Source organism: Chaetodon auriga, chromosome 6, assembly GCF_051107435.1.
Source record: "Chaetodon auriga isolate fChaAug3 chromosome 6, fChaAug3.hap1, whole genome shotgun sequence".
NCBI lineage: Eukaryota > Metazoa > Chordata > Actinopteri > Chaetodontiformes > Chaetodontidae > Chaetodon > Chaetodon auriga.
In genome coordinates this window covers 7,424,033-7,540,555 of record NC_135079.1, presented here as the reverse complement: position 1 = coordinate 7,540,555, position 116,523 = coordinate 7,424,033, and the positions used below count along the sequence as shown (strand labels likewise).

The window sequence follows — 116,523 nt, the reverse complement described above, 5'->3', positions numbered from 1 at the left end:
TTGTCTTGGGCTTTCATGAGACAGAGTCAACGCAGCTTCACACATACGTGCATGCACAAAAGCAGTGCGTTGCAAAACAAAATATGTTTTCTTGCAATTCAGAATGAAATATGTCTCATGTTTCCATTATTGATTTTATGATTTCTGAGTACCTTAACAATGCTTAACATTCCAACACACCTTATCATATAACACAGGGTTAACAGCAGTACTCTGTTTCCCTGTTGCACACAGTGGAGAAGACTGATGGGCATCGTGAATCTGAAGACACAGGGGAAAAAAATCAAACGCAATTAAGTCTTGAATGTGGATCAATGAAGTCTGTTCGGGGTCCCGTGAGCACTACTATTGTTTGCCAAAGTGTGCTCTTCTGTATCCAAAGAGTCAGGATGATAATGTTGCTGGCAATTATAATGACGTGTAAAGACTGCAGAAAGGATTGTTCCCCTGTCTGTACTCATATTGATCTCGTTGTTAAAATGAGCACTTCATAGGACCATTGTTTTGGTTGTGTTGGATGATATATATCCGCCATGAAGCCTATATTGTACTTCACATATTCAGGTCTACGCAGATTTTCATCAACATGGATGAATTTAATCCCCTGGATGTATTTTGTGTTCCGAAACACCCTGCCAGCAGATATATGTGGTGTTCAGTTCCAGTAGCCCGTTTTCCATTTCTGGATCTGGTTCCCGCTTGGCAGCATCCTTCGGTTCAATGAAGCTCCGACCCAAACAAATCTCTTATCTAACCTTTCATCTCTCCTCGCTGGTTTTTAGTAGCAAAAAAGCAATGAAGACAACATTCAGGCAGCAGACATCTCATCATTAGCAGGCGCTGATCGTCACTTAGGCCAATGAAAATGGCAAACATCACCGCTGTTAGATCATATCAGCTGAAACTAAAGGACTTCATGTTTTTTAAGAGCTGAAAAGAAACTTTCTGTTTGTTCTTCGCAGCTGCTTTGTAACAGAAACATACCCACCCACACGTACCCAAGGAGAGAGAGACACCAGTTAGACAGACAGATCTTAAGCTTGCTTTTAAAAGACACACAGTAGTGGTACATCCTATATCGTCAGGCAGTTTGCTTCAAAGAATGGGTCTGTAGTAACTGAATGCACTTCACCATCATGGGTGCAGTTAGGAGACCAGTGTCTGATGGTCTGGGGGTTCTGGAGGGTTTGGAAGCAGCCAGAAGGACAGAGATTTGCTGAGCAGCAATATTTTGAAATCAATTCTGTATTTTATCAGATGCCAGTGATGTGATGCAAGTATAAGAGTAATGCGTTTGTTTTTTTTCTTGTCCCTGTGAGCGCTGTGGCTGCACCATTTTGAACAAGCTGGAGCCGTCCCACAGTGTTTTTGGAAGTCCCGCAAGAAGGTCATTAAGGTACTCTAGCCTAGTGGAGATGAATGCACGAACCAGTTTTTCAGCAACCGATTGAGAGAGGACAGTTTCCACTTTGGAAATATGTTTTAGGTGGTAAAATTTGGATTTACTTGTAATGGAGCTTGTGAAGTTGAGTTACAAATTCAGGATAACACCTAGATTTCTAACCTGCTCACAGGGTTTCAGAGACAGCGAGGTCAGCTCAGAGTGACCTCTGACCTCCGTCGCCTACAGCAAGAATCTCATTGTTGTCATTGCCGAACAGCAGAAAGTTTTGGGTCATACAGTGTCTTCATCACTGATACAGTTCAAAAGGTTGTTTTAGCCAAACATCTGATGATTATATGAATAGCAAATGCCCTTTTTTTGCATACTCCCACATCACAGCAGTATTATTGGTCACAGTAATTTCACACCACAGGTTTACACAGCAGTGTATTACCGAGGGCTTTTGGTGCTTCCCTGGATCAAAGGGCAATCGACATTAAACAAGTTTCTGAAATTAGGCCAGTTTGACATTGTTGGCAGGTTGTCACCAAAGGTCAAGCTATTCCTTTCTTAACTGTGAAGCAGGGAACAATTGACAGGTATTAACATATTAATAATGTGCCGTTCTGCATATAAATAGGCCTGGTGGATTGTTTAATTCTCTCCCCAGCTAAAGGTCAGTCACAGTGCGACTCGCCCGGGTAACATGAAACAAAAGAATAACAGATACTGAATAATTGCAATGCTTTGACATCCTGTGAAAAGTTTTTTTACTCCGGTTCTTTAGTAGATTTCTAAAGTGCATCAAGAGTACTTGGTGAAATTGTATGGTATGCTATGGAATTTGTAAATAATTGCTTATTATGCTCAGATACACTCTTGCATAACATTCAAGCTATCCCAAGTGTTGTTTCTTTGCATGCCTGCAGCACATTCATTGGTCTGAGTGGTTCTTCATGCCTCGCTTCCATGGAAGCTGAAGCATGAAATAAATTTTACATGAGCTGAAGCTAATCCGCGGCAGGCTGATTAGGTGCTAAAAAGGGAGTAATTCACCAGATAATGAATACAGCTCGATAAAAATGTTCTGCAAATGTCAATGATGACGCATAATCCCTCAATAACTGTCACTTTTTGTTCTCTTTTTCACCCCATGGCTTTCAAGTCTCCTCCCTGTCATTCAGAAAAAAATAAACGTGCTAAATGATGCCAGTTATGTAGATACAAATGTGTATGGAAAAACACGTTTATCGTTCAACAAACAGCCTTTAGACACCAGCAACAATCTCCCAACAATCAGCCTTCTCACAATCCGTGCAGCCATGTGGTTGCAGGTTTCAACTCACACAAACAGCTTTACACCTGTCCCTCAGGGTAAGGAAGCAGTTCGAGCGTTTCCCACTTTCTCATGCTAGTTCTCCTTTCTATACCACAAATAATGAAGACACAGAGACAGGGTGTCGTAACACAGCTCTCGGAACAAAAGGCCTGTGTACCGAACTTTGATACTTTTATGGCAGCAACCAAATTGCTTTGATACTAGCAAGTATTGAAAAAAGCATTATCATTTGGTACCAAATTACTATACCTAAGGAGTATTTCTTATCAGGGTCAGTGAGCTAATGAGCATGCTTGTACCAAAATCCTTTGAAGAGTAATTGTACTGTAATGTGTAATTTTTGCCACTAATACTGGTTCAGGAACGAGTATCGAGGTCAAGATATTCATTCATTCATTCATTCATTCATCTTCTTTACCCGCGCATCCCATTTCGGGGTTGCGGGGGGCTGGAGCCTATCCCAGCTAGGTCAAGATATTTGGTATTAAATATTCTTGAACGGTGCCAGGCCCGACTGAACAAAGAGGGATAGCTAGCATCATAAAAGAAAGGGACAAAGAGGAGAAAAGCTCAGCTGGGAGCAGGGAGAAGGAGGCTCTCAAGCTGGCTGAGAAAAGGTCCAGGTTGCACTCTATTATCTTTCCAAACACACTTGGACACACACTCTCATCCAAGCTACAGTGATGGTGCCCATTGTCTGCTGGAGGCGAGGCGCTCTGGTGACATTATGACAGCAGCTATTGTGTGCCAGTACCAAGATGGGCACTTTATAATGGACTGGCAAAGCAGCGGCAGCCTGTGGCTTTGCAGGGCTGTTGGGGGGCTCCGTCAGCACGTCTGGCAGGACAGATGTGACATTTAGCTGGCCACTGGTCCCTCCTTTGAGCTGGAAGAGGAGATAATGACACGGCTCAATCTCCGAGCTGGAGAGGTGCACCTTGTGCCCAATGTCACACATGACCTTTAACACTTCCGTCACAACATTTGTCACTCTCATTTATCACACGCTAACCTTGATGAATTCCCCTGCACTCCTGTGACCACAATCCCTCATCTCACTGCTGAAACATGGAATCAATATTGAAATGCCAGCATCTGCATTGTTGTCTGTATCTGTGCTCCAGGATTGTGATGCAGGCTGCACACGATGAGTGGAATTTTAATCAGCGGTTCATAATTAAGCAAGGAATACCACAACAAAGGCAGACAAGGTGGATTCACCGAGAATGAGAGGGAAGACGAAAACCTCTCTCAGCCTCCTCAGATACTCTTCAGTGTGGTACATCTGTAGCTACATGTTTAAAATGACTGAATGTAATAAGTACTTGTCGTTCTGGTTGTTATGTCAGTTAACTGACACGAGTCATTGAATGAGAAAATTAGTGGCCTAATTCAATTAATTCAGAGTTTATGATGAAGCTATATGGTGGCTTAAACTGGCAGTCCGTTTTAAGTGCAGGTGTTCGTGCTGCTGTGCACCAAAATGTGGATTTTGTTTATGGTTACATCACCACAGATCTATCTATCTATCTATCTATCAAGTCAACATTAAATCGTATTGTAAGGATGCCACAATTTGTACCACTTGTGACTTTGAAACAGACGATGTTGCCACTCGATGTTACGTTCACTGTGTGCGGTAGAAGATGTTGTGGCCCACTTCATTTGTTTTTCACGGTAAAAGATGCCTCGTGCCCCCTCAGTCATCAGTTGGAGCCTGCTCAGATCAGAGAGCCAGAAGATGAGTAGCATGTTCTCCATATGAGATGTGTGCTGGCTTGGCAGGCAGTGAAAGACAGAGAGGAGGTGGAGGGGTGGTGGTGGAGAGGGTTATACAAAATAGCGGAACAAAGTTTAGTTGGTGTGGCAGAGAAGGAGCTCTAGAAGCCATGGGGTGGCTCTGAATCAGATTCAAGCTGTGCTATCAGAGAAGTCAAGCAGCTCATTATTACATGAAGTGCATATTAAAGGGGGATTATAGACGTGAAAGTGAGCTCAAATGCTAATCCTCTTCAACAGGTGCAGGGGTGTTGATTACAGGAATGCTATGAGTGGCTCAATGAGTGTTTCCTCACTGCTGCTGCAGATAGTAATGAAAATCTTAATGTGCTTTTTATTTAAATATTCAGTTTTTAAGCGTGATGTGACTGTGATGTGTTCGCACATTGGCTTTGCTATAATATCTAGAAACAGATCTCTGCATGTGAATGCCAAAGGGACAAGGTGTAGTTTTCTGGTGTTCGTTGTCTGTTTGCAGTCTGGGTGGTATTGACCAATCACGTTTGAGGAAGCCTTAGTTGCATGCAGGTAAACAGTCCATGTGGAGAGCAAAAGAGGTGGAACACATTGACCAAAATGCAATCTGGGAACCCATCAGCCTTTGTCTGTTGATGATTTAGCTTGTTTTCAATTTATCCACATTCATATGCAGATATCTGTTCATAGAGATTACCTGAAATGTCATCGTCACGTCTGAAGCTGCTCATGGGACCGTAAACAATGCATGCAGGAGGAAGTCTTGGCCTGGATCTTCATAAGCCGGATATTATCTGGCAACACCGGAAGCCTGGAAACATTGGCTGTCGCCCCCGGAGGCTAAACTGTCTTCAGATGACGGCCAATGGGCTCTGAGATTGAGTTTGCAACAAAACCCCGAAATCTCCGAAACACATCTCAAAAAACAACTTTTGAGAAAGCAAAAAATGGACTAGTGCTGTATTTACATTGAACAGGAGGAGGACATGTCCGTGTTTATTGTGCTCTTCAAAAAGCTTCTCTGATGTTGCAGCAGCTTTACGGAGTGAACGCTGAGTCACTGTGGATGGTTTTCAATGGATTTTGGCGTCTCTTTGTCCTTTTCTCTGTTTGCTTTATTCATTCTCATGGGAAACATATTCTTTCCATAGAGATTATGCATCATTATCCTGAGGTGATTATGGCGAACCGCAGGAGAAAAGGGGGAACCTTTCCAACAAAAGGGAGCTGGAGCGCAACAAGGGCAGTCCTCTCCACCCTCTGGTTGTCATGGTAACTTATTAGACACTGGAGGGATGCACACTTTTCAGTCCTGTTGGCCTTTTCGTTCAATTACATGCTATACTTCACATTCGCATCTGCGTACAGTCACACACGTTTTGATGTGTGCGTTACATCAAGTCCTTCATGCAAAATTATAGATTTCAGCCAAGCCTGCCGGGCGGCTTTTGCCTTTGGAGGCAGGCGTGTAAATAAGGCTTGTATGTCTCAGACAAGCTGTTTCTACATTACCAACGCTGCCATTTCGACGGGGGCACTTGCAGAGCGCAGCAGGACAAATATTGCACAAGCTGCCAGATGGTGGCCTAACTGATGCAGACACGCCACAGGACGTGCACGTGCACAGTGCAGTTGTATTTGTCAGGGAGAGTGTTAATACACAGGAAACTTTTGGAAACAATCATGCTAAGGAGTGCTAACGGCTTATAAGATGTATGATGCATCAGAGTTTGATTGTTCTGTAACTGCAACAAAACTTCATGAATAAATAACATATCACTCCATTTATGTGGCACTGTGCGTTGTTATTATGTTGCTTATGGTTTTCAGTGTATGTTCTGTGTGTGTGTGTGTGTGTGTGTGTGTTACTTTCCGTTTCTGCAGTGGAAGTGTGGCCTGGCGGTTCTGTGAGCAGACGGTGCACCTGAGGCTGATTCCACTGATCACTCTTGCTATTTAAGAGTGTTCATGCTTCATGCTAGACTTTGCAGCCACGTCCTTGTCACTTGTCATCATAGTAGTGTGGCCTTGTTCCTCGTCGCCTGTGTCGTCTCTGTTTAGTTTATTAACCATAGTGGGCTTTCCTAGTTTTTGTTTTCTTGCTATAGAGTTTGTTAGTTCCTACCCGCCTGCCACGGTGTAGTAGATTAGTTTGTTTAGAGCTGGTTTTGAGTTGTTGTTTGTTCCCAGTGTTACTTTTGTACTTTTTCATGAAAATAAACCGTTCGTGTTTAAGCGGCTCCCTTCGTTCCCGGGCTGATTTGTCTGCCTCTTGAGTCCTACAAGAACGTGAGTGATTAGTAAATCAGAACAATTAAAATAAAACACACCTTTTACCAAGTCTGCTCTGTAAAGTCTACCAGTAGCAGACTGAAGTATCTCCTCCTGTGGTCAGATCAGCTGACAGGAAGCAGTGTCGAGCTATCGACTGAGGCCCAGGTGACGTGAGCCAGGAGCGGTGACACAACAGCTTTAACTAATCTACGGGATCACAACGGGAATTTACAGAGCTCCCTCTCAACTCTGCCCGCTACTTCATCTCACTTTGGACCGCTGGCTAACGGCAGTGTGGTTGCCATGGAAACATGCTCAGTTTCTGACTGGGAGAAATAAGACAGAACAGTTTTATCATACGAACTCTCAGATTTAAGGGAAACAACAGGGGGAAGAAATCTGGATGCTCCTACGAAGGGCAGTTTTCCTCTGCCACACGTCTGAAGACGCAGAATCATGGACAGATCTCTACTGGTGGAGCGGCTGTAAACGACGTGTGACCTCTGTGAAACGAATGTGTCTCTGAGCAGAATAACTGTTCGACTTTGTACGGTTTAACCACTGACTAATTGCTTCACTGTTTGTTTGCCCGTAGACTCTGAAGTCTGCGCCTGAAAACAGCCACAAGGCACGCTGCCCGGTTATTAGAAATAAAAATATACAAAAATGTTTTTTACAACCAAGAAATTAGGCCCCGCACAGATGGTTCATATTTCCTCTTGCCTTTGAACTCCCACTAAACCTTCAGCTCTTTTTCCCTCTCCTTCCTTTTCTTCCTCTGTCTGAATGGCATCCATTTCCTAACTAGTGATGATTTGCAGTTTGCAGACGGGATAAAATCGCCTCAGCGCACTCAAACCCTTGTTATCCCACATAGTGTTGTTAAAATATTTGAACGAAACCGAGGCACATTGTCACAGTATGTCTATAAATCACGCTGTGAGCATACTGTCCATTCAGGAGCTGATTAATGCTCTCTGTCAGGGCAGTGACGTCACTGCTTTCTCTAATGGTGTTATTTTTGACCATTTCCACTTCAGACCAGTCGATACCGCATTTTTCTAAGCTGCCATGTTACGTGCTTCAGATGGTTTTGTGTTGTTAATGAAGAGAGGAAGCTGTCGTGACGGCTACATTTACAACAGATCTGTTTCAAGTTCACATATAAGCTGACCCCAAATTATTAGACTCTTTATTCCTCCTTACAAATGTAGCAGATGGTAAATGGATTGCATTTATACAGCACTTTTCAAAGCACTTGACACTTCCATCATGCAAATTGGGGTTTCGTTTATTGCTCAAGGGCACCTCGAAATGCAGACTGGAGGAGCCGGGGATCAAACCAACAACCTTCTAATTAGTAGATGACCACTCTACCTCCTGAGCCACCGTGATCTGAGAAATGTGTAGCTGCTGTCGGAGCAATGGGATCATGGTGATGGGGGGGTGTAGTAGCACCATGAGTGGCAGCGTGTCCACACCGAAAGTGAAGACTGCTGCCAGTGAAAGCTGAGCCAGGCTGTCTGTCTGCTGTAAGATGCTAATCTCTCCTGGAGCAGAGCCATTAGTGATTAAAAGTCATGGCAGGAAGAGCTTTTAACCATTACAGACTTCAATGTCGAAAAGTCCTGCAGTATATGACCAAAAGACAGCCAGCTTCAGTTTGTTAGGTACACGGAGCTAAAACTAACAGTAGTGCAATAAATCCAACCTCCGTGAAGGTTATAACGTTCGTTTTTTTTGCTGAAAGAGATGTTGATTCAACTTTATGATCATTCTGGATGACGTTGGTGGTGCTGCTGAACTGCACTGCTTTATAAAGAGAGGTGTTTCTGTTATTTGGCCTAGCTTCATTGATATAGATGAGTTGCACAGAATATTCAATTGTAAAGCAAATCATATAACTTCAACCTAAATATAATCATTTACAACACTCTTCATAATAATAGCTAGTCAAGAAGGAATAATAAGAAGAGAACAGAAAGAAGAAAATGACTGGTTCAAACAGGCTTTCAGATCAAATCACATGTAAGCATCTCTGCCTTCACCCAAATGTTCGTGACAGCTGCCTGAGATCTTCTATTAGAAACATGGTGGCGCAGGTGTCTGCCTCCTCTCGGATTCATCCTGGTAATAATCTCTCTGACTTGCTGCTATTTCCAGGCTAATTGATGTCTGAAAAGCAAACCCATCCAGGTCCAAGAATAGATCTGACTCCCACCCACTCATCTCACAAGGAATCCAAAGTGGCATTTGTCCAGCGCTGCTGCTCTCCTGTCAGCGCGGGTACAACGTACGACGACAGCATAGTACACTTCAATGAGTCACCAGCGCCGAAGGTCCCCCAGTGTGTTCAGCAACATGAAAGAACCAACACATGTTGTCAACAATTTTGTGCAATCGTCCAGATTCTGTGATTGCAAAAGGAGCATAACAATTTGAAGTTGTTTTCGACAGAAGCACAAAACTTTGTTTCACGCTGTGAAAATGTTTCTGAGACTACAATCGACAGGCAGTTCGAGAGGATGTCTGTCTCCACGAGGGCTTTCTCTGTGAGAGCAGATGAAAGAGAGGGAAAGGGGCAAAGGTGGGCGGGATAACAAGTGGCGGTCCTGACCCTGCCTCCTGGCACTTTGGACTGTGTTCCCATTATACCCTCACCAGCTAGTCCCACACCAACCCCAGCCTCCACCCCTTGTCAGCCTCTGACCCCCTTTCTTTCCCATCTGCACCCTAAATAACAATGGTCAAAAAAGGAGCACTCAAATTACAGTCTTGTGCTGCTTAAAATAGCCATCAACTCTGTGTGTGTGTGTGTGTGTGTGTGTGTGTGTGTGTGAGGAGGGAGTGCGGATGAACCCGTTTTTGCGTCAGCCGTGCCATGGCAACCAGGCTTTGCTGTTGAGTGTCTCCCCTTCTTCTTCAAAGGTTCCTTTTCATTAACATCAAAGAAAACTGTCCACGCCAATACGACTAACAGCATCCTGTTTGTCTCGACTTGCGTAATAACCGAGCGTCCTAACATACAGATTGAAGACGTAAAGATGCGAATGTACAGCACACAAGGGCCAGCAGAGACTGACTCAAGTGTTACATTCAGGCTTTATGTGTTCCGCCCCAGCCCACCTCTCTTCCTCTACATGTACAACATGCATAGTGCCTCTATTTATAAACCACCGTGTGTCAGTTATTACAGACGAGAGCTAATTGAGGTCGCATGAAATTGAAATTAAAGCAGACTGTTGCAGCGGCAAAGCAGAGAGAGGCGAACACGGTGCTTTTAATTATGACAAAACCACAAGGAGCATTACTTTAAAATGGTAATGTGCTTACAGAATGCAATTTTCTGTCTCATGCTGGATTTCTGCAGATGCACTTCTGCTTCATCAGCCTGGCGAGACGCTCAGCGTGTCGCTGCACATCTGTCGGTTATTTTCTGATGGATGTGCGTCTGCCATCAGAGGCATACTTAGACTTGATTTGTTGCACAGTGCACCAAGACAAGCCCACTGGATCCCAGCTCTCATTCTTAATCTGCCGTTTCTGTATGTTAAACCTGCAAGAACCGATTGTTTTGGCCACCTGGGTGCAACATAGCACTGACATTTCATCTTTTAAGAAGATATGGTGAACTTGTTAGCAAACGGCTGCCTATTTACACATCCAGCAGATCCGGAGCAACATTAGCATTCATGTGGAGTTCTCTCTCTGGCCACCTTATGAATTTAAGTGCAATATTTTCTCCTCTTTTAGCTCTGTTTTATTTCCACTAGCTCCTGAGGGAGTATACATGGTGCTTTATAAGGTATTGAACACTATTGGAGCAGTGAATGTGAACCCAAATGATAAGTTTCAGGCTGAAAACAATGAGCTGAAAGATGCTATAAAGCTCTGTTAAGCGAAGGGCAACGGCAGATTTGGGTGGTAATTCATGGTGTCATCTCTCCTAATGTCCCCTTTCACATTGCTCAGTTTTTTGATCCACTGTTTTTATGAAAACATCGATTACAGCTGCTGTAAAGGAACTTTTGTTCGTGCTTATTTTTCTTTGTAGGATGTGATTTACAGCCGGCGACTTTGGAGTATCCCCAGCTGACCCTGTCACAACTCACCATGGAGAGAGAGTTCAGGGCCAACCGTGGAGATTTGTTGCAGAGCCAGCGCTGTGCCCAGAGGTAAGCTCAAGTCTGTGTGGTACTGCTCAACTTCCTGCACAAGCTCTGGTTCCCTGACATTCCTCAGGCCCGGCTTGAGAGGAGGACCCTGTCGTCACTCATCTGTCCTCTTTTGGCCACTTCATTAGAGACTCATTTTTCATGTGGCCTCTTGCCTGGGTCCAATTTGACATGGGAGATGCAACCAGTAGCTTCTGACCCCAGGAACAAAACTTCTAAGGTCATGGAGACATGGAGACCCCTGTGTTATGACAAAGTTTCTGATTCCCAAAGTGGATTTGGTTTCTTATGGCCTCAAGCTCATAAACTAAACGCTGGATTAGATTTAATACCATACTTGAAATTCTTAGTTTAGAGACTTTGATTCTAATAAAATAAAGTAAAGCCCTTGTCTAAATTTAGATTTTTCTCATACCCACGGTTCTGCCAAACCAGAGTAAGTCAATGAACACTCCACCAAACTCTCAGCACAGTTGGCACAATTTCATCCATACTGAAATCACTCTTCTTGATCCATGTGGTGGCAGCTGTTGGATTCGATCCATCCACTCTGCAGCTCCCATTTACTTCTGTTGATATCACTCCTGATTTCACTCGGTTAATCATCATCCATCCGTCCAAGTCGGTCGGAATGATTTTAGTGAGGTTCACTGAAATGCGCTGGATTTCTCAGAAAATGATTAAATGATGATTGGGACGGTGGAGAGAAAATTACACTGAGTAGGCCGGTGCAGCATATGGCAGCAGCGATATTGGCCACCTCAACGAGCCTAATGGACAGCACTTAAGACTGCGCAATTTACTGCTACAAAAGAAGGGTGTTTTTCACTGAGTAGAATGCTTTTAAATTGAATAAGTTTGGATTTGTGAATTTCCACCTGGCTGCTTGTAATCTGCGAAGCCGAAGGCAGCTGCCTGTCTTTAGCTGGATGCTGTCAACATTCATCTGCCTTCAGCCTTTCAGTGAGCAGTCAAATTGCACTCGTTTTCTTCCACCATTCAGGTGCATGTGTGCGTGTGTGTGGTGTGTGTTTACCCATCAGTACATCCAGGAATTGGGGCAGCAGCCAAGTTTTCCTACTGATAAGTAAATGTTGTTATTGTTCTTTTTAAAAATCTTAATTTGTAATGGTTTTCAATGAATATTCACAAGGAAGTAAAGTTAAAAATGTGGTCCTTATTCAAATTGAATACATACATAAACAATATTTGCACTCGAACTACATACAGTAAACAACGAAGTTACATCAACATTGCATCAAAAAATGAAATTACTTCTCAAAACATTAAATCACACATAAATCTGATTTATCTTTAGCTGCTCCATAAGACCTTTTGGTGTAGATTCTTGATGTAAAGCAACTGTTCCAGTGAGACCCAGTGTCTTGATTTTACTGACCAGCAGTCCTTAAATAAGTCATCAAAATATATGACTGATATGACCATTTGTCACTCTAACCCGTGAAAGCGACGGTCAGCGTTAGCTAACAATGAGAAGCTGCTGGCAGAATGTTTGATTCTCTGCTCTTTGCTAAGAAGAAAGGTGGAGAGATAACACATTGTTGGAGTTGAGAAAATCTGTATATTTTTGCCAACCTCTGTGTTTGAACTCAGAGTCACTCACACTAGTGCAGCCAAATAATTTTTCACACTCACACACTCTAAATGTCTCTCACATATGCAGTGAAAAGCTGCAGTGTAGAGCCAGGCTGCCATAACGGAGCCGCAACACGAGCAGGCTGAGGTGGATAAAACACAGCAGCAGAGTGCAGAAATGAAAGGATCTGATTGGCTTTATTTTAGCCGACACCAATCCATTAAAACATGGCCGCCGATGGGCCCTGACGCCGATCCTTCGTGTCGGCTCAGGACATCTTGACCCCAAAAAGCATCATTTGATGTTTCAGCTGATCAGTATGCTGTTTGAATTCTGACTTCTTGGTAATAAAAGGTTAAACTGAAAGAACAGAAGAGCCTGAAAAGCACTGAGCATTGTCAGCATGCAGTGGATGCTGCTCCGCATGCAGTCAGCTTCCAAGTGTTCGGTCACAGCGTGTGTGCAGTGTCTGTCTTGTGTCATGTTGAGGTAATGTTTTGTGATTCATGACAAATCAAATGGAAATCACCTCGTCTGCTTTTTCCAAGGCTTTAGAGAGGGCAAGAGTCTGTCTCTGTCTGTCTCTCTCTTCTTCCCACCCGTCTCAACGGGAGACAGACACACACACACACACACACACACACACACACACACAGAAAGCCAAAACACAGACCCTGAGGTGCATTAAGTCTGAGGAATTGACAGATGGAATCAAACAGTGGGAACAGATGAAAGACAAGGCACAATATGTCTGTTCGTGCATGTGCGTGTGTCTGTGCGCGTGTGCGCGATCAAAGCTAATCTCGTCTTTCCTCAAGGCGATCCCAAAAAACAGTGTCACTGTTCGCTCAGCAGAGGTTTGAGTGTGAATACATTGCTATGATTAGATTTGCAGTGTTCTTCAGATCCCAGTGAAACAAAAACACAAGCACAATGCACAGCGCTCCCAGTCCAAAATGGAAAAGGAGGTATGTCAAGCTCAACAGATGTGACTGAGTGATCAGTATGTCAAGTCATCAATATGATGAATAAGAGGACGGAACAGAAAAGTCAAACACCTTCACAAGCTGAATTTTGGCAAGCTGTGTCATAAAACCATAATTCCTGCCTCATTTGAGGACTCTTGCTTGAAGCCTTGGGGTGGTGAAATTTCATAATCTCACAGCGTTCACAAAGCATTTAGGGCATATGTAATGAACACAATAATATATTTGCAAATCAGATTCTGGTTTATCACCCTCTCAGCCCTGTACAGTAATCTCAGGATGGCCTGCAGGTGATTGAGGGCCGAGGTTGAGGACTTCTGAGGTCTACGGTGTTCACATAAATGATAATTCAAATATTATCGCGCCACAAGAAGGAGGGAAAAAAAGATGATTGATATTGGCTGAGACTTTACACAGGGTTTATATCAAGTCTCCCTTTGTGACATTTCGCAATAAATGACGTGTTGCAGGTCTGCTGGGGGCTATGAGGTCTGTGCTGCTAGTAAATCTCTCGCCCATCTGTCTTCCTCATTGGGGGTCTCAGAGATGCTGGATTCTTGGCCGTAATTTAGGGTGATTCTCCGAAAAGCAATAAAGTGAAGGAAAGACATAGATTAGCAGTATGTGACCAGCATACGGGAGGATTTGACCACAGGATTGCTGGAAAGGGCCGTGCAACATCTGTTATTGCACTAAAATCTGTTTTAAGTGCAAAGTGCTCAGTCTTTGCAGTAACTCTCTTTGTTCTGTTGAATCATCATCACGCCGTTTGAACACCCTTGAATTGCTTTTCCTTGTACGCTGTGTTCCCTACGCTGTGTTCCCTGGTCTTTCTTGTGAGCTATTATAATTATATTGTTGGTTTCACAAATGATGTTGGAGTTGATGATTCATTCTTGGATGATTTGACAGCTTTGTCTTGGGTAGCCAAACCCAAACACTGGATGGAATAACAAAAGGTTTATACATATGAGAGGAGCCTGCTTCTTTTTACTGCAGGATTTTAGGCCGACTACCAAGGACACCATTTTAAAGTAATCCAGGAAATGAGCTGGCAGGACAAATGTAGGGAGTCAGCGCAGGTCCTCAGCACGTTTTTCCTTCTATCCAGTGGTAGTTAATGTTTTTTGTGATAGTGTATTGATCCCACAGCATGAAATCCCCCTTGTTTTTTATTCCTCTCCTCTGGGAGTGAGAGAGTCTGGACTGGTCAGAGTTTAGTGTGTTCCAGTACTTATTTACTGCACTTTATAGATATATGTAGTAAGAGTAAATCATCTTAAGTCAATGAAACACATTTCTAACCTATAAAACTACAAAAAAACAAAAACAAAAAACAACTATAAACCTGCCGAAAAAAAAATAACTCAAATCTTTCAGTCACACCACACAAGTCTTCCTCAGCAGATGGAGTTTTTGCCACAACAACAGTGGAAAATAACAAGGTATATTTATTGAAGTACTCTACTTTTTACTACAGTTTTGAGGTACTTCCAACTATTTTCTGCCCACTACATTTAGGAAGCAAGCATTTTAGTTTTTACTCCATTATATTCCATTACATCCATATTCCTCATAAAATATGACATCATATTAAACTTCCCTGTTTATTTAATGTCTTAATTGTTTATTTAAATGAGCTCCACCTCTGCAAGCTTCAATATTAAAATACTGCTCACATGTTAATGTGTGAACACTAATAATCCAATAAAATAACATAACATTTAGAAAGGTTCTTTTACTTTTCATACATACATTTTAAAGTGCATTTATAGAAGACTATGTGCTTTTAGTATTTTCAGTATTCCGAGTGCAGTAGATTTACACTCTGTGGTATTTTTATCTCATTCAAATCAAGCGTCTGAGTACGTCCTCCACCACTGTGCCAAGGTCACTTTGCCACAGGCAGAAAGAGAAACTCAGTTCAACCTATAGATAGTATACCAGTTTCACCAGTGAGAATTAACTGGTAATGTAGCATGAAATGCTGTTGCTATGGTTACCTGCAGTTTAATATACCTCGTGCAATGAATTAGAGCAAGTGGTTAAACTGCTGACTGAAACTATGTTTGAGGGTTTCCTGTTGCACGGTTTGGAGAGACACCTGCCATCCAAACTAAACACACATTCTCTGCAGCTGATGCACAAAGAGCTTTCCATTTCATTAATTCAGCTAAAAGGAGTGATTTGACATTGTGTTGGCCTGCCTGTGCAGATGTCTGATGGGTTTCAACTTATCAGAAACTGTGATTGGATGGTAATTACATGAGCTTATATTTCATTTATCCAAGGTCCTGTCAGATTCAGCATTACATGACCTTCCATGGGTCGGCCAGCAAAGGATATGTGACTCTAATCGGGCTGCGTATGATTGTCAGTCAGGCTGGAGAAGACCTGACGTCGATACACACACACACACACACACACACACACACACACACACACACACACACACACACAGGCTCATCATGTACACAACATGCATCTGTTCATACAGACCAGCAGAGATTAGATATACATACAGATGTAAAGTGTGTACTCTTGAAACAAGTCAATAGGACAGAGAAGGTCCACTGAATCAATAGCTATGAATTATTCTGATATCTGATAGTTTGCTGATTTCACCGCACACACTTCAAGCTACCAAGCTGCATTCACCTCCAGTCCCTGCAGCTGCTTCCTGTATACCAGATGATTACACGTCACTGTGGTGGGATAATATTTTTAAGGGCAACCTCACACACTCAGTATTCTTTTAGTATACAGCTGTTCTGAAAATTAGGAAAGCAGAGCAAGGAGTGTATGTTCAGAGGCAAGCCTGAGCAATTCCAACAGCTTTCTACTGCTCTGCCTATCCACTTTATAAATAGAGCAGAACCATCTTTCAACAACCAGAACATACTACAATTTATCTAATTGGGGGGAAAGACCTGGGTTTCAGATTTACTGGATCAAGTTTAAAACAAAATGTTCTTAACCGAGTTTTCCATCAGTGTGTCTGCATTTCTTAGCCTCTCCTAACTCACGTTTCGGTGCATGAGCAGAAGGTTCTCGCCATGCTGTCACACACACTGAGGTCAGAGGTCAGCTCATCAGTCATGAGGAGCGTGCTCCAAAGAGCCCCACTCACAGTCTCAGGTCGTCCTGATTTTATGCAGCTAGAGACACACGCACACACAAGGGCGCTCTTGAATGCGACTCAATAGCTGTCTAACGACCTTCTGCAATCACTCATATGCTGATTGGCTCTTATGCTCTTAAGCAATTAAAGTGCTGATCATTATTCCTTCTCTAATCCACAGCAGTTTCTGAACTCTTCCACAGATGTCGACTCCTTGGTTGTCTGCTCTCTTAATGGAACTTGTACTGAGCTGTAGATTGTTTATTTTAGTATCTATTTGGTATCTAATGGCTTAGTTTGATCAGCATCTCGCACACAGTTTACAGTGGCACATTTAACACTCAAAGCAATTTAGTCATTTTTAAAACAATGACAATCATTCGGATTTAACTCAGAATAAGTAAACAAAAGCAGATTTCTCACTGCTAGCTGAGGGCTGTGGATTTTGTCAGCTGCAATGACGGCTGTTGCTAGCAGATTTTATCAGCTGTAGCTAGCTAGTTTGAGCTGCTGGCAACTCTAAAGATGTCATTTGTGCCAACGGAAAACGTAATGCATAACGGAAATGCAGGTTTTAGTGGCTTGAGCATAAAATTCCCCAGGATGCAGCTTCAAATGTCACTCAGTACTCTGAGGCAGTAGCGTTTTGAATGTTTCAGTCCTGAACAGGTGTTTTTCTAAAGTAACCTGTAACCCCACAGACTAATGTAGTTCGCCTTTATATGCCCCCACTGTTGGAAATAATGCTAGGTTTTTTCCTGTAGGCTAGTAAGCTACTTAGCCGGACATGCTAGCATTTGTAGCATATGTTAGAGCAGACAAACAGTTATTTATTAAGCCTTAAAAAAGACAACACCCTCCAAACTCTTAAAATGAAGAGTATTGTTTCCACTAAAGTCACACACACATACAGAGAAACCCAAAGCCCAACAGGCCTGATGCGCCTGGTAACGATTGCTATGCTACGATTGGGGGTTTAGCAAATGGACAATACACAGAACATTTTGAATGATGATATTATTTGTACAAATGTCAAATATATGATGCTCACAGCTTCACAAATAGGATGGTATGCTGCTGTTCTCACCACTCCCTTGGAAGGCTTCACAGTGTAATGAAGTTGGTGACAATGTTGTGTTTTACAAGTTACTGTTTTCTATAAATCTGTCCAGGATAGACCGCAGTGTGGCGACAGTGTTGTGGTTACGGAGGAAGTTTGAGAGTCACTCGCCACAACAACAGTGCATCATGTGGCCCTGACCCAAAGCGATTACATACTGACTCGTGTTAAGTTCCTCTGGGTCAGTATTTCTCTAAAAGCCTCAAACATAAACATCATATAAATAGTCATTTGCAGCGCTGACAGTCTTTTGAGGCCTTCCTGTCGAAGGTTTTGTGAAGGGCTTCCTTTAAAGCCTCAGCGGACGTTAATGTGTCAGTGAACTAAATACCAGCTCAACATCCCAACTACTCCTCTCCATTGCAGACAGACAGCGGTTACATTTATGGAAATCAAAATGGGGCTCTGAGAGTGTAAAACTTTCACTATCTCCAGAAACAGGTGTGCAGTTGTTGGTGTATAATTTATTTAGACCTTCAGTAAATACTACCTGAGGTCGTCATGGATTTTTAAGTCATCATATTTGTATAGATTTCAGGTATATTTCAGTGAATTGCAACTCATGTTCAGTGCTGTCTCATGTTTAGTAGTGGTAGCCTTTTTAGCCATGTCAATGGAATGGCTCCATGGACAGGCATGGTGGTCTGTTGGTCCACCAAAATTTCACTTTGACCAGTATTTTGACTAAATACATGCAGAAAGAAATTCCTTTTCCATCAGCCTCACCTGCACTTTCTGTTTAGTGCTAATCAGCAAATGTAAGCATGCTAAACCAAGATGGTGAACATGGTAAAAATTATACCTGCTATCAGCATATTAGCATTTCGTTCGAAGCGCTGCAGTGCCTTAACAGAGTAGGTATTTTGTGGGTCTAGGTGTAAATACTGTATGCATCATGGACCTGTCAGTTAGCATTCAGTTAATGATTTTTGAACAAAAAAAGGTGGTCTTTTTGCCGTATAACTGTTTCACACGTATTCCATTCAGTTTTATCTGTAGACAGCTGTTATGGTTGTTACTTTTTAAAAATAAGTTAATTTAATTTTTAGTTACCATTGCTTTTAACTCTCGCTCACTGGCTTGGTTTTTGTTCCAGCTGCAGACAACTCCCTCACAAAGTGCTTCTGTGAAAAAGCTGTCTCATTGTGGTATTTTGTAGGACTGTGGCAGTTATTACAGGCAATTAATTTCTGAGTAAGATGGTGTTCAGCCACCTAACAAGATGGTGGTGTTCAGACAGGCCACAACTTGAAACTGTAAAAACATGTTTATTTCAATTTACGCTGAAGCCTATATAGGAAGTCTGAAAAGCACTGAGGCTTAGAGCCGATAAACAGAAACTGGGGATGAGACAGAGCAAGGTTGGAAAAGCTTAATTGGATTTCTTGGAAGTGGACAAAAATGTTCGGGTCAGGAGGTCAGTTCGTGTCTTTGCCCTCCACACTCCTTTCAGAAAGCCCCTTTCATACATGGAAAACATAACACTGAAGGCTTCATCTACCTGTGAAAGTGATGGCAATTTGGAGCTCTTGTTTAAGTCCTATTTGCTCACAAGCCCTGTGTAAACGACTTTGGGGATATTAATCAATTCATCCACACAGTTGGATTGAATAAACATTGGAAAAACACACAGAGTTTGTCAGATTGTTATTGTAACACAGATTTTGTGCATAAGAGACAATTATTGATTGATGGTTTACTCAACAAAAGGCAGACTATCCAGGCAGAGACCACATCTAAAAGTAAAAATGACTCTAAATGACCAGAGAAAATCATATTAGGAGACATGAATGAGCATGATGAGATCCTCATTGCTGCCACTCACAGCTGAACTTGGCAGTGCACCATCTGTGTCTGCTCCAGAATGCCTCTCTGCGGTCAAAATCTGATAAAGGAGGTCAATTCGTCAAATGTTAGACCTATTTTCCCTCTCAGAGAGCACACCGGGTCGACAAGTCAGAGAACTATGAATCACTGTCTGAGACGCGAGGAGCCAGACTTCCAGGTGTGTTAGATTTGACTCGGTCAGACATAACAAAAGCCTCTTGCCACAAAGATTTGCAGCTTAATGTTGCTGTTAAACATTTTTGCGTTAATGCCAGAATGAGTTGTATTCCAACAGATCATCTTGGATGGTCTCTCCCACACTGCTTCTCTGCTTTTAATTTGTAGCGCCACATTTCTGAAGCTATCAGTAGGGTTGGCATGGCAAAGAAGCCTGATCTATAAAAAGCTTATTAGAGGTGAGGCAGAAAGTTCTTGAAGTACTACACTGTGTAAAAGACGACGGCACCTGAATGAGTTTGACTTTATTTCCTTTCTTGAACTTTTGAGTTTGAAAAAATGTAAAAAAGAAGAAAAAAAAAACAAGCTGAAAAAGCACATAAAATCTAAGTGGTTAGTTACGATAAGCTTTGAAAGGAGCACACGATTGCTTTTCTTAACTGATCTCTGTTTGAGTGACCATTCACGCGGCTTCTTTAGGAGTTTTTATCTTTATTGGTGGCAGCAGAAGATACCATCAGTTACTAATAATATGTGAACTTAAACACTACCTTTTTATGTTCAATTGTGCTAATTCTTTCCATTTATCTCCCTTCTCTTTGTCCCAGTCTTTCTTATTGCATGACTTTATTATCACCGAGTTAAAACTTGTCACAGGAGCTTTAAAAGCTGCTAATTTACATCCCTGCTGCTCACAAGTCATACGACAGTCACTGCCATTTTTACAGCCTGTCCTGAAGCACTGTTTCATTTTATTATCGACGCTGCAAAGAAGAAAAGACCACAAAATCTCAGCGCTGAGAATCCCTGCATAGTATTCTCACTCATTATCATACACCAAATCAACAGTGAAGGCGTCAATCACAGCGAAAGACACGGTTCCTCTTGAGGTGAAAAGCTATTAAACTTTGCAGCAAATACAACTTAATCTCAGGGGAGGACTGTTGTAATAATGAATCATCTTTATTCACCAAACGCAAAAGTAATTCTAGAGCTTTGCGACAGCATGTCGGCCATGACGGTGACCGTGACCATGACGAGAGAAGCTTTATTTTGTTTTAGCCAAAAGTAGGCTGTCACATGAGGGGCATGGCGGATATTCAGGTAAATTCATTGTGAAAGCTTTTCCCCAAAACCTCATACAAAATTTACATGGCTTTCCAGTTTCATCAGTCTCTATCACTTTGACTGACACTGAAGTCAAAGTGATAGAGTGAAGTATCATGATAGGTGACGGCGCTCTGAGGCGTTATTGTTTCCACACCGGCGAGGATGAAAAGAGCAGATATGCTATTGACAGCTGGTAAATATTATGGAGCTGCTCTGTGTCTTCTGACTTTACTCTTGGCCTCTTCGTCTTTTGAATATGTTGTTGCAGAAAGATTCCAAAAACGAAGGACTGCCCCCAGTTGGCTGCTGGCGCTGCTGGAAGACACATTATGATTTAGGAGGGACCCTTTAATACATTTCAAAATTAAGAGTATTTTTACATAAAAGTGGCTGTTTTTGAGGACAAAGTCATTTGGGTTATTTAAGTTTTGAAGGATTTTGTCCTTTAGAATGATATATGGAACTCTTTTAATTAAATCCCCTCGTGCAGCACTCGGTCAGTTTCCAAACCTGTGTCACCTCTGTAACTCTGGCACATCACGGAGCATTTAGAGGGAACTTTTCTCTGACATTGCATAATCAAGATCCATAAAGTTAATACTTCATAAATAAAGACAAAGAAAATTTGTCATGGAAACTCATTTTATTTGACTTAAACTTGGGTCTAGTCTGTAAAAGCCTGATAATCAGTGTATTTAGTGTACATTCTTTACTCTGATTTAATGAATATAAAAATATATAATTTTGTTGTTTCAAAGTCCAGCATTTGTCTGTGAAGCCAAGTATTTTATTCAGTATCTGGGCTGCAGCTTATTTTCTTTATTGATTAATCTGTTGATTACAGTTTACAATTAACTGATTAATCATTTAGCCTTTAAAATGTCAGACAGTTGTGACAAATGCCCATTCCTCTGAGCCCAAAGTGCAATTTTTTGTCCATAATCCAAAGATATTCAGTTTCCAATGATATAAAACAGAGAAAAGTAGCAAATCCTCACATTTGTGAACAAGTCAACAAGCGAATGACGTTTTTACTGAAAAAAAGGACATTTTTCTGTTGACTGGCTAATGTGTTCATCAGCTAATCGTTTCCGTCCTATCCAGTATCCTTCTTTCCCTAATGAACAATATCTCATTTCTAAATGGCACTCAGCTTGAAGTAAGATTGCAGACACGGTGCTTAGATGAAGAGGAACAGAGGATGATGTTGTTGTTTTGACAGTACAAATGTCAGTAATTGTAAGATGATGGTGAAATAGGAAAAGTAACACCATAGCTGACCTGAGTCTTTGGCGACATGATGACAGTAACAAAAGTTTGAAGTTTGGACAGGGTGACTCTGAGAGAACAAAGCTATTTCAGTGTGATGCCAAGACGGATTTGTCACTTCACATGCAGTCGACGTACGACTGATTCAGAGAAAACAAAACACAGCGGAGGTATGACTCAAAACCTGTCAGCGAGCCTTCCCACTTCTTCTGCAGTGCAAAGTAGAAAAATCTCAAAGCAGGAAAAGTTGACTTAGATTTTTTTTTATCCTGACTCCAACAGAATCTCATAAAATCCATCCACCAAACAATCTGATCTAAAAACGGCATTTAAAGTTTATATTCTGCAACAGTGAAAGCTAATTTCGATGTGTGTAAATACGCATATAATCTCACATTGTAATTCCCTCCAGACGTTGATTCTGGTGAGAAACGGAGCTGCTCAGCTCAGAAAAAGAGTAGTCAACGAGAAAAAAGCCATAAAAGCTATCGCCTGCTCAGCAGCATATTAGTGTGTTCACAGGGTTTGTTTGTTTTTGGAGGAGGGGAAAATGATTATCCTAATATTTTTCAGATGGCTGAGCAGTTTATGATTGAATCTTGTAATTGCTGATGTTAAGTGACACCCCATTGCTTTCAAGATGGGATTTACAGCTTCTCAACAAGCAACACTACCTTCGAGGCAATTAGGAGGACACACTTCCCTGAATGAGGGAAAGCATGCGGACAGCCACCCGTCAGGGGATTGGCTAACACAGAGCTGGTGCTGTGTCTGCACCAGCGTCGGGCTGAGCGATATGCAAAGAAAATATTGCGTTCGAGAGATGAATGACAGTGGGAATGGTTTTGCATTTTATTTTTACAAAAAAATAAATAAAAATGATGTAGAGAATGTGATGTTTTAGGCCGGTGCATCTCTGTAGCACCATCATGCCTCATTCATTATGCATGTTGTGGCACATTTTACCTTCATGCAAACATTACAGTACCTGTGGTTTTAATATTGCACTTGGCCATATTTTGATTAATTGTTCAGCGCTACACAAGCACCTGATGATCACATGAAAGGGTGGAGGTGAGGTGACCATACGGCCTCCCTCTAGTGGAGGTCCACTTTTCAAGCTTATAGTTCACAGACAGCAATAAACTGTAACAGGGAGCAGCTCATTCTGGGAATTAAATGGCAAAATTAACTTTTCTTCCTCCTTTCTAACCTTTTGAATTAAGCCAAAACAAAAGCAAAAACTGCACCTAAATGTCCAAAAGCGGCATTTGGTGATTGGTCAAGTCATTAGAAAGCCGCAAGATGCAAGTTTCTATTACCAGCATCCATCTCAAGACCAGGGGACGTGCAATGACTTGCAGGGATTTGCACAATTCCCCACGCCGCCTCTGACCTCTATCTAGTGCGCTTAAGCAGGGCCCCTGAGAAAAGCTTGACAACAACATTCACTCACTTTATTGCCATGGGACTGTACAGCATCAGCTGCAGGACACTAATTCATAGCTGGGCTACATTTTGCATAAGAACCGAAATTCATTTTAAAACCATCACTATAATGGAAGGTAAGCCAGCTCCAGAGGGCTGTGCTGTAGGGGGAAAGTGGTGTCAGACAGGAAAAAGGAAAAGAACTACAGACAAGCCTTTTCATTTCATTGCACTTGGACCATATAATACAAAGCTAAGCCGAAATCTCATTTTTTGAAGATTGAAAGTCACATCTGTATCAAATAGCCTGCAGGTTTAATGGTGGACCGTGTAAGCCGATCCTCTACATTTATGGAGCCTCCTAAAAAGATTCAAAGAAATCTCCCGGAGCTTGAAGAGGAGGAAAGGCCACGCTAGACAGAATAATTCCTATCATCTGAGTCTCGCAGTGGAGGGAGGGACATTTAAGGGAAACAGAGAGGGGAACCAGAAACGATCATTCTGATTCCATCTGTAAGGAGGTTACAGGTATGATAGAGGTGGTGAACACCTCCATGCCCACAGCCATGTGCATTATTAATGAGCCCTGCTGTGTGGAAGACAATTCAAGCAAGGAGCTTGTCATGAATACAACCTGCAACCCAGCACGGCCACTGACACACTCTCCAGCCCGCAGAGAGGGCACACACCTGGAGGAGAAACTCTCACCTTTGTCTCTACTGGAAAAAAGGCCGATGGATTAACAGTATGAAAGACATCAGTATACTCTGTGTCTGCTGTACAGTCATCAGAGGCATTATGTTGTGACTAAGTGCTGCCAGCGAACAATCCACGCAGCTTCCCTGCTTTGCATTCATTTATGATGACCTCATTTCCTGAGTACATTTCAATCCACTCAATATTTCATAAGAGTTGTAAGGAAAATGTGTGATATTTACTATCTGGCATTGTGGTTTAGTGATCCATATAAAAACAAATTCTGGCAAGAATTTCAACTAATTATATCTTTTTATGGTTTTATTATGGGCTCGTGCTTATTTTCACCTTTGTAGCTTTCAGTTCACATGCAGTACAAATGCAGTATGGTTTTAAAAACAGATTCAGGCAGGCTATTGCTGGTGGTCACAAGGGGGGAACAGCACAAAAGCCAGCATGTGGATGATTGTGTTGGGTTGGAAATGACTAGCTATGAGTAGTTTCAGTTATATCCTCCAAACACTCACAAGACCATATGCAGACACACAAACGCACGCTCTGAGGATACATTAAATCGCTCCTGTGCATACCTCCTGCTGGCTGAACATCATACAGCCCAATCCCCAAACAGCCTGCCTGAGGCCTCCCTGTCAGCTCATCCTCCCTTTCACAGAAACTGTCCCTTATCAGAGCTCTCACCGCCTGCTGCATGTGGCCACGTGTGCTGGAGCATCACCCGCCGGTCGAGACGCCACAACACCCACAGTGCTCCATGGGATCGCTTCTCGCTTGCCCGGTCAGCGGCGAACGCGCAGCGCCGAGATGACATGCCCATATGTTCATGCCCCTCATTTCCCTGCAGCACAGAGATTCTCCATCACTTCATTTGTGGTGTGACTGAGGATTTCTGTCACTTCGCCCGTCGTGTGAGTGTCTGCGTGTGTGTGATTCATGACATTCTGACACTTTATCAACATAATTGAGGAAGCTGTCAGGTTGGCCCCTGAATCACCTTCCACTGATGTGCATGACCCAATTGATCCACTGCTTCACGTGCATATTGACCCAAGTATGCACTGTACTCAGGGGAGACACTTAGGCTCTCTGGCTGCCATGTCACATCAGGAATCAGCAGAGCAGAGAAGAAAGGCAGAGTATCACACATACACCGTGTTCCATACACACAGGCTGTGCTGACACTTGCAAGACCAAGTCACCAGTGACGATCCTTGTTTGTCTTTGCGCCTGTAAATGCTACAAAACCAACAGCTCCCGCTAGTCTTCTGTTCAGTGACTTAAGTTTTCTGTTTAGTTTGAACAATAATTTGGATCGTTTTAATTTAATTCTGTCCTATCAGCACTGAAAGCTGGGAGGTAGCCGTAAGGAGCCACAATTCCCCGAGTGTCCTTGAACAAGCCAATCTGCTCGCTTCAGAGCACACTTCACCAGCACCTGTGCTATAAACGAAATGTGTTCTGGCAAACGCAATCAAGCTGCAACTAACGGGGATTTTCTTAATCAGTTAATCTGTTATGTTAATTAATTGGTTTATTGTTTAGTCTCTAATTTGTGTGAATATAGTGAAAAATGCAGATTACATCACGTCTCTTAACTTGTTCTGTCAGATAGCTCCTCAAACCTACAAACTGTTCAATCTGGTGCCGTGACATTGTTCCATCCAATCCTAACCAAGCAACGAACAGTAGCATTCGTATTCCTCATGCATGTAAACTGCCTCTGTTTGCTTGTTTGTATGTCTGCAGTGTTTATCCAAAATTAAACTGCAGCATAGCCGGGGGGGTGGGGGGTGGCTAACCTCTGGACAGGCAGTGTTGGGAGAGAACAGATTATCCGAACTGTCACCAGGATGTTAATAAATTAAGAGACAGGAAGAGAGAGCGAGACTGTGTTTGTAATAGAGAGAGAGAGAGAGAGAGAGCAGGGGAGAGAGGGTGGATTATAAAAAGCATAAAAAGCAGGGTGATTTCACTCATAAAGGAAGTTGAGCGGAAAACTAACAGGAAGTCTTTTTCCCTCAAGAGGAAACCAAGTCTCGTTACTGTAAAAGCAACTGACCTTGTGGCTTCTGTCGGGAAGGAACGCATTCAGAGGAAACAGACAGACAGGGAGATAAACAGGAGCTCATACAGTATAGAGGATCACCCTCCAGTGCATGCACACAAGCTCTCTCTCCCTCCCTCTCTCACTTTCTCTCTCACTCGCCCACTTACTCAGTATCGTTTCATCTCTCTCTCTCTTTCACACACACTCTCAGTCGCCGTGCACTGACGGATGGGGATACACTGCCAAGGAGGACTTGGGGGCGAGAAGAGTGTGTTTCTTTTCTTCTCTGGTCTCTTTTCTTTCTCTTCCGCCTGGCTTCCCTCACGAGCTGTTAATACCAGCCCCGGTCCCGAGGATGAGGAGGATCTATTTGTGAGGAAGGCGCAACAAAGGAAGAGGAAACAAGGAGCAACAGGGTGGTAAATTCTGCAAGCGGGAGTGAGCGAAAAAGAGCTTTTCTTGTTCTACAGGCTCGAGCAAGGTTAGTGAAGAAAGCTGCTTATCATTAAAACAAACGCTGCCTGCTGTTATTGTTTTACCCTCTGCTCTTTACTTTGTTATCTCTAACAAGACATTTCCTATTCAGAGCGTTTCATATTCATGTGCTTCCCATCCCTTAGTGTCTATTAAGGCTCAAATTGAATGTCCTCACAGAGCTGTTTTCTAAATTGAACAGTGTCTCTCTCAGAATTAAAAGTCCCCTCGTTACATTTTAGAGATTTCTTTTCGTACAGTAAGCCTTCAGCTTGGTTACTGAAGTTTCATTCTAGGTCACACAACTGTGTAATTTCCCAAAGGTATACAGTATGGCTCTCAGGTGGAGTCTCTCCTTTGGCGAGGAAGCAGTGAGTGAGCTGCAGCAAAAGGCGAGGACAGCTCGCTCTCATCGGCGCTTCTCAGCCGTCACTTTACACAGGAGGCAATTAAGCGAGATTGACAGCCGACGCTGCCGGTAACTTGGAAACAGGCGTGTGGGAGACGAATGGTGGCACATGATAGGATTTAGGGGAAAGAGGAGCAGAGGAGGAAGGAGATTCCCTTTGTTCACTGACACAAAAGCCTGCTCCTCTGTGAAAAACCCTGCTCTCGCCTGTGTGTCTGCGAGAAAACTGGCCCAGGGGCAGCAGTTGAGAGCTTTTATGATTTTGCATGACAGTGAACATTGTTCGAGTGTGTGTACTGCAAGCGCATGTGCACCGAAAGTGTGCTTGTGTGCGGCTGCATGTGTGCTCATGCACGCACGAGGATGACACGTCTCTGATGTATACTGGAGGTAGCGAGTCTCCAAGGTGAGCCCTCGTGTTTAATCACCACAAGTGGAAGAAATTATTCACACCTTAAATAAGTCAGACAATGGGAGAATAGGAAAAATTAATAAAACCAACCTGGATGAACCATTGCGTAATTTCTGTAATGAACAGTTGAACAGTTGTGTAATTTACACATAAATGAGCTCCCCAAGGACTCTGCCTTTGTTCAGGCTGTATTATTAACAGTATACAATCGAAAAATGTCCTTGAAACCTGTAAAGACCTACTCACTATTTTTCACTAAGGCTTCTCACAGCCATTTTTCAGCACAGATAAGTGTGCTAGGAGACGCTGGGGTTGGCCTCTGGCTCCTGGTAACAAAGGCCTCTGACGCAGGCTGGAGAACGGTGAAGTTGTTTTAAAGACTCACTGATGGGGTGGGGATGGAGGGGCAGTTTGGTTAAAAATGTATTCAAGGAAAGGACCGGGAACAGAGAGTTCTCAGTGTAAACACAGGTGGAGGCACGCGGGACAATGACTGTGAACTGTGTGTGTTTTGACACAAACGGAGAGATATTGCATAAGCCTAAGCCTGACTGCCTATTCATTACAGTGACAGCGGAGTGTTGGTCCACGTTCAGCAGGATGTGTTTATACAGGTTGCTTTTAAAAAAGGGTCACTCAGCAGCAGATTAGTGCGCTGACCTTCCTCGCTTTGTGTTTAGTCTGGGTTGTATGTGTTTTTGTCACATGATCACCTCCACAGGAGTGACAGAACATGATAGAGGTCGGGACGGTAGGGCCTGGCCATCAGTCATCAGCGGAGGACTGTTTCCTGTGTCACCTTGTCTCAGGCGCGCACACACAGTCACAGAGCTGCCTCACAGGGACAGCTTTAGTGAGTCCATCAGTGGCTCGCTGACTTTCCCAACTAGAAGGAGTCATTGACATTGAGAGGATATTAATGTCTGCTTGCTGCACACACTAATTCACATATACAGTATTCACACTCACCCCCCCCCCCCACCCCCACCCCCACCCCCACCCCACAATCATATGCACACACACAAACACACTCCCACCAGGGGAGGTGGAGCAGCGAAAGGCATCGTGACCGGTGGCTTGGCAGACGCCCTCAAGGTGAACACTTTGAGTGAGGAGCATTTCAAATTCAGAACAGATGATCAAACCGGTGTCAAAACTGCAAAGTAGCTGGCGGCACCAGATGCAGACAGTCTTTTGGCAGAGGACGAGTTTTTGGTGCCTGAATCTCAAATATAAAAGTCAGAGGCGTGGAGCTGAAATTAATACAACTGCGATATCGTCATCTCACGGACGGTGGGTCTTATCACGGTCCAGATGAGGCAAGAAAACTCGCAGCTATATCGAGCAGCGCTTTCTGTTGGGCTATCATCACCGCACACCTAATCCACTCATATATCTAGACGTATCAGAGTGCAGACAGAGCAGGTTATTTAGGAGTGAGCACAAACTGGAACTGTGTTTTCGTGGGGGACTGAAGTGTGTCCTCTGTTTATCACACACAAACAGGAGACAGTTTTTGACTGGCAATCTGAACATTTTGTCAGCAAAGTAACTGCATATAGCTAAATGTCTCCAATGTATACACTTACTATACATCCTCATGAATCCATAAGGAAGAATAGAAATCTACCAGAGCCTATTTAACAGCTTTTTACCACTCAGTTTAATAATGCATGTATTATTTTTTGCTAAATAATAACTCCTGCATAAACCTCTTTTTGCCTCACACCATTGAGAAATCTAAAACAGATGCATGTATTCGGAGTCTGCACACAAAAATAAAAAGTGCCCATAAAAACCCCTCAAAGGGCAAAAAGTGAACAGCTCTGGTTTAATGTGTCACCTCTGCTCTACTGCTTAATGGCCACAAGGAGCAGACAGGCTAGTTTGTTTGAAATTGCAGGTTTGGTTGTCTCCCTTCCCTCCAACACTTTGCAAACCTTGTTTTCTTTAGACTTTTACTGCTGTTCTGACCTGCAGTTCCTTATTGTATCATTAGGGGCTGCAATGCATGATAACTTACATCATCGATTAACTTGTCATTATTTTTTCCATTAAATACATTTTTTTAGTTCAAAACATTACAAGAGGTGAAAAATGTCAATAACAATGTTCGATCGTTTGTTTAATTCAGTCATAAACCTAGAGATATTTAGTTAACCATCATATAAAAGAGAGAAAACCTACAAATCCTAACATTTTAGAAGGTGGGACGAGCAAATGTTTGATATTTTTAATTAATAAATGCCAGTCAACGAATTGACTCGTATATTTTAAGATGCCATATGGCATTTAGTTGAGCTTGAGCACATTTATTAATTAATCTAAGAATGTGTTGCACCTTGGTAGCTGAATGGTAGCAGCACATGGCCACATGGTGCGACCATGTTGCCGGTTCGATTGCAGCCGGTGACCTTTGTGGCATGTCACAGGTTTCTCTCTGCCTCTTCATCTGCCACTATCAAATAAAGTCAAAAATGGTTGGTTTGGACCTGAGTTCATAAACCGCAAAAATCTTTATGCTCCAAAATTCAGAATAAGCTGCTAGTGTGAAAGCCCCTTAAGACACTGAAACATTTCGTCTGACGTTCATTGTAGTTTTGCACACTCTTTGGAGTATTATCCTTCAGCTGCATCGCTGTTCAGAAATCAGCTGAAAAGCTAAAAGTAAGGCACAGAGATACCTCTGTTTGCACATCTGAACAGGACCGAGGCTTTTATCTGACTTTGTGAGTGCTCATCCCACATTTATACTGCACAAAAAAAACACACTGAAGAGTTACCAACTGATTAAGAACACCAGCAGCAGCAATGGCAGCCAAATAATTACATTCTCCAAACCCAAATAAACAGCAGCATGTAGTCACTCAGTGTGCGCAGAAATGTCTTGTTTTCCAATCTGCAGTGCAGAAAACTCTGAATCCATTTTCATTTGGTCGGTCTGTCATCATGACATCTCTCCCCTGAGGGTTCACACTGAGTTCCCCTGCCCTGGGCTTGGCTCTGTGTGTGTGTGTTTTTATGTATGTGTGTTAATTAGCATTCATCACAGAATTAGAAAGATAGAAAGAGTGTGTACAGTATGCACGTGTTTACAGCTATATGGTTGACAATATGTGTCTGCATGTGTGTGTATGCATGTCCATATTTATGTGTGTGTGTGTGTGTGTGTGTGTGTGTGTGCGTGTGCGAGGAAGAGAGAAAGAGAGAGAGGCTGATAGAAGCAGGTTCCTTGACGAAGCGTTGACGGGTTGCCTTTGATGCTGGCTTCCCCTCCATATCAGATTTCCACCGAACAGATGATAACCTAGCAGAGTGAATCTCACACTCACACACACACACACGCACTCACACACACACACACAGTCACTATTCATCAGCTGTAAGCGCTTGCTCTCCCTCCAAGTGGCCCCCATGTACTTCAATGATGTAACCATTAGACGCCAGAGGCAGAAAGGCAGCTAGCACTTTGTCCCATTATACTGTCAATGCTAATAAGAGTCGCCTGCTCCACATGGTAACTCTATGCATCCTGACCCCTTCGGGCGTACTGTAACAGCCACACAAGCCAAAACACAAACAAACCGACACTGTATGCTCTCTGCTTTTGCAGCTGATGAAGCAGCCCATTAAACATTTCATTACATCTAAATGTCAGTTTTTCAAGGTGCATTCATGTTCACCCTCCTCCTCAGTGTGTGTATGTACATTGTGTTGCGTTTTTTTTTTTTTGTTTTTTTTTTGGGGGGGGGGGGGGTTTATTGGCATCAAGAAGGCATTTCCTCCTTTGTTTGAAATTTGAGGCTAAAGGAATAATTAAATGACAAACAAACTGTTTAAATTCAAGCACAGGTTCACCCAGTGGCTGTTTGGAATATTAATGCAACCTTTGCTTTGTGTGTGTGTGCGTGTGCGTGTGCGTGTGCGTGTGCGTGTGCGTGTGCGTGTCTGGTCAACACAAACAGCAAGAAAAATTGCATTGATTGGGACTCCTCTGAGGCTCTTGTAGTATTGACCCAGCTGAAACAGTTAAATCATGCATGACTGATTATTCACAAGAGGGAAAAATGCTTAATGCTTAAGGGAAATCAGAGGTTGGGCAAATATGTACTGGAGTGGACCCATTATGCAAATTAGTATTTATGCTTATTGTTCATTCCCATGCGTGAATATTAAGCTTCATATCTGTATACTGTTCCCTTTCGATATAATCAGTTCCACGAATGTTCTCAAAAACCTTAATTGAGGGACGAAGGTCAGGGGTCTCATCTCGAGGGTGATTTTGAAAAAGAGAAAACACTCAGAAAATAAACATATTATTGACTTATTGACATTTAGATCTTCATGCATGACCCCGCTCTTTCTCATTGACAACACTCAGTTCTCATTATTCGGTGTACCAGAGTCTGACCTGTGACCAGAGCAGCTATTCACGCGGCCTCCTCTTCGACTTCTGTTAACCTCCACTTAACTTGTTCCACTACATCACCCCATAGATCAGTGTTATGTGTGACTTGTAATGAGTGGATACTTGTAATTATCATTATCATGCTCATTTGTCCGTCAAACAGAGTACAAATGTAAAGCTTTGTTGTCTCAGAGGAAAATTTAACTAATAAGCTATGTTTAATGTACATTACGGTAGTTTCACCTTCATAAAAATCACATGACTATAACAAGTAATACGGTCTGCTGCTCATAGTGACAATATACTGTACTTTTGTTCACATACTTTACGTTTTTATTTACTTATTCACTTTTATTTAGAGCTATTTTGCATGCACGAACACACAGATTTAGATTTAATCTGTGGTGTAACTCCTCACTTAGAGAGTTTTACCAGAAGGCATAGGTGCTTCATCTCACAAGTATGATATGTATATAGCATAGTACTGTATGTTGGGACATACAGTAGTAGTGGGAAGAAAATATTTCGTGTATGTAATGTCAATCTAGTGTTTTTAGTAAAATCACAACAAAATCTATACACTTCCAAACGTTCTGCTCCCAACAACTTCCATATAAAGCTGTACATCTGACTGAACTCCCTAACTGAGGTGTTACAGGGAGGGAGCGAGCAGATGTGAGAGACCGCAGAGGAGTGGATGAAGGGTTAAATGTCGATGTCGGACTCTGGCTGTTGATTACAGAGCCGGAGGTGCAGCAGAGCCTCTGTCACTTTAGCTCAGCCTGGAAACGTAGCGCAAAAAGCTTTTATCACCAGATAAAAGAAGCATGTCGAGGTAACGGCTTAAATGCATCTACAGGGTCAACAAGATGTGGCAGGTGAGAGGACGGAAGGCACAGCTGGACACGCAACCACTGGATTAGCATTTAAGATGCTTCCTTTATTCTTGTAATAACTTGATTTCCTTACTTCATGTCAAACTCAGACATCATGTCATCAGATTTGTGTGATTGGCAGTTTTCCCGGATGGAACATTAACAAAAAATGCTTTCTGAGCATGGAAGCAGTCTTGATCTTCAGGAACAACATATACATGAAAATAACCTAACAGCAAAGTATTCACAGCAAGTTACTGGTCTACCCCTGAACTCCTGACATATCTAGATCTTTAGCAGCTAAAAGCTCCGCTGTGTTCACCATATTGTTACTTATTGTGTCTGTCTGCCGTGTGGTGCTGAGCAGGTAGTGTTCAGTGGGTTTTTGCAGCATTTTCAATGAAAACAGCTGCCTGCTGCAGCGAGGCAACTATGTTATAGTGGTGAGAGTGAATCAAAACAGTAAAGCTGCAGGCCTGACAGCTAAATGATGAGCTGAAAGCCATTATGAAGCTCTGTAAATCCAAGGAGAGCAGCAGATTTGGATGATAATGTAATATGATCGACATTGTTATTAAAAAAATATCTTTAATGCCTGCTTTAAGAGTGGAAGCTCATATTTGACAACTCCAACTGTGAGATACTGTTGAAAGCTCAAAGAACAGGTCAGTAGACACTTTTAGGCATATTCACATTTTGTCTTGACAGCCTTTTACTGCTTTAAAACCTGTGTCTGCTCATCAGTTCTTGTTTTTCCTGTAAAAGCTTCAACAATACATCCTCCTCTGAAAGGGTCTAATGGCATAAGTACAGATTCGGCACAGTACAGAAGTAGTCACAAGCAAATCTCTGGTGTGTGTTTTCCTCACTCAAAACCATCTTTTCACTGGTGATGGACCTCACCATTAACACAGAATACACCATGTTTGTGGCTGCATAAATGTGGATAAAAGCTGCGTGTGTCTGTGGGAGATTGGAGCTTTTGTTTCCTAAATGAGATACGGCATCAGAAAATCCACACCACAGGATACGTAAACTCCACTGCTGTGTTTGTGTGTGTGTGTGTGTGAGAGAGAACATTTGTCTATACTGCAGCACCAAACATATATGTGCTCACTATGCTGAGAGAAATAATGAGTTATATGAAGATTCACTACCATCTGAGGGTCATTAAGGGCTCAAAAAGCTGTCATTTTTGATTCACCGTGTAATATAATGGCTCACTATAATCCCTCCATTCGATAATGGCTAATAATTTAAATAGACGCGATAATCACATCCACATATTATCAGTGAATAACAGCAGGTAACTCTGCTATTGTTCATTCCACAGTCACAGAAAGAAAAGCTCAATAGAATTTTTCTTAGTAGAGACTTCAGAGCATTTAGCACAAAGTTATAATATTAGAGCTTAGAGTTGAACTCACTGGCATTCAGGGAGCATTTAAGGACATAATAGGAAGTTATTATTCACAGACGATCCGCCAAACTTATGCAAGCTGAGGTGACTTCACTCTCTGTGGGTCAAAAGCAGGACAGCCTCATTAATGAGGTGCAATCCCACTCCGATGGCCAGTCAACCAACACTTCCAATAATGATTGCTGGAACGGCCCACAAACGGTTCCTTGCATTTTAAGGTTTTTCTAACAGGCCGTATAAACTGGCTGCCAAAACACCATTAGCATTTGGATGTGGAGCAGTGTGGAGCATTATCCGTTCTCATCTGAGGTATTCTTGGCAGTACAGTGTGAGCCTGTCTTGTGACCGCTGCCCTCTGTGACCTCTGAGACCTCAAGGTGTACAAGCGCTCTCCAGGTCTCTGCGGTGTATCTGTCATGGCTATTTCTAGGCTAAGTTGCAAGGGGTCTGGTCCGAAGTGTTAAACATCTTAAAACAGGGTGTTGTTCAGGAGGGTTATCTGAGGGTAAACTCACACCCTTCTCTGCGTTCAGTGTGCTACTTTTGGATCTGACACGCTCGTAAAAGTCAGCGCGGAGTAGGATTTTTTCCCCTCAACTTTATGTCTAGTGATGTTTTCAGGCAGTGCTGGTAACACAATACTTGTGAAGGAACAGGGCTTCCAATGACACATGTGAAAGGTTACATCTTACAGGTACAGTTTTTTTTAATGTTTTACATGTGATCAGATCGGAGTTCCTCTACAGAACTTATTTCATATACAATTGCAGGCGAGTTGTCCTTTGTTGGAGGGTTTGCTTGCTGCCATTCCATCCTTTATTGCCCAGGTAAAATGTGGCAGAATTTTTCATTGTGTCTTAAGCAATCAGTTGCCAATATGAAAAAGTTAAAAGGGCAAACGCCTTTATATAAATTAAAATTTTGGAGTAATGAGGAGAAGGAATTCTTATAGTACATCACCGTGCAAGATAAAGTGTGTAACTGTAACTCAGATGAATATTTCTACTATTTCAGGCTTGTTTATTGCTGGTTTATTCAAATTAAATACTGTGAGATAATAGTTGGATCACTCAGAATATTATATTTTTGAGAGCCAGCTGGTGTAATGTTGCCTCACAACCATGGTAGTGTGTGTAAACCTAGAATATTAATGGAGGCCATAGGGGAGACAACAAAGATTATCAAGCTGCTGTGTTTCAGCTGCAGTTCTGTCATGCATTACTGTCCCATGTCATGATTTTCTCTTTCTTCATTTTTGAAATTCCCACTGGGCCGTTTGTCTGCGGGTGGAATCTATTTTAAATCCAGGGTCAGGCGTATGATGATGGGGAACATTTCCAAGAGAAACCAACTGAGCCCAGAGTGGGGTGTTAAAGCAAATCCAAACAAACAATACGGGCTTGTGTCTGGGAGATACTGTCATGTCTGTCTACATCACAGACACCAAATAGTCCACAGGATATGTCTCCCAAACCCCAAAGCCAAAACAAGTCCAGTTATTCGGCATGAGTCACAGTCCCGCTACCAAAGAAGACAGAATGTGAGTGCCAAAGTGCTGATGTGTAGACAGATGAGGCCTCTGCGTAGCCTGCAGGCAGCTCAAACCTTGATGGCGCTGCAAGTGTTGGGAGCTGCTGTGGAACAATTCCTGGAAGGCTTTCTGTTGCCTTGAAAGTGACTTAACTGTGAGAGCTAATGTATCTCTGTGACATTTAGCAGTCAAACCCAACAACACCCAATCCTCTGAGCCACTTGATCAAAGCAGAACTCTGAAGTCACACAGATGCTGCTCAGGGACTGCAAACTCGAAGCAAAAAAAGGGCTGCAAGTAAAGCTTTTTTCATTATCAATTAGTCTGTCAGCTCCCTTTTGGATTAATTGATGAAAACTGTTACGAAAGCCCATTGCCCAGTGACATCTTCAGATTGCTTGTTCTGTCTGACCAGCGGTCTAACAGCTAAACATATTTGGAAACATCTAGAACAGTTAAAGTAAATGGACCTTGTGGTCAAGAGTCAACTGAGTCTCAATATTTATATCAACATGGGAGAGAAGTGCTTAGAGAAGTGCTTATCTGAAAATCTATCACATTGGTTCCCATCCTTGTTTTTTGCTTGTGTACCCTTCATATGAAGTAATTGTGACCCCTTGTCGCGTTATTTTCAAATGTGGCCAAAGAGGCAAAACTACAGAGTAGGTCACCAAAAAAGCAAGTAAAAATGTGAAAGGTACAAGTTAAGTCTGGAGAACTAAAATAAATAGTGTACCAGATTTTATTACTTCTGTCAAGGAGATTATGTTTTCAGTTCCATTTGTTTGTATACTGGTTTGGTTTTATGTCCGTCAGCAGGATTACAGAAACACTGCTGGCCTGATTTTATGAAACTTGGTGGAAGGGTATAACCTTGACCAAGAAAGACCATGTTAAATTTTGTAGCAGATCAGAATAATCTTAATTATTTTTCACTTTCGTTGACATTGTGAGACTGGACATTTGACCCTGTCAGGGCCACACATCTTAAAATCCACTGAGTAGAAGTAAATTTCAGGAAAACCGCAAATTGTAGAAATACGATGTCTCCATAGTCCACATTCACAGGTGCCAGTAATCCTCTGGGGTGGTCGACACATGTAGTTGTTCAAACTTCATACAGAAAGCAGTCGTTGTGGAGCACTCATGGACGGTGGTTTCATGGGAGAACCAGTACAACTGTAACATTACCACAATGGTAACAACACTTTTTTCTCAAACTAAGATGTGGCTATGGAAACGTAAATACACAAATATCATGCAACTAATTATATTCTTACTCACATCCAAATGTGAAAGTCTAGTAGTTTTGGAAATAAACAGTGGTTGGGTTGGCAGGCTATTGGCCTTGGCAGAGGTCTGCGCTCTCCGAGAGCCCTTCTAGTTTCTTGTTCTATACCCTGGAAATGATCTTGTGAACCCATGTGTGGGTCCGACCCTTAGGTTGGGAACACTGATCTCCAATGTCGTCAAAGCAGGGCAAAGTTAATGTGCTGAGGAAAGTCATGTGATGCATTTCAAGTTCTAGAACAGCTACTAAATGGGCCTTGTAGGGAGACTGTTTTGTCAACTGAAAATGTTAAATTTACAATGATATTAAACAAAGAAAAACAGCAAATCTTTACGCTTAGTAAACCGTTGATTAATTTCCTGTTAACTTATTAAATAATCAAAAAAATAGTTTCAGTGCTAGTCAAAAGAGGTGGGTGCTAAGCACTTAAGCTTCTTTCTCTTTTGTCTAATCAAGCTTTTATCAATAACCGTAAGAATCCAGTCTCTCACAAAGGCACATGTGGCATCAAGAGAGCTGGATTCATTCACACAGCATCACATGGAAACACATCTTTGTAGGTCTGCATTATATTAAAAATGTTCATCCCCCAACTGACTCCGAGACCTTGATTGTATAATGAATTCAACTTATTAGACTCCAGTAGCTGTCTCATTAGCCGCCTCTCCCTCACTGCATGCATATATTTACTGCCAAGCAAAAATTACTGAAGAAAGAATTACCCCGTTAAATTCTCATTTGGTCAAGAATAGACTTTCTCCTGTCCGCTACCGGGCGATACTAATCACTGCCGAGTTTTCATGTGTTACAGTCACCCCCACCGCTGTTTCTCTGTGTGATTAAAACTTAAAGAAAGGTATTTGACTTCTTTTCTTGTCACCTCCGTAGCATTAATATTAGTAGCTTATTCAAGTTGAAATGAGGCTGGAGCAGTGTAACGAGGTGAAATGAGCAACGCTCAGATCTGTTTGGAGCCTCTGCTGGGGTGTTTCATTTCCAGATGGATGCTGCTGATATTGCCCTCTGCAGTAATATCAACTGAAAGCCTTACTTCAGTAGATAGTCTTTAACAATGTGATGCTGTGCTGCCATTTAAACCGGGTATTACCGAAGCTATCAATATATATAAAACAGACAATTACCTTTATTGTATTCCAATCTGCCTTTGTGATCCAAACTGATGATGAATTAAGGGTGTGAGACAAAGTGAATAGGAAGCAGAATGGTTTCCATCAACATGACAGCACTCAGCAGGTAGAGTTTGAAGCACACGTTAAGTTTGATTATAGCCTTTCTCTCATCTTCTCCTTGCATGAGGCTAACAAACCATTCCTAAGTCAAAAACAGAAACAGACCACCCATGCAGGAAGGCGGCTGCACTGCACAATAGTTGGGTCTAATATGTTTCCATATTGGAAACGCAACAAGCTCTATGGCAACCCTGCTGTGTTATTCTCCCTTGGGTTTTTTTTTTTTATAGACTGACTGTATTCATTTCCTGTACACTACATTGTGGATGCTAATTATTAATGAATTAATGTTACATTCTTCCCCATATCTTCTGTGATGTAAACGTCTCCTGAGTGACATCGCGCCACCAGACCAAAACACGTTGCTGCCTCTGGTCTTTATTTAGAATATTTGTTCAGGAAAATTTATTCTGGTGACTGATCACATAAACCAAAGCAGAACCTCCGTTCATCAGTCAAATTTATGTTGCGTTCTGCAGGTCTGAGCTCTCAGTGATACAACACTAATGAATACACAGTTATTACTCTGACAGTGCTTCATCAGTCTGTAATGGAAAGATGCCCGTGCTGTGCCTCCTCTGTACGTCACTGGAAAAGAGAACATACTGGTTTGATCTTGACTTTTTTTATGGGGAGTTGTGTTGTATGTTACCTGAATCATGTATTGAGATTTGTCTTGTTTTTACTTTCCTTGAGTAACGTTTTGTGTATCTCTAATTTTGACGATTTAGATCATTTAAAATACCTGAAAAGGTGGACCTGTGAATCAGCCTGTCCTTTTTTCTTGACTCACCAGGTTTTGTTGTAAAATCAGACAGATTGCAGAGCTTTTGTTAAAGTTTTCAGGGCAAGAAAACAGACTGTGACATTCATGGGATAGCATTTCCTGCCTTCTTGTCAGTTTAAATACAACAAATCAAATTTAAATCTGCATCATGCAGTCCAGCATTAAATCTGGTCAGAGCCTGAGGTTATAGCTGGCACTGAAGCCTTGTAAAGGTCTCCACATAAAGCAAACTCTTTACAAGAGTGGTATAATTACTGGCTCCAACAGTACATAATATTCCAGTGATATTTACAGTAAGTTAAACTGCTTTTGACCTAAAGTCAACTTCTTTGGTGAGTTCTTATCAGTTCCAGCTGTAGGCAAACATGACCCTGCCAGGTGTTGGTCACTGGTGATGTGAGGAAAAACCTGATTCATTAAGACATTTTGCAGAATTCGTTCTGTCAGCTTCTGGTCTCTTTTAATTTCGATCCTCAGTCCAGGTTTAGTTTTTCATATGTGTGCATGATTTATATTTGTCTATATACATAAGGGTTATCCCTGGGACAGACCGGCAGCCTGCCAGGTATGTAGAAGTTTCACTGTGTGAAACGAGTATTGGTTGTTATTGGGTTGGTCCTCAGTATGGGCAGATCAGTATCATAAACGTATTGGGAGAAAAACACTGTTTCAGCTTAGTATATCCCCATCAGTTCGTACCCTGCCTTCACCCAGTACTAGCTGGAACATGTTTCAGACCCAGCTGTGCTGAACAGGAAAAGCATTGAAAATGACTGGAAAGCTGTTAATATTTATGAATTTTAATTTCAAGCAGTTCACCATATTTTTATGTTACAATGAAAGCTATTGGCGGTGGCCCCTCTGAAGGCGTGGCCTGACTGTCTTCACATGAACTTGGTCTTGTGATATCCACAACTCCACCTGTAGTACTCATGCTGTGCTACACCAGCCGTCCACTTCACTGCCTCAGGCTGCCCTCTTTGCTCATTGACAATTGCACTACACACATATCAGTCCTCTGCGCCAGTGATGATCATGAGATCATCGCTCCAAGTCTCCCATCATAGGCTCATACACTAATGGATTGCTGAGGGGCTTCTGAGTGAAGCGCTAATGTCATCAAAAGTGAATGAAACCCAATTTATTATGATGGCAGTCAAAGGGAGCATCAATTAGGCACAGGGCTTGTTGCAGCAGAATACTGATCAGTATTTGGATGCAAGCCCACCAGCAGACCCAGATAAGAGATGCAGTCGCTCATTCCCCATGTAAAGTCTCATATCTAAACTGTACTTCACTCCAAATGCTGTGTTTTAGGATGATTTATAACACACGTTTACATGGATGCAGGGCCAGCTTGAACTGAGAGTGCATTTGTATGTTCGGATGAAAACACATATCTCAGAACACAGCACAGAGGATGCATAAATATCCAACTACTATCATCCAGGGGAGAAAAAAGGCTATGTGAGTACTCAACGCGACAGGCTAAAAAGTTAAGCTGTGGAGAGAGATATTTGCAGTGTCGAGTTCATGCCTTTACAAACTTGAAAGCTTCTCGGATAAAAGACATACCAGTCCAAAATAAATAAATAATGATTTTTAGAAAGCGTATTAACGTGTCACAGACTTTGAAGTTAATGTTTGAACAAAAATAAGAGTTGAATGTTCATGAGATAGGGCCAGGGTATCACTGTGTGTAATCTCCAAATAGCTCAGAATCTTCCACTGCACTTTCCCTCATCAAACCTCTGACAGATTTGGGTCTCCTGCTGCGTTGTGATGAAAAGTGTGCTGCTACATTCACAGTGGTTGCTGCAGTAATTGGTCACTTAATATCTCCTCCTTCTCTCAGGCAACAACAGTGAATAACATGGAGACAAATAAACGAGCTCTGTGTGCTTTTGGCTACCCTAGAAGTCTCTTAATTTTTTAGATACTTCCTCTCATAACAGCCTTTACGTTTACTCTGAGAGTGCTAACACTGGGTTGTCATGGTCCTTATGTATATTTTAGTGTGATCTCAGACATAAACAGCAAGTAGCTAGACCCTCCATCTGTGTTGCATGCCTGTTCAGCTGGGCGGTATGTTCTATTTTCAGTCTCAGGGAGCTATGCACTATATACTATGTTGTGTGTGCCTGTGTGCTCGCACGCCTGTGTATTTACAGTACATGTTCTGCTTCACTACCATCAGGCTCATTACACAAACCCTTCACTTCTTTGCAAACAAGCCCAGCGCTGTGATGAAGTGAACCTTGCCCTTTTATTGCCTGTGCAGCTCAGGGAGTATTGTGACAATGATGTGATACCATGTGAAAAAACTGAGAAGACAATATCATGTATATAATGCCCTTGTTAAAGACAGCAGCAGTAGAGAGGAAGAGGAGTCTGTTTATAGGGGGGTTTGAGAGGATGGGAATCCCTCACCGTACTGCACGTTGTCATCTGGCAGTACACTGAAGCTCTCACCAGGAGTAAAAAGAATGGAAAAAAACATATAAAACGCCACTCTAACAAGCCTCCTGGGACAGTAGCTGCCTGCTTTCTGAAGAGGGAACAGCTTGTCTGATCTAAAATGCTTTGAAAGACTTCAACAGAAACAGCCTGCGGTGCTCCACGTACATATTCTGTCAGTGTCCACGTGGTCCTCAGGAACAGCTTTGTATATTGGTTTGGTCATGTGCAACCAAACATGGCAACAAGTAGGAGCTGGAACAGGTAGAATGACAGTAGCTAACACAGTAACTGACAGGCATCCAGGTTCTCTAAGGTGTTTACACAAGTTTAGTTTCCTCCAGTACATTTGTTTATCCACGGAGGCTCAATTAAACAGGCACATATTTTTTTCAGTAGTGCTTGGCGTCACACTCGTGGATACATACCATATTTATAAGTAACTAGAGGCTGCACCTCACCCAGAGTGAAGGCGAATAAGTATATTTGTAGGGTTGTTGTTCGGGTAGTCTGAAAATGTCTTCTGGGTCCTCTCAATTCAAAGGAACAGGGTTCAAAATGGGTTCAGTTCTAATCTGTTTAAAGTCACATTGTATTGCAGCAGGTCTCAGGTCTGCGTTGTGTTTCTTGACATGAGGCAGAGCACCATGATCTATGAACTGCTGGGAAAAATAATAAAGCATCCTAAAGTCTGCAGTAATTATTCTCAGGCCTGTTCAGATCAGCCTGTGTGTCCCTTGAAGATTGGTAATCTTTTTAGACTAAAATGTATTTATGCACATTGGGTTTAGGTGGGGGTTTTTTTGGCAACAATCAAGGCAGTGCGCTTTCAAATAAGGTTGCAACTGTTGACTGTTTTTATTCTGGATTAATCTACAGGTTATGTTCTCAAATGTTTGTTCTATAAAACATCAAAAAAAGTGAAAAGTGCCATCACAATATCCTAGAGCACAAGGTGACGTTATAAGGTGACTTATACTGTGTAACCAACAGTCCACACCTGAAAAATATTCATGCCCACACTGTGAAAAATATTGTTTTGGTCTTTTGGACGTAAGATCAAAAACAAAAACAAAATAACAGTGAACTCTCACATCTGAGAACCTTTAACCATAAAATGTTTGCTATTTTTACTTGAAAAATGATTAATTGATTAATGAAAGAGTTGATTTATTTATTTATTTTATTTTTTAATTAATCAATTCTTCATTCTTTAATGGATTCCCATTAGTTTTCGAATAGTAGTCGATAGTCTTTCTGGGGAGCCCTCATTAAAGCAACAACAAAAAATACAAATTAAAATTGCACTGATCAATTAATCAACTAATTGTTGCAACTTTACTTTTAAAGATTAGATTTCAACCAAAATCGTGATCAAGTTCTGAACAACGTTCGTCAAACAAACAGGTCCCAGACTTCACAGCTGGTGGTGAACACACAGTGGGAAATGTGGCGACCTGCGTGCAAGCTGTAAACGCGATACTTTTTCTATGATGTGGCTCTTTGCTGGTCTCTTTATCATTTCCTCCTCACTATGATGACCACATTATCACCTCACATCATCACTTCTACTTCAAAGGCTGCTAATCTGTAAAAGTACGTACAACTTGGCTTTTCTGACCGGATGAACGACGTATGGTCTGAACGTTTTCCTGAGAAAGTATACGGCTTTAGTCTGTTGTCCTTCTCTGCACTCTTGGCCTCAACCTGCTGATTGTGTGTTCATGTGAAACAAAGTGGTGACAGTTAAAGCAAAAGACAAACAGTAGACGGTGGTGATGCAACATTAAACTTGATGGGATCCACCATTGCATTCTTTTTCATCACTGATGGCCTTCTATACACCCTTGTTGTTGCTCCTTATATGTGGTTTCTATCGTGCTGTCAGCTGCAGTCGGCTTCTCAATAATTCAAGACTTGAGTTTTGTATATTTTCCGTGCAGCTTCTACAAAGAGGATGTTTAACTTTCTTTGCACAAACTTGTAGCTGAAGCCCTTGGTGGTTGTGAGGGGTCATTTCCAAGGCAGATTGTGGTAATTTAGTAGAAAATGAATTTATGTCATAAATATGGGAGGTGTAGATTTTATGGTCTCGAGGAGAAAAAAAAAAAATTCCAAACCATTTTAACATCCCATTTGGTATAACACTTGGGCAGACAGCAAGCTTTGGTGTCTTCCACTTCAACCTCCCTTAAACTTTAACATTATTATGCATATTTTCAGCTCATGCTGCTTTCCTCTGTCATATGTGGCTGATAAGAGCTTCAAAGTCACATTCAACTGCAAGGTGTTTCTCACATCAACTCTGTAAAACTGCCAAACGCAAATGGTTCCTTGACAGACTCTGTAATAAATTACCATAAACATTACCTTTAACCAATTCAGGGGAAGGGACCGTTTATATATAATTTCCTCTGGTACTATTAAAGGAATCAACTTGCTGAAGAATAGACAATGATGGCTTAGCAGAATGGGCCACCACCATATTAATCTGATTTGGTATCAGTGGACGGATGCCTGCGATGCAGCTTTGAATAGTGACTGTGCAGTGGTACTAAGGTGGAAGAAGAATTCATGAACTCCCACGATGCATCATTTACAAGCAAACTGCTCTTCAGCAGTTCTGCAATCAAAACTCTGTACACTGTGCTGAAGGAGCAAGTTCTGCGTAATTCATTAAATATTTGGTAAAAACAACACTTTCTCTAAGAACACCATACTTTTAGTGCACTTGTAGCATTTTTCTTGACTAACAAGCATGGTTATGTAATCAAATATCTATTGCAATCAGATCTGAGTTCTTAGTGGGACAAGCTGATAAATTAGATGGATTTCAGTTCAAAACACTCAGCAAAGAAATGTATTTCTTATCTGTTCTGAGCTCTTTCTTTAACATTTTGCTGATAAAACGCATTACAAAGCATTATGTGTTCCTATAGGGAAGTGCAGTCAAAAGGCAGAATTAGTGCATAATAAGGGCTGCAACTAACCCTAACACTTAAGTTTATGAGTCTGTAATTTTGGATTAAAAAAAGAGTATAGAACACTTTCCCTTTAATTAATGCCTAATTGCATTATAAAAAAATATGGACCAGGAAATTAAAGCGCTATTCATGGTTATCTTTATTGTCAATTATTCTTGTGAGTATTTTCTCATGTAACCAAGTAATTGTTCGGTGTCTGTCTGTAATACTTGGATAAGATGTTTTTCAGACTTTTTAAATGACATCACCAACACTTCTCCTGTCAAAAGCAGAAAAACTGTCATCTCTATTGCTATTTCTGCAAGAATAGAACAAATCAGAGCCCCCATCTTGCTAGAGTGCGGATTCAATTAATATTAATGTCCAGGCCAATATGTAAACCTGAAGACCAATTTCAGAAGTCATCATGGGTGCTTGCCACCAGACAAGCTGTTCACACAGTAGGGCGGCACTTCCAGAAATCCAAATCAAATATCTTAATCTTTTCTCTCTCTGCATGTCTCGTTCCCATCAGGAGTCCTGACTCCCGGCAGCAGCAGCAGCCATGTGAGAGGAGCTGTCAACAAGCAGAGGATGCCCATGTTCAGCTAAAGCAGAGCAGCCCCCCATCTCCCCTCCCTCCTGCTCCCTCCCTTCCTCCCACATGAGGACGAGAAGATGACTATCACCAGCCGGCAGTCCTTCAATGTCCTGACGGTCATCTTCCTCCTGCTGTCCACTGCAGGTCTGTAAAGTTGACTGTGTGCTTATCAGTGAGTCTGCCTGCCTGGCCCTCAAAAGTTCAGATTTTTTTTTTAAATTACAGGAGCCACCAGACACTCATATAAGAGTTTCAGGGTGTGCTCATAATAGGCATGCGAGGAACAGTTTCTATAAACTTTGGATACTCAAAAATGAGGGTGTCCGTTCTTTACTGAGTGAGCCACCAGTGCCATGAAGCAAATACAGGAAACAACCCCAAAAGACACAGTTTTGTGGATAGAAGTTGGCATCTAATGGCCAGAAGTTAAATCAGAGACACAACAAGGGATTATTGCCAAAAACAAGTGTACCTTGAACCGTAGGGCGCACTCTAAATGAGGCCATGCAGTGTAAAACTGCAAAGAGAGCGCATTATAACCCCAAAGGGTACAAAGAGAAGAACTCCCACAACCTCTGAGATACGGAATATATATTATGCACAAGGGAAAAGATGCCAACTCTGGTTAAAAAAATGACAAAATAGGGCAAGTGTTGGAGGGAAAAATCAGCTAGAGCAAAAGTTAAATCCAAAATAATCAGCAGAGTGAGTGTGCATGAAAGATGGTATCAACTTTTTAATTTGAACACATTTACAAAAAAAGGACTCAATGCCAGAGACAGGGTGGAATCCCTGGATTTCCACCATTTCTGGCAGTCAGGAAGAATAAGTTAAAACTTTCCACACAGAGTAATTGCAGCTTTTCTTTGAGGGCATTTCACAGATTTTTCATGAATTTATTTTGGACAGAATGACTCAGTTTTCTCTGAAATAATGAGAAGAACTCTTACTGCAATGAACACTACCGACTTTAAAACCAGATCAACTGACTGATACAATAAAATGACTGGACAGCTTGCTTAAAAAGTGGAGTTATTTTTATAAAAAATAATTCTATTCTCAATAACTGACCTTAAATTTATTCTTAAAATTGTTTGAAATTAATCACCCTGTCAGAGACCGGTGATACTGATAGTAGGGCTGCATCTAGCAACTATTTAATAATAATTAATCTGCCATTTTTTAAAAGTAATATAGCAATTCTTTGTGTATAAAAATAGAAAATTTGCCATTAAAATTGCCATAAACTTATCCAGACATTGCGGTGATCTTGTCAAATTTGTTATATTGACCAACAATCCAAAACCCCAACATATTCAGTTATCAATAATATAATAATATAAAAAGATAACAAATATTCATACATGAAAAGCTAAAAAGCAGTGAGTGTTTGGCATTTTTGACTTGATAAATGATTGGTTCATTGCCAAATTTGTTAATGTTCATCTGACAAGTTGATGGCATGCAGTATGATGCTGCTGGTATGCATTGTTGGGACTGTTGCTCATATTTAGCTCTTTTTTCAGGTATTAATGAAACCAAAAGTGTCCAGCATACATATCTTAAGAAAAGGGAATTTGAAATGCATTTTACAGCTTATGTTAACTCCAAAAGAATGAGTCACTTGAGTCAATATCACTGAATGAAATACAATTATTACAACATCAACGTTTTGTCCAAAGACAACAAACTGGGAGTGTGACTGTAGCTATAAATAAACAATATGTGTGAGCACTGACTGATGTTCAGATGTTGCTCGTTGTTGGGGGACTGGGAGAGAGCCACAGCAGTTTTCAGACCGCAGGTTGTAAACATACTGCAATGCAAGAGCCAAGCTGTTAACTGTATCCTAAATTTCAAGAGGTGTTAATGCAATTAAGCAGGTGGGCTTGTTTACAACTGTATGGTTTCCAGAAGCAGCTGTTGTTCATTTGAGAAGCCAGAACGCTTCTTTTTCCAAACCTTTAAGTCTCGCATCGTTACAGGACTTTATGGTCCTCTTCCGATGGTGAGGGCGCGTGTTTCCTTATTGCCAGTTCATGTACCTACAACTGTTGACCCTTTGAGTACATGGATTTACGGGTTATAAATAACACAAGTTGACTGCAGAACGGTTTCACTGATTCGCCAAATTCTGCAGTCAATGCAAAGGTCAAATGAAGAGTTTTCTCTTGCTGCAGAAACCACTCTTGACTTCTAATCCTACTGTCCTTCAGTACCGCTTCATTTTATTCCCTCTTCTGCTAGAATTAGGGTTGTCCAAAGGAAGATGGCTGTCCACACCAAGCTCATTATAACCTGAAAGAGCTCTCTCCTTTCAAATGCTGATCTGTCCCTGCCTGAGATTACTGAAAGACTTCTATCACCCCGCAACATAAGTGGACCTTGAACTAAACCACAGCAACACTTCTACTGGCAACAGTGCCAGATTTTCAGGCTCCACTGATGAAAGGACACGCACAAGACAAAGACATCTCCGTTACAATAAGATGAATCTGGTCACACTTCACATGAAGTGGCATAATATATGCTTAGACGGAGAGTGATCAAGCAAAGAAGGAAATCACAGGGGTTCATTTATTACAGAATCAGCAAATGACGCACATGGCTGATATCATTACCTGATTGGGCAGGTTTTTAGCTCTCTACATTATTTTGTGGGGTTACATTGGAAAAATACCAGTTCGCGACAAACAATCTGAGAGCCGAGATGCAACTATATCAGAATTTATAGTAATGATAGCAGCTCAGTCCTGCTCTGTTTGTTTTGGGGATGTTCACACTCCAGCAACTCCAGCCAAACTTGCGTTAGATGCCACTACATTTGCCAAATTCATGGCTTATTCCTCACATCCTCAGAGCCTTCTCTCTGGTAAAGTGTGAAGCACACAGTTTGAAAACACAAACAATAAAACATAGCCTAAATCTACTCACAGCAACATTTTACTAAGCCTACATTTTATTATTTCTTATTCTCAATACCATGCTGTGGGGCAAGTGTCTCTACACTGAAATACACAAACAATGCTGCTCCCTTGTATACTTTACATGTATGAACAGCTTCCATCCATCAAGTACATATCCATCAAGTACATATTTAAGGCCAGTTTACGACGTTCTCGTTTCATAATGTGTCACATGGAAATGAAATCTGGAGTTTAAGCATTAGCATTAGCTTATATCAGATAGCCACACATGCAGGGTGAGAAAGGAAAGCTTGACAGGCAAGTAGCAGTAAGTAAGGAGGGCAATTTAGAGAAAGGTCAATTTCAGTAAAGAAAGGCCAAAGATGCATTTATGGTAATTTAGAAACAGTTTCAGCATTACACACACTGCCCATCACAGAGAGCAGACTAGGTTATTTTTAAAATGCTAAATGTCTACATACATATATTGGTCACAATTCTGGCTGCCAATATTTATGGGATGGATGTTGATGTGTTAGTCTCATTAAGTTCTTATTTTAGATTGTTCTTATTTCTAAGCAACTTATAAGGTCTGACTCCGGGAAAACTGGACCACTAATTCTTAGTCTTTTATGAGTAATTGAAAGTGAAAGGATGCTAAAAGGCTGATACTGATAAGTTATGAAGGAGGTGAACGAGTGGATACGTCCTGGTTCATTGCGATGTGCATTAAGTATCAGCTGCCCTGTAATCTGACACTCGTTATATCAGGTTCACTTCTCTGACAGAGTGGTAATTTGTTATTATCAGGTGGTGTCTCAGCTCCTGACAAAGTAGATTCCTGTGATATCCTTTTCAAGCAAAAGTTTACTGATTTGATTCAGATTCTATAACAAAAACAATAATGTTTCCCCTTGTGGCAGCAGCGATGCACAGATTTATCTTCTCCTGAGGCTGCAGGGACTTGAATGCACAGCTACAGATGAATGCAAATAAGGCAGACTACTATTTGTACCACATATCTTTGCAGTGCTCCACAATAAACTCTGTGACTGTCAGCCTGTGTGACTTCAGCTGCCAAAAAAGAAACAGGAGAATTTTTAGGGTCATTTAAGCTTGATGAACAGATAAAGAGACTGGTGCAGCCCTGCCTCATTCATTTGAGTTCAGTTCATGTAGTAATATGAAGAAAGAAATACTCCACACTTTTATCTCTCTGTGTAACTCTTAATTCTGACATCAACAAAAGACACCATCTAGGGATTCGAATCCAATTCTGACAAAACAAACTGGGCTGAAGAGCATATTTGGTGTTTCTATTAAGTCGCAGTGACACCCTTATGTTTACATAATGACCTAAAAACTTAGATGCACTTCACTCTATGCCTGTTGTTTGGGTTATTATGTTCCTTCAAGAATAAAGGGAACAGAGTTTTTGCTGTCAGGGCCTGTATGCCTAATGTGATGTCTCCTACCTGATTATTATTGCTAGTACACAGTTTTCTGTTCCTTGTCCTACACCATTATTATTACACACCCTCTCTCCAATCATATCGTTTTGGAGGCCTCCAAAGAAAACAAACTTTGCAGATTGCTTGCTGCATGTTGAAAAGTGTTTGTGTGAGAGCTGCTTTCCGTCAACAATTCTACAATACTGATTCCAAAAACATTTGGACGCTGTGCAAAACACAAATGACACAGAATGTGTTAATTTGCTAATCCTTTCTGACATATACTCAATGGATAACAGTACAAAGACAAAATATTTAATGTTTTGGTTCATCAACTTCACTGAGTTTTGTAAATATATGCCTATTTTGAATCTGATGCCAGCAACATGTTTCAAACCAGTTGGGAGAGGAGCAACAAAAGACTGGGAAAGTAGTGGAATGCTCTAAAAACACCTGTTTCCACAGGTAAACAGGTTCAATGGTAACAGGTGATAGTATCATGACTGGGTATGAAAGGGGGGCATCTTTGAAAGGCTCCGTCGCTCACAAGCGAGGATGGAGCGAGATTCACTACTTTGTGAACACATGATTGCATGAAGGACGTCACTACATGGGCTCAGGAACACTTTGTAAAACTGTTGTCCTAAACACAGTTTGTTTGCAGCGATTGCTTTCTGTTTTTATTCACATTTTACACAGCATCTCAACATTTTTGGAATCGGGGTCGTAATAAGGGGTTGTCATTTTTCAGAGTAGGGAGAAACACAAACTCTGCTTAAAGGCAGAGAGTCTTTCTTGTTTCCTGTGGTGCTAAAATGCTTCCTTCCAGAAAATTTCTGCGTAACTTTATCTCGAAATCTTTATCTTTCCCAAAATTGCAGCCCTCTCAGCTCATTACCGAGTGTGTGAACCCTACTCCGACCACAAGGGGCGTTACCACTTCGGCTTTCACTGCCCACGCCTGTCCGACAACAAGACGTACATGTTCTGTTGCCACCACAACAACACCGCCTTCAAATACTGCTGCAACGAGACTGAGTTCCAGATGGTCATGCAGATCAACCTCACCACCACCTCAGACGGTTATGCACACAAGTAAGTAAAACTATAAAATCACCCTGCTATTTGACCCCTTCACACTGCATCTGCCTTTGCCAAAAGCTTGTAGAAAAGAAGAAAGCAACATTTATATGCAAGGGTATGTGGTCCATTGGTACTGTTTCAGGAGAAGGTTTTCAGGTTAAAGATAGAATCACAGTCTCAATATAAAATTAAAGTGGCATTACAGTCTCATTACACACATATATACTACACTGACAGGTTAGACCAGCATGCCATTTCTGAATAACACAGAGAGGGGGGAATTTCTCTATACAAAATTATAATGAAGAAATTCAGATTCTGGTAAGCTTGAACAACTTCCAATACTTTGTTCTTGAACCAGCCGACTGGAATGCAGTAATTAGGCCTATATTTTAATATCCAACAGTAATTACATTCTTGTTTTACTCAGTCTGACTAGATGCAGGGATAACATGCACCCCCACTGAGGATAAAAATGAATGACCAGAAGGGAGGATATCAAAAGCAGACATGGCGAAATCTCCCCCATCTCCCCCCGCAATTGGCAACCAGGCATTCAAGGAAGGCTTTCCTTCTGGCCATAGACGTAAAGGATATACAACACAAAGTACGTGTTAGTTCGAACCTGACTTTGTCAAAAAGGGGCTGCCGTATACTGTCATTTCACTCTGACCTCAAAAGCCCTCAGAGAGTGCATACCTTTGTCAAGACCGCCAGTTCTGAATTTGGTACTTAAATAACAGAGCTTATTCAAAGGTTTTCAGTCTACATCTGGATTTGGGTCAAACACACATGATGATGGACAGTGGGTCTTGTTGATTTTGGAGAAAAACTAAATCCATGGAATCCACAGGGACAGCAGGCTTCTTTGCCAGACCCTCTGCTTTAAATAAGTGGAAAAAGACAGGGCCTGGTGAGAAGTAGGGATGCTCCAATTACATTTTTTTTTGCTACTGATCCTGATCAAAATCCTTTAATGATGAATGTCATGGTTGGATAAGTCCAATCCATTTTTCTCTATACTTTATTTTTTCCCCACATAATACTGCTGCTCACAGCATACTTAAAGTGCGTTTACATTAAAAAGTAACTGCTCCCAGTTTAATAATTCTGCTTGCCTTGCCAGCTAGTGATGACTACATGCTTTTTCACACGCTGTGTGGGAAAATTCTGACTTTGCACAAGGATGAATTGTTTTCTGATTAAATCAACCTTCAAATTAGCAATGCAGGCCAGCAAGTAATCACTCTCATGATCAATTAATCTGGTGATTTTTTTTTTCCCAATCAATTGTTAGACTATAAAATACCCATCGCAACTTCTCAGAGCCCAATGCAACACTTAAAATGGTTTGTTTGTTCCCAAAATATTCAGTTTACAATCAATATATAATATATGACAAAGAAAAGCAGCAAGTCCTCACATTTGTGATGCTCAAACTGAAGAATGTTGTCACTATCCCCAATTTTCTTTTTTTTTTTTTTTTTAAATGATCGATCATCAATAATAGTAATTATTTTTCTGGAGTTTGACTAATTAATTCAGATCTAAAGTAATAATAGGAAAAGTATATTTACTTCTGTGCCTCTGTTCGGGCATAATGAGCCCAAAATGTAAAGTGTCATATTAACGGCCACATTGTGCTGTCCTTGGCAGAACTTTCCACCAAATTAAATTAAAATCTGCGATGCAGGGTTTTTGTTTTTTTTTTTAAATCCTAAAACAAACAGGACCAAAACGTAACCTCTTCGACTTGGTGGAGGTAATTAGGGAAAAACTAAATCTCGAGTAGAGTTTTCTGGGAGCAGCTATGGTGGAACAAACAGTCTCAGAGGTGACATTTTCTCAGATCAGATGAAAACAGCCGGTTACAGTCTGCTTGCTCACAAGCGTTTTGCTCCCCCGACAGCATCGCACTCATTGACACAGTTTGCCTCTTACTCGGAGGGTTTGCTGACATTGATCCACACCTACAGAGGCATTGAAAACCACCACAGAGAAGAGCAGATGCTGAAAGCAGTTGTGTTCATGAGTGTCACGCCTCCACATGATCCCTCACAAAGCAGGTGTTAAGTGCTGGCTATTCTATCAAGTATCACTATGGTATCCTAATACATATCACATAGGAATGATAGTACTTTGCAGTATCATTGATAGTAAACCACACTACACTTGCCATGATAGAACAGTATAGTTTCACAGAGGACACATACACCTGAAGAGACACTTATTTCTTTGCAGGATAAGCCGATTTAAGCCGAGTGAAGGACAGAAAAATGAGCGTCTTGTTCTGTGGGAGCGCTTGGTGGGAGGTTTGGGTGACAAAACCACAGCTCTCTTGTACTAATGCACTCCCAGCATGCCTGTCTCAGACAGTTCACACTGCCCTGCAGCAGGTCATGATATTTCATTTTAGTGTCAGATGGCGTGTTGGGCCATTCTTTCATCCTGGCTCACTGGGCGATGGGACTGCAGGCTTGATATTTACCACTGGCCAAGCGAATTAAACCAGCCATAATTCTGCTCTCTACTCACACTGCATGGTGAAAATGGTATTATAGAGATTTACTGCAGTTCAAGGTAAAACCAAAGGCGTTTCTCCTCTGAGGGTTTCAGAGCAGCTGAAATGCTGCAGAATTGAAGTGGATTCAGAGTGGAAGAGTCATCTGAGAATAAATTTGGAAAACGCAACACCAAAAGCTACACACCTTTGACAGATAATCAATTGAATCTGCTTTCCCTCTCTGAGGAAGCTGTGTTAAATATTGAATAACATTTGTTTTCACTGTGTGGTCATGACGGATGCCTCCAAGGACTGTGCACATATTGCAGTGTGCTTAACCTCAAGTTGACTCAAATACAGAAAGCCTGCTGCGCCCTCAAATTACCTTAGTAGACATTCAAACTAAATTATAGGTAAACGTCTCCGACGTAGAGGTGAGGAAAGGTAAATGCAGTTAAGGATACATTTAGATTTGAGTGCAGTGGTGGCATTCGCATGCCTTATAGCTCATTTGAGGTGCTCTGATGTTCATTTTGAAGCCATTTATTCAGATAAATATCCTCAAGGCCACATCATTTTCAGACACAAGTGGATTTCCTTGATTAACTGAACTAGAAGCACTTGGACATCACTTTTTTTATAAGGGCTTAAATCCATGGAGTCAAACAAATTGCAAAGTGTGCCGAAGTGACATAAAAGATGGGTTTCCCATCCAAATAAATCTCTATTTCGAAGTAATATCCTGTGTCAGCTCTGTCTCTCAGAGTTTTCCTCCTGTCTAATCGAAGTGCCCTAATAGGACTGAATCACTTTCAATTTGTGTCATATTTCCCAGCTGAATGTCCTCAGGCTGAAGAAACAGAGTCATCACACCCAGATATTTATTTCCCTGTTTTGGCAAACACTGCTTCTCAAAATTCTGAGGAAGCTATTTCTGCACATTTACCTTGATGTGCTTTATGGATGTGGGTGGACTGAAAGAAAGTTCAAATGTTCCCATCATAAATCCAGTTGGATCATGTAACACAGAACACAGAAAATTTATGAGAGGTGAAAACTAGGAGCACAGATTTTTGGAGGCACTACGGAGGAGCCAATATGAGATGGATTAAAAAGTCTCTTGTGCTAATGAAATTCTTTGTCCAATTTGAGAAGCAGTATTTAAGAAGCAGCAAATGGAACAGATGGAGGTTTTTTTTTTTAATATATTTAACTAGTCTTTATCAAGGGACGATTTGAAGATCGTCTTGGTCTTGCCACATGAACAGCAAACATTCACACCTGGCAGCTCTATCATTGCTATTGGGATTTAAGGGCCCAGCTTAAGGGTAACTGGATGGTATTGCTGAGCATGTGAGGAGTGTTTATCAGCATCTTTCCCAGACTGTGCTAATACTCCCAGTCTGTCTCTCCCACAGTAATTATACAGCCCTGGTCGGCGTGTGGATCTACGGCTTCTTCGTCATGGTGCTGCTGGCGCTGGACTTTCTCTACTACTCAGCCATAAACTACGAGCTGTGCCGGGTCTACCTGGAGAAATGGGGTCTGGGAGGACGCTGGCTGAAGAAGGCTCGGAGTCAGTGGAACAGGTCCATGCCAGAGGAGAGCGAAGCCCAGGCTCAAGCCCAACCCATGGTCCCCAGCCACTACCAGCCCAGACACAGCCTCAGAGGGGAGAGCCACAGCCCCACGCTCCTGCCCTACAACACATCCACCGCATGGTGAGTCACTGTCTGTCACATGATGACTGCCAACCTGCACTTTGGTATGCACGTGTACTTTAAAGGTGCAAAAATCAGCAAATAGTGATAAGTGGTAAGCTTTGCATTGCAAACCCCTTGGGTAACCACAGCTGGTGTCTTCATGGGAGAGTTGGCAATGTGCAAATAACAATTTATATATAACAGACAGGCAGCTGGGAAAGACTGTTGGGATTTGGTGTAGATCACTTCATCTCTGATAACGTAGCAATGTTTTGAACGCTTATGGTTAAGTCTGTTTTATTTAGAAACCCCAAAACAAATTTTTCTCAGAGGGCTTTACAATCTGAAAACTCCAGATGAAACCTCCGGAGGAGCAGTGGAGGTGGGATTCCTCTTCTAGGACCAGACATGCAATAGATGCCATATGTGCACAGCAGACAAGAAGCAGAATTACAGTATGGACAAATGTAAAATTAAGTATATAAAGTACATAGGGTATAATATTGAGTAAACAGTAAGTGTGTTATGGTGTTTTTTTTTTTCTCTGCCACCTAACAAACCATGTGACCAATCTAGCAATTTTAAATGCACACAGACCAGTGTGAGCTTCAGTGCAAGTCTATTAGCAAAGAAGCCTAAAATCTACTGAATCTCTTTTAGAGCACTGAGACAGACATTAAGAAAAACTGGATATATTCGCGCAGGTGTGTGCAGCTGTTGCATCCCAATTGGATGCTTGTTGAATGAGAGTCTGACGCTGAGAAGTGGCTTTCACTTGTTTTTTGGTGGCAGACCATTAAATTAGCAAAAATAAAAATGACCAATCACCAGTATATTCATCCAATGGCCCAACCGTAGTGACTATTACAAATATGATTTGTTCCACTCTGATAAGCATATTGCAGTGCAGAGACCCTTGTTGTTATTTGGAAAAGCAATGAGTCTAATAGACGCTTACAAAGAAATTCAAGGAAAGGGATTTCAGAGATTGTTATTTCTTTTTTCTGTGTGTCTCGTTTTCTTTGTACTCTGTGTTTTGTTAGGCAGAGAGAAACATGGCAGGGAAAAACTGCGTGTCTTGCAGGACAAATTAGAGCATTTCTAGCATACTTTTCCCAAGCCAACAGGGAGGAAGCTCAAACATCAGGCTCCCCTTTTACCAGAATTCCTTATTAAGAGTGCAGTGCACACACAAACACACACACGATTACTGCTTACCAATGGTCTCGCTAACTCTGCTTGTTTCAAAATCAGAGGAACTCAGTGGTTAAGAAGTCATTTCAGTATATGGTTTGCGTCTGACTAAGGAATACAGAATTTATCAATATTTTAAGAATTCTGCCCTTCTACCCACTAATGGATAATTTTCTGTGAAGTATCTGATCTGTATTTGTCTTTCATCTCAAAATAACTGCACTCTGTCTCAACATCAACTTCTTTTTAAAAAGAGAATTTTTTTGGTTTTAAGTCTGACCAGCTCATTAGGGAGCTGTTATTATTAATGAATAGAAAAGAACTGAATAATGTGAAAGCTTTGCTCCCCGCCAGGGGCCCCCAACTCATATTTAACGTGAATGATTCGACTCTGAGTCACATTAGAAACCTTTCATGGAGTTTCTGTGGCAAAACACCATCTGGTGTCCTTTCAGTTTATCTTTTTATTACCATTGAGAGCAGTCACTGGGAGTCTCAAGGTGTGCAGGGCTGCATGTGACTATTATTAAAACATACGAGATGATTCACAATGCGAGGAGTGATCTACAACACACAGCAGCCACAGGGAACTTTTCTTCTTTTGGCAGGCATTGTTCATACTTTGATAATACAGCTGCACAATCAGAGCACAGTGTGAACAAACCTAGATTTTTGCGCAGTCCATTTTTCATTCAGTTCTCCGTTTCAGACACTGTACACCCTATCTGTCTGACTAGGGCTCAGAGTCTCTTCCTAGAGGTAGACATCTCTCTTGGGTCATGATAATTTAATGTGGGCAGAGGTTTGACAAATGGCTTTGAGAAGCAGTGTGGACTGTGCGAGCCATAGATAGGAGGAGCTGGGATGCTGCACAGGGATCCTGGGGCTGCTCTGCTGCTGGAAACGTGGTTAACTTAGACTGGATATATCCATGGAGCCTCCTCATTAGACATGAAGTCAGTTCAGTATGATAGGACTCATCAATCCCAGACTTATGAGGCTGACCTGTTCTGGTAACTCTCCAGCTTTAAGCCAGTGAATGTCTATAAAAAGGTGTTAGAAAGTGCAACAAAACGCTCCTTGATAAAGTGGGTTTCGAAAACAAGAGCACACTAAGTTCATGGTAATTCATGCTGATGATGACTGATGGGAACTGCTTCAGGATGCCTACATAGAAGTGTGGGATAATCATATCTTTTTTTAGAAAAAGTGTAACCGCTTTGTTATAAACAGGACAGCATTTACATAGCTCAGAATATACTTAGATAATCATTCACATCAGTTAAAAAAAGTGACAGATGCTGGTAGCTAAATTCAGTCACAAGGCGTTTCTGGGGCAAGATTAGAATAGCCTGTTCGCAGTTTCACACCATGGAGAACTGTAATGCTTGGTGTTAAGCAACCACAATGGCTGATACTGCATGTATATCACAGATGATGCTGCCCACACAATGCGTCATCAGATGGCCTATGGCTTATTTGCGGGGGTACAGATCTTTATCCCCAGAGAGGATGCAGGGTAAATGGCTCAGAAAACTGGGTCCACATAGTTGAACATCTGTGGGCCAACTGTAAACAAACAGAGATGGGGTCAAGGCACAACTGGCACAGCAGCTTCTAAAAACAACCCAGTCGCACAGCAACTTAGGAATCCAGCACAAATGGTTACCAGTGCAGCGGAGCAATCCCGTCAGCAAGTCGCTGTATCAAATAATTTTTCCACATACACAGATCTATTTCTTTAGAGGAAGTGCAGCTTGGCGTTCATCATGTGGGAATACTGTTTACCATACCGCTACGTGAGCGTGCTGGTATATACTGCTGCAGATCTGCTGGGGGTTCAGTGTGGGTGGCCTGGGAAACTGTTATTACTTTTCTCTCGATGGATACCCTTTATTAAAATCTCCTATTCATGTATTCAGACCAGTTTGAGCAAATAAAAGAAACTTAACTGGTGCCATTCTTTGCCAAATGGTGTGCCATCCAGCTGAGAGAAAAAAAAACAGGTCTGTCAGGCTAGATAATATAGTTTATCTTCACTTGATAGGAAGAATGCATTGTTTCTTTATGAGCAGGGAATTGACAGCAGATGGGAGTTTATTCGCAGGGTAATGTCGCACTTAACAGCAGCAACAACCCAGTCATTTGCACATATCTGAAGGTCAGTCTTTTTCTGTAATAGCACATGGCATCAGTGCTGGGAATGTTTAATCCCTGCAGTCAGTGCTGCTAGTTTGACTGATCTACACAGGCCCATAAACCAGGTGTAAGGTCAGAAAATAAAGACTCCCAGATAAAGGTACTTCAGAGGGCACCTCTGCTTTGAAAGATTATCATTATCATTATAGAGTAGCACAGCTAATTTGGAAAATATGAAGAAAAAAAAAAAAAGATAAAAACAAACTATATCCTTATTTTTGTTGAGGAGGAAAATAAGCTGACAAAAGTAGGATTACAATTTGGTGTCAGGCTTACTTTTAGAAGATTTATTGTCACAACAACCAATTAACTACTGCTACTCCCCCATCACTACAGCTTTAATAGGGCAGCTGCACAGGACACACATCTAACCAAACTAAGTCAGTCAAAACACCTGAACACCACATGCTGCAATTGAGAGAACATTAAAAATAGTTTGGAAGTGAGCAAATGGGTTAAAACAGATCTGCCACTAAAAGTGGCAGAGCAAATGCAAATTTGAAACTTACCAAGCTTAAATGTCAATTCCAGATCACTGTGTGTTATATGAAAAAAATCACTGTAACAGTTATACAGCATGTTAATGAATGAACTTTAATGGTGTTGGTAGGTGGATTTTGTTACCTTTAGGCAAAGTCAGGCTAGCAGTTCCCCCCTGTTTGTAGCCTTCAAGCTAAAATAATCTAATGATTGATATTTCCTCAAATGTCAAACAATTCCTTTGAATAACATGCACTTGAAAATGTATTCAAATAAACACATATGCAACATGACAGGAAGTATCAATGAAGGGGTACTTGATCTCATGTAACTGTGGGGGTAAGTAAGACAAAAACTATTAGCAACTGCTGTGCTAAACTGTCAAATTGCCACCAGGGAGAGAAAAACATTTTGGCATCAAAAATCCAAGCAAGGCTTTCATGCAACCCTTAAACGGCAATAAACTGAGCTGTTCCTGCTCTATCACCATAAAGTGGTCAGCAACATGATCGGTTGTCTGCTCATGGCTATTAGAACATAAAAAGTTTGGCCTGGATCCCAGTTTGTGCTAACCCCCTTGGCCCAGAAGTCCACCTCTAGCAATTAATGGTACTGGGAGCAGCAGCATCATCTGGATATCTTAACACCAGAAGGAAAATTTAATGGAGCTGGCAGTGAAAATCTCCTATACTATAACTTATTTTACATTCCTTTTGTAGTGCGCCATACTCTGACACTCTACCCGCTCAGAAATGCAAGATACCTGATCTGGGGCTGTCATTTCAGTCTGGCTGTACTGCATATTTTAAATACATTTGGTTTGTCTTTAGTCAGCGTTGATCAAAACTTACTGTGCAAAAATAGCTGTGCAGTCAAGATAAAAATTAAGCCGTTCCTTTGCTTGTGTTTGGTGGGAGAAATGAGATGTTGGGCAACATCAAATGGCACCACTGCATATCAACCGAACACGTCAAAGAGTCTCTTGGTGATTCATAAATCACTTGGCACCAAGTTACAGCAGCTCCTCCTGCCAGTAACCACCCACTCACTCAAGGCTGGGAGCTTATTGGGCCAGCTGAGAGGAGCCATGGATGGAGCAGTCTATGTGAGGGGGCATCTGTCACCACATTCAGCATATACCTGACTCACCAACAATCGTAACACTGCCTCTTACAGTCAGACCTCGATGACTCAGCGTTATCGCCCAGTCTAGTAAATGGAGTCTCCATCACTCACTCAGTATGTGTGCTACATCACTTTGGTCACAGGTAACCATCTCTAACACCAACACTTAAACATCTGCCAGTCTGTCTGCTGGGGAAATGACACTCAGCTACACTCTGCTCTACTTAGGAAGCTGAAACAGCATCTCTGTTTTTTCCAAGTGTGATCAAAGCCTAACTGTGACTCCTGCATATTCACATCCATCTTTGAACTCACTGGTTGGAGTCTGAGGTAATAATAGAATTGTACATTATGAAATTATTCCTGGCCTGTCTGTCCACAGAGCGGCATGCCAAGACCTTGTCCAATTAAAGCAACACTCTCCATGTGGTGTGAGTTAATTAACATCATAGATGCTACAAAGGCAGCCAGGAACAGAGTTCTGCTGCAGGCAAACGGGAATGAGCTGGAGAAAAGGTTTAGCTCTTTGCAAGTTGTAGAAGGACTTTTGGCATTGCCACGAGCAAGTGGGGTAGCTGCATTTTTTATTTTTGGGCTGTGTTTGTGATCTTTTATTAGATCTGTTGTCAGCCATTTACTTTGCATTTTAGTCGTTTTCTCTAGAGTGCATTAGAATAACCTTCAAGTCCTAAAAGCATAAATGAGCACAAGCATCAATTTTATGTCACCCTGTCGATAAATATTCCTGTGTCCTTACAAGAATGCAAGCTAAATCAATAAGGTGAGGAGGTGGAAACTTTTATTTTCCCATTAAAAATGTAGTTACATTAGTCTGGGCAGCAGAAATGGGTGCGGTGGATGTGATTCATAGAAGTGAGGTGGGCTGAAAGTCTTTACAAGAATTACAGACTTGTAAAATATTCCTTTAAATCTGATTGCCTTTTGAAAAGCAAAGCTGCCCTGTTTTATTAGTCTTTGTGTTTTCAGGCCTTGAGCTGGTTTTCAAGCCAATATGTTGCTATATAAAGATCAATGTGGACCATTAAGCACACACATCACGATCTGAGACTATTTCCAGCCATGCAGCTAAAAGCCAGGTTGTTCAATAGGATCCCGGTGATGTTTTCCAAACAACTTGTGGCCATTCAGTGGAATCTGAACTATCATGATACGAGATGGTCGCACAAAAGTAGGAGATGGGTCTATCGTTCAAAGATATAGTCCTTGAGGTTGGAGATGAATGGTTTCCTTGATCTCTCTCCAAACATCCACTGACTCTCAGAAGATGATCTTTGACCTCTTCCCACAATTTTGGCCACTGTGGAGATTTTCACAGGCCCACTTAGGTTTGAGGAATCAAGACATGGCCAAGAATACGGTCCAAATTATATTCAGTTGAATCAGGGTAGGGAGTAGTTTTACTACCCCAGGTCTTTGGCCTTTGCAAATGGATGTTAGCCCACTCAGTTTAACCACATGGGAAGCAATAATCAAAGCTGGAGAAAATCAGTCGCCTATGTTAAACTTTTGTGCTATTAATAACTACTGTTGTCTGTCTATTGCACAGTTGGCTACATAATGTCTTATTGTGAAAGGTGAGGTGAAAATAGGACTTTAACATTAATTCTTAAGAATATTATTATTATAATGCTGCTGTTTTTGAAACATTAGGACTGGCGAAGACCTCTAATTCATAGGCAGGTGGTGGTGGCTCTTTCTTGTGTTCATTCAGTCACTTTTCTAACAGGGCAACTCCATCCCCTGAGAGATGTGGTTGAAAGCTTCAACGAGAAACAAGAATGTGGATCTTGTTATGAGAATATTTTGTCAAGAATTTACATTCATGTTCAATTTCTGTATTTCTTTTTGGGCAGAATGATGCTGCGAGTGGACAGACTGAAGAGTAGCAACACCTTGTTTCCTTACGCGGTACAGAGGAGATGCCCCACTGATGCCCCTCTCTGGACCACAGACACAAACACCAGTGGTGGGCTAGCCATACTTTAGTAGTTAGAAGAGACTACTGCCCCTTTCTAATGAGCACAAAACACCCATGGACTGACAGGCGCAGGCTGAAATGGCATTTAGAAACCAAGCTGAACAAAGGCTGCAAGAAACACGGAGGACTGTACTGCTGCTGCCACAACAGAGGAGCGACAGATACATTTGGCTGCTCACAGGTGTTCAGTGACCCCTTGAAATGGCTGCGAAGGCCTGAAATATCCCAGACAAATCTGAGCTGAACTGGACAAACTGTACTCGCAAGTCAGGAGGCTTGCCTGTTTTTAAAAAAAGCTCATCTTTCTAGATATAAAATGTTTATTACACTGCTGTGTCAGTTTGTGTTCAGTAGCAGTTAGACACAGTTGTGGGTTATCTATTTGGTGATTTATTTATGTGAACTAGTCAGAGAAATATATGAGTGGTTAACATTCGGAACATGTAACAGCTTAGGTTGATGCTGAGCATCTTACTTAGAGTAGAATGTTTTTGTTACTTACTGAAAAGCAGACACAAAAATGTCTGCAGCCATGTTGAGAAACAATATCTTGTATGAAATTTCTTAGGTCTCCTTTCTGCGAAACAAGTGATTTGTCTACATTGTAACGTGTCAGACGAGGACACACCACCCTACAGCTAAACTGCTGTAGATCTAAAGGTTTTGCATTAGGTCATCAAGATTTCTCTTTGCTTTAGTGATGATGAGGAAAGGGATCTTGACTCTCAAGTTATTCACCCAAAACATTAATGATGATCAGGGATGCTTTCACAACAGCAAAAGAGCTTTATGCTATGTTAAACACAACCTTAACCCTTGGCTATGAGCCCACAAGCCCATGTAATACCATTAGTTATGAACTTGGTGGGAGGCAGTTGCCTGGGTAACCTCATCCACAGACTTGTTTGCCCTTCCTCATTACCGGAGATGCCTGAAAAACAGCTCCATTAGCAATATGATGCAAATGAATATCCATTTGGTTCCTTTATAAGGAGCACTCTACATCCCACATTGGTAACAGACAATTGTAAGCGATTAGCCATAATAAAAAAAATGTAAAAACCCATTAAAACCCCCTTCACTGTCAGCAATAATGTACAGTAGCTTGATCAGAAGGATGTCATGGTAAGTAAAAGCCAGAGGTGGCAGCCAAATGAGCACTGGGTAATCACTGAGGTGTATCACAGAGGTTTCAGCTCGGTTTACATTTAATAAGAAGGTGAAGTCGATGAAATGTGTTTCTGGATAATGAACTCATATCAAAAAGGTCTCCAACCATTTCTATGTCAGCTTTGTGAGGAGAAAAGTGAAACCAATTATCACTTTTCAAAAGAAAAGCTTTTACTTTAGAGCTGTAACTACTGATTACTTTCATTACCGATTAATCTGCCAATTACTTTTGCAATTAGTCAATTAATCATTTGGTCTATAAAATGTCAGAAAACAGTGATAATTGCTTAGTATAATTTCCGACAGCCCGAGGTCATGTCATTTTCAGCTTACTGTCATATATGACAAATAAAAAGCATAAAATCCTTACATTTGGTACCAGTGAAATCTTGAAAATTACTAGAACAGTTAATTAATTATTAAACTACAGTCATCTAGGGCTGCAACTGAAGATCCATTTCATTATTGATTAATCTGCCACCTATTTTCTCAGTTAATCTATAAATCGTTTTGTCTATGAAGTGTCAAATGCTCTTGGTGATGTCTTCAGATTATTTGTTTTGTCTAAACATCAGTCCAAAATCCAAAGATATTTCATTTGAGAGGCATTTATTCAGCATTTTTGCTTGAAAAATGACAAGCAAAAACAACAAAACAATAAACTGCTTAACATAATTTTCTGTCATGAACTAACACATACATTAACCAATCATTTCAGCTTTACGGTCATCTCATGTTAAGGAAAAGTTACTACTTCTTGCCCAAATTTGAATTAACTACTGAGATAAAATCTGTGTAATCCATAAAATGCTGTCCTTTCTGTCTGAAAACAAACGAAGCAGCTGTTGGCGCCAGACTGTACGCGAGCGACAGCGTGTGAAGACCAGGTGGACAGACGGTAGATACAGTAGGAGAGGGGGTATCTACTCAATCTTCCATCTGCAGCTGGTAATCTGGCAGCTGCTGAGCCTGTTTGTGTACAGAATCTCTGGTCAGGGCACACATTGCAATGTCCTCGCTGAAAGCTAACACGAGATAGCGTCTGACTCGACACAAAAAAGTGCAGACAGAAACGAGGCAGCCATGAGACTCGGGCCTTGCCATCATGTTTATCCTCTCTATTTCATCAAGTTTGAGTCGACCCGCTGTGCAGAACTCTGGGCAACTGCTGTAAGTGGGACTTTATCAGCAATAATATTCACATTTGCTGAGTTGTGAGAGCAAATTAATTCCCATTTCAATGCCTAAAGTTTAATTGTGTGTGCGCCCCAGCAGGCTCGTGCCATCCTTTTCAGGGGCAGAGGAACAGGATGTGTCCAAGGGAATAATTGGCCCAGAGACAAGCAGTGGTTCTAAATTACACTCTCTTACTGTCCCTGTAGCTGCCTACTTATTCCCAGAGAGTGAACAGCAGCAGCAAACAGGGAGAAGTTTTTGAACAGCTGCAGCAGCAGCAGCCGCAGCAGCACAAAGAGAATTTAATTAGTCACCAATGCTGGATAAGTAAGAAAAATCTGTTTGAGAACATGTCTCTTTTCAGGGCACCGTGTTGTGCGGTCTGACCTGTAATAAGGCAAAGGAGGTCTGTTCTTATCACCATTAAAGTAATAATCACCCTGGGGGGGTCACTTTGCCTCTGACAAGCAGGAGCAGGGTCACAAATAGATTCCTTCGAGATACATATAGGAGGAATCTTTCCCCCATTTCTTAAAATGTTACAACTTGGTTTTGTGATGTTTTCTGTTTTGTTAAAAAAACAGTCTTGACTCTGGCCCGATGTGATGTGGTACTGTAAATCGTATCAGCTCAACCCTCTTCCCAAATAAAGAACAAAACATAACAAAACAAAAAAAAAAGGATGGGAAGAAGGGAGCACACATCTGTTTCAGTCTCTCCAGGTTGTCATGTTAACAGTTGCCTTACAGTTGAATCCCACCTGTACACAGAAGCTTTGTAGTGGTTGATACCTCACTTTCTGGGTGTGGTGGTGAAGATAATGTGCACCACGTTCTGTCTATGTATTTACTACTAGATAGAATGTACAGTACCGTTTTCAGTTGGATTGTTATTGCACTTGTTGACTTTGTATTGTCACGACAGGGAGAAATAAAGTTTTATCTTTTCCAGTGTGTTTAAATCTCTGTGTGTCAAGTGCTCTTTGGAAGACAAGTAATACAGTTAATTATATCATTAAAATTAAGTGGAAAAAGGCAGTTAGAAAGAGAGATAACCATTTAATTTCGTCCTTTACCTCCACACCAATGAAAACTTTCTATTTATTTGACTTCATTTTGTCTTTTCCCAGCTTATTTTATTTTTCAGCTCCTTTGTTTTTGGTATCGCCACACATTTAATCATTTATCTATTTTCTATTTTCCTCACCACATTTCCAGTTTTTCTGATGATGTCCAGAGTGTATGTGTATACATCATTTGACTTTGCTAAGCCCTGTCCCCGTAGTTACCACTGCTACATCAATGCACATATGGGCACATGCACATAATGGCTACATACATGACATGATGCTAAAAGCCAGAGGCCATAGCTACATGTTCTAGGAAGAAAATTGTCATCCTCGTCAGTGGATCCATGTAGAAGAAAAACGCACTGGACTACACATTTTTTGGAGGCAGGGTAAAGTTAATTAGCCTTAATATTTATTGTATGATGAAGATAAATTTACAATAAAGCTATTACTTACATAACAATATTTTTGGCAAACAAAATGCTGTTGTAAAAGGTTGGGAAACTGGTTGGCTGGGGTAAATATAGAGGTTAAAGGACAAAATTTTTAATGTTATTGATGCATTCAGTTGTTTGGTTGTTTTTTTACTCAACCTTTTCCTGTCTTTTGTCAGTTTAAGGGCTCCATAAGCTTCTGAATGCACTGTGTGTGTCTGTTTTTCTTTTTAAATGTCAATCAATACACCATGAGGTGATTCATCCGGCCTCAAAGCAGTGACCCTCTCAAGCTGGCTGAGCCACAGCCAAAGCTTCCCAACATAGAAACATCATTAAAACTAGAAGCTGATGGCGAAAACAGACAGTGACAGGTCGTGTCAGACCTCAACACCTCGCTTCTAATCATGGACCAGCTGCTGCTAGCTTCCGTCAACCAACCAAGAAGTTTGTTACCACGTTGTCAACGTCCCTTTGAGCTTCCCTAATAAGCTCTGTCTTATACTTTTACCCAATTCTCATCCACCTCTGCCGATCATCCTGTCCAGGCTCTGCTCATCAAAAAGCTTCCTCGCTCTACCATTTCTCCTCCATTTACTCCATCTGAGTCCTCCAGTATGCTCATAGCCAACGCTCTTCCCATCTCTGCGTATTAAACCAATTGTGGCCATCCATCACCATTTAAAAACCATTGTCTAAAATTTCCACATCCTGCTGTTATTGAGAAGCCTGAGATACATCCTGCCAACATTTATCTATTAAAACTCCATTAGGCCTGGTCTCTCTGATGCCCTGCGTACTCAGGCCGGATCTTCTGTGGCACCAACTTTGCATTAAGATCCATTTGAAGTACTGTACATATTAATGTTGATGTTTCATGACGTCAAGTTGAACTAGCCATACCGAGTGTTCAAATAACACTACCATGGTGGACCACACCCAACTGATGGGAAGAAACATAAGTGCAAAACGGGAAAATACAAGACTGATGAACGCTTTTGGTTAATTTGTTGTATATCAAAATGATGCTCTGTTAATCTGATTTTTTTTATTTATTTTTATTTTTTCTACTTCTCTTTCATGCTAGTCTTTGAGCACAAAATTATGATTTTGTCGCACATTACATTTCTCCACATATTACCTGTGTACATGACAAATAAACCTTTAAATACATGTATAATTTTAATATGTTCTTTGGCTTTTGGTCGTTTAAGTCAAGCCATGTCAACTCGCAACCTTTTGTCACAGGCTGCGTACATCTATGATATGAGTCAGTAATTAGCACAAAGATTAGTGAAAAATTAACACAATTTGTGGAGCAGAAACAAGCTTTTGTTGTTCGTTTGATTTGCTATCTTGTTAATCATCTCGCAGCCTCTCAGACTGATTCAGCAACCTCCATAAGGGGTCAAAACCCTGAGGCTGCGAAAGCACTGCTGTGGATATTAAAAAATATATATAATACTTTCTGATTGAATTATACTGTACGCAGGTTTATTACTTCCATATAATTTATTTTTCAATATGTTTTTCAATTCATATTTATTAGTATTACATTAGTTGACGTTCTGACTGCAGTCACTGATGATTATTGGTGTGCAAAATGGGTTTTGTAGTTAAATTGAATTTAGAGCTCAGTCAGCTATCTCACATGGAACAGATTTATTATGTAAATACAAATTGTCTACAAAGTTAATATTTGGCTTTGTTCTCATCACTCCCCACAAGCCTTCACCAAGCCCAATATGACAGAGAGATCAAGTGTGACAATAACAAACTGAATTTCCCCCAAACTGCAGGGGATGCACCATCCAGTAAATTGAGCTGGACAAAGCTAAACACCACAACCCACATGATTTATAACAGCAAGCTAAGACTCATCATTTATGCGGCAGGTAATTATCAAGCATATTAAATTAAGTAAAATACAATCCTTCAAGCAGATTCTTATGTATGTAGCACTGATGAGCAGCAAAAGGCCATACTGAGTAAGCCATGGGTGCAGCTGAATGTCAGCACATAGACACAATGAAGCAGGAGCTCAGCAGTTAAGATGTAATTGATATGTTGATATGAAGAACACTAAAGCAAGCTGTCATGTAAACCCATCGCTCTGAGTTCACATGTCTCTAATGCTCAGATGAATATGAAATGCGTGGAAAAAATGTGACTCAAGCCATACTGAGCTCCCTATGAAGCCAATATAGAAATATGTGAATAGATTGCGTGCAGTCACGTTTACATCCCTAAAGCCAATATGTAATATTATTTTGTTCAACAAATGTGGCTCGCAATTATCCCTTAAAGCAACAAAACAGCAACAAACAATGGGGTTAACACGCAGAAAACCAATTCAGGCCCGGAGGTTCCCAACACTCCAACAGTGTTCATATTTCACCACTGTGTGAATCAATGGCATGAAAGCATCACAATGCAAGAGACAAGCATCAACCAAAAGTAAACTAATGTTACTGTCATACATTTAAATGAGTTAATTTACATTCAATAACAATGCCAACACTGTAAATAAATCCACAGCAGCATAAAATTAGGAAACAGACAGCAAACGCACATCAAGCAGATCTGAGGGAAAGATAAAAGGGCCGGTCTCATGGCTTATTGATAACTTCAGTCATACAAACACAAACCCAACAGAGCCAACACACCATCTTACAATATTCATGTCAGCACAGGCAGCGTGCTAATAAAAGCTTACCTCTGTGAAGTGAAGCAATGATCTTGGCAACAACACCTGGCGACAAGATGGCGATGAACGCCGACTTCCGGTTGAACATGGCGTTTAGAAAGGACCAGTTGTCTCTTAAGGGCAAATGGAGAACAGCAGTTGTCAAATGCTGCTGTCCTACAGCAGTTGGGAGAGCATAAATATTTTGTAGTCCACAAAACCGCCCGAAAATGACACGATAATACGCGAAGGAACGCTACACTAGCATTAAATGTGTTTACAGTTAGCTAACGGCTGTTAGCTAAATGAGCAACGCAAAAGAGAGGGCGGGGCAATGATGATGTTTAAAAAGACCGCCATATTGTGAAGGGTGCGTTTGATATACTGTCAGTTGCAGCCAGGAGAGTATGTCACGTATCAGAGCAGTGTTCAGCAGCACCGTGTTTGCCTGAGGATCAGCCATTAGTTTACGCCAGTAAGATTTCTGCCTTACTGGATATTTTTTCAAACACCACTTATCGGTCTTACGAAGGAGAAGACTTCAAGGTCTGGTTACCGCCCCACGACGTCACCCAGCAGAGCACAGCCACTTTCTGTGCCGTTCAATGGGACCGTCTCAGTGAACGGAGACCAGAGAGTCAGCATTAAATTGTACAATTCTTTAATAAATAACCACAGGAATCCATCTCAAACTATTGGATATTGCCGTGAAATTATAACACAATCCAATACATTTAAGATCTCATCCTGTTTCTTTTCACAACAAATGAGTTATTAGAATTATTTGAAGTCATTTTTATTAATTCTGTTTCAATCTCACAATGCCATTTTCTCAATCAGCATTTTCTTTCATAATGCCATCAAGTCTTGGTCAGGCAAAGAGGGCAGAGCCAGTTATGTTAGAGACAAATGAGTTGTTTCCTCATTCAGACCAACATGAATTTCTAAACGAATCAAGAAATTAAAAAAGCTTTTAAAATCTAATGAATTTGTGTGTTATGCCACGAATAACAAACAACTGCTGATTGCAATGATTGCTGCAATGGCTCCTGTGTTGCATCAGTATAGTATTTGGATCAATGTCTGTTTTCAGTGTGTCTCTCCTACTGTTTGATGAGAAGCTCAATACTGCACCTTGCAGGTGGATGAGCTTTTATCTCTCTCAGACTATTTCCATTATCTTCTGTCTCCAGCATAACATGAGAGGGTTGAGATTAGGACCTGTAAAACCTATAAAAACTGACTGTGTTAGAAGCTTCACCTTAATCATTCATTCACAATGTTTCCTCTGAAACCACAAATTCTCCAGTTACATTATGAAAATACTGGTAGTGTACAGTGGATAGTCTAACAATTATTCATTCAATTGCACAACAACTTATATGGCAAATTAAAAGACATGCAATGTTGTTTCAGTGGTTTTTTGTTGTACAAGGTTCCTTGATTTGTCTCTCACTTTTGCTTCTTCTCTGTGTGGATTTTGTATGATCTCCTCTGTATCTCCACATCTCTTAAAACGACGGCCATGTTTGGTATCAGCTGCTAAGGCCCAGGCTCACTATAAATACTGAAGATGGGTCAAATACAGAGGACAAGTTTCCCCCAGGAGGATTGGTAGTTAGCTTAAAAAAAATGAGGGTAAACAGAACTTAGTTTAAATCACTCTTCATTTTTGCCTCCTTGGTCACAGCAACAAGGAGGAGGTGTGGATATTCAGTATAATTTATGTACAGAAAAATAATGAGCTCACTCTTGGGAGAAAATAATAGGCTGTGGGTTTTCTGGTTCAGTGTACTATTTTTTTAATGGTAGAAACTGGTGATATCTCTCACTGATCATGAAAAAATGGCCTAAATGATATGACTCAGAGACATTTCAGGATATCTTTACATTCAGGATCCTCAGCAGAAATCAGAGACTGTTTACAAGGGCATATTAAAAGGGAGATTGACCTCACATGGTGACTTCTGATACAGTTCAGTTCAAGCTTTTGAAACCATAAATTCCCACTTTTCTTGCAAATGCACTCACAAAACCACAAGAGCTCTCGTATTTTTTGAAATGACTGATTTTTCTCCTGCAGTTTTCATATGCACCTCCTCCAGTGCCTCCTGCTGTACAATGAGTGTATTTGAAACATAATGATTCTTGAGAGTACCGGCACACACTAAATGCCTGTTATTCTTTAACACTGATGCAAGACCCATTATGAGCAGAGAAACTGTGAAGTATTCTGATATTGTAGATGTATTTCACCAGCACTCTGAACAGTCCTGCAACTGTATGGGTTGCAGGTCTCCAGAGGTCCCTCTGGTTGACCTTTGAACTGTTTATCAGCCACTGACCCTTGATTGAGCTTCTCCAGCTCGTCACTGTGTTCATTCTGGAAACAAAGACTGACAGTTTAACATGAAGGTGTGTTTCTGAGCCACTCAGTTCTTTTAACCTTGATTTGACCTTAGTCTCATTCATAATCCGCCTTCTGTTCAACACCCTTAAATGTGCCCCAACTTAAACCACCAAATTTTCACTTGATTAATTTCTTTCATTGCACTGATATAATTTTTTTCTCTTTATCCTTTTATTGACAGCCAGTTTCCCTTATGACCCCATAAACCTGCAATAAACCTGCAATATAACCTTACAAAGTTGATGTGGTTGAATGCATGTGGTTCATATTAGCAAACAGTTGCCGGTTTACACATCCAGCAGATATACCCATGATACTGTCACCTCTGTGATAACTGATTTAAACAAATATGTATGTATATAACACAGCAGCTGCCGCTCTGTTAGCTCTGCTCCCCTTTTCCTGCACAGAGAGATGCATCTGTTCAGTGTGACAAGGGAGGCAGACATCACTCCTGTCTCTTGTCAACATTTTAGATGGACTTGTGTGGGTTTCTATGCAGAGAGGCAGCATTTACTTTCTCTGAAAAAGCCAGTCAGTTCAGGAGAATTCCTCTGGTGTGGTCACTCCAGACAATAAAATACACTCACAGTCTGCTCAAATTTGTATTAAGTGATTTCTAGAATATTCTCAGCCCTTGCTTAATAGGTAATATACATGATTTATTCCGACACAGTAACTGTCTTAAAATGTTGAGGAGTTGGTGGTGATGTGGTGTCCTAATGGAAGTGGAAGAAGAAGGTGTTGTCATTGAAGCAGAACACGTTTAATCCCTCAAACGTTTATCCTGAAATTTATCCTTGTTTGTTCTGATGGATTAGACACTGATGACAGACTAAGCCGTGACCCTTTTGCTGATATGCACACAGTGGCTAAAAGACATTAATCTCTCTTGACTTTCATTCATGTTGTTGTGTGTGTCCCAAAGATAATCGCAAATGCATGTCGGAGGCACACAGATGTTCGCACATACTGTCTATGCGTGTGATTCATCCAGCTGGTTTCACTGGTCTGATAGTGTTCACACCCTGATCTTGATTGATTCAGGGTATCAAGCTTAAAGGCACAAATATTCACAGTATTAAGACACACAAGATAAAATAGACAGAATTTTGCAGAATATCAGAATATTTTAAGAGATATTTATCCTATCAGGAAAGCAGATAAATGGCAATTATATTCTTGATATACAGACGAACAGATACAGAAGGCTCAGTGTCTGCACAAGCACTTCACTTCCTTTCAGGCAGGACACTTACATCAAGGTTTTAACCATTTATTGGAACAGTAATACACATTTTATGCTCTCAAACAAATCCAAGTACAATTGATACAGACTGTCCCTGAGCTCAAAACCTCGCTAACTGAAATACAAAGCATTTGATGAATATGAATGCAATGAACATTCACATACAGCTTCATTTGAAGCTCAACACTGGTGCATGCAGAAAGACTGACTGCCAAATGTTTCTATGGACCATCCAACATGTGACCATGAAATGAGGACAGAGTTTGTCTTTGAGAAGTCTTTTGTCCTTCATAAACTAATGTACAATTTAATTTACAGGAAGCAAATCTGGTTTACAGTCACTCAGGATGAGGAGTTTAAGGGCTGTAAATTGAAAAAGAGAAGAGAAGCCACTTTAATTTCATAATACTTAAACTGTCTGCCGAAACAGCCAATTTATACAATGAACAAGAGCAACACACACCTCAATGTCTCTTTCTATCTCTGTCTCTCTATGCAGTCACTGTGTTTCCATCTGACTGCCAAGCAAATCTTATGCAAACTTTCTGAAATGTCAGGGAAAATAAAATGTGAATTTAGAGTATTTTCCATCAGCTTGGTGGAAACGAATAAATTGGCCTCATGAATGTCAACAAACGCATCTGCAAGACAACTGGAGGGAGCGAGAGGTACGACAGCGGTTGTCGTTACTGTTTAGCGTTGCCCAAATTTCAGACTTTAACCCCAAGACAAAAACAGGGACACTCACTCTGCAGTTTTCTAATGCACAAACTATGTCCACAAAACTAGAGCAGAGAGGCAGGGATATGATCATTTAACATTAAGGAACTTGCTGATAAAAAAAGTCATCAATGGTTTGCATAAATTTCTTTTCAGTGAAGAAATAATACTTATTTGCAATACAGAGAATAAATAAGTGGCTTTTTTCCAGTTCTAGTACACTTGTTTTTAATTCAACACATAATTTGCAAAAAACACTTTAATGGAATCATATCTATTGTCTGTCTCTCATCCTTTACGGCTCCCTCCATCGCTGCCCGCTGCACCGTCTCTACGTGTGTGACATTCATTTGTGAACAATCAATGGCAAAAAAAGCCACATTTTTTTCAGAGAAATGACATTGCATTCACAGACTAGAAACAGAGGAGGTCACAGGCTGTCAGCGGGAGCACGAGGAAGAAGCAGGGAGAGAAATTCACATTGTTTACTGTGGCAGTCAAGGATGATGGTTTTCTACAAAAGCGCCTTGTTCCAGCAGTGTCAGACTGAAAAGGAAATATAGTGAGGGAAAGAGAGGAAGGAGATAGAGGAAAAAAACAGTAAATTACCAGGAAATAACACACTAACATCCACACACGTACATTTTGACTGAATGTAACAGTAGTTTTCAGGGTCAGTACTTCTTCAGAAGTGCTCGGTTAGTGATTGGTTAGCTGTGTTGAGAAGGAGCCAGGATGTTGACTCTCTAGTGCTCTTTTTTTGTTCTTTACACAACTATTTCTGTCACTTTTCATATGAACAAGCGAGTGCAACACTTTGAATGTCTTTCAGGGGAGGCTGTCTGAAAATGTGCGCCTCAGTTATCCCCAGCTGTAAACAACATCTCCCCCTCTATGACTTCAGGCTTTTCACCCAGCCTTCAAACATGGCTGTTCAGAACGGGTATGAACACTTCTGATTTTCTACATTGTGTGACCTAGCGCTGATTGATTCACCCTTATTGTCTGCACGTTGTCAACAAGGTTTAAAAAGACCATGAAGGCATACTTGGTGGCCGGTCAGAGCAGAAAGTGACACAGCTAAAGACAAATTATTCAGGAATATGCACCATGAGACCAGTTTGACACAGGGCCCCTATATAAGCCAAGATAAGATATACTAATAACCTGTTTAAGTTATGGCAGAAAATAACAAATGGCTTTATTTGTATAGGGCGTGTTAAAGTTTGCATCTCATTCACCCACACATCAATCTATGCAAGGTAAAACACAATGCACTGGCCTGAGCATTGGGAGTAATTTGGGGTTCTATGTCTTGCCCAAAGACATTTTGACATGAGGAAAGGAGGAGCTGGGGATCGAACCGCCAACCCTGTGATTAGTGGACAGCCTGCTCTGCCTCCCAGTCCACAGCTATTGGTTGTGATCAGGTGAAAATGCTAAAACAATTTTGCATTTAGTCAAATTATCTAATACTAGTTGACATAATGGAAACCTGGAGATTTTCTGGGTTGGTGGCCTTGTGTCCACCTGTCTTCACAAAATAGATGGTGTTGGAGGCTTGGTGACACAGTGACTATTTGCAGGACTAGTTGGTGAGCTAACCACTAACATGCATGCTATCTGCTAACATACTGTGGCTTTCCTGCCACAACAGGATTTAATTTTGGCTTTTTTTTTTTTTTTTTTTTTTACCATATACTTCTGCTTTACAACTGACAGCAAACTGTGCCTCTTTCTTGGAGAATTTTATTCTCTGTCAGGTCAGGGTCAGTCACCTCAGTCAAATTAGATATAGCTCATATCAGCATTCTCTATTTTGGTTCTTGCTCCCACCAATATAGCAGATGACGTGTGACTTGTTCAGTCTACTTAAGCTTCTTGCACTTGTTTTGATCAGCTTTGGAGCATCATCAAAATATCTATAAACAGTCGACTGCATCCTTTAGATCATTACATGTACAGCATTAACAACAGTTTAGAGACACAGGAAACCACACGCTGACCATACACTGTGTTTCTGGTTGTCTGGTTGAGTTCCTCTTCGTCTCTCATTTCCCTTTGTGCTTCTTGAAGAGGGCGTACAGGACCTTCAAGGTGGCAGCGACGTCCTGAGAGACAATATCTGTCACATAATCCACAGGAGACACTGAGTGAGTGTTTATAATGGACCATCAGCATCCACCAAGTCACTGAGGCAGTGAAAACATGAGAACGCTTTTACCGACATTAGCTAATAACTATTCTCACAATCCATCCTGACAGGTCATAGATCAGGAGGACAAAAAAAACAAAAAAACAATATTAGATGGAAATTTAATCAATGCGTCCTTGGTGAGACAAGATAGCAACAAAATGGCTCTCTGTTGTGAGATGCACTTACTGACTGAATGTGACATAAAGATCGACTCCACCGCTGGCTAACCTAATTAATGCGCGCAGCACACTCTGGTTTTAGACCTTGAGTGCTGAGATTCCTCATTCCATCGCAGCAATTATGTCGGTAATTAAAAAGACACTAAAAATGAATTAGATTAGCCACTTGCTCCTGGCTTAGATTAATTGTGCTGGTCCTTACATTAACAGTTATCGCGTTGAGGACTTACTTCACAATTACTGCCTATATGGCTGGCGGGCGATACTGTGGGGAAGTTTTAGTGATTGTGAAAGGGAAAGTCAAGCTAAGAGAGAATAACGAGCATTTTGTCAATAATGGATCTGGAGGGAAGTGAAGTAGATCCATTTGCTACTGATTGATTCACATTGAGATTAGTCGGCAAATCAATGACTCAGTCGCTCTTTTTCACTCTTATCTTTTTTGATTGATTTACTCCACATGGCTGAAAGTGGACACCCAAACATGACACCCATATGTGATTTTTGAACATCTCATTCCCAGACCGCGGGCCTTAATTTGCTGCCATAACAGCCTTCTGAGACCCTTTGATTTTCGGAACCCGGCTGCAGGGATTTGCTCCCATTCAGAGATGTATTATTGCGTCTGGGCACTGATGCTGGGCGATAAAGCCTGGTACAAAGTCAGCTTTGCAGTTTAGTCAAAATGTGTTAGGGTCAGAGCTCTGTGCAAGTTCGGCAAGTTTTTCCACAACAAACCAGAAAACATTTCTTTATGGACCTCGCTTTGTGCACTGGGGAGCAGTCATGTGGAAAATCTCATCTGTCCGTTTCTTCGTCCAGAACCCTCACTTCACTCTATTATATTTATTTAACTGCATTTTATATTTCTCTGCAGAGCACTTTGGTAAAATGTGTTTTCTTTGAATTTGCTCTCTATATTAAATGACCAGAAACATGAATAGGTTTGTTACCACAATGTTGAAACAATTCTTTTAACAGATTATTCTTGTAACATTCTTATATATTCTATCATTGTAGCCTGTAGCATTAAAAATTAGGTTCACATATAAAAATACTCACATGCCCTGCACACATGCTGCACACTGAAACAGATTGCTTGCTGTAATCACGCCTGCTATTCACACTGGCTATTAAAAGATAATTTCCAAATCTGAATTCAATGCAAATGATGGGGTCTCATTCTGCACAAACATATATTCATTATTGTGACAAATCAGATGGATATCTTCCAAAGCTGGATGGTGTTTCCTGTTGAGCTGTGGTGGGAGGATGGTGACACAGAGGAAATTTCACACTAGAAAGACAGAAATTCTCCAATATACCTATTCGATTTGACTGATTTAGATGGCGAAAGACTCATATTAAGTTTATTAAAAAAATTTTTTGCAACAACAAGGACTGTGGATTTTGTCCTCTATCATTTATAATTTTCAGTAAGAAAGTGTCTTTTAATTGACAGTATGAACAAGAGGGAAGATGACAGCAAATCTGTTTCATTGGCCATATGAGCACATGGGTATTTAAACCAGGGGAGAAAAAATGTGGACCGATATCAAAGAGTTTTCTTCACTGAAACAAAGCAGCCGAACCCAAACTATAAACAAGTGAACCCACATACTTGTAGATCAGTTGTTTGCATGCAAAAAGTACAACAAATCAGTTTATCTTATGAATAAATGTACATTGCTCTCTGCTTACATTATTAAACCAAGGAGAAGGCAGAATTTCCAAAAGCTTTACATACTGTACATAAAATCTAAATAGAAAAATCTGTAATAATATAATGCCCATACTGTTGGATCAAAGCTCAAACTCATTTTTTGCCACAAATGATGAACATGAGATTTTACAGTTGGATATCTGATAAGCAGCAGCTGCAAGTTGAAACTGACAAACAGAAAATTTCAGTGCACAGATAGAATCAGAATACTTCTGGGATCTATCTGATAACCACTATACAGTAGCAGTGCTCATGAATACAGATGACATATCTTCCTCCAGACACACACACACACACACACACACACACACACACACACACACACACACACAGAGACACCTGTACTTCTATACTTGTGAAGACCCTCATTGATGTAATGCATTCCCAAGCTCCTTACTCTTACCTTAACCATCACAACTAAATTTGTAAAAAACAACTCTTGCCCTAATCCTAATCTAAACCTAATCCTCAAAACCAAGTCCAAACCCTTAAACAACCATTCGAAGTTGTGAGGAGCGTCCACAATGTCCTCACTCTCCAATAATGTCCTCGCGCTATGGTTAAAAACTTCCGGTCCTCACTACGTAGCAAGTACAAGTACACACACACAGAGTATATAGAGCCATAGCGATGAGGTTAAACCCCTGTGTCTATCAGTGGACGCCAGAGTGACATCGTCCCCTTGAGACGTCTCCCTCGCTGCTCCTCTCTAAATGAATGATGATGACCTCAGACTGAGCCAATCATCTGCAGTGATACTCAGCGAGGCACGAGCCGCACTCATTCATATTCCGAAAGCAATTCCATCTTTCCCTCCAAAACACTGTCAAATCCACACTCCAGCGAGCAGTGGAGATTAACTCAAACTACCGGAGCGATCCCCCTCCTCGCCTCACATACAAACAGGTTTTGGCACTACTCTGTCATACAGATAAATGCTCTTGATAGAAGATATCATCTGAATTAGTTTGACAGTGCTGTCTTGGAGCTCCGGGGTTTTTCTCCCTGTTGCAATTATTTTACTCCATCTGGTTTTGCTTTTTCATCATCCGTGCCTGGCATTTTAATTTGAGTCAAATATGTTGTCAGCAAAAGCAGAGTGTGTATCGTGTGAACGGTGTGTTATTTCCTCACCTTGTGGATCAACACTGGACATTTGAAGGCCTGTGTCATTAAGGATGTCCAAGGCCAAGGTCACATTATGAAGCTAAAGGTCAAAGAAATGATGTTATTTATGACCTATGCAGCTTCTGATGGAATTACCCCACCCACTCATTTATTAATAATACATTGCTTATACATTAACATCAGTGTTAGCTGTGGGCTAACATCAGCCTTGTTTCTAGAGAAGTCTCACTTGTTTCAGGAATGTCAAGATGTTAAACAAAAACAAGTAAATAATGCCAAACATATGAAGCAACTGTTGCCTGTTATAAAACAAAAGTTAAAGAAGCAAAAATCTGAAATATGATGTCACAGAGAGGTGATGAGAGGCTGCAAATACATATTAAATGCTACAGTTTTAAGTGTCTCTATTCACAAAGCATGTGCTTATTCTCTTTTTTTTTTTTTTTTTTTTTGCCAAAATTTGGGCTTCATGAGAAGATTGATACCACTTTCAGTACCGTGCATTAAGTATGGAGGTAGAACAAGAAGATAATTAGCTTGGCCTAGCATGAAAACAGGAAGCAGCACAAAGTTCAAGTAGATAATCCCAAAATAAATTAGGAATTGGCATTTCTACATCACTGTGTGTGGAAGGATTAAACAAACAAGATAAATGATTTTACACAAAAATTTGAGACTTTGGATTTTCAACGGCATGTACTGAAACGTACACACACGTCACACAGTAGCCTACTAACACAAAGAAAAACCTTTGACAGCTGATGATGAGTTTTAACGATTTTATGCAACCAAATCTAAAATATTGGCAATTAAATGGGAAAGAACTGGGTGACACCTGAATTTATCTGAATATCCTAATTGACCATAATGTATTTTGGATCACGGCTAATATATAATGTGTTTATCACCAGAAGCGTTTAAGTTTTTAAGGTATCAAAAAAAAAATCTAATATGGAGTATCACAGTGTAAGTTATTCATGAACTCATCACATCTGTGATAAAAGAGTCATAACTTTTTCATAGACTCATTCTATTGCTTCAAGTAAAGTGAGATCAAAGATATCATTAGAAGAACCATGACACAGGAGAAATTATGCATCTACTTTTATTATTATGGGAATTGTAAAATATTAATTTGATCACATTATATAATGTAATAGGCGTGATTTTGGATCAGTTTTCAGTACCGTAGCTCATTATCTCCTGTGCTCTTGTGGGAAATTAAATTCACTCAAATTAGAAATGAAGTGCATTAGGATTTTAAGAGTTTTGAATCACAAGAATACGTGTGTTTGAACACTTTTTTCAAAATATCAATCAAAAATAAAATAAATGCATTTTCTCTTTTGACTTTTTACCAGGTGATTTTTAAGACATAGATATGTTACTCAAATCACCTGTAAGCATGTACAGGCAGAATAATGATAATGATGATGATGGTGATGAAGACATACTAATTAAGTTAAGTGCTGTGTGTGTGTCTCTGTCCAGCATTAACGGATCACCTCTCAGAGGTGAGGACTTCCCTCTCTAATGTGTCAGGAATCCATATTGAATCCATACTGTACCATCTCAGAGGGATTGACGGGGGTCAGGTTGAAGTCGTACAGCGGGATGAAGAAGCCTTCCAGCTGTCCGATCAGCAGCAGCAGAATCACACCATCTGCAAACTAGACAGAAAACACACTGTCACTGGAGTCCGTCCAAGGAAGGTGATGCGATCTCAGAGGAAGGAAGTTTTTTTTCCAGGGAGAGTCTGTCAGCGCTCCAAAACTGTGTTCAGCTGTTGTTTATTTACCTGTTTGTCCATATCAGCCACCTGCAGACCCATGGTTGACAAGTTCTGGTTGACAAAGTGTAAGATGGCCTGAAAGTAAAAAAACAAGAACGAGGATTAACAGCTTGGAATACAAGTTAGCCTTATTCAGCTGACATATTAAGGTACCAAACATGTTTCATTCTTCATCCAAACCTTATAACGTCTGACAGAAACAAAATATCTGAGAATCTGAGCAACGAAATTTCATGCACACAATCAACATGCTGATATGTTGGTTTTAAGTATATTAAAAAATGACACTTATTTCCTGTCTTAACACAACGACCTTTGCTCTCTCTCTGTCAGTGGCGATGAGAGAGTTAACTGCTTGCTCTACCTCAGCACATCTCCTCCTCTCCTTGTTATACCTTCTTCACTGTGTTGACCTTGTGAGCCTCAAGCTTCAGCAGTTGCTCGATGGGATCTTCCCCTGGGGAGACCAGACAGCCAGGAAAGTGCGTTCAAGTCATTGTAGGCTGTAATGCTGTTTCGATGACATTCAAGATGTCAAGTCAGCTCAACCTCCGACCACTCTTTACTCACTTTCAGTATTGCTGAGGGAGTCTGAGCCTGCATCTCTGTCGAAAAAGCCCCCAGAAATTATGAGATGAACGCCGTGTTTTTCTCACATCCACTGACTCAGACAGGACAGAAATCTGCTCACCTGGCCTCTGTAAGGACCTCCGTCTGTACATCAGATTTGATTCCACTTTTAGTGACCTGGATGGAAATCAGAGCGAACCAAAATTGAGCAGCAATTCCACAGGGTGTGTTTAAGACAGATTTGGAGCCGGAAAAGTGCAAAAGCTCGAGATGAAACTCACTTCCACAACTACGACTTCAACCTCTACGTTCAGTGGCAAATCCAGTTCAGGCTGGAAACATCTCACCATGGCAACCAGTAGATGAATAGTGGCCAGAAGGTCTTTGTTGTGGATGACTGACAGGCGAGCAGCAGAGAACAAAACAGACAAAAACACAGATATGACGGAACTCACCACCTCCTAGTGCAGAAGCCAAGAAAGCCGAAAAAGGATCCGAATCATATAAACAAATGAACACCTAAATGCAATTTAACTACGGTTGAATACTTCAAAGTTTGCATGAAATCAAACCCAGTCCATATTATTTTAACTGCCATTATAGTAATTTGATGTATTATACATTCCGTAGTTGGAGTTACGTAGCAGTAGTTCTGCAGTTGCAGAGTGTGGAGAGGTCAAAACTATATATATATAGTACATCCTACATCCCTGTACACAAGGGATTCGCAGGAAAAGATGCAACATGTAATTACTGGTCACTCTCCTGCAGCCTTATCAGAGCTGTAATAGGTTATTAAGTCCAAAATCTCTTGCTGCTGCTGTTTCACATTAAAAGCATCCAACTGAGGAAACATGGGGTGGCTTTCATAGCGGAGCTGTCGCAGAAAACACAATGTATTGGTTCCCTGCGGTTGTGTGAAAAACTGCCTGCTGTCATGTGAAGAGGCAGATTATTGCCCTCTGTCCTATCAGGTTAGGTGCTTTCAGTCGTGATTCATGAGGGGAAAGTTCAGATGACGGACTGGAAACTCTGAACACTTGAACTTCTCAGACAGGCGTTCAGTTGCTTATAAAATTCATTATTGTGGCCTTCCTTTGCTTCCCTGACACAACACCAGGAACAAAAACGACCCACTGCCAGCTGATTAAAACCCCATGATGTCAGTAAATTTTATCTCCACCAAATCCCTCACAGCTGGTGGAAGCTAACATGGCACCCATGAGCTAGCACCAGATCCTGTTGTAATCCAAAGTGGTTGCCAGCACAGAACATTTGTTGACTTGTTGCTTTGCTCTTGAAGCCCAGTCAGCTGCATGACTCACGTTTGACGCTCCACTTGATCCGGCTGCTGTCCTGCAGGCCCAGTCTCTTATCCAACTCCTCCAGGATCACTTCCAGCTTGTGGATCTGAGCAGTGCTGGTCAGCACGATCTCCTCCACAGGCAAGTGCACACCAGCCAACCTGGCTGTAGAAATCAGGAAATTGTAATCTGTAAGGCCAGTTTTACTGGCAAGGACTTTGTTTTGGATATTAGAAATGACAGCTTTTATGTGAATAATAAGGGAAAACATTTGTTAGTTTTCATCTTCAAATATAAATAACTGTATGATCATACAAACGTGTATTAACTCACACAGTAGGTGGTGAAGCACCAGTCCATCATACAGATCCTCCTCCAGACTCTGAACCACTATGTGCTCCGGTTTCAAAGTGCTATTGATCCAATAAACTAATACCTACCGAGACACAATTCATCACACAGCCAGATACATCAAACACTTTCATTTTCTTGCATACATTATTCTGTTGCCAACGTGTCAAATGAAAAACAGTGTGAAGTCTCATTTTTTTAAATTCTCTCCATCAATTTTCAGAGATAATGTGTTCCTGAAATGATGACAAATTAAAATGACTCCCCTAAAATAACCAATATTACATTTGTTTGCCCTCCCAGCTCAAGGCTACATATGAGACATGTCAGGCTTATTGAGTTATTTATTCATTCACTGTCACTTGCATGAAGCACCTGCGCTGCCATCTCTTCCAATGAAACGTGATTTAAAGTCAGATCCGGCAGATTCCTGCTGACTCCTCGTCATGACTCTCTGATCTGTCTCCCATCACCTCTGATAATTATGTTCATTAAAATTTCACTGATCCTTCCACCTCTCTACCTGCATCAGATATTATTCATGCTCTTCAGTGCACACATAAATGCAGGCTCTGTAATGTATTTCCTGTGTAACATTTATCTCCAGCCCACTCAGGACAAACAGGGAGTCTTGGATCTGTGGTAGTCCAGTGATGATGATGAGTCCACTGATGTTACAATGTTGAAGAGAGACAGAATCAGATAAAGGTGTGTATGCAGATAACAAGAATTGATCTCTTACCTCCTTTAGCTTCTCAAGTTTGGGGTCTTTTAAAGATGTTGGCTGAATGAGTTTCTGCTTCTCTCCTGTGTGAATACATATACAAACTGCACTGGTTAGATAGTATTTATTCTTACTCTACATGCTATAATTTTTCTGACTGACAGTTTTCTTATCATTTCTAGCACTTTGAATATTGTATTTATTTGAAGGCAACATCCCTGAGGTTGCACCTTACAGTACAGAGGTGGGAAAAGTACTTCTACTTTGGTCAAAGTAGCAGTACCACTCTGTATAATACTGTTAGCGATATTCAAGATTTCACTTAATAAAAATAGTATCAACAAGTGAACATGTACTTTCGAATTAAAGTAAAGGATTGTTTTAGGAAGAATTTCAGAGAGTTGTAATATTATATACAGTATATCATATTGTTTTGATGCTATACACATAAGCAGCATTTTAATGTTACAGCTGATGGAGGCGGAGCACATTTTACAAATTTATCTACTGTTGGGTAGTTTAATCTAGTGCACAGTATCATATTCCCCATTACAATATTCCCCTGAAATGTAGAAGTAAAATTTAAATACTTGCAGACGCACTGCTGCACTTATACTTCACATTTTGTTGGCCATTTTTGAATGCATGCCCTATCAGGGAGCCAGAAACACAAATATAAATGAATGCAGATATTGCTCTGTAACTGGCCATCGGTTCTTGCAGGTTTAAGCACAGATTGACTTGAAACATCTCCACTGCAACGATAATGTCAGAGGAAACTCAAAAATTAATGATGCAGAATTAATGTTCATTGTGAGGAATTACAGAACTCAAGTCTGCTAATAGATTTTCATATTGAATGAAAATGAAAGGAAGCAGATGGCTGCTCTGAGGTAGAAAGAACAAAATCGTTAACTGTGCACTAAAGGGTTTGTAATTGGTGGCAAATAACCTAAAACATGTAAAGCTATAGGTAAGGTCCTTTAAAAGAAATGTCCACAGGCTGATTTCAGACCTCAGAAGTCTGAATCAACCAAATCAAGGAGGCAACTCCAAAAAAAAGTCATTTTAATATTAAATACTAGTACTAAAATAATACAAATACTAAAACCTGCTGTACAAATCACGACTGACTGAGACTGATTGATTTAATCGGTGGGTAACTGAAACGTATGACAGGTTATTTAGCAGCTAACTGGGAGCACACATACCCTGAGAAGACTCAGTGTCCACAGTCTCTTCTTCTCTGTGACACTCAAAGACACCAGCCTCCATCGCTTCTCCTCGAGGCGAGATATTCTCCACTTGTCAACAAAACCTGCAGAGGGCTCAACTGTGAGAAGAAGCACTTAAATACAAACCACAGAGGACTGAAGAAACACTTTGTCTATCAACATCTTTGGCAGCCAGTCTCTCTCAGCAGGGGCTCTGTGATCATATTGCTCAAGTGTCAACTGCTGCAGGGGAGTTACTGACCAGCCGTGGACGTTGCTGATTGCATTGCCAGGCAGCTACTGTCGTGTGAAAATCTTCTACTTCCAAACTTCTGCTTTTCAGCTACAATGACAAACAGCTCAACTACAAATGCATCTCTAGATTTGGATGTAAGGGTTTTTTTTATGAACATAGGCATTATGAAGTTTCTAAAAACACAGAGGAGCGCAGAACTGAACTGGTCAAAAACTTGTCAAAGTAAAAAACGGAAGATATTGAGTTTCCTCACTTCCTTTTCTCTTTTTCAGTGGCACCTTTAGCACTCAGCAGATCAAGCACTGTAAATCCCCACAGATCTGCAGGGCTGCACCTCTCCCTCTGAACATTTTGAACCATATGGTCTGAGACAAAGCACAGCAAACAGCAACACAGTCTGACAAAACAGACGTGACCTGGTGAGTGTCACACAGTCGTTTCCTGGATCTGGAGAAGAGAAAAGCCTCGGTGAGCAACTTTTCTTTCCCTGTGTGTTTTATGAGTGTGTGGCTTCCTTTTCCTGGGGTTGACAGTAACTTTCAAACAAGGTCATAAACAAAAAGTGTTTTTGAATGAGCTTACCTTCAGCACGCTGTGAGCGACTCCACAGAATCGGATGACTTCAGCTGAATTGAGTTCCCTCACTGATGTCAACTCCTGTCAAAACAGCGACATAAGAGGTGGAGGGCTGTACTCAATCTAAACAGAGCTTCCTATGAATTCTATCAACGCAGACGGTCTGACTGCACCCAATTTCAAACTGTTGCTTTAAAAGAAAATAACATGTCACCGGGTCGACAGGGAAGATAAGCACAAATGAGAGGATGTGGCAGAGAAGAAGGTAGCACTTCCTCTTCTTCTTACTGACTTTGCGCAGTGTTTTCAGGCGAGGGCGTCTATGTCCTGTGTCACAAACCGCATTTGAGACCTTAATAATAAGTATGCGTCAAGAGAAAGAAGACAGGGACTCTTGGGTACAAATATATTGTTTGGAAAACCGCACTTCAGGAGGGCCGAGACAAACGTGACACTCAGAGGCCTGAATCACTCAGTCTCGACTCACACATCTCCATCTGTGACCGGCTGGATCAATTTACTGTCATGTGGTCTCCAGCTTTCTCCGTTCTCCAACAAATGCACCGAAAGAGAAGCAAAAGAAAGAGATACAGACAACAGAACAGCAAGCTCTGTATGTGCATCGGCCTTGTTGAAGAGAAGAGAAAGGACCACCCATCAGCCAGACGAAGGGGCAATTTCGGGGATGTGGAAGGTTACCATAGCAACAAAGGAATGAGACAAGAAAATAAAGGCCTAAAATAAACCCATAATTCCTTTAGATAAACCCAAATTGCAGGAATTGGCTGTTTCAAAGCCAATCTAGCTCAAAAGCCACAGCAAATCTAACCTATCAGGCGAGTAAGAGATAAAATGAAATTCTCATTCTGTTTGATTCCATTCATTTATTCCTTGATTGGCAAGATAAAAAATTGCACAGTGGTGAGCCATCCAGCACAAGCGCAGGTTAGATTGACTCGTCCACTCTCAATAATTCAGCCCGGCTCGAAAATGGACGAGTAGTTCACTGTACATCTTAGCAGGTCTCCAGGTGGCACCGCAGGCACAGCTCTGCTTCAGGAGAGCACTGAGAGGACCAGGCCTCCAAGGACACTCGACTGAAAGGCAGGTCAATATGAGGATCCTCTGACTGATCTCTCCTGGGACGGCAAGAGCACGCTGCACTTAAGGCAGAAGGCAACACATTGGCTTTTAAATATGGCTTGAGATGTGGTCTGCATAGGTCAGAGTAAACAAGAACCATTCACAGTTCTTTAGCTGTAAAAGCGATAATATAGTATGAAAAAACAAAGCATTTTCAGATATTATGTAATATGTCATATATATATAAGACATAGCGCTTTCAAGTTTCTTAAAGGAATAGTTATACCATTTTGAGAAATATGCTTAGGGCCTTGTCGCTTTCTTGTCGAGAGGTATGTGAGACCATCGATACCATCCAATGAAGATACAGTGAGCTGCCGGTTAGCTTAACTTAGCATAAAGAAGGAAACAGGAGAAATGGGAGTTAAGACCAGAATTTGACTTTCTGACATATATTTTAGTATACACAAAAATGATGCCATGGAAATATATAATGTCTGTAAAAATGCCTTTTTTAAAATTTGCAGTAGCTCTAACCAACTAGACAGCCAAAGACTGAAGCTATATCATCTGAAAGCTAGCTGGTGAGACAGCCACTGCTAGCTTTAGCTAAAGCTAAAACTAAAATCACTTTTATGCCTTGCAATTACCGATTAAAAAAAAAAAAAAAACTGTTTTGATGAACTGACATCTTGGTAATTTAGTTTGTTTTCCATGTAACTAAATGAAGCAGCAGCTAAATCCAGACATGATAGAGCTAAAAAGCCCAGATAAACTCTTGCTAACAGCCTAGCGGGGTAGCAGTAACTGCCATCTCAGCTTCTAACTCTTGTGAAGTTCATGGAAAAAGTATTAAAAGTTTTAAACTTTATATACAACAAGATATGATAAGAGACCTTGAGCGGTGTTGATAGGGGGATGTTGTTACCTTTGAGCAGAGCCAGACTAGCAGCTTCCACCTGTTTCCAAACTTTATGCTAACATGAGCTGCTGGCTCTAACGTTAGCTTAATTTTCAGCATACAAACACAAGTTATTGATTTCTTGGCGAGAAAGTGAGTCAGCATATTTCCAATAATGTTGAACTATTCTTTTAATATGTACACAGACCATTTTTAGATACTGTACTAAATAATATTCCATATTTTTTCTTAAATAGCCTATTATTTGAAGGAAGGATGAGTTTAACACACATGTTTTCCAGTTTTAACATTATGCCCTCACACATTTATCCCATGGTGACAGTGTATTCAAATGCAGGCTAAAGGTTGCAGGGTTTCCCTGGCTGCAGTTAACATTCGAGGCAGGAATAAATAAATACTGACATTTGGGGAAGATTAAATACTAACATTCAGAGCCATTTTCAGGCTACTCCCCATGGGTCTTTTTAAGTCCCACATAATGATGACTCTCAATCCCAGTTGGTCTCCTCCACTGTCCTGACTGTAATGTATAATGTCAGCGCAGGCACAGGGCAGTGTTCAAATCGGGGGGTGAAGCTGGAGAAGTTCACTCAGAGTTCTTGTAGTTGGTGAACAAGTTGTAGAGGACTCTGAGGGTGGACTTGAGGTTCAGGTTGACAACATCTGGAAAACAAAATTGAGACAGCAGAGATCATTAGAGTTTGCAGCACTTTTGGGAAGTATCAGGAAGAAACTTTAGACCACGGACCTGTACAAAAACTAATTTTATAAGAGATAAATTGCATTCTGGGAAGACTTAAGCACAACATAAATGGGCCGTGCTACCATAAAACCATATTCACAATGCAAAGGACCTTCTTCTATGATTGCAGTTGGACCACTTTCCTTCAAAAGGTTATTTGTAATTTTGGAAATGAAAGAGAGCTTAAAATAACTCCCAAAGAAAGTACAAATGATTATCATATGATGTACTACTTCTTACCAGAGGAGATTCAAAGGCTGAGAAATACTGTGTTCTCTTTGTCAGTAACATGGTGTACTACAGAAGTGCTTATTTGCTTGTTGTTACTTCTCATCAGAACTAGGTCTTTGTGATTCAGGCACTGCCATTTAAAATAGGATTTTTTAAGCTCCTTATCATCTGCATTGCCCTGTTTGCTTGGGTGACACTGTAGAGATCATTAACAGCTTTAAGATCTCTACTTCCATGCAGATGTGCGCAAAACTTAGCAAAGCTTATGCTAATCAGAGCACATATGCTGCAGTAGGAGCGCAGTTATGCAGCTATGAAGATAATAGATAATATCCAAAGTAGTTTTTTGGAGGGAAAGTAATGTTTTCTTTTTGGCTTCGTAAGAAAAATGCTTGAAGAATGGAAAAACATTTGCATTAACACAGTGTTGAGAGAAGCAATATTTACACGTTTTGAAAGTCTGCTGTAGCTTAAATTGGTTCGAAATTCAAATATCTTTAAATGACATAAACAGTCGTGTAGAAAACTGCTTTGGTGTCATCTCCAGGGGCTGTTCGCATCGCAAGTATAAAAAAATTGAGATATACAGAGAAAGAGGCTAATTTAAAGAGCAATATAGGCCAAAGAAAACAAGCATAAGCAAAAGTTTGCACAATGCATAAAACTATCAAATATAAGCAGCGTAAGTTATTAAAAATTAAATATGGAGAAAAATGGAACAAGAATGTGGAACAAAATGTAAATGTGGCCACTGCATAGGATAAAAATAGAAGGGCAACATAGGACATAATGTAAAGTAGCTCTGAGAATTCTGTAAGTACACTATGCCGTCAAATAGTCTTAAACATATTGTGCTCAGATGTTTCAACAGATATTTATGGCTCTAACTCTTGGATGTGCAGTGACTGATTTTAAATTACACAGCAAACAAATAATAATATGGTTCTCTCAATATCATATTGTGTGGATTAATGAGACCAAGCAGCACCTGATATTAAGGTGAATGCTTCAGTGGAGAAAGATACTGATAACTGTTTAAGTACAGGATCAGTATTAGCTCACACTCTGAAAGCTATTTCCAAATTTTCTGTAATAGCATTTCTATCTCTACAGGGGGTATGAAGAGTATAATGGGTTGATAACATGCAAGTCTCTGTGACAAACAGGGAAAACTCACCAATAATCATCATAATAGCAACAACTAGTTGAAGCCAGTACGCCGTAATTAGATTTTTTAAATACAATTAGGCTGGTTTATTCAAACTGGACAAGGAAGTGTAGCTCAAGGCTGAATGAACTAAGCAACAGTCATCCAGTATTAAGAGTTTAAGGGTGGGGCAAGGTTTCCATCTACTGGACAACCTTTAATATGACTCCAACCATTCAACACGTTTTTAAATGGGCCTCCATCAGTGCAAGAGACTCATAATCTCCTCCAAGCCTCCATAAAAGCTCCTCCAGGAAATCCACATTTGATGTCTTTTATCTGACCTGAGAATAATGTGATATTTCTGTAATGTGTGTCTATAAAATACCTTCTGGTCTGGCTTTGGGTTTCTTCAGGCCTCCATCCTGCATCAGCTCAAAAGCAAACGCCACATTGTGAACCTGAGGGGACACCACAAGGAGATTCAGAGCACTGATTAAAAAAAAAATATCATCCTCACAGATTTCACTTTTTTTTTTGTAATCACCTTCTGTTCGAAGCTCTCAGGCGTGAGGAAGAAGTTGTACAGAGGGACAAAGTAGTCTTCTAGCAGCCCCATCAGCAAAACCAGGTACACTCCATCAGCAAACTGCACACAAACATACAGACTGCATGAAGACGTTCAGCACATCCAGTGTTAAAACTCCACAAGTAGATCAGGCTGGATTATAATAAATGACTGGATTACAAGTCTGAAGGCCAACATGAAGCATCTCTTACCTGAGACTCCAGCTCAGTGACCTCCAGGTTCAGCTTGTTCAAGTGTTTGTTCACGAAGGTGATGAGAGACTGGGAGCAGAATCAATGAATCATTAATCGCTTTTACAGTACAATTACATTAGCATTATATTACCCTTTGTCATGCAAAGAAAAGGTCTCTAATACCGTTTTTACTACGTTGAGCTTGTCAGGTGCATGATCCAACAAAGTGTCAAACGCGTCCCTTTCTGTTGTAAAAAAGAATGATTTCAAAGGTTAGGAATACTTAAAGGAATCGTTTGACATTTTGGGAAATGTCAAAGGTGTCAAAAATATAGAAAGATCAATGCCTCTCCAGTATCTGATCCGTAAATATATCCTCTACAGCCAGCAGATGGTTATCTGAGCTTAGCATAACCACTGGGAACAGGAGGAAACAGCTAGCATGGCTCTGCCCAAAGGTAAAAATCACCTACCAGCACCTCTAAAGCTCAAGAATTATCACGTTATATCTTGCTTGTTTAATTCATACAAAAACTTAGTATAAAAATTACAAACTGTGGTTTCACATGCAGTTATTTCACTGGACTATTTCTTGCAGTGACGTCCTCTTTGCTGCCTGATAACATCTGAACAACTATAAAACTGCAGGTTCATTTTCACCCTTCAGTCTTTGTCCAGATTAAACAAACAGCGTATAACATGTTAATTATAGATCTTTAGAGGTGGTAGAAGTCAGATCCTCTAACCTTCGGACAGCGCTAAAGTCAATGCTAACCATCTCCTAGCTGCAGCGTCGTATTTGACAAACAGATGAGAGTAGTGTCAGACTTCTCATCTAACTCTCTGCAAGAAAGCAAACAGCCCATTTCCCAACATTTAGTACTATTTCTTATAGCAGATAAATAAAGAAGCAACAAAATTAAAGTGACATTTCCACAACACTGTCACATGCTATGTGGCTGAGACTCACCAAATCTTCCCATCATCATTCTGAAAAGCAAAAAAAAAGGCAAGTTAAAAGACTACAATAAACATTATTAATACTTCGCATTACAGATAATGCATGAGAAGAGGACGAACGTGGATAAAGATATTAAGAAAACTGAATCAGCTCATACTCTGTGGTGCTCGTCAGCTCCTTGGTGACAAGAGCGGTCTGCAGGATGCCCTCTCGTTTCTGTATTAGACATTTCATTTGTGACTTTACAAATACTTCTTGGTTTCACTTTAATTCTGAGGTATCTGTATCCATCCCTCTAGCATTACACATAATGATGATGAATGCCAACCCTGTGTGAGACGATTTACCTTGACCACCACCACTTGTACAGAAACGTGCTCAGGCAGCCTGATGGGGGCCTGGAAGTGCATAGCGAGCGCCACCAGCAGATAGACAATAGCCACCAGGTTCTTTGAATGGATAGCTGAAACAGAAATCACACGAGAGGACGGTCAGCCCTTTCACGCTGCAAACTAACACAATGACATGAGCAGTTTTCTAAAGATGAAAGGTAACGGTTGGTGCCTTGTTCACAGACAAAAGAAAAATGAAAAAGCTGCAAATGAGCAGTTAATGAAGCATGAAATAATTTAACTCTCTCCAGTGGTCAATGCTTGTGTTTGCAGAGCTCCTCAAATGTCTGTACAGGATTAAATACTCTCTATTTGTAATGCAAATTACATCCCACCAATTCTAAACACGAAGTTCATGCCACGAGGAGTCTGTAAAAACAGATGTAGGATTTATTCTCTGGTTGTGGAGGAGGTTAAAAGAAGAAAAGTGGTCATTTATGAGACACGGAGAATCTAATAATAGAGTTGCTTTGCAGGTAGGCTCCTGTATTTTTGAAGCTTGACTCATGTTAAGGACTGCGGATATCTGAGCCTCTGTTGCTTTAGTTTACATCATTCTTTTTTTGATCACTGGAGGCGATGCTAAACTCACAGTCCACGCTCCACTCGATGGTCCAGCCGTGAGGCCTCAGCAGTTCGTTAACAGCCTCCAAAACTGTCTGAAGCTTCTGCTTCTGGCCGATCTCTGACTGGGTCACCTCGGCCACGTTCAGCTTCCTGCCTGACAACTTTTCTGTGAACAACAGCAGAGATGAGACACATGATATCAGCTCAGACTTTCCGTACACAGAATAGAACCACGAGCAGTCGTACGTGGTATCATGCAGCTGTACTGAACAAGTGTACTGGAGCAACCAAGCAATGTCTGATTTAGGAGGCTATGTGGGCTAACAAAAAAATACAGTTTAAAAAAGGAGAAGAATTGACATAAAAGACAAAAGTTAGAAAGGTGCTTCAAACCAAAAAGTGCACAACAAAAGGTTTTTATCATGTTTTATCAATGTGGGCTTTATTCATAGGAAAACAAAGACATAACGATCTTGAAAATATACAAACACGGTGGCTGCAGACAACAAAGATGAGTGGCAAAGAGAGGCTTCTCTACTCTGAGCAACAGTAAGAGAGAGGATTTAGGAAGCTTATCTCGAGCGTGGCTTCAAATAACAAAGGAAAAAGAAGAAGAAAACGGCAACACCGATAATAAAAGGAAATCTAAAACGGGCACTGATGCAATAAAAGACTGAGATTGCATGAGGTGCAAAAGCAATAAAGGAGCGCGAGAAGCGAAAAAGGTTTTAACAGAAATGAAGAAATCACACATCACTGAACAAAGTGTCTCCTGCTGCGTGTTTTAAATGTTGTTCATGACACTTCTGCAACATATGCAAGCGTCACCGCTATTGTGTACAGGCTGGCTTTTGTAAATGTTCTTATTAGAGAGTGTTTTCACAGAGGAGAAGAAACCAGGTGCAGGTACGAATGTGAGGAGCAGATGAAGGAGTCTTTCCTTTGATTACACAAAAAATACACGAGAAGTTAAAAATCTACATACAAGAAGAAGATGTAAGAAATGCAATGCAGCACAAGAAATAACCAGACTAACAAACTAAAAAATCCCATCAATCACTGCAAACGTTATATTGTATAAATTTAGTTTTGCAGTGACATCACACACGGTCACTTTTATCTAAAGTAGATGCTTGAAAACGTTAGCGGTTGTTAGCATGTCTGGGTGGACTCTGAAAAAGCCAAGTTTCACTCTGCTGTAACAAACAGCAGACACAAGGGGGAACCCTTCACAGTCCAAAGACTCTGAAGCTTCACTAAACACAGCAGCAGCCTGGTGAGCACACATTTATTACGCTGGAGAAAACGGGCCAAGAATGAGCATTCAGACATGATACTGAATGAGGTGAACATTTATGGACCTGAGGGCTTGTAATTTCAGAGCTTTTCATTAAAAATGTTGTTGAAAATGTTGAATTGAGTGAATTGTTTTTACTCATAGTCATCATTTGAGGCCAGCCTATAAACTTTATGCTGACAGAGTACATGAATGCAGTGCTTTCTAATACTACTAATAGTGTAGATTTTCACACCAGTGCATGGCAGGTTAAAGGCGTGAGGAGGCTATATGGATGAATATGTTGTGAGAGTTGTGATGCCAAAGAAACCAGTTTCTCACCAAATAACTTCTGGAGAACTTGTCCGTCATAACAGTCCTCCTCCAGGTCTTTGACTATGATCCTCTCCTCCTCCAGCTCACTGTTGATCCAGTCAATCAGGACCTGGACACACATCAGAATACAGTGAAACCTACAACCAAACTGTTTTCTTCATATGTTTTACTGTTTTTCTGGGGAAATGTGATGTCTGTGCTCAAAATGTGATGCCGGACTACCTTCAGAAGATCTTTAAATTTAAGGTTTTCCCGCGATGTTGGGTCCAACATGATCCTCTCAGCATTTTCCTCTGATGAAGATAATGTGAGAGACATCAAGACAGTCAGCAGACATGTGAGTGGATGTTCACTCAAATTTCCTTTGGAAACAGGAATTTTCTTTTGTTCCACATAAATACATATCTACACACACACACACACACACACACACACACACACACACACACACAAACACTGTTTCTATCACCCTCATGTCAACAGTAAATCACATGGTAACTGAAGACAAAGGCGTCTCCACTCCACCCACTTTCATTTCCTGCTCCTCCACTGTCAAAGTCCCCATTAGTCAACATGTGTCAACATTTTCACAGTGTAACCTCAGTAACCTCTGACAGTGAGCTGCAAAAAACTACATTTTAAGACGCTGAAAATACTGGAAATGCAAGTACAGTATCAAAAATACTGTAGCCTCCATTCAGGAAATGTATAGGCATGTTTTACATTCAGGTGTTTTAACATAAGAGATGCAGCTTCAGTGGCCAAAGAAGTATTCAGATCATCTAGTCAAGTAAAAGTACAGGCACAAAAAAATATAAATAATATATAAAATAATAAAAAATATATATATTTCAAGTAAAGTCATGTATTTAAAGCGAAAGTAAAAATGCTTGAAAGTATCACAAGTAAAAGTGTCCATTCTGCAGAAAAATGGCCTGGACTGGCAAATGACTACATATTACATAACAGAGATGTATCAGCACGTAAGCAGTATTTTACTGTTGGAGCTGCTCGAGGTGGAGCTAGTTTTAGCTACTTAATACACACTGAGGTAGTAAAGGCCCCTCTGATGGGCCACAACGTAAGTCTGAGGGGTCATGAGATGATTAACGGGGCAGGAAAGAAGGACAAACTACATTTTGCTGCAGAACTTTGAAGAAATTTGAATGAATAATTTTACCTCTCTGGGCCTCAAACAGTGATTTAATGAAACTTAAGTTCAGGGGAAGTGTCTGTAGGTTAAAACTGCAACCAACTCACAGAGATCTGAAATGTGACAAAGAGCCACAAACCACAGATACTTTCTTGTCAGATCACTCACCAAATAGCTCTGAAAACACTGGTTTAATGTTTAAGAATGCATTGAATTTTATAAGCGAGTAAATAAAGCTTTCAAACGGATGTAGGGGAGTAAAAAGCGCAATATTTCCATTTGAAATGTAGCAGAGTAGAAGTATAAAGTAGCAGAAAATGGAAATACTCAAGTACAAGCACCTCAAAACTGTACTGAAGAACCATGCTTGAGTAAATGTACTTAGTTACATTCTGTGTAGTTTCAGTTCTAAAGACGTTCTTTACTCGGCAGATGTGTGTTTCTGTGTGTGTGTATACCCAGCAGTGTGTCCTCTGGGTGGATGTCCGTCCCTGTGGGAAGCATGGGAGCATTGATGGCATTCTTCCCCTCCTCATGGAGATCACTCACTGGCAAGACAAGAACACCAACACATAAAACTAAAAAAACAGGCACGACTAATTCAATGAAACGCATGAACAGAAACATTTACTGTATTTGAATTCTCTGAGTAAAGAGACAGAGACAGTGAGAAAAGACGAAGACAGCTTATCAGTGTCACTGGTGACAGTATTAATGTACCACCACCACAAATTCCCCTTGTGGGGAAAGTGTGGTGTGAGTTTGGTGTCAACTTGTGGACCCCGATCCTGCTCTCCAGACACGACTTCATCTCACCACCGCTCGTCTCTGTTCAGCGTCAGGAACAGTCAGAGCCAAACAAAATGGAATTTACAGACGTTTCACGGGACTCCAAATCTGCAGACAGTTTAACCACAATCTTAACAGGAAACTTTCTTTTAACGGGCCGGGGAGTACCACTACGTATGTGCAACAAAGCTGTAAAAAGCCTTTCGTGGCTTCAGGGGGAACTGCTTGAATAAATAATGTCACTGAAGTCAGTTTGAGAGTGAGTGAGGAAGCAGTGACTTCTCCTGATCTCTGCTTGAGGCTGGTGGCTCCAGGCTACGTTAGCCGCAGCTAGCATAACACACCTGAATCTCTCATTGAACTGTTAGCGGTCGAGTTGCATTGTGGGTAATATAGGCGTCAGGTTTTGACTGAAAAAGATGATACCTCTGGTTCTGCTGCAAAAAAGCTGTTCATCACGAGTTCTACACTTATATAAGTGTAGTCTTAAATCTGTGTTGAATTATTTTAAAATCTTTTTAACACTGATTTCTGTTTTAATGTTTTATTTAAAAAATACATCTTAATTTGTTGTATTTATCCTTGTTTCATAGCAAATGTGGTCATTATTTGCTTCTGTGCGAACGGCTTTGCTTCATTTTATGCACGGCTTGTGCTACAGAAGTAGTTTATCATCAAAAATGATAATAACACCCAGTAGAACAATCTGTCAGTGCGTATATTGTTTTAATGTACCGTGTCACTTCCTAAATTCTTCTCCAGCCATGTGAGGCTCTTTCTTTTCCACTGCACTACAGGGCAGCAGCGTCCATCGACGGCCTGTTCAAGAATCGTGTAATTTGAGCACGAATCTCTGGACTTTCCAGTGGAAACATGCAACGTACTCAAAATATGGTTAGGATGAGAGTTTAGTCTGACACTGGGGACGTTAACGCTGATTAAAAGTGACAAGACACACACACACACACGCTTCAGATAAAATCCATTTCTGCTGAGATGCTCTCACTTCTGACAGGAGAGACACTCCAGGGATTTACAGGCTTTCTTCCCCTAATGGCCACGCTGCTTTTATCATCCTGCAACAGGCTGGACCACAATCAATGGTCTCAAATCTATCATTTCATTGACTTTGCTATTTATAAGACCTGCAGGGAGAAACAGAAACATGGCTGCATTTCCAGCTCTTTTTCAAATTAAAAGCATGTAAAATCTATTTTTATAAGTGAGAATTTTGTGAAAGAAAGTCGACTCAGTGTGTTTATGGTACTATCTGGACAAAATCTTTACTTCAAAGCATTGCAAAGAGAGGATATACAGAATAACCCCTTGAGGAGGGGTCCCCACAGGGTTCCTATCTGATTCCGCCTCCTCATAAGAGCTGAACACCAACTCGAGCCCTGAATCTCACGACAGATCAGCAGTTTGTAATTACAGAGCCAGCTCGCTGTATTTCATCATAATTGTGCTGCTTCCTCCCTCGGTCTCCATCTGACTGCATTACTGCTGCTCTGCACTGAGGCAGACGGAGCTTCACGCAGTCAAGTGACAGACGTGGGTGAAAATGCTCAAATTATACAAGGTAATTAATCCACTATAGCAGATTTTGGCAGAGTGATGCATGGAAATAAAAACACTCTCACTCGCCTGTCCAGAAAAATAACTGCAACCCTCACCAACACACGCAGTCCAGCCTATAATGTTAAGTGCACGTTTAACACCGACGAGCAGGACTTACATCTCGGTGACCTCTTACAACAGCCAACACAACACATTGCTGGATATGAAGCTACAGTTCACAAAGGTAACAGGTCCTGCTTCCCCATTTCCACTTCCAAGTTCCTAAAAAACCCAACATTAATACCAAATTACCTTGTTTCTTCCTCTTGGTCCCACACAGCAGCCCCGCCATGTCCCCTTTATAAACCTCCGGATTCTCCCCTGATGGCAGCGAAGGTAGAAAACACAGGAGTGTGTGCGTGTGTGTGTGTGTGCGCGCGTGTGAATCGCAGTGCTTGGGGCTGAGCAGCGGCAGGATCGGCATCACGTGTTTATTTCTGTCACAGCCCTCCACCCCACCTCTGCGGTCCAGTTACAGGGGACGCTGTACAGGGCTGTGTGTGTGTGTGTGTGTGTGTGTGTGTGTGTTTGCATGGACAGGAAGGAGACACCAGCGTGGACCTAAATGCACCAAAGACACCTCTGGACTGTCAAGCAGTGGACACAGGACGGGCTTCACTGACCTATCACAGGTACGGTGTCGACTGGATACCTTTTAATTCAATATGCATATCAAAGCATACAGCGTGGTACAAACAGAGTATTTTCTCACATGAACAATGCCCAGTTCATGTTTTTCTTCTTATAATATGTTGTATTTTCACAACAATGCATGTGAATGGGGCCTTTAATATGCTTCGCTGCAGCAGATAATCAATCAGGCAGCAGCTGTATTCCTGTTAACTGAATTACACTAATTGAATACAAAGCAAAGCCTGCAGTCGAGGACATTTATCTTACGCCGGTTTCTTTGCGCAAATTCACGTAATAAACCTCCGCAGTGTCACTGCAAAGCGTTATGGGAAAGGACAAAAAGATCAGTCAGCAGCAACATGTGGTGAGATTTCTCTTGATTTACAGACAAAAATGTTCTGAGTGCGATCAGTCGGCTTCTTAAACAGCAGATTGAAGCCGACCTCGTAGTTTGGTTCCGCTGCTCCCGTCGGGGGGAGGAGGTTCACGGTGGCACACAGGGGGGAGATATAAATAATGCAGCAGTATGGAGAAGACGGACTGGACTTTAAATATAGCTTTGGTTATTTACACCAGCACAGGCAGCAGTGAGTCACAGCAGGCAGGAGATGATGGTGCCACTGAGTTTGTTCCACAGGGGGCCTTCAGCGGATATTAAGCATGACAGCTGGAGCTCTTTCACTTATTACACCTGATATTCTCCATAATACAACTCTCCTGCTGCTGCTTCTCTGTGCTACTGCATGACAACCAGCTGCTCTGCACATTAACATTTCTTCCTGTTAAAGGTTTTTTGGGTGTTTTCTTATCAAGGCTCAACGGATCGAGGGAGCCGGACATAGTTTCTACTGATATTTATGTTTGAGAGTAAAGATAAATCTGCCAGTATGAATTTTTTTACATAAACTATTAACTGATGGGGTATTTTAAAGTTGGAAAATAAACGTTTCAAGGCGAAACTGTGCTGTAATTTCTAGTTAAACGATCAACATATCACCACAACACATATGAATTAGCTAAAATCGTCACCATAGCGTCACCAAACAACAGGGCTCAGTGCAGCTATAATATAAATAAAATTAACTTGACTTTACTAAACAGTTCATAAAAGGTTACTTGCATAATTGCCTGAAACAAATGCACTTCTGTGCCTTTTTGGAGCACTCTGAAATGTTAAAAATACCAGTGAATCTCCTGGATAATGGCCACTAATAACATAATAACTGTTAAATCCATATAAGTTACCAGCAATTTGGATGTTTTTATCATTTGTACAGTATTTACACAAAGAAAGCAACAGTATATACATGTATATTGTATTTGGTAATGCTGGTTTACCTGTTTTGGGTGTATGCATAATAATATCTAAAGTAGTGCATAATGCATCTCTATAGCAATAATGAACCTTGGATAGAAAAACAGACGACTTACTGTTATCAGCATCCATCCTAAAACCTGTCTCAGCAGGATTCTGTACGTTCAGAGTGTAAATGCTTTAAACACACTCAGATAATACAGTGAGGATGTGACATGTGACATATGTGACTCCAAGTCCTTAAAAAGCAAACGTTTGCCTTCCCTGCTGACAGAGAGCTGAGCCTTGTCAGAGAAACGCAGACTTCCTCTCAGTTTATCAGGACACACAGGAGTCCTGATCATACAGGCTGTCAAAACTAGGTCTGCAATCGTAGGAATCTGTGTAAGAAAATGCTCCTTTATGTCCCGTCGAAAGGCCTTAAGCAACACTTTCCATCCCTCTTCTGATACGGGGAGGTTTAACTGCTTAATCCTGTGCTGAAACACGTACCCGTGGTTGCTTAGGAGCATCCACACAATTAAAGAAAGCCTAAGTCTCTTTCTTAAAGGAGCAATCCAATTATTCAGCAGCTGTGAGGCAACTTTTCCAGCAGGGACTCGTCTCTCTTGGGTGTTCCCCCTGAAGAGTATAAAGCACCACACCCAAATCTAACAGACACAGCAGCAGCAGCAGCAGCTGAGGCCACACGCTGTGCATCCATTAGCAAGATTAAACCTTACTTTCCTCCTGTTATACTGATTTCTAATTCTAAAATCACCCAGAGCGCCTAGCTTAAAAAGATCACCGGGGCTTTAATCCACTTTGACCACACAGAGGCACTCAAACAGCAGCTCTGTGGCCATGTGGGATTCCCAGAATGCAGCACCTGCAGCACCGACTTTAAGCCACTTGTTGGCAAAATGACTAAATTTTAGTTAAGCTGGATGTTGGAGGTCGGAGTTATTATGAGGGATTTGTTGAATTTAGGGCTGCAAGTCATTGTTTTGTCTGTGATACCAAAGACACTGGAGGAAAAAAGCCTGTAAGTCACATTTTTAAATGGCTTTTTTAGACCAGCCGACTGTCCAGAAACCAAATAAAAGCAGCAAATCATCATATCTGACAAGCTGAAACTGAAAAGTTTGGCGTTTTTGCTCAAAAAAACGAAGCACAACTAATCATTTCAGCTGCAGCTGAAGTGTTGATTGATTTGAAATACAACTATATCCTAACTTCTACATATTAAATTAAGGGTCTCTCTCTCTCTCGCTCATGCTCCCATTTGTATCACAACCTCACATCTCTGAGACGTCTGGGTCATAATCATCATTTTGTGAAGGGTCTTTAATTCTGTACCAGGTTGTATTATCGTCATCACTGCTTTCAGTGAGGCTCGGAGCACAAGATTAAGCAGGAAGCCAATTACTCTCATTACCTCCTTCCAGCACGACTCCTCCTCTCAGTTATCTTCTAATTAACTCACTGGGCTGAGCTGTCTGCAGGCGTTTCTGTTTAACCCCTCACGTGCCTTCAGTGTTAGAAAACTCACCTGTGGCTGTAAGTTTCTTTTTCTCTTAATCATTAAGTCCAGAGAAAATAGTTTGGACCAGAGACTGAGGTGACAAACTGCTTATTTTTTTTGTCTAAAATGCAAATTCATCTCATTCATTATGCTCAGAAAGATGCCATTTTTGCTACACAAATAGACTCTGTTAATTAATAGATGACACAAACGGTTGCCAGTTAATTTTTAGTCAATCAACTGAAGTGTTTTAGCTCTTCATTGAAGTGTGAAGATGCCTTGTGCATCATTTTATTCACATTTCCACCCAAAACAACTAATTTTTAGCAGATTTTAAACTGTTAAAACCCTGAGATGTATGGGATTTAATGAGGCTCCTAAAACAATTAATATGTCTGTGTCCTCCTGCTGGTGGACCTCCTTTAATGGAGATTCCAAACACATGGCTGTGAGCTGGCACACACACACACACACACACACACACACACTGAGGCGTTAAACCTTGCAGCTGTCTGTCTTACCACACACTGACTGGCCTGTGGGAGGGTAGAAAATAGTTTTGGTCAACAACTGGAAAACCGGGACAATAACTTCAAGTCTATCTTGACATCCAAACTAGAGCGAGGCCAGAAATCCTCTGACACATTTATCTTCATAACCTTGCATTCCTGTCACCGGTCACTGGCTGTTCTGTCTATTTCTGTTTATTACCTCATGTTAAAGGCCTGTGGAGTCGCTCAGAGGCTTTGTCTCATCTCTGACACATCAAAACTACACAAGAGCTCAAAATATGACTGAACCTATAATTACATATTAACTGACCCAGATTAGATTATTTTACCAGAGGAAGACACAACCAGAGACAAACCTTGTGCCGGTGAGACCCTGTAAATGTCTGTCCAGATGCTGCGAATCATGTGTGCAGCTCATGATTAAACGATGTCCCAGAGGAGAATATTTTCACAGCACATCATGTGATTGCAGCACCATGGACAGAAACCCGACAAACAGCAAACACACGCATTTTCTAATGTCAGCACGTGCAGGCAAACACAAAAGTGACTCACCTTCTTTAGCCTTCTTCTTCCTCACCAGGGTTCCTCCTAATTTCCCCAGGAAGGACTCGTCCTTTCTCATTTTTGCGGACTGCGCGGTGGCAGAGGACATCTCTCGGCAGACGTGATGTGTTTACGTGTCTCTGTCTTATGCCTGTTGGTAATGTCACTCCTTCCTGTGATGCATTCAGGCACCGGCGCGCGATCGAATCACGGCGAAAAGACGCCAAACTAACACACTGAGGGGCAGACAGCAGCTGAATGAAGGAGGGCTGGCTGGGCATCAACACAAGAGAATGACTCACATGTGAGGAGAAGCGTCATCTGCTTCAATGTTTACTGACGGCGCAGCTCACAGCGCCCCCTGACGGCACGAAGAGGAACAGGGTTTACAAGGTCAGGGCCATGAAACCCCAATAAAAAACACACAGTAATGTCCCGAAGCCACTACAATGGTTTTATTGATTTACTGTTATATTACTGTTTCTATTTTTACAGTAGTTTCTATGTACATATGTGTATGTTTTTTAAAATTATGTTTTTCTTACTTACTTTAGGTCAGTAAATTATGTGTGTTTTGTGATCTGTGAACTGCTGCTGCAATGTTGTAATTTCCCTTTGGACATCAATAAAGTAAATCTAAAATAAAATCTATCCATCCATCTATCTATCTGTCCATCTGTCTATCTGTCTCTGACAATAAATAAATATCTGGTGGAGAGAAATTAAACTCAAAAATTCGAAGAAATGAAGATCATGAGAAGTACTTCACAATCCTCTGAAAGCTTGATTAGATGTTGCAGTACTACACTGTAAAAATACTTCAATACAAGTAAAAATCCTGCATTCAAAGCATCATCACAAAATGTACTTAAAGTATCAAAAGTAAAGTTATGCAGAATGATCAGTGAGTGTTTTTAATCATTATGAATGGTGCATTAACATGTAAGCAGTACTTTATGCAGTAGTTTATTCTTCAACAGTACAGCTTCATTTTTTTTTTATGGGGATTTTCTATCATTTTCTATTAAGAAATTACCAGCAGTAATAAATTAGAAAATATTAACTTTCGACAACATAAATTCGCAAACAAATAAGGGTTAAAGTTATCAGTGTTATCAAAAATACAGTTTATTTAGTAAGTTCTCCATTTGGACAATATAACCTAAAAATTGTACAAAATTTTATCAAGACTATGATTTGTGATTTCTTCATTACAAAAATAGCAGCATCAGCTTCAGCGCTCATCGTCTCATCCAGTTCCTGGTGCTGTATTTAGGAGACAGAAATTCTAATTAATGTAGCACGACAGTTATTCTTATATGTAATGTGCTCTTGCGATGCTGCTGTTGTGAATTCACCTGTGGTCTGCAGTAGTTTCCAGTCTGCCTGCAGTCTGAGCCTCAGCCTCTCCAGCGCCTCCACATGCTCTGGCAGAGGAGCATGAAGCTGCCCCAGAGGGGGGGCAGCATCCCCGAGAAGAGAGGAGGCTGTGGGGGCAACACATGTCTTCTCACCTTCCTGAAATGACAAAACTACTGATTACACGCTGCCATTTCAACCTCCCCAAAAACCTGGGAGTCCCTACCTTCATACCTGCATGAGTACCAGTGTGTGTCCCTGTGCCAGCCCCTGCAGCAGCCCTGTTAGCTGCTGCCACACACTGTCACACAGCCCACTATCTGGCATTCGAACCAGCACAACCAGACTGGGGTCATACTCGTATCCTAGAGGCAGAAGGAGGCCCAACACAGCCTGCATGAACCCTGACACGTCACTGCAGCCCTGAGGGAGGACAAACACACACTGCACATAAAACACTCATAACACTGCACTACACAACTTAATGACATCTCAGCATTATTTCAATGTTATGATATTACTGATATATTGTCAAAAAATCAAGTTTGTGTTCACTACATTAAATCAGATGATTAACTTGTGTTTTAGTAGCCAAAAAACAAAATATCCTGAATATTTTTAGTAGAGGTATTTAAGATCTTGTGCATATATTCTATATTATCTTGATATGAGAACTTTGTCATAATACAATCACAAATAAAGACAATGACACAGTAACACTGAACACATGCAGAGAAAGGATGAACTGTCAAATCCTCTGAATTGTTACTCAGTACCTTCTTCAGACACACAGGAATGGAATATTTGCATTTCTGTTCATCTGATTCCTTGTTGCTAAACTGCACCACGAGTGTTTTCCTAAAGATAAAACGATTTCGGTCACCATGAAGTTCACAACGCTGCAGACAAACATCTCGGTTCATTAGCACAAAAGAGACACAAGTTTCATCACAAAGCCTAATCCAGGGAGTGCAAATGATAATCACCCGTCCTCTGTGTCGGCACTCGGGACGACCACGTCTCCAACACACACGACCAAAACCCTGCAAAAGGAGAAAGTGGCGTCAGATCAGACTGTTGAGTTAACTTTTAATACATGCTTGAACTTCAGTGCTCAGTCCAGCTCACTTCTCTGTCTCTTATATCAAACCATACAGTCACTGCACATCTGGATTAGATCTACATTGCTATACCGTCTGCTGAGAGCAGTTGCAGCATGCTGGACAGCACACATCATTGCCATGGACACGTCCCGGACCAGCGCCAAGCCACTGCAGATCTGAGAGGCAGCAATTAAGTGTATGACATCAGCTTGCAGCTCATGTAGGCAGGTCAGCAAAGCAAACGCTGTATTTAGAAGCAGATCACACCACAGCACTCAAAAAGACAAGTCAACTTTATTTATATAACCTGATATCACAAATCACAATTTGGCTGAAGGGGCTTCAAAATCTGTACATCAGTCAACACCTTCTGTCCTTGAACCCCAATTTTACTGAGGAAAAACTTCCCAAAATAACCCTTTTAATGGGGAAAAAATGGAGGAAACTTCAAAAAGAGCAACAGGAGAGGGATCCCTCTCCCAGGATGGACGGACATGCAACAGATGTCGTGTGTATGGAGTCGATTCACAGCAGAAAATCATAGTAATATACAACTATGATGGCAAAACGTAAAAGGACTCGCCAGTGTACCTCATTCTTCTCCATTTTCTCTATGAGGGCAATAAGGCTGGAGAGGGTTGTGAGAGCAGCGTCGTCATCTGCATCTCTGAGGAAATTCTCCCTTAATGTGGAAAAAAACAACACATTTTTGTATAATCTGGGCGATGAAATCATGATTAGAAGTACTCTGAATGTATCAAACTCTGTTACTCCGGTGATGACTCAGAGATGACTAGAAATAATGTGAACTGAAATGAACGACGATCAGCCACGGCTCCATACCTGAGATTTCTGACAATGCCCGCGTCGGGATCCTCTGACGAGCTGAAGCGCTCACATCCGTCCGGGCAGGCCACGCCATCAGGGAGGACGACAGCAGTGCGGATAGGAGGAGTGACACGTTTGGGAGGCTCTGGCCAAACCTGCTCCTTGGAGCTCTTCTCCTCTTCTCCCTTCTCTGTGCTTTCTTCTTCTTCTGCTAATTTAATGCGCTTCGTGCTGATCTCAGAGGTGGGTAGCTCAGCTGCAGAGAGGAGTGATGAAATATTCTATGAAGCAATTAATATAAAGGTAAAGGATTTTAAAACCATAAAAAGTTGACAAGAAGACGACAAGTTTGAAAAAAAAAAAAAAAATCTGAGGCTGCAGAGTTAGAAAGAGATCAGACCTCTGCAGCCCGCTCCTCATCTCTGCTTGAGGCTCCAGGCCACATTAGCAGCTACTAGCATAAAACACCCGAATCTCAGGCTGAACTGAGGTAGAGATGCATTGTGGGTAATGTAGGAACCAGGTTTTTAAGAAGAATGTGTGGAATAAAAGAAGAAAGGATCTCTGGTGTTGCTGCATTGCTTTTGATCCTTTTCTTTTTTAAACTGTCCATCGTGAGTCAAAGGAGCGCAGAGCTCAATCAGCTCTCTGAAAAACAATGACGTGCATGTTATACCTGCATGTTTGAGGCAGGACCAGTACTGCTTATGAGCTGCCCGGACACAGTGAAGGGACTCAAGTGCACTGAAAAGACAAGAAGTAAAAATAAATTGACCACAGTTATAAAAGACACACATGATAAATGTCTGACACATGAATCTGACTGACGGTGAGACAGACCTTTCACAGGGACCATGGAGGCTTGCAGGTGAGGGCGCAGGATCTCCGAGTAAAGTTTGAACTGTTTGACACACAGACTGGGGGAGGGAAGTCAGGTTGTATCCTCCCTGGAAAAAATCCAAACAATAAAACCTTTTACAACCCAACGTTCCTTCAGCATGATGGCAGCAATATGTAGAACTCTCACACACGGCGCGTACTATGAAAAGCAACACGTATGACATACATGTACTGAGAGATGAGACACTTGTGTTTTAAGAAAATAATTCAATGGGCAGAATTAGCAGACAACAACAGAACAATTGGAGTGAGTGATGGCCTGACCTCCAGCACAGCACATAGTTTCCCTCCTGCCAGGTTCATCAGCAGATGAGTGAGGTGGGCAAAGATGTCTGGGCTGGCACACATTTCACCCTGAAAACAAAGATAACATAAGTGGATTTACACATTTTAAGTGTCATAAAGGTAGAATTTGTGGCAGAGTTGGTGCATTGTACAGGTGTCCCTAATAAAATGACCACTGAGTGTAAACTCAGCACGCACAAAAAGGATACACACAGAAATCTGCAGCGACACTGCGACTGCATTTCAAGCTTTATCACAGTGATTTACACTCAGTACCTCTGGGTCACCGATGGCTGAGTCAAAGCCTGCACACACCAGGACCAGGTCTGGGCAAAACTGTGACAAAGAAAGAATCACAGATAAATAACCTCCAACAAATTGTTTTCTGTTAGCAAAGTGTGACTTTTCCAAAATGGCTGACCTCGTATGCGACTGGCAGGAGGACGTGACAGAAGACTGACAGATAGTCACTGTTCTTCATTCCCACCTGAAATATCATGACGATAACTTCCGATCAGGACGAATCGGTGCCAAACTTGATATTCAATAATGGATTTTATGTTTTACATCGTGAACAGCCTGTTTGCTGCTCTGTGAACAGTATTTCTGCAGCTCCTCACCTTGTTCCACGGTACATTTACATTGAATCCTGCTCCTTTGTCTTTGCCGACACTGTCGTAGTCCGATTCTGGAAGATGAGGCCAGAATTTCTGATGTTCGTAGCGGTGCCACGAGAAGTAGAGCACGCTGGGAAAAAAAGTGTAGAATTTAATATGCAAGAAGACAGCATCCATGTAAACAAATCAGGATCCGTCCGTGAGGAAAGTCTCACCTTGGATCCTCCTCAAAACAGTACTGCACCCCTTGACCATGATGTACATCCCAGTCAACTATCAACACCCTGAAGACACAAAATGAGGGAAATATTTTGCAGCTTTTAGAGAATTAAACTTTCTCAGGGTTTGCAAAGACAAACAAAAAAATCTAAAGTCAAGTTACCTCTTGAGCCCATATTTTTGCTTTGCATATCGAGCTGCTATGGCCACATTATTGAACACACAGAATCCATTGGCAGCACTGCGCATGCTGTGGTGTCCTGGAGGTCTGTCAACAATGACAGAAAAGTGATGTTCATGTCATGATTTTAGCAATTTATTAACCATTTAGTATCTACAGAGAATACAGTGATGCCTTACAACTTCTCAATCAGTCTGGCAAGCAGATAAAACGATTAGTTTTTAGTTTATAATGACATAAATGTATGAATTTATGAAGCTGTAAACAATTGTTTGGTGTTTAGTTTGGGTTTCCCTAAATGCTATTTTATTTTCTTCCAACATGTTTGTTTTTTTTTTAGTTCATTAAAGGCCTCACCTGACCAGAGCCATGCCATTCCTCACCTTCCCCGTCATAACACTGTCCACTAGTTGCAGTGCGGCCCCTGCAGCCAGCTTGGCACAGTGATAGATGTTCTAGGAGAGGAAGTGAGTAAGACAAATGGTTAACAGGCGTGAAACTGACCTGTTTTTAATCACCACAACCACAGAATCATCCCCTTAACCACCTTAATGAATAAATGTCACCAGCTGGAACTCAGCTGGTCAATTATTAAGTGTAGGACTAACCGGGTGGAAGTAGACGTCGCCATATTTCAGGGTGAACTCCTTCAGGTCCTCCAGGGTCATATAAGGTGTCTTCTTCACTGCCTCCAAGTATTCCTCACTGTTGGGAGCAGCAAACTATGTGAAGCTGAGTGCTTTAGGTATTTATTTCAGCCTCATGCAGAAGTTAAAATATTAACTGAGCCAGGCGGTTGACATCAGGACTGACCTGTGAACCAGCAGAATGTCTGCATCTGTCGCCTCGCGGACAGGTACAGAGACACAGCGATCAGCCAGACCGCTCTCCATCAGAGCTTCATGACTCACTGTCAGACGCTCGGGTACCTCGATCTTACATACAGGGCTGGAGTAATGTAAAAAAAAAAATAATAAAAAAAAATAAATAAATAATAATAATAATAATAATAATAATAAATAAATAACGTTTTCAAAGGATTTTATTTATGTATTATATGTATTTATTATGCAATAAAGGAAAGTAAGACACAAAATAAATCAATGCATCAATAACAAAACTATATGGAAAAAGACATTGCTGAAAAAATAATGACTTGAAGAGTGAATGTACTAACTTTAATAAGAGGAAATTAACACAGGAATACAGAAGTTAGCTTGGAGCTAATATAGCGGGTGGTCCTCGCTAACCGACCCGGCTAGCTACAACAAACCGCAATATCAGTTCCGACCACTTCGACAACTTAACGATATCAACTTCCCACAGACTGCGGTAGATGATTTGAGTAAATATTTACTAATTTAAAACTGAAATGATCAAATATATAACCACTGATACTCGTTGGGTTCCCTAAGATACAGACGGACAGCGACGTTAAGGTAAATTAACTTAGCTTACAGGGGCTACCCGAGGTTATAGGAACTTTGACTTGTAAATTACTGACACATCAATCTATGAGCACAGAATAATAAGAATAGGTGATGTAGCTACAATTACCCAGCCTTAAGACACAGTCGTGGTATAACAAAACCGACATTCAAGCGACGTTGACTCATTATTCACTCATGCTATTTTGATTAGCTAACATTAGCTTTATGCACCAAAATGTGTGGTTTAAGTCTACTGTTGCAGTCTACTTACTCAACCCAGAGTAGCTTGTATTTGGTCATCTCCTCGTCATAAATCATTGCTGTTCCCATCTTCATTATTTCTGTGCAGCTGCAGTTCTTTCCTCTAGGCAACTGTTTCTGATATAAAACTGTGCAAGTAGTAGATAAATTAGTTAACAGACGATCGATAAGTGAGCCGCTAATCATACGAGTGCACAATATTAACAGAAACAGCTAGTATGTACACAGAGCGGTTTGAGTCAAAGGTCTCTGTGAGTTTTCTGCAGGTTGTCAAACAGTTCAAAGGTGCGTCAGCGCCCCCTTCTGGATGGAGTCCTGTCACTTCTGCAGAAGAGACCTCAGAGAGTAAACATACGGGCTGAAACTCTGCTCTGTGAAGTGTCATTAATATAACTTGTGTTTTCTTTAAAATAAAATGAGCAATGGTGTTGCTATCTACAAATGGCAAAAATACCAGATATTACTACAAGTATGAGTAATTTTTATATCAAAGATAATGACTATGTGTAAGAATATCTTAATTGAGCAACATTAATTACACCCCAACACACAAATCTTATAAGCTTCCATCATCTTTTCTACTATTTTGTGCATAGACTAAGATTGTTTATGCTACCTATGCCTCGTGTTATCTTTTAACTTTTCCATGTACGGTTTACACTTTATACTATTTTAATAATATTTTTACAGTTAGAGCTGAACTTAAATGGTTCGCTGAATATAAGTAAGAGCTATTCCTGTAATTTCAGCCAGAATTTTCACATAGGCACATTCATAGATGTATTATGTTTTTAACAATTAAAAGACAAATGTGAGTTTGCATGATCCTTATTTTAATAGAAAAACAACAACAAGAAAGAAAAACTGCCACACAAAATCAATAAACAGTTGAGAAGACTGTATATAACTGGTACAAAATATAGAAACAGATCAGATAGCATGAGAACATTTGGTCTGGCAAGACCATTTCTGGGCTCAGCGATCCTTCAGGAAGCAGTGGCATCTTTCCTGTGGGAAATATGTGCATTGGAAGCAGGAAATTATGTCTATGAACTCATGAATTTGATAAAGATGTCCATTTAAAAAAATATTGACATCTGACACAGTTTCTTCAAGAGTATGAAAAACGTATCATCATGTGGGTGTGGGACCCTGATTCACGGGGCCTCAGAAATCATCCCCTCCTCTGTCCTATCTGCTGTTTCCTCTTGTGTTCTTGTGGGAAAAGCAGAGCTCCTTTCCTCTCTCTCTTCCTCTCCTTCATCCTTCTGTCCTTCCATTCGCTCTCCTCCTCCTCTCCTGTTTGTCCTGCACAACATGAGAAGAGCTCCTCTGCATCTTTTCCTGAAAGATGGGTCGCAGGCGGCGTACAGGAGAGGGTTCAGGCAGGAGTTGAGGTAAGCTAAACAGGTGACGTACGGCTGAGCAGCCAGTAAAAGCTGATCTAAAGAGCAGGAGTATGGGACGAAGCCAAACTCCAGCAGCAGGGAAACAGTCTTATTAACATGCAGAGGCAGCCAGCAGAGGAAGAAAGCCATCACTAAAGTGACAATGACCCTAAGGAGCCTCCTCTGGCGCCTGCGGTCAGGACGAGGGCCCCGTCCAAAATGCCTGCTGAGGAGCTGGGCCAGTGAGCAGTAGCAGACCAGCAAGATGACAAGAGGAAGCAGGAAGCCAATTAGAGTTGATTTAAGACTCAAGGCGGCCGCCCACCACATCTCTGCCCTCTCTCGATCTGTCTCCTCCAGCCCTGCTCCAATCAGCATGGAGTAATCCATCTGGCAGGAGAGGAACACTGATCCAGAGTCAGTAGGATGAACTGGCTCTAGCTGCCAATCGTCCTCAGATTCAGGGTCCACCTCCACCTCCCTGACAGAGCGCAGCAGCAGACCAGGGAGCGCCAGCACCCCCGCCAGCACCCACACCCCTCCAAGTATCCACAGAGCCCTGCTGGGGCAGCTCTGTGGGGCGTGGTGGCTGGAGTGCCGGCGTCCAGTCAGAACCCAGTACCGCTCCACGCTGAGCATGCTCAGGCTGAACACGCTGGCATACATGTTGAGGGCAGTGAGGAAGCTGCTCATTTGGCAGAGGGGTTGCCCAAAAGGCCAGTGGTAGCCCATGGCCGTGTAGACCGCCCACAGAGGGAGGGTGACGAGGAAGCAGAGGTCAGCTAACGCTAAGCTGGCTATCAGAGAGTCCGTGAGTGAACGAGAGGGACGAGGGATGGAGGGAGGATAAGAGGAGGAGGTGGAGGAGGAGTGAGAGGAGGGTCTGCAGCTTTGTCCTGAAGAATATCCACAGTTATCCTTGTTCTTTGGAGGAAATGAGCCCTGGTGAAACCTACCAGCACCGTTAATGTTCTGCTGGCTGGTCCTGAAAGTGCAACAGAGCTTTCCCATTCCAGTTCTGCCTCCAGTCCTCGTCCCCCTCCCCTCAGCTCGGTCCAGGTAGGCCCACAGCACCAGGCCGTTGCCGAGGCAACCAACCAGGAAGGCCAGCAGGTACACAGAGGGGATGATGGAGAAGGAGGGAGACCAGTCACTGTAGTCACAGTGAAAGAGGGGAAAGGGAGAAGGGGAGGGGGAGGTGAGGAGGTCTGCTTCTGCCATCTGTGCGTCCATCCTTTTGGTTTCTATATAAAATCATTCGCCATTAAAAAAGCAGGAGGTTTCAGCACTTGGTGAAGTTTGGTCAAGAAGCAAAAAGTCCAAACTCTGGCACCGATGATTCAGACGATTCAGCGCTCAAATTCCAGAAGTGGATTAGTTCTCTTCACTTTCACCTCCTCCTCAATCTGCTGACTTGGATGGTCTGAAAATTCAATGAAACACAATGAGATTTTTCAACTCTTCCAACAGGCACAAACACTGTAAATACTACACACGCACAGCTTGGAAGTTTAGCGACACACATCTCACTTTGGGAATTCAGTCGAGGGGTTTTGGACCAATCTACACAAGAATGTTATAAACATTCAACAAACAACTACAAAATGTCATCAGCGCATGTAAACTGTGTCTGTTTCAGTGTTTTTGTTCTTGCTCACATTACATATCTTTTCTTGAGCAGAGGTGTTCAAAAAGTCTTTCTGCTCTCCATCAGACTTAAGACTTAAGATCACTTAAGGCCTTTAAGAGCATTTAAATTCAAGAGTTTCATTCCAACAAGACAACCAGAATCAAAGGCGTGCACGTCCAAAGAGATGTGCATAAGCTCTGAATCAAAAGAGCAGAAACAGAAACAGCTTCTCACACTGAGTTGAATTCATGCTGCATATTTGGAGCACCGCCTTTATCAAACTGCATGTTCTGCATGCAAATGTTGGATTTTAGCTGTCCCAGACGAGGGCCTTGTAATGAGAGGAATGCTGATGAGGTACACAACAGACACTTACCTCAGGCTACTTCATCAGCTTGGACAAAATCCTTTCTGAGATGCTGATAATAACAGAATCCAGCTGCTGTCTCATCCTGTCTTCTCTCATTTCACTTTGTCTCTGAGTTCCTCTGTCAGTCTCTACATCTGTGCTGTGCCCGCTGAGGAAGGTGTACCCTCCTCTTAAGTCTGAATATATAGCAGTGTCCCCTGTACAAACACACACACACACACACACACACACACACACACATACACACACCCAGGACCCTCGTTTCTCTGTTTCTCAAAACAGACCACCCCAGCAGAGAGTTACGAGACCTGCAAACACTCCCCCCAATACAAACAAACACACCTCCCGAGAGACACAATGACACCACGCATCTTCCCCCACAAACACACACAAACCCGAGACACGCAAACAGACACGCAAACAGATCCCCCCCAGTCCTCTATAGGCTGCTCATATTCTCTATGCACGGACACAAACACCTCCAAATGCACATACAGTACACAAACGAACCAGTTCTCTGTGTCTCACATGATCAAACAAACAGTGTGTACAGTGGTCAAATGTAACAACCCACACAGAGGACAAACTACAAGTAACAGCCCTCACATTCATGGACAGACTCCTTATCCATTATTCTGCAGAAACAGCACCTGGTGTAACAAAAAAAGACAATGCTGAGAGTTTTCAGATGAAGGTAGGTCCTCACCCACAGCTGAGTTACCTCTTGCCATAAAGAGGATGCCGACATTGTGCTTATATGTTGCATAGTTTCATATGTGATACTGCAGTCTGCAGTGTTACCAGAGTAATCTCTTTGATATGTGGACAATGAGTGGAATATAAACCGAATGACTGACCGGTCTAATCAACCCAGGCATATGCTTTTATAATTCTTAAATTCTTATCATAATACATAATGTTTCTCATGGTTAAAGTGGCAGCTGGACAACAAAAGTGACGCCCAGCAGTTTCCCTGTAAATGCTCAGTTTACGTAGGTGGAGGCTGTGTTTGGAGACTCCGCCGTCTTCTGGTTTACAGTCTCAGATCAGTTCTGTCCTCTGCAGCAGCTCCTTACAAACCAACTGTGACGAGTCTCTCTGTTTAAAAAAAAAAAAAACAGATCAAGTGATTTACATTGATCTTGTGTCTATTCGTGTGCAAATCCACATGTGATCTTGAACTAATTTGATTTACATAAGAAATTCTCCAGACATTCATGTAATTTAATTTCAAAGCAAATGTTGAACATTTATAGCATCATGCTGCTGTTGCATATTACAGTAGTGGAGAGACAGCAGGGAAAGAGGCCATGGGGATATCCCCCATGAGATAATATTGTGCTACTACATTTAACAATAAAAGGTATTACTATATAACTTAATCTAATTTTTTATACAAGGTGGATGTAGTCTACATCACCTTGACCCCACCTTCAGACACGATCACAGAGAGGAGTTTTTGGGACAGTTTTTAAGTGCTGTTTCCATGATATCTAAGCCTTACATTGGATGCATGGATGGACAGACACTGTAGGTCAGCATGGGGCTACACTGTAAACAGTGAAGATGCTCCAATAGTAAACAGGAAGTGTTTGTTTCCACAGGGTCAGAGGTCACGCTCCCATCAGCCTGTTGTTATGGAAACAGATGTTTCCAAAAACATTCCACAGCCTTTTCTCTCATGACTGCATGGTGGTGAGCACACACACACACACACACACACACACACACACACACACACACACACACACAGAGCTTCAGAAAGAAGAAAGGCAGAGTAAATAGAACCATTTCATTGAGAAGAGACGTGTAGGCTGAGCATCACAGTGGGGAACAACAGGAGGAAGGATGTGCTGCAGCATAACAAAACAGGGTTAGACCAGCAGAAGACATCAAGCTGAATGACAGCAAAGACTTTGAAAGTCTAAAGATAGAAAATCGTCTGCAAATGACTGGTAATGATAAGATCGTGGGCAGAATTACAGTAACGGTATCAACAGCAGCCTTTAAATCCACGTATCACATCATGCTTCCTAATACCTGAGAGATCTGTTGAGGCGGGCTCCATCATCAAAGGCCATTGAGAGGTGGGAAACACATCTCCTGGTAATCTTTGCATCCAAAAACGCAGTTTGACAGTTCAACAAGGGAACAAACATATTCTACAGGCTTTCAAATGTAAACTGAACACATACTTGTTTGGTTTATGACCAAATGACCAAACTAATGACCCTCCCATCAGACACAGCTGTACTTTGTGTGTAGTGATAATTAGCAAATGTTTGCATGCTAACACACTAAGCTTAGATGGTGAACATGTTAAGCACAACCTGCAGGTTAGCATGGTCAGTGTGAGCATGTTAGCATGATATTAGCATCCAGCTAAAAGCACTACTGTCCTGTGCTTGAGCGCAGTCTCACAGAGCAGCTAGCGTGGCTGCACACTCTCAGTCTTATTAATATACAGCATGCAGCCAGGACTCTGGACAGCAGTGTCAATACTCAGTGGATTGTCCTTGAATTAAAATAAAAAAGGCTTCTGAAGAGAGGCTTAGTTGTTCCTGTGGCTCATAGACACATACCGACTGTATCTTAATCAGCATGAGCAGATTGACTGTGTGAAATGTCTCAGACAGGATTGCCTTATTTGATAAACACCAGCTACCAGACAGTTGTTGCCTCTCTGTATATGTTTGCTCAAAGGCCAGACAGACTTTGTTTAAGACTCTTCTAAGTCACAGTATTCCTATAAAGAGCTTGTGGCACAGATGGGAAATGCAACTTCTGTGTTCATCTGACATAAGTGCAATGAGGCCTGAGTGAAGGATCTGAAATATTAAACATATTAAATGACTCTAATGGCTTTAATATTGCTCTGTCTGAGAGCTTGGCTGTGCCTGTGATGGCCACTGGTGCTGGTTAATGGCTGGTCAAACATGGCAATGCCTTGGCTACTTGTAAAGAGACAAGATAAGAATTTGCATAACAGGCCTGAGATGGCATGAAGCACAGAAGAGGCACGCAGTAGAACGGCGTTTCAAAGGGATTAAATGCTCTGTGGGGACATACTGCACGTTTTCGTCATGACTGTCTACAGAACAGATCAAATGCTCATCTATCTTCTCACCATTGTGATGGCCAGAGCAGAGGTGCTGGAAAAACTCTCACCTGAGTGTAAACAGTTCCTGTACATGGGCACGCTGCCTCGAGGGCTGGAGGACCAGCCGTTTAAAAAGATCTGCCAGTTCTACGAGGGCAACCCACGGTTTGTCACCCTGTATGACACCTTCAACCACATCCCTGTTTATTCTGCGTACACCTTCAAGCGCTCGGACGGCTCCAAGAAGGTTGATGTGCCCTGGATGTATGAGCCGCAGGTAGGGGCTGATATTGGATTTACTGTCTTTCCCTTCAAGGATGCACAAATCTTATTTTCTAGAGTTTCAGGGAAAAGATTTTGGAAATATCCTTTGGTAATCAGTCTTAATCTTCTCTGTATCCTGACAGCTCTCCACAGTGTCTGGCTCCAGAGAGATGCAGCCGTTCCCCTCAGAACACGTTCATAACAGTTTCGAGGATGCTCAGGCCGTGCTTGACGACTACTCTGACAGTGTCATCTTTGAACGTGGTCAGCTGAATCCAGACGAGCACCAGGCCCAACCTGATGACAAAGCCTCCACCTACACTCTGACAAACGTGGTCCCTCAGGTCCGAGAGTTCAACATCGGTGCCTGGAAAAACCACGAGCACACCATCCGCAAGCGGCTCAACAACTACTGCCGTGGCACTGCCTATGTGGTCACCGGGGTCACCACCTCAGGGCACACAATCCGCCGCCACAACATCAACCGCCTGGGCATCCCCACCTACCTCTGGTCAGCCTACTGTTGCGTTGATTTTGACCATAACGCACCGTACTCGGAGCGCTCAAAGTTTCCTGCCTTTGCAGCTCACGGGCTCAACGACAGGGACAATAATAAGGTCCAAGAGATGACGGTGCAGCAGCTGGAGGACTTCCTGAAGAGGGTAACTTATGTTGGCAGCTCTTTCCAGATCTTCTATGACAACTGTGTGCCTCTTAAAAGTGCTAACAGCGCCCTGCACCTGCCTTGAAACAGCACAGGTGATCCTGCAGATTTAGCATAGATTAATAGTCACACCAGTAATTAAGAATAATTTCATTAAAAATTTATTAATTCTACATTTTGCACTTTCCCTGGGTAAATAAGACTTATTGCCCACATGCCTACATTTGATTTTCATTATCCAGCTTAGCTTTGCATATCTCTGTGGCAGCTTGTTTTCTGATTAAAATCCTTTTTCACATGTAAGAAAAAGAAGCAAATAGACCAGCGTCATCGCTCTAACCCTGATTTTTTGCTATAATTGGAGCAATCTTTACTAATTTTACCCAGTATTTACAACGAAATAATCTCAGGTCCACTCACCTGCTTTTCTGAGCTCCATTCACTTAAGATGTGTAAGTGCAGTTGGAAGCTCTTAAAAGCTTTTGCTTTGACCTTTGACCTTCGAGTTTGTTACAAAAAACTGTCCCTGAAGGTCAAGATTGATCCTCCAACATGTCAGAGTTAAAAAAAACATCTGCGACTTAAATGAAATGAAATTTAAAACTCAACAAATTCTCCACGTTATTCCATATTCCAATAATGTTACATGAATAACTTTATAGTT

General features: G+C 41.3%; 6 protein-coding genes across 13 annotated transcripts; 2 read left to right on the top strand and 4 right to left on the bottom strand.

Moving 5' to 3' along the window:
- The first annotated feature begins 26,432 nt into the window (after window positions 1-26,432).
- On the top strand, window positions 26,433-65,151 carry shisal1b (shisa like 1b). 2 transcript variants are annotated; one of them, XM_076732768.1, is made up of 5 exons: window positions 26,435-26,804; window positions 45,136-45,345; window positions 50,440-50,653; window positions 54,563-54,865; window positions 61,720-65,151. In XM_076732768.1, coding segments are annotated over exons 2-5 (585 nt in total). In that variant the 5' UTR covers window positions 26,435-26,804; window positions 45,136-45,278; the 3' UTR covers window positions 61,721-65,151. The 2 variants fall into 2 exon arrangements, with proteins under 2 accessions (XP_076588882.1, XP_076588883.1); XM_076732767.1 differs by lacking the exon at window positions 61,720-65,151 and having other exon boundaries at window positions 26,433-26,804; window positions 54,563-54,869.
- Window positions 54,418-84,997, bottom strand: parvg (parvin, gamma). Of its 7 annotated transcripts, none has more exons than XR_013077258.1 (14): window positions 84,779-84,997; window positions 83,938-84,044; window positions 82,745-82,809; window positions 81,985-82,087; window positions 81,673-81,816; window positions 80,629-80,744; window positions 80,469-80,524; window positions 80,348-80,382; window positions 80,173-80,234; window positions 79,784-79,852; window positions 79,554-79,655; window positions 77,992-78,064; window positions 73,401-74,883; window positions 54,418-54,432 (listed from the first exon to the last, which is right to left on the bottom strand). XR_013077258.1 is itself a non-coding variant. In XM_076732762.1 (14 exons), exons 3-14 carry the CDS (start codon window positions 83,999-84,001, stop codon window positions 74,810-74,812), a joined length of 963 nt encoding a protein of 320 aa, XP_076588877.1. In that variant the 5' UTR covers window positions 84,002-84,044; window positions 84,450-84,643; window positions 84,779-84,997; the 3' UTR covers window positions 72,053-74,809. The 7 variants fall into 7 exon arrangements, 6 of the variants coding, with proteins under 6 accessions (XP_076588877.1, XP_076588881.1, XP_076588880.1 ...); XM_076732762.1 differs by lacking the exon at window positions 54,418-54,432 and adding an exon at window positions 84,450-84,643 and having other exon boundaries at window positions 72,053-74,883; XM_076732766.1 differs by lacking the exon at window positions 54,418-54,432 and adding an exon at window positions 72,053-73,304 and having other exon boundaries at window positions 74,765-74,883.
- Window positions 84,998-86,929: 1,932 nt separating this feature from the next.
- Window positions 86,930-101,555, bottom strand: parvb (parvin, beta). The gene is made up of 13 exons (XM_076732759.1): window positions 101,270-101,555; window positions 94,803-94,892; window positions 93,414-93,484; window positions 93,198-93,300; window positions 91,605-91,745; window positions 90,968-91,083; window positions 90,778-90,836; window positions 90,630-90,649; window positions 89,843-89,904; window positions 89,678-89,746; window positions 89,445-89,546; window positions 89,286-89,358; window positions 86,930-87,440 (listed from the first exon to the last, which is right to left on the bottom strand). The coding sequence occupies exons 1-13, from the start codon at window positions 101,367-101,369 to the stop codon at window positions 87,364-87,366; spliced, it is 1,083 nt and encodes a 360-aa protein (XP_076588874.1). The 5' UTR covers window positions 101,370-101,555; the 3' UTR covers window positions 86,930-87,363.
- A 711-nt stretch (window positions 101,556-102,266) lies between these two features.
- Window positions 102,267-108,696, bottom strand: hdac10 (histone deacetylase 10). The gene is made up of 20 exons (XM_076732105.1): window positions 108,454-108,696; window positions 107,566-107,700; window positions 107,361-107,457; window positions 107,110-107,207; window positions 106,735-106,839; window positions 106,568-106,636; window positions 106,356-106,482; window positions 106,157-106,222; window positions 106,012-106,071; window positions 105,715-105,804; window positions 105,391-105,497; window positions 105,227-105,294; window positions 104,566-104,806; window positions 104,314-104,404; window positions 103,813-103,898; window positions 103,606-103,662; window positions 103,396-103,477; window positions 102,854-103,042; window positions 102,619-102,778; window positions 102,267-102,526 (listed from the first exon to the last, which is right to left on the bottom strand). The coding sequence occupies exons 1-20, from the start codon at window positions 108,627-108,629 to the stop codon at window positions 102,510-102,512; spliced, it is 2,121 nt and encodes a 706-aa protein (XP_076588220.1). The 5' UTR covers window positions 108,630-108,696; the 3' UTR covers window positions 102,267-102,509.
- A 904-nt stretch (window positions 108,697-109,600) lies between these two features.
- aplnr2 (apelin receptor 2) lies at window positions 109,601-111,052 on the bottom strand. The gene has a single exon (XM_076732423.1). It carries the CDS (start codon window positions 111,050-111,052, stop codon window positions 109,601-109,603), a length of 1,452 nt encoding a protein of 483 aa, XP_076588538.1.
- A 3,862-nt stretch (window positions 111,053-114,914) lies between these two features.
- LOC143321783 (endonuclease domain-containing 1 protein-like) lies at window positions 114,915-115,944 on the top strand. The gene is made up of 2 exons (XM_076732422.1): window positions 114,915-115,208; window positions 115,339-115,944. Exons 1-2 carry the CDS (start codon window positions 114,915-114,917, stop codon window positions 115,942-115,944), a joined length of 900 nt encoding a protein of 299 aa, XP_076588537.1.
- The last annotated feature ends 579 nt before the right edge of the window (window positions 115,945-116,523 follow it).

What these genes read in the sequence shown, in the direction of transcription:
- hdac10 (XM_076732105.1), bottom strand. Translation starts at nt 108,629, where the DNA reads ATGATTAGCGGCTCACTTATCGATCGTCTGTTAACTAATTTATCTACT. An exon ending in TAAATGTACCGTGGAACAAG is followed by an intron (nt 106,223 to 106,355) that starts GTGAGGAGCTGC and finishes ATGATATTTCAG; the next exon opens with GTGGGAATGAAGAACAGTGA. An exon ending in ACACACTGGTACTCATGCAG is followed by an intron (nt 102,779 to 102,853) that starts GTATGAAGGTAG and finishes TTGTCATTTCAG; the next exon opens with GAAGGTGAGAAGACATGTGT.
- LOC143321783 (XM_076732422.1), top strand. Translation starts at nt 114,915, where the DNA reads ATGACTGTCTACAGAACAGATCAAATGCTCATCTATCTTCTCACCATT. An exon ending in CCTGGATGTATGAGCCGCAG is followed by an intron (nt 115,209 to 115,338) that starts GTAGGGGCTGAT and finishes GTATCCTGACAG; the next exon opens with CTCTCCACAGTGTCTGGCTC.
- parvg (XM_076732762.1), bottom strand. Translation starts at nt 84,001, where the DNA reads ATGGAGGCTGGTGTCTTTGAGTGTCACAGAGAAGAAGAGACTGTGGAC. An exon ending in GGACACTGAGTCTTCTCAGG is followed by an intron (nt 82,810 to 83,937) that starts GTATGTGTGCTC and finishes GTATTCACACAG; the next exon opens with GAGAGAAGCAGAAACTCATT. An exon ending in GATCAAGTGGAGCGTCAAAC is followed by an intron (nt 80,745 to 81,672) that starts GTGAGTCATGCA and finishes CTCGCCTGTCAG; the next exon opens with TCATCCACAACAAAGACCTT.
- parvb (XM_076732759.1), bottom strand. Translation starts at nt 101,369, where the DNA reads ATGTCCTCTGCCACCGCGCAGTCCGCAAAAATGAGAAAGGACGAGTCC. An exon ending in CCCAGAGGACACACTGCTGG is followed by an intron (nt 93,485 to 94,802) that starts GTATACACACAC and finishes TATCTTCATCAG; the next exon opens with AGGAAAATGCTGAGAGGATC. An exon ending in GAGCTGACGAGCACCACAGA is followed by an intron (nt 90,650 to 90,777) that starts GTATGAGCTGAT and finishes TTTGCTTTTCAG; the next exon opens with AATGATGATGGGAAGATTTG.
- aplnr2 (XM_076732423.1), bottom strand. Translation starts at nt 111,052, where the DNA reads ATGGCAGAAGCAGACCTCCTCACCTCCCCCTCCCCTTCTCCCTTTCCC.
- shisal1b (XM_076732767.1), top strand. Translation starts at nt 45,279, where the DNA reads ATGACTATCACCAGCCGGCAGTCCTTCAATGTCCTGACGGTCATCTTC. An exon ending in CCTCCTGCTGTCCACTGCAG is followed by an intron (nt 45,346 to 50,439) that starts GTCTGTAAAGTT and finishes CCAAAATTGCAG; the next exon opens with CCCTCTCAGCTCATTACCGA. An exon ending in TCAGACGGTTATGCACACAA is followed by an intron (nt 50,654 to 54,562) that starts GTAAGTAAAACT and finishes TCTCTCCCACAG; the next exon opens with TAATTATACAGCCCTGGTCG.